The sequence below is a fragment of the Staurois parvus genome, unplaced genomic scaffold (assembly GCF_062004578.1).
Source record: "Staurois parvus isolate SC_StPar_1 unplaced genomic scaffold, SC_StPar_1.0 ptg000562l, whole genome shotgun sequence".
Lineage (NCBI taxonomy): Eukaryota > Metazoa > Chordata > Amphibia > Anura > Ranidae > Staurois > Staurois parvus.
The window spans coordinates 9,570,790-9,682,381 of record NW_028318358.1 but is presented as its reverse complement, the minus strand read 5'-3'; the positions used below and the strand labels follow the sequence as shown (position 1 = coordinate 9,682,381).

Genomic DNA, 111,592 nt, shown 5'->3' with positions numbered 1-111,592 from the left:
ATAGAATGAGAGGCTGGAGAGTGGTGCATGGGATGGGGTCCAGAGAGGGGCCTACCCACAGACAGCTGCTAGACAGGTGGAGCCTCTGAATACTAACCTTGGTGGACAGTGAATGTGGACTCTCGTCTTCAGGCAGCCTCTGGAAGAATCTTCACCTCCGGCACACTTTTGTGAGAGTCTTACGTTGTGTTTGATGGTTCTTCTGTCAAACCCTATGTCACTACTGTCTTGGAAATTCGCTTTAACGAATTTCTCCTTACCGTGAGTACTCGCAGTTGGATGCGCAGAAATCCCCCATAAAGCTGTGCGAATCTCGCTTACCACGACTGCAGCCAAACTACACGATTCCTGCCCATCCAAATACTTTGGTTCTGTTGAATTTGTGGGTGATGGAGCTCCGTTACCCTGGAATGATCACACGACACTCTAAGGCTGGTTGCAACTCACATAAGGGCTGATTTTAGGCTCAGCTCTCTGTTTTATTAAGAATACACACATGCCCCCCACATGAATAAAGTCAATCCCTCCCACCGAACAATGCAATGGGGAGTACCTATACAGAGGATATACATTCCAATTGGAGCATAGCCTTTGCTATTATCTATCACTGGTCCTCCCCCATGAACCTTCTGAGGTCAGCAGACTTCCTCCCCTTCCCCCCTATGAGCCATCTGAGGTCATATTTCCTGTCCTACTAGCTTCTATTGGTATGTAAAATTCTCTGCACAAGCACTCCCTAAAAATATCAGTCTGTACCTGGATGGGCCCGATACGATCTTTATTAAAACACATCCATCCGAGATACAGTTCAGATTAGTAATGGGTTGTAAGATATGCACAAGCCTACACGTGGAGTTCACACCGCTTGCGCATTGCGTTATGAAGCCCATGTGGTACCATGCTGCTGATATGTGGATACAGGCCCACGGTCTACTGACAGCAGCATTCGCATGGAATGCCGTGGTGGTATACACGCCGGTCTATAAGCGCAGATCTGCCATCTCATCCATTACCAAGCTGAGTACTGTAATTAGAGATGAGCGAATCGAACTAGGCGAACCGGAATTCGAGTCGAATTTCAGGAAATATTCGATTCGTGTCGAAACCGAAATTTTGCCTACTTCGGGTGCGCGAATCGAACATTTCCCGATCAGCCGGCAAAAGTGTCCCTGCAGTGAGCTCCGCTATTTCTGACAGTTCTCTGACAGAAGGAACACATGTTTAGCGGTTGAAACATTGTATCTATTAGTTTACATTTAGGATACAGATGTTTCAACCACTGTACATGTGAAGAAGTTGTGAGAGAACTGTCAGAAATAGAGGAACTCTGCACATACACTTTTTGCCGGCTTGGAATTATTCTTCTTTTCATCCTACTTCTTCTTCTTCTTCATCCTCAGAAGAAGAGGATGAGGATGAGGATGAAGAAGAAGAAGAAGAAGAAGAAGAAGAAGAAGAAGTAGGATGAAAAGAAGAATAATTCCAAGCCGGCAAAAAGTGTATGTGCAGAGTTCCTCTATTTCTGACAGTTCTCTCACAGCTTCTTCACATGTACAGCGGTTGAAACATCTGTATCCTAAATGGAAACTAATAGATACAATTTGTATCTATTAGTTTCCATTTAGGATACAGATATTTCAACCGCTGTACATGTGAAGAAGCTGTGAGAGAACTGTCAGAAATAGAGGAACTCTGCACATACACTTTTTGCCGGCTTGGAATTATTCTTCTTTTCATTCTTCTTCTTCTTCCTCATCCTCATCCTCATCCTCTTCTTCTGAGGATGAGGATGAAGAAGAAGAAGAAGAAGAAGTAGGATGAAAAGAAGAATAATTCCAAGCCGGCAAAAAGTGTATGTGCAGAGTTCCTCTATTCTGCAGATACACTTAGAGGAGCTCTGCAGATACACTTAGAGGAGCTCTGCACATACACTTTTTGCCGGCTTGGAATTAATCTTATTTTCATCCTACTTCTTCTTCTTCTTCTTCTTCTTCTTCATCCTCATCCTCAGAAGAAGAAGAGGATGAGGATGAGGATGAAGAAGAAGAAGAAGATGTAGGATGAAAATAAGAATAATTCCAAACCGGAAAAAAGTGTATGTGCAGAGCTCCTCTAAGTGTATCTGCAGAGCTCCTCTAAGTGTATCTGCAGAATAGAGGAACTCTGCACATACACTTTTTGCCGGAAACCGCTGTATGGAGTGAATGTCCCAGAACTGTCAGAAATAGACTATTTATGACAGTTCTGGGACATTCACTGCATACAGCTGTTTTAACCGCTGTATGGAGGGAATGTCATGGAACTGTCAGAAATAGACTATTAATGACAGTTCTGGGACTGTCCTTCAATGCAGCGGTTGAAACATTGTATGTATTTGTTTCCATAAATGGATCCATTTATGGAAACAAATACATACAATGTTTCAACCGCTGTATGGAAGGACAGTCCCACAACTGTCATTAATAGTCTATTTCTGACAGTTCCATGACATTCCCTCCATACAGCGGTTAAAACAGCTGTATGGAGTGAATGTCCCAGATCTATCAGAAATAGACTATTTATGACAGTTCTGGGACATTCACTGCATACAGCTGTTTTAACCGCTGTATGGAGGGAATGTCATGGAACTGTCAGAAATAGACTATTAATGACAGTTCTGGGACTGTCCTTCAATGCAGCGGTTGAAACATTGTATGTATTTGTTTCCATAAATGGATCCATTTATGGAAACAAATACATACAATGTTTCAACCGCTGCATGGAAGGACAGTCCCAGAACTGTCATTAATAGTCTATTTCTGACAGTTCCATGACATTCCCTCCATACAGCGGTTAAAACAGCTGTATGGAGTGAATGTCCCAGATCTATCAGAAATAGACTATTTATGACAGTTCTGGGACATTCACTGCATACAGCTGTTTTAACCGCTGTATGGAGGGAATGTCATGGAACTGTCAGAAATAGACTATTAATGACAGTTCTGGGACTGTCCTTCCATGCAGCGGTTGAAACATTGTATGTATTTGTTTCCATAAATGGATCCATTTATGGAAACAAATACATACAATGTTTCAACCGCTGTATGGAAGGACAGTCCCACAACTGTCATTAATAGTCTATTTCTGACAGTTCCATGACATTCCCTCCATACAGCGGTTAAAACAGCTGTATGGAGTGAATGTCCCAGATCTATCAGAAATAGACTATTTATGACAGTTCTGGGACATTCACTGCATACAGCTGTTTTAACCGCTGTATGGAGGGAATGTCATGGAACTGTCAGAAATAGACTATTAATGACAGTTCTGGGACTGTCCTTCAATGCAGCGGTTGAAACATTGTATGTATTTGTTTCCATAAATGGATCCATTTATGGAAACAAATACATACAATGTTTCAACCGCTGCATGGAAGGACAGTCCCAGAACTGTCATTAATAGTCTATTTCTGACAGTTCCATGACATTCCCTCCATACAGCGGTTAAAACAGCTGTATGGAGTGAATGTCCCAGATCTATCAGAAATAGACTATTTATGACAGTTCTGGGACATTCACTGCATACAGCTGTTTTAACCGCTGTATGGAGGGAATGTCATGGAACTGTCAGAAATAGACTATTAATGACAGTTCTGGGACTGTCCTTCCATGCAGCGGTTGAAACATTGTATGTATTTGTTTCCATAAATGGATCCATTTATGGAAACAAATACATACAATGTTTCAACCGCTGTATGGAAGGACAGTCCCACAACTGTCATTAATAGTCTATTTCTGACAGTTCCATGACATTCCCTCCATACAGCGGTTAAAACAGCTGTATGGAGTGAATGTCCCAGATCTATCAGAAATAGACTATTTATGACAGTTCTGGGACATTCACTGCATACAGCTGTTTTAACCGCTGTATGGAGGGAATGTCATGGAACTGTCAGAAATAGACTATTAATGACAGTTCTGGGACTGTCCTTCAATGCAGCGGTTGAAACATTGTATGTATTTGTTTCCATAAATGGATCCATTTATGGAAACAAATACATACAATGTTTCAACCGCTGCATGGAAGGACAGTCCCAGAACTGTCATTAATAGTCTATTTCTGACAGTTCCATGACATTCCCTCCATACAGCGGTTAAAACAGCTGTATGGAGTGAATGTCCCAGATCTATCAGAAATAGACTATTTATGACAGTTCTGGGACATTCACTGCATACAGCTGTTTTAACCGCTGTATGGAGGGAATGTCATGGAACTGTCAGAAATAGACTATTAATGACAGTTCTGGGACTGTCCTTCAATGCAGCGGTTGAAACATTGTATGTATTTGTTTCCATAAATGGATCCATTTATGGAAACAAATACATACAATGTTTCAACCGCTGCATGGAAGGACAGTCCCAGAACTGTCATTAATAGTCTATTTCTGACAGTTCCATGACATTCCCTCCATACAGCGGTTAAAACAGCTGTATGGAGTGAATGTCCCAGATCTATCAGAAATAGACTATTTATGACAGTTCTGGGACATTCACTGCATACAGCTGTTTTAACCGCTGTATGGAGGGAATGTCATGGAACTGTCAGAAATAGACTATTAATGACAGTTCTGGGACTGTCCTTCAATGCAGCGGTTGAAACATTGTATGTATTTGTTTCCATAAATGGATCCATTTATGGAAACAAATACATACAATGTTTCAACCGCTGTATGGAAGGACAGTCCCACAACTGTCATTAATAGTCTATTTCTGACAGTTCCATGACATTCCCTCCATACAGCGGTTAAAACAGCTGTATGGAGTGAATGTCCCAGATCTATCAGAAATAGACTATTTATGACAGTTCTGGGACATTCACTGCATACAGCTGTTTTAACCGCTGTATGGAGGGAATGTCATGGAACTGTCAGAAATAGACTATTAATGACAGTTCTGGGACTGTCCTTCAATGCAGCGGTTGAAACATTGTATGTATTTGTTTCCATAAATGGATCCATTTATGGAAACAAATACATACAATGTTTCAACCGCTGCATGGAAGGACAGTCCCAGAACTGTCATTAATAGTCTATTTCTGACAGTTCCATGACATTCCCTCCATACAGCGGTTAAAACAGCTGTATGGAGTGAATGTCCCAGATCTATCAGAAATAGACTATTTATGACAGTTCTGGGACATTCACTGCATACAGCTGTTTTAACCGCTGTATGGAGGGAATGTCATGGAACTGTCAGAAATAGACTATTAATGACAGTTCTGGGACTGTCCTTCAATGCAGCGGTTGAAACATTGTATGTATTTGTTTCCATAAATGGATCCATTTATGGAAACAAATACATACAATGTTTCAACCGCTGCATGGAAGGACAGTCCCAGAACTGTCATTAATAGTCTATTTCTGACAGTTCCATGACATTCCCTCCATACAGCGGTTAAAACAGCTGTATGGAGTGAATGTCCCAGATCTATCAGAAATAGACTATTTATGACAGTTCTGGGACATTCACTGCATACAGCTGTTTTAACCGCTGTATGGAGGGAATGTCATGGAACTGTCAGAAATAGACTATTAATGACAGTTCTGGGACTGTCCTTCCATGCAGCGGTTGAAACATTGTATGTATTTGTTTCCATAAATGGATCCATTTATGGAAACAAATACATACAATGTTTCAACCGCTGCATGGAAGGACAGTCCCAGAACTGTCATTAATAGTCTATTTCTGACAGTTCTATGACATTCCCTCCATACAGCGGTTGAAACCGCTGTATGGAGTGAATGTCCCAGAACTGTCAGAAATAGACAGAAACTGTCACAGAACTGTCCTTCTTCTCATCCTTCTCCTTCTTCTCATCCTTCTTCTCATCCTTCTTCTCATCCTTCTCCTTCTTCTCATCCTTCTCCTTCTGCTCATCCTTCTCCTTCTGCTCATCCTTCTTCTCATCCTTCTCCTTCTTCTCATCCTTCTCCTTCTCCTTCTTCTCATCCTTCTCCTTCTCCTTCTTCTCATCCTTCTCCTTCTCCTTCTTCTCATCCTTCTCCTTCTCATCCTTCTCCTTCTTCTCATCCTTCTCCTTCTTCTCATCCTTCTCCTTCTTCTCATCCTTCTCCTTCTCCTTCTCATCCTTCTCCTTCTTCTCATCCTTCTCCTTCTCCTTCTTCTCATCCTTCTTCTTCTCATCCTTCTCCTTCTTCTCATCCTTCTTCTTCTCATCCTTCTCCTCCTTCTTCTCATCCTTCTTCTTCTCATCCTTCTCCTTCTTCTCATCCTTCTCCTTCTCCTTCTTCTCATCCTCCTCCTTCTTCTCATCCTTCTCCTTCTTCTCATCCTTCTCCTTCTCATCCTTCTCCTTCTCCTTCTTCTCTTCCTTCTCCTTCTTCTCATCCTTCTCCTTCTTCTCATCCTTCTTCTTCTCATCCTTCTCATCCTTCTTCTCATCCTTCTTCTTCTCATCCTTCTCCTTCTTCTCATCCTTCTCCTTCTCCTTCTTCTCATCCTTCTCCTTCTTCTCATCCTTCTCCTTCTTCTCATCCTTCTCCTTCTTCTCATCCTTCTCCTTCTTCTCATCCTTCTCCTTCTCCTTCTTCTCTTCCTTCTCCTTCTTATCATCCTTCTCCTTCTTCTCATCATTCTCCTTCTTCTCATCCTTCTTCTTCTCATCCTTTTCCTTCTTCTCATCCTTCTTCTTCTCATCCTTCTTCTTCTCATCCTTCTCCTTCTCATCCTTCTCTTTCTTCTCATCCTTCTCCTTCTCCTTCTTCTCATCCTTCTCCTTCTTCTCATCCTTCTCCTTCTCCTTCTTCTCATCCTTCTCCTTATTCTCAGCCTTCTTCTTCTCATCCTTCTCCTTCTCATCCTTCTCCTTCTCATCCTTCTCCTTCTCATCCTTCTCCTTCTTCTCATCCTTCTCCTTCTTCTCATCCTTCTCCTTCTCCTTCTTCTCATCCTTCTCCTTCTTCTCATCCTTCTCCTTCTCCTTCTTCTCATCCTTCTCCTTCTTCTCATCCTTCTCCTTCTCCTTCTTCTCATCCTTCTCCTTCTCCTCATCCTTTTTCTTCTCATCCTTCTCCTTCTCCTTCTTCTCATCCTTCTCCTTCTTCTCATCCTTCTCCTTCTTCTCATCCTTCTCCTTCTTCTCATCCTTCTCCTTCTTCTCATCCTTCTCCTTCTCCTTCTTCTCTTCCTTCTCCTTCTTATCATCCTTCTCCTTCTTCTCATCATTCTCCTTCTTCTCATCCTTCTCCTTCTTCTCATCCTTCTTCTTCTCATCCTTTTCCTTCTTCTCATCCTTCTTCTTCTCATCCTTCTTCTTCTCATCCTTCTTCTTCTCATCCTTCTCCTTCTCATCCTTCTCCTTCTCCTTCTTCTCATCCTTCTCCTTCTTCTCATCCTTCTCCTTCTTCTCATCCTTCTCCTTATTCTCAGCCTTCTTCTTCTCATCCTTCTCCTTCTCATCCTTCTCCTTCTTCTCATCCTTCTCCTTCTTCTCATCCTTCTCCTTCTTCTCATCCTTCTCCTTCTTCTCATCCTTCTCCTTCTTCTCATCCTTCTCCTTCTCCTTCTTCTCATCCTTCTCCTTCTTCTCATCCTTCTCCTTCTTCTCATCCTTCTCCTTCTTCTCATCCTTCTCCTTCTCCTTCTTCTCATCCTTCTCCTTCTCCTCATCCTTTTTCTTCTCATCCTTCTCCTTCTCCTCATCCTTTTTCTTCTCATCCTTCTCCTTCTCCTTCTTCTCATCCTTCTCCTTCTTCTCATCCTTCTCCTTCTTCTCATCCTTCTCCTTCTTCTCATCCTTCTCCTTCTTCTCCTTCTTCTCATCATTCTCCTTCTTCTCATCCTTCTCCTTCTTCTCATCCTTCTCATCCTTCTTCTCATCCTTCTTCTTCTCATCCTTCTCCTTCTTCTCATCCTTCTTCTCCTTCTTCTCATCCTTCTCCTTCTTCTCATCCTTCTCCTTCTCATCCTTCTCCTTCTTCTCATCCTTCTCCTTCTTCTCATCCTTCTCCTTCTCCTTCTTCTCATCCTTCTCCTTCTCCTTCTTCTCATCCTTCTCCTTCTCCTTCTTCTCATCCTTCTTCTTCTCATCCTTCTCCTTCTTCTCATCCTTCTTCTTCTCATCCTTCTCCTCCTTCTTCTCATCCTTCTTCTTCTCATCCTTCTCCTTCTTCTCATCCTTCTCCTTCTCCTTCTTCTCATCCTTCTCCTTCTTCTCATCCTTCTCCTTCTTCTCATCCTTCTCCTTCTTCTCATCCTTCTCCTTCTTCTCATCCTTCTCCTTCTCCTTCTTCTCTTCCTTGTCCTTCTTATCATCCTTCTCCTTCTTCTCATCATTCTCCTTCTTCTCATCCTTCTCCTTCTTCTCATCCTTCTTCTTCTCATCCTTTTCCTTCTTCTCATCCTTCTTCTTCTCATCCTTCTTCTTCTCATCCTTCTCCTTCTCATCCTTCTCCTTCTCCTTCTTCTCATCCTTCTCCTTCTTCTCATCCTTCTCCTTCTTCTCATCCTTCTCCTTCTCCTTCTTCTCATCCTTCTCCTTATTCTCAGCCTTCTTCTTCTCATCCTTCTCCTTCTCATCCTTCTCCTTCTCATCCTTCTCCTTCTTCTCATCCTTCTCCTTCTTCTCATCCTTCTCCTTCTCCTTCTTCTCATCCTTCTCCTTCTCCTTCTTCTCATCCTTCTCCTTCTCCTTCTTCTCATCCTTCTCCTTCTTCTCATCCTTCTCCTTCTTCTCACCCTTCTCCTTCTCCTTCTTCTCATCCTTCTCCTTCTCCTTCTTCTCATCCTTCTCCTTCTCCTTCTCCTTCCTCATCTCCAAGGGCATTTAAATTAAAGGTACAGTGTTCTGCACTAATTTAAAGGCTCTCTGAAGCCTAGAAACCCTTTAAATAAGTCATCTTCGTAGCGGAGAAATTCGCATCGAATCGAATTTCACACTGGAATTCGCCGAATCAGCCGAATCGAATTTTTCATTTCTTCGCTCATCTCTAACTGTAATACATACATTGTACATGCGCATGGCCCAATTGCAGCCTTCAGAGCTTTAATTAAGCCACACGAGAGACATATGAATAACACGAATACATGACACATTTAAAGTTCGACCAACAATACAAAATTTCCATGACACTACATGGTATAGGGCCAGCAGATGTAGCGAGACATGTGTAGAGACACAGGCATCCTCCACTGGTAGAAGTGTTGAATGCTGAAGACTGAAGATAGAGGAGTTCACACTCACTGCCTGCCAGAGAACTAAATATTCAAAGGCTTATATTGCAGGAGCTTTTTTTCAATTTGAAGAGATTAGGGTTGTTTTAATGGCAACTTCTCTTTTAGTACTCTTTTTTTTCTTTTAAATCTCCAGCCCCATAAATGCAGCCCATATGTGATAACACTTTTCTCCATGTTTCAGCACTCTTTCCTCTTATAAAGTTCTGGCCTGCTTCTTTTCATACTTTCCAGCATAATTTATTCCTATGGATAAGCTGTCCTATAATGGACAGCTGGAAGCTGCCATTAGTTTGGCTTTGAGAATGATTAATTTGCAGTTCACATGTGCAATATGAAAAGGCCAGGAAAGATAGCAAGTTTGGGGAGGAAGGTTAGGACAGGTTCACACTACCCACAGAAATATTTTTTTTTAAGGGGTAGTGATCGCAGCTGGGAGATGGTGCCCATTTTTCCAACGCAATGCATTGATTTCCCCTTTTTTCCCCCTAAACTTTAATGGAATATCACAAAGTGACATTCCATTCATTTCTATGCACAGCAGCTCATCTGCTGTGCATAGAAACACAAGGTCACACAGATGGCTGTGGAGTGGTGCAGAAAAATGCAGGCACGTTGCTTTTTCCTGTGTCACTTTGCCCCACAGCATGGAAGTGTGAATGGGGAACACAGAAAATCATTGTTTTCTGTGTGCCTTGTGGAGAGCTACATTTTTCTTCTACAGAAAAACAAAGCTCCTTGGACTAGGGTGAACCAACCCTTAGTATTATACCTGGTGGGCTGCACTCAGGGGGTGGGTAGATTTATTAATGGATAATGTTCTTTTACTGTAATGTAAGCACTTTCATGACTACGTTGACACTTTATAATTCAGTAAAGAGTACAGCCCACTGAATAGTGAATCTATTGCATTATTCACAAATACAGGGTGCAGCACAGACAGAATTGCACCCCCTCTGCCACTGTTAATGCATGTGGTAGAATGGGCGTACCACTCTGCAGCTATTATTTGCCCCCTTCTCTGCACCAAGAGCTGCAGTCCCTCCTTCCCACCCCTTGTCCTGACCCTGTCAATGCTATTCTCTGTATCACTGATAACCACCCAGCATCAGGAGAACATCTGAAGAGGACCCAGATCATCCTAAATGCTTCAGTCATTTGTTCTCATTTTAGTTAGAGTAAAGCTGGTCATGCACACATAGATTTCTCTCATCTATCCTGTGGGCTGCCTGAAAGAAACATATTCCTCCATCCATGCTGAACAGCCTGGATGGAGGAATCTCCTCTGCCAGCTATTGTATTCTGACAGTTGGCATACATGGCTGTCAGAATACCTAAATTGTGGCTGCAGTCATTGTTCAGCTGATAATTTTCCACAATGCTCTGACTTTTTTTGAGCCGTGTGGAGCTGACAGGACCAACCACAGATTGAATTTCATCTGACTTAAGCAACCTAAAGCAGAACTAAAAATTGTGAATAGGCAGGTTCTTTATTGCAAAAGAAATGTACAGTGTCTCTTCTGCCTGCCTGTTCACTATCCTCTTTACAATGTACACTGAGCTGCACATGCTCTGTCTACATTCCTGCACAGTACCTGTGTGGTGGAAAGACTGAACTCCTGCATCATGCTGCACTGGCCAATCAAGACGCCTGAAAACCAGCACCCAGGAGAAGCAAGGGAGAAGACATCCGATTGGAACGGATATTTTTTAACTTTATTTCTGCTTTGAATGTAGCACCATCTAGTGTGCTACTAGTATTAATGTAGGTAAATGTATTGTGTATGACTCATAGTATTGTAGCTCTGTGACTCTGTAATTAGGTCAGGTTACTGCAGATCAGGCTGGATGACTTAACAGGTTGGGACTCTATCGCCTCCACCTGGTTCTGGAGGACCATGAAAGCTTCCAGAAGCCAGGGGCCCTAAATCTGAATGTTTATGAGAGTCTAACCAATCCCAGGTTTGGAGGCCCTGGTAGAGTGGTCAGGTCAACCCATACATATGCCAGGCTGGCAGAGGAGTCGGGTGGGAGATGTAGTGCTGAGAAGGCTGTCAGTGGCCTGGGTGGGGTTCCCTAGGTCTAGGGGTGCCGACCTCCAAGCTGGGCTTGGGCTGGCTCGGGAGGATCCATTCAGCATCACAGTATGAAGAGGAGTCATGTCTGGGAGCAGTGGGAGGACAGAGCGAGTACATCAGCACACCCTGGGATTCACAATGGGAGAGACTGCCACATGTAGCAAGCTGTCAAAGGACAGTGTTGGGCTTAATCCTTTATCCTTGTTGTCACAGATCCAACCCACACGCCCACAGCGACTAGCTAACCGAGGCAAGCACGTGCGGCCATGACGTGGGGTAAGAGGGACTTAATCTGAATATATACGTATATAAGACCGGACGTGATATACTTTCACAGCCCGCGCTACCTCTGGCCACCACTAGAGGGAGACTCCAGTCCAGCTGGCTGACCACACACACAGGTAGACACAGATCTTACATACAATCTCGTGCACTAATTAGGGTTGAGGAGCAGCCTAGCAATCACACACCCTTCTAGGATTCCTCCAGCTATCCTACAAGCTAGAATCCCGGTGTTAATCACTCTTCCACTGTCCACACACCCCCATACCAGACACATCACAAATTGTAGCTTGCCACCACCCAACAGTTTATCCGCAGAACGGTCTGCTGGGACACCACACACACACAAAGATCTCCATCTGGCAGACCTGTCACCCTTACAATCTGCGCGCAATCTGCCAACACGCAGTGCAATTGCATACAGATAGGCAATGAACTTGTCCGAGCATATAAAGACACTAAAATACAATACAATCTAATCTCTCCGGAGATATGAGCCTGCTTAAGTACCCAGAAGTCACTTATTAATTTTAAGATTTAATATCCCGAAAGTGGGCAGTGCATAAAATATGTACAAAGTATAAAAAGTTACAGAAAATACAAAAAATACAAGAAGACACACAATTGACTATGCCTTATAAAATAAAATGGAATAAAAAACAAATAAAACTTTTACCAAGAATTATCCTGCGACTGGAGCAAGTCAGAGAAAGTCCGCGATCCGTCAGTCAATAGGACGGGCTCCATTCGAATCACAACATCCATACCTCAAGTCCTCAATTTATGGGAATATGGACGTAGGCTGGACATTAGACCTTGGCCAGTCAACCCTGGGGGGTGTTCCTGTACCAGCCCACAGGACGTTCTGGGTGCTGAAATGCCCAAAGTCTATTGGACCAGGAATTGTTTGAATCACCAAGTCAGGGATTGAATTTCCGACACCAGCGCATCAATCCGATCGCGACAGTACCAATCAGTATTCAGCTGTCGCAATCCGGCGCCACATAACCATTTCCTGCATTTTTCTGGCATTCTACATAGACCACAAATACGGTTTAACATGCAGATGTAGCCCACAGAGTGCCCAATCCGAAGGAAGTATTTTCATCTCTCTGCAACTACGATTTTAGCTTTTATGAGAGATGAAATCTATTCCTTTGATCCACTGATATACGTTAAAGCTCCCAGGCACATCGGAGCCCCCCTGGTGTCATAAAGCCAAAACGTCTGCGTTTCTCTTTTAAACTTCAGGAAGGTGGCAAAGTCTGATTATATATATATATAGATATAGACAAATCTTATTGGCACCCAGGTGTCACTTCCAGCCTGGAAGCTGTTCTGTCTTTTCAGATGCTAATGGTTGAGCACATGTCTCTGAATACCTATGACTGAATATATGACCGAATATTTCTTTAATAACAAGGAATGAAACTAAATTTACAATTACATATTGCTACTGATCACATCTCAGTCCAATCACTTGAATCCCACATCCACGTTACACTTGTCCTGGGAGATCTGCAGAGCAGCCAGAAGGGCTGGTAGTGACTGCAGGCTGTGGAGCTGGGAGCAGTTCTACAGGGGAGAGTAAACACTTCTGTATGTAGTTCCAACAATTTAAGCTTTCAGATGGGCTGAGAGTTCTGAACTCGTAAGGGGCTGTTGCTACTGATCTGTAAAGACTGACCACACTCAAGAAAAAGTAGTCCGGGATCTGTTTCTGTAAATAGGAAGGGCGTTGTCCCTGTGCATTGATCCTGGCAAGTTGGGCATCCCATAATTCCTATTACGGTATCCAAGTTATTTCCCCTAATAAAATAACAAAAACCAAGCTCATGGACTGTTCACTGACTGTGGAAAATGCGTGTTGCCTGGCTGTGTGAAGTTTACGGGGACCCAGAAACAGCAGCCCTCAAGAGGGTAGCGCTACATAATCAAGGATTACAACTTTAGTGACATTTTTAATCCCTTCTATGTTGTTTACAGATTCACTCTACTTGACCTCGTGACTATTGTCTAAAATTTAGAATTTACAGGAGGTGGGGGGACATTTTTAAATGTAGAGATTTGTTTTGGTGACAGCTCTCCAAGACAGATGACTTTGCTTATACACATGCCATAGTATATGTGAACCCTCACCGTGTAAAACAATCGACTCAGTTAAAAATAGAAATGAAAGGCAAAAGATTTGTATATACATATAAAAACATTATACTTTTTTTTACCTTTTTTATAAGTGATCACATAACCTCTGCTCTCAGCTGAATTAGGAGCTTAGAGAGCTGGGGAGGAGAAATACAATTGCACTGAACTTCCCAGTGAAGGACTGTGCAGGGGGGCATGTCAGTAGAGGTCTGATTGGAGAGCACTGAATACAAAGAAAACAAACGGCGCACCAGCCTAGTGCATTACCTTAAAAAGCATTTATTAAGAAGAATAATAGGTATTGTACTCACAAATGACAATATTTTAAAGTCACATCATGAAAGAACAGCATTGATGTGCCTGACATTGTCTTTTGTGAGTACAATACCTATTATTATTCTTTTTAATAAATGCTTTTTAAGGTAATGCACTAGGCCGGTACGCCCTCTGTTTGTTTTCTCTATATTCAGTGCATTTGGACTTTCCCAGTCCTTTGAGGGCAGAAAGGCGTGCACGTTCTAGGACATCCGTGATGTGGCTATAGCCTATGTTGAGTCCATCCCTAAGCGCAGGAGTATTTGGGTTTGCCGTTTTCATTGGAGAGCAGGCTGAGTTCTCAGCACAGCTACAAAACTGACCATGCTGTGCTCTCCTGTTTAGTGTGGTCAGTTTTTAATAGGAAAGCAGAGGGACTATCAGAAACACCAGGGATTTCACACAAAGGAAGCAATACAAAGAGAACAGGATACTTTTTCATACAAGTACATGGTACTGTGGGAGACTTTCTCTAACTTTTTGTACCATCTCTGGGGCAGGATGTGAAGTGAAATTTCTTTAGCCTCCCTGGCAGTAATCCCAAGTGTGGCTCGGGGTTAATTTTCAGTACCAAAAAAACAGTAACCCGGAGCCACACTAGGGATTACACTGTAGTGTGTGTGTAATGTAATTTATCTTGTCCCTGCGATCCCCCGATGTCCTCCCACGACTGTGTCCTCCAGCCGATATTCTCCCACTGTGTACTCCAGCCGATGTCCTCCCACTGTGTCCTCCGGCTGATGCCGGCATCCGTCTTCCTCGTTCTTTTCCCTGTGAGCGCTGTGACGCATGGGGGCGGAACCGGCGGGAGATTCAAAAAAGTAAAAACATGACATACACACAATACATTGTAATCTGTTAGGATTACATTACTGTATCAAAGCATTTCACATACATTTTGTCCCGAGTGCTTTGTCCTGTGCCCTGCCTGCATTTTTACCGTTCATTCTGCCTGGAAACTGAGAAATGTCCATGGCATCCAAAAAGCGTCCCTTTAGGTCAAAAGCGGTTTTAGACCAGCTAGAGAACAGCGATCGTTAATTAGAACCACTTGCAGAATTGAGTGATGATTCGTGGGGAAATTCGTCATCAGACACTGAAATTTCCATGCAAAAACAATGTACCGCTTTGACATTCAAAAATATGAACATAATCAGAGTGCCAGGGAGGTTAAAGTAGAACCATTTTTCATTCTGGAGTAAGCCTGGCCATACATTATACAATTTTCATTTAGATTTACCAAAACCATATAACCTTTTCAATTTGTGTGCAATCAGGCAGGCCCTTGTACTACATAGTTGAAGGTTGAAAATATTTTTGCTGTGTCCCATTGGGGAGATTATCTTTCACTTCCTGTCCCATAACCAAACAGGAAGTGAGAGGCAATCCCTGCAAATTCCCTGGGGACCCCCAGTTTATCAGAACTAGTGTCCAAATTGAAAGATTTCCTATGACTTTTCTGGGCACAACCCACAAATCGAGATTGTCAATTACTTTCAATCATGATAACAGTAAGGGATCATGTACACTGCAGCTGATAAACTCACATTTAGGAGTTGTTCAGCATTTTTCGGCAGCCCTGGAACTCACCCTAATGTTTTCCTATGCTTCCATGTACACATCGTTTACAGGCAGTTGAGTTTACAGTCGTTTTTTTGAACACAGAAAATTTGCGTTCAGCAGTAGATTTTATCTGCGTTTCAAACGCAAAATGCTCGTAAACATGTTTAAACGCGGCTAACTGCATTTGAAATTTTTTTTAACTCTTCCATTTCCAGATGCTGTCCAGAGCCTTTTTTCATCATGCAAAATGCATGCAAAGTGTTTTCCCGGTTCTCAAACGGACCTGGTACACCATACTTGGAGGTTTTGCATGAAAAAAAATATGTTAGACACTGCTGTAATAATTTCTGCAGAGAAATGAGCTGGAACACATCCAAACACCACAAAAAAAGACAGCTAATCTCAACAAATACTGCTCTCTGCTTCTGCTCTATTTCTCTCAAAATGTCTGAAATAGCTAATTTTTTACTGTTTTTCAGTGCATTCTGGGTATTTTGGAAGGTCTCCTGAATTTATCTTTAAAAAATGCTTCCAAACACAAACGCACATAAACGCTGCTAAATGATGTTTTTTAACCTACGTTTTCCAGCAGTTTCCATTGTTCAGAAATGTTCTGTGTACATGGGGCCTAAACAGGACAAATAGAGAGGGTTGAATCGAGTTCTAATCAATCTCCCCTCTATGCAAAACTAAACAAGGAAGCTGCCTTTAGTTATACTTCAACACCACAGACAGAGCCTCTACAAATGGCAGCCTTTGAAAGCATATGAGTCCTAGGTAACAAGTGGAGGACAGCCACGTGTCTCATGATTTCATGCAAAGTCTATGAGGTGATTGTAGCCGTATTTCTGATGCAAAGTCTATGACACGCAAGTATGACAATCCAGGACAGCCGCCTTTTCCTTCTGTTCGCCGAGTGTTCACCACGTGACAACAGCACGCCGTCTGAAGCACAGGAGACTACAACTTCCGGCATGCAATGCGGTGTGTCGCGCTGGTGAGGTAAACAAGTCGCGTGGGTTGGCTGGGAAGCTAGATTTGAAAGCGGCAGAGGCGCGCTGAGGGAACGGGAAGAGCCATTGGCGTATATGAGGGAGAGAGGATCCTGTGCCTCAGAGAAGTGTATGAGGGGACCGCAGCTCTGAACATTCTCGTACGTCGTCCTTGTTCTGTTCCCCGGGACAGTCGGTGTGGTTGGAGGTACGTCAGTCCAGACGGTTCTGCTCATGGATACTGAGCAGCCGAACTGTGGACTCTCTTCCTGCATGTTCATTGCTAGCCTTCCATAGGAATGTTATCTTTATCGGCTGTGAGGCCCCATTCACACCTTCATCCTCCAGGAATGGGCATTTCTGTTCCCGTTCCTGAAAATGAACCGAGAAGCCGGTTGTGCTTGTAGCTCCATTATTTCTTAGTGATTTCATTACCGGTGTAGCGGCAAGATGTGTCGTTTCCCCCCCCCCCCGTGCAGATATGTTCCCCTGAAGCAACCCGGCCCGATTGCTACATCAGCCGCCTTCTTTTTGGTTTGTTTTTTTGGCTAAAAACTTCCTTGCCACACCCCCCCCCCCCCCCCAAAAAACAGATTTTTTTTTTTCTTCTTCAGCAGAGGCCCTAGACTAAAATGGTGGGTGCAGCATTTTTGTAATCTAAAATTTGTTGTTTTTTTTTGCAGTGGTTTTTCAAATGCAGATTTTACAATTTTTTTTTTTTTTTTTTTTTTTTTTTTTTAGTAAACCCAATATAATCCCCAGATTTTTAGTAAAATATAAAATGGCGTTACACCAAGTAAATACGTGATACTTTTTTTATTTGCACTAACCATTTTGAGGACAAGCTTTCAGGGTATGTCCCCTTCTTCAAGGTCCAGGCAGTACTACTACACAAAGTTTTAGCAGAATGTTAGGAGAGATGTTGAAAGGGGAGGGAAAAAAAAACACTTTTCGATGCTTTTAAACAAAATCAATCCATCAAAAAGTGTCAGACACTCAAAAGGGATCTTCAATATTTCCGGATCATACAGCTGCACCTCCAGTAATGTTGTGTACCTTATCCAGTGCAGAAAATGTAGCAAAGGATCTTATGTTGGCGAAACAGGACAGAAGTTGCAAACAAAGATGAAATGGAAACAGACATACCATCAAGGAACATAAAGATGACTTCTGCACACCTGTGGGACGCCATTTCGCACAACCAGACCACAATATGGGAGACCTCAATATTGTAGTTCTTAAAGGAAATTTCAAATTTATTCAGGAAAGGAAAACTTTTGAACTAAGAATGAAACTTCTATTTGACATGAGATAACGGCCTGAATTTGGACATGGGATTCTTCACTCATTATCCAACAGTTTTATGACCCCCTCTGTGAGTGTTGTCCCCCCCCCCCCTTGTTGCTTTTGCTGTGTCTTATCTCTAGTCTAATCCTAGTCTTTTAACCATTGCTGTGTACATCTGTTTGTGTGTTTCTTTCTGTTTTGTTTTTTTTCCTCCCCCTTTCAGCATCTCCTAACATTCTGCTAAAACTTTGTAGTAGTACTGCCTGGACCTTGAAGCAGGGGACATACCCCGAAAGCTTGTCCTCAAAATTGTATGTTAGTGCAAATAAAAAAAAAGTATCGCGTCAGTACTCAATTGTTTCGGTCGCAAGTGCACTAATACGGCTACAATCACCTCAACCATGTCCCTCTTTAACCACTTCAATACCAGTCACTTTTACCCCCTTCCTGCCCTGGCCAATTTTCAGCTTTCAATGTTTTCACACTTTGAATAACAATTGCGCGGTCATGCAACACTGTACCCAAGCTACATTTTTATAATTTTGTTCACACAATTAAACCTTTCTTTTGGTGGTATTTAATCACCACTGGGGTTTTTATTTTTTGCTAAATTAAAAAGACTGAAAATTAAAAAAAAAAAATTTGTTTCTGTTATAAAAGTTTGCAAATAGTTGTTCTTCATAAATTTAGACAAAGATGTATTCTGCTACATTTCTTTAGTGAAAATAACCCAAATCAGTATTTATTACTTAGTCTGTAGGAAAGTTATAGAGTTCACAAACTATGGGATATATCTGAAAATTGATCAATCCTGAAGTATTAACAGCCAATCTAATTTCTTGAGGCCCAGAAATGTCAGAATAGTACAGATATCCTCCAAATGACCCCTGTTTGCAAAGTAGACAGTCCGAAGTATTTCTTAGTGTCAGAATGCCCGCCGCAGTCCCACTATAAGTTGCTGACTGCCGCCATTGCTAGCATAAAAATGATTATTTTTTTAAAATTCCAGTATATATACCGCCATTTGTAAACGCTAGAACTTTCACGTAAACCAATTCATTTACATGTAGTGGTCTTTTTTTTTTTTTCTTTTGCTGGAAATGTTTTATAGCAAAAAGTCAAGAATGTTTTTGGGTTTTTTTGGTTTTTTTCAAAATTGTCGGTCTTTTTTTTTTTTTGTTTATAGCGTAAAAAATAAAAACCACAGAGGCGATCAACTACCACCGAATAAAAGCTTTATTTGTGGGGAAAAAAAGGACTTACATTTTATTTATGTGCAGCATTGCATGACCACGCAATTGTCAGTTAAAATAGCGCAGTGCTGTATCGCAAAAAATGGCCTGGTCAAGAAGGGGGGGGGGGGGTAAATCCTCTGGAGGGCGAGTGGTTAATATGTTATCTCTAAATAATGCAGGACACATACATAAACATTGTATATAACTACTCGTGAGTAAACCAAATAAATCAGTGAAAGAAAAATAATTCATATAATTATGTAAACAAGCACTTCACTTATTTTATGTAATTATATGAATTATTTTTATTTCACTGATTCATTTGGTTTATTCACGAGTAGTTGTTATATACAATGTTTATGCATGTGTTTTGCATTATTTAGAAATTACAGCATATATTATCTTATTTTTATTGTTTTCATCCACATTCTATCAAATTTGTGAGGGCACATTATTGGAGATAAGTGCTTTTTTGTTTTTGATATTGATTTAAGGTGGTGCACACTTTGAAGAGCTACTGCCTCCTTTTATTTATATTTGTTCCAGTTGGGTTTGGCGCCCCTGTGGTTTTTTTTTTTTTTTTTTTTTTTTCTCTTTTTCACGTCATGTGGATTAGATGCAGTTTAAACTGCATCCAATCCGCATATATGTGAACCGGCAATAACATGTTTTAAGCAGTTACAGCAAGAGTTTTTTGTTCCTTTCAGGATAAAGGTATTACATACAAAAGCTGATCATTGGTAGCACCCGTCCGTGGTAAATGGTTTGACTCAACACTCTTAAGGCCTTGTTCTCACAAGCGTACCCTGTAGCTGCTGCTCCCAAATTGACATCCGTGTGGGTCACAGAACTCGCACTGTCTGCTTTCAGGAACGTCCTCTGCACCCTCACATGTGTCAAATGGGGAGCAGTGGCTATATCCCAGTTGTCATGCATGGGACTGCCTGCACGCAGATATCCAGAACACCTGTACATCCCTTGTGGGCAAACACAGCCCTCACATGGCCTTAAGTTTATGAAAACTGCTCACACTTTGATTGTACAGTGCACTATGCATACCCAGCACATTATACTATGCCGGAATGACTGACTCCTTCTGCATGAGCTGGATGACATTATCTCCATTGGCCAGTCAAGAGGTAGAAAACTCTGTATGTAGGGAGAAGATGGCAAGGACCATCGAGGGATGCAATTGCTACATTGCTGGAAGGTGGAGGTGCCTGTGGGAACAAAGCCTAAATGCCACTTTTGTTGCACAGTTTGACTTGTTGGGTCGAAATGAACAATGTATAAAACGATGATCTAGTTGGATTCACAGACCTTTTTTTTTTTCTACTGTCCCAGGTAAAGTGGAAACAATGAAGACCCTAAAAGGAGCAGACTTTATAAAGCTCACATCATCAACTGAGTCTGTTGTGAAACTGCAGACAGAACTTAAGGTGAAGGTACTGGCATTTCTGTCATTGTGTTCAATACATTTTCAGAAGTGTCAAAGATCAATAGTGACTGTCTGATTTAAAAAAAAAAAAAAAAAAAATGCATATTGATAAGATAACCTATACCACTAGCCTTCACTTCTAAAATACTGCATCACTTCATAAAATGGCTCATGCTGCTGGAAGCATTTTTTTGTGAATTGCAAACATTTTTTTTTTTAAACTCTTAAGAGGGATTTTATCACAGTTCTTAATGTGGTAGATACTGCTTTGTGAATTGAGCTGCATATGTCTGCACTAAGTAACAACCTGGCAGGAATTGGGAGAGAGACCGAGAGGAGAATTCAAAACTTTGAGAACTTTCTTTTTGCTGTTTCTTGTTGGTGGTGACTTTGTATCTTTTGCAATGACTGAAAGGAGACAGTCAGAGAAGACTAAACTTATAATGGCAGGGAGAAAGGAAGTGGTTACTTTTTAACTTTTTGTACTTTTTATGTGATTATAGTTACTTTTGTTAATTCAGTGGATACTCTTGTATTTGAACATAAAAATCTGGGTGAACACTGCTAGGTGAAAAAGATGTGATGCCTAAAATACTAAAGCTACGTCTTGTGTTTTTGTACATCAGTGAGTTGCTCACATCCAACTGTAATGAAATCTTATTTTCAGCAACCATACAACCACCTGCCTCCCCAAAAATTTCCAAAAGATATGTATTGGTTCTGTTGGCACAGCCTTTTGTCAAAAATACAAGTTTATCCAACTTGGTGTTTTTACGTAACCGTGCGTGTGTGCGTGTGTGCGTGTGTGCGTGCGTGTGTGTATATATAGGTTCCCTAAGATTATGGAACTTATAAAGAATTGGAATGTGGAATTTTCTGAACATTGTTCTGAAATCTAATTTTTGATTAAAAAAATTATGAATAACTTACGTAAAGTACTTTTTGTTTTCCAGTCCTGTCTGTCAGATGTCCCAAGTGATCCATCAAGGCCAGATCAGCTGACAGATCAACGGGTTGTGTGCGACCGCGTACTTCGTGCCTGTAATCACTGGGCAGCAGAGAGGTCTTGCCATGGTCAGCACCTAAATAGTTTAATGCCCTTGGCAGAACTTGCGAGTCAGGGTTTCTATGTCTCAGGTGCGCAGCGTACACCTTTATACCTGGAGAAGATCCAATTTCATCTGTTGAAAAATGTTTCTGCACGAGAATCCTACAAGTCTTGCATCCAGATGTCAGATCTCCTTTATTCCTACCTCAGTAGATGTCCTCCAGACCAGCAGAATAGTGGAGACTATGTGGCAGTGGCTAAAAGCAGCTTCCAGTGTTTATGGAAAGCTGCTGCAGAACTGGAGCAAAAGCGAGGTCCACGTGCTTACAATCGAGAACCTTTATTGCTTCGACTTCACGCTCTGAGATTTCTCATCTTGGTGGAAAGAAGCAGTTCACATGCTGGATCTCCTATTACAACACCCCAACATGCCAAATGTGCTGCTTTAGCCTTTGATTCTAAAGGAATGGTTTGCAGTCAGAGTGATGCTTGTTTTCTTAGTCACAGTATAGAGGAACTGTTGGTAAAACCTTTAAAAGAATCTGGAACTTTGAACCACTCATGGGCTAAATGTCTGCTGGAATTGACATTGGAGAGGATTCGTATTCTCTGTAAGGGCAGTTGCTTTGACAAGAGCAAAGCGGTTGTCCAACAAGCAATTGCAAGTTTGAATGTGTCAGATAGATGCTGCCTTTCTGGGTTAAAGCTTTTAAATTTCTCCATTGAAATTCAGGAATCGAAGAAGCCACGTGAGCTTGAGAAACGTTTAGTGGAAATTGCAGAGGCCGTTGGTGGAGCCTGCTGCTATGGGGAAGGTTGGCAGTGTCCGGCTCTGTGCAATTGCTGTCAGTTCACAGTTTCATCTTTAGATGTCTACTTTAAACATTTTGGACAATCAGAAACACAAGGTGCAAACAGACTTCTCAGCCTGGGAAAGTTTCTTGATGTTCATTTTAAACTTCTGGATAAGCAGGTGTCTATGGTACGTATGTTTAGCATTGAATCTAGTCTTTGTGGAATTTTGTTTTTGCTATGTTATTCACTGTTAAAGTGTTACTAAACCCACAACCGTAAAATCAGTCATCAATGTGCATATATCTTTCTGTATCTTGTTTTCAATAGAACATTATTTTTATTTTTTTTTAGGTTCCTAAAGATGCAGCTCGACAGCTGAGAACTTTAAAACAGCAGCAATTCTGTGGCCTTCAGCAGTTCACAAATGTAGCATGCTCATTTCTGCAAACCTTTAAGGTATGGTGTTCCAGAGTCCAGGTTCCCTGTTGGCGCTATGTGTAACCCTGGACTACCTCTGCATTTTCTTGGTACTTTTAGATTTTTGACAGATAAGTGATATTCGATCTATTAAATGTGTACTTTAATACAGTTGTTGGTTTCTGTTCTTAATCTGCATTTATAGAAAGTCAATACGGAGGCTTAGTGACAACTAAATATGATTTAGGACCAACTCTTGTGATAACTTTACTCATGTACAAGTTGCCCTGCCTTCAACCCTGCCCACAATCTATAAATAAATGTTCCCCTGCACAATGTTCCTTTCTTGCCACATTTATTAACATTCCTCCTATTGTTACTGACAGTAGCAGCTGCTGGTTCTAAATCCTGGCTGCCACTGAGAACTTGGGTCCCCAGGGATGATCAGAAACCATGTATGAGTGTTGCCCTGACTTCAACCTCTTCTGCCCCCAATCTGTAAAAATGAAGAAAAAAAAAAAAAAGTTCTCAGTACGGTGCCCCTTGCTTGGCTCTGCCAACACAGCTGCATCATTAATTCACAGCGATATGTGAATGAATGAACTACAAGTCCCACCTGCATCTATGATAGATTTCTTGTAGTTCTCAATGAACCCTAGAAGAATGATCCATCTAGAGCCCTAGAAGTTCACTGACAATTCCTGAAGGTGAGTAACTGTCTGCTCTTATGGAGGTATGGGCAGACATTCATGTGCAATGATTTTATTTGTTTTTATTTTACAAAAGGCGAACTTGGCCTTAACTTTGACTGCCTGCCCATATTGTTCTGCAGCCACCATAGGTAAAGACCCTTCCTGGCCAGTGTCACTAATACAGTGTATAGTATTAGCACTGATCACTGTATTAATGTCACTGGTGATGTTAGTGTCAGATTGCCTGCCACACTTCAGCAGGCCCATTATAGATCGCTGTCAGTAGTATAAAAATAGATTTAAAAAATTCCAGTATATATCCCATAGTTTCTAGGCAAAAACAAATCCATATCACTTATTGGGATTTTTTTTTATCAAATACATAAAGCAGAATACGATGAAAAAATTTGTATTTTTTTTTTATTGGGTATGCACAATAGCAGAAAGTAAAAAAAAAAAATAGGCTCTTGTTTCGTTCATATTACAAAAAAATAAAAAATCCAGCGGTGATCAAATACCACCAAAAGAAATCCTCTATTTGTCTGAAAAAATATTAATTTAATTTGGGTATGGCATTGCATGACCGTGCAATTACTAGTTAAAGTAGTGCAGTGCAGTATAGCAAAAGGTCTGGTCAAGAAGGGGGTGAAATCTTCCAGAGCTCAAGTAGTTCATCACTCCATCTGAGAGTCCTGGGGCAAATTCCAGGTGACCTATCATGGGCATCATAGGAGAGGGGAAACTCTAGGGCAGGTAGTTTGTAATATTTATTTGTCTCAAGCAATGTTTGTTCAATCAGAGGCTGAGTTTCTATAGTGTCCTCCTATCTGCCTATGGGGCCCAAGCCAGAGGTAATGATGAAAAATCCTGCTCGAGATTAACCCACACCTTGTGTGCTTCATGTCTGCACCAATCTACCACTCTTGCCATATGCGCAGCTGTATAGTAGGGTAGGGCCCAGAAAGTTCAGTCCTCCCAAGTTTTCTTCTAATTTAGATGTCTATACTGATACGTACTGCCATCCCTTGCCAGATAAATTTGTCAGCACTGATTTAAGCTAAAGAGAGCCTGGGGATGCAAATGGGTAATGTTTGCAACAAATATAGAGGGAGTTGCATTGTATTGATCTTTTATACATTGCATGTTCAAAACCAACACAAGGCCAAATGTTTCCTCAATATAATCTCTCACATCCATGATTGGATAAAAGTTCGATTTGAAGAGAAGGTTGAGGTTCGTAGGGATTTTCACTCCTGGATGTTGAATGGCCTGATTTCCCCACAATGGCTCCCACTGCTGTCTCTGAGCCAATGAGGAGGGAGAGAGCACAAAAAGCGTCTGCTTTCATGAACCACGCTGGATCAAGATCGGCTCAGGTAAGTATGTGGGGGGGGATGTAGATGCATGCAGAAGATTTTATTTACCTTAATGCATAGAATGCATTAAGGTAAAAAACCTTCAGCCTTTAGAACCACTTTAAATTACAGTTATTTGTGTAGAGATGAATGTTTTTTTGTTTATTTTTTACCTAATTTTTTAAAAATTATTTATAAACTCAGGACATGACTGATGATGAGTTGTGCTCTATTCTGGAAGCTTGTAAAGACACAGTGTGCAAGATGCTGGCCTCCGTCCAAGGGCTTTCTGGTCAAGACGCAGCAGAATTTTTAAACATAACAGGTAGTGCCTAAATGTTTTACTGTGTGCAACACTTGGGAATGTAAATGTGAAATTTAACACTGGAACTTGTACTGCTGACCTGGCCCAAACCCATGGAGCAATTCATAGACTCTCGTTTTCAGAACCTTGAAAAAGGAGGAACAAGGTGGGTGGATACAAGACCAGTCAACACTCCACAAGGGGAGAGTGCAGTAGTGACTGCCTCTGTGCAGTAGTTTCCTATAATAAAGAGCAAAGTTTCACACTGGATTTCTGAACAGGTCTAATAAAACACACTATGACTAGTAAGAATACATATGCCTCTTTTACCTAGACAACATTTGCTCAATCTGGAGTGCATCTTCAGGAAATAGAGTAAGGGAGAGTTATAACTCCTGTCAGTTTATTTTTTGGCATCTGTCCCATTGTGGAGATTTCACTTCACTTTTTGTCCTATAGCCAAAACATAAAGTGAGGAATTCCCCACAAATTGAAGAAATCCCTTGGTGACACCTAGGTCAGCAGAACTAGTGTCCCCATTGGAAGAAAAGTGCATACACAAAGTTAGGGCAGAAATGCATCGCTCATTTACTTGTGGACATATCCCTTCTATACGGGAATTGAGAGCTTTGGTTTTCCTAACCTATACTTCAGATTCCCTAGCCACAGTTTCTGTGTCCAAATTTTTTACATCTCTACATGAATTTGTAAATTTGGGAAAATTCTTCAAGACTGTGGATTTCAAGACAATGGAATTGATTTGCTAAAGGAAAATAGCCTGTGCACTTCAGGTGTATTCCAAGTGCAATTGCTCTAGATCTGAGAGGAACATTTAAGGAAAATAAAAAACAGCATTTTTGCTTGCACGTGATTGGATGAAAGAAATCTGCAGAGCTACACCTCATTTCACAGCTTCCCCTCGGATCTAAAGCAACTACATTTGCTGTGCACTTCAAGAGTCCAATGAAACTACTAGCTACTGGGATGTTCAGCAGCTGCAGGTTTATGTATATTGAGTTAAAGCAGTGAGTGGGACACATCCGGAGCGCAGTACAGTGGAGAATAGCATGGGGCTGAACATAAGTAGAGGGAGGTAAATGTGTGCAGCAAGTAGGAGAGTTTGATGCTTTGCTTACACCTGTCAGTGTGCAACATGCCGCACCCAAACACTCAACAGTGGAAAAGGTGTGAGTCTGATACAGGGAGTTAAAGGTTTGGAACAAGGCAGAGGATGTCGGTGGTTGGTAAAACGAACAGCCTGAAGCTGCCTTATTTTACTAAACTCTCTCAAAGCTTCATTCATAATGATATGCTTACACAAGCTCAACAAGATGAAAAACTACAGTGGGGCAGCGAGAAGATTAGTCTCCCTGCTGCAATACTACAGGACAAAAATGTCCAGTCCCCAGGACAGGAAACACGCAAGAGCCTCAGATTTGTTATTGGGCAATATTTACTAAAACTGTAGCGTGCAAAACTGGTGCAGCTCTGCATGGAAACCAATCCGCTGCCAGGTTTTATTGGCACAATTTAACTGAACAAGCTGAAGTTAGAAGCTGATTGTTTACCATGCTCAGCTGCACGAGATCGAGTGATCCACTTTTAGTAAATCTCCCTCATTGTGTGCTCATTTGCATTTGGTTGCAGTGGAATGTTCTTTTTTTCTTATTTTTTGTTTATTTGTTTTCAGCATCCTGTGTGCACAACTTGGCCTACTGGTTCTATAGTCAAAAGAAATACAAAGAAGCCTCAAACCTGGTGTCTCCCATTTGTGAATATCTTGCAACAGTACATCCTGAGGGTGAACCTGAATTGGCTGTGGAAAGGGTACTTGTGCTACTGCTATAATCAATATTGGGACAGTAACAATGGGCTAAATATTATCTATTATCCTGTAGCTTATATGTCACCTACAACTTAGAACTTGGAGCAGTTCTGTACTGAGAGGAATTCAGTAGCGCTTATTGCCAACCTTCATTTTGAAATTACTTTTACTGGTGTAGTAAAAGTTCTGAAGCCGTTGGATTATCATAATAGTCAGTGAACTAATATTTTTTTTTTTTAAAAAAGGTCTGCAATGACAGCCTCAATGCTCCCTCAGTTCAGGTTTACTTTTACTTATGTTATATAGTACATTCACAGTGTATGTGCAATAGCTACAGTTTTGGGTTTTCTGCAATGTTTAATTCAAGAAATTTGGTGGAAGAATTTTGCTTGCTAGTTGCTATTCACATGACTAGACAAGGAAATAAGTTCAATTTTTAAAGAGGTTCACAACTTAGCACATCACCTTTTGTGTTACCCACATGGGATACCAGTGTAAATTGCTGCACTCCTCTCCTTGTTTGGAATTACTGGGGTTTTGTGCAGTTTAGTACAGACTATGTAAATAGTCATGCTGAGACAGACTGGTTGTCACGGGTCCAACCCGCACGCACACGCCCACAGCGACTAGCTAACCGAGGAGTGCACGTCCAGCCGTGACTTGGGGTAAAGAGGGAATGAGGGGGACTTACTTTGAGCATATAAGACTGGCCATGATACACATTCAAAGCCCGCACTACCTCTGGCCACCACTAGAGGGAGACTCCAATCCAGCTGGCTGACCACACACACAGACAGATATGAATCTTATATACAATCTGGTGCACTCTAAGGGTTGGTGAGCAGTCTAGCAATTGGCACACCCTTCTAGGATTTCTCCAGCTATCCTACAAGCTAGAACCCTGGTGTTAATCACTCTTCCACTGTCCACACACCCCCACACCAGACACACAACAAACAGTAGCTTGCTATCACCCAATTGTTTGCCCGCAGACTGGTCTGCTGGGCCATCACACACACACAGATCTCCGTCTGGCAGATCTGCTACTTTGCAATCTGCCGACACGCAGTGCAATTGCTTACAGATTGGCAATGAACTTGACCGAGCACATAGACACTGCAATACAACAATCTCTCTGGAGATATGAGCCCGAGCTTAAGTACCCAGAAGTCACTTATTAATTTTATGATTTAATATCCCGAAAATGGGCAGTGCATAAAATATGTACAAAGAAAAAAGATTTACAGATAATACAGAAAATACAAAAAGACACACAATTGGCTATTCACTATAAAAATAAAAGGTAATAAAAACAGAAATAAAACTTTTTTTCCAAGAGTTATAATGTGACTGGAGCAAGTCAGAGAAAGTCCGCGATTCGCCAGTCAAATAGAACCGGCTCCGTACGAATCACCACATCCATATCTCGGGGTCCTCAATTTATTGAAATATGGGCGTAGGCTGGACATTAGCCCTTGGCCAATCAACCGTGGGGGGGTGTTCCTGTACCAGCCCACAGGACGTTCTGGGTTCTGAAGTGCCCAAAGTCTATTGGACCAGGAACGGTTTGACTCACCAAGTCAGGGATAGAATTTCCGACACCAGTGCATCAGTCCGATCGCGACAGTACCAATTGCTGTTCAGCTGTCGCAATCCGGCTCCATATAACCATTTTCTGCATTTCTCTGGGATTCTACAGAGGCTACAAATACAGTTTTACATGCAGATGTAGCCTACAGTGTGTCCAATCAGAAGGAAGTATTGTCATATCTCTGCAACTAATGTAGCTTTTATGAGAAATGAAATATATTCCTTTGATCTGTGGGTATAAGTCATAGCTTGGCAGACAGATCGGAGCCCTCCTGCTGCTTCCCGAAGCTGAAATGGCTGGAGCTGTTCTTTTAGATTACAAGAAGGTGGCAAAGTCTGGCTACATAGGTGACAATGTTTAATTGACATCTAGGTGTCACCTCCAACCTAGAAGCTGCTCTGTCCTTTCAGATGCTAATTGGTGAACATATGTCTCTGACCGAATACTAAACACTTATCTGTAATAACATGAAATTAAACTAGACCTATGATTACATATTTCTCCTGATCACATCTCAGCTACTCGAATCTTACATTTGTCACACTGGTTGTTAAAGGTTCTCCATTGTTAAAATTGCTCATAGAACTGCTTATGCATTTATAGCAGATCTTTGCTGGGCCAGTGAAAAATATTTAGATGTCAGGGTTATTTGGCTCTCTAGTCTAGATAAAGCGCTCCGATAGTATGTAAAGCACTGTTAAATAGTGAACCTTTTTAGAAGCATATTGGCTTGTTTAGTATTCCACATACTGACAACTGGGTATTGGTGACTACAAGTTAACTTGTTTGTCTGGTTTCTTGCAGCTGCACCGTTGTTTCAAGCTCCATGTAGAGAGTTGCAGGAAAGCTGGTTACACAGCTCTTGGCCTCGCAGCTGTGACTCTCTGGCTACGAGCTCTGCGAGGTCAAATATTGCAACAAATGGCCGAGCCAGTTGCAGTCTGGGTCAGACTCAAAATTGATGGTGCAAGGAATGGAGATGAAGATCTAAGACTGCAGTAAGTGATAACTGCAAGATGTCTTCAGTTGATAGGGTTGTATATTTCTTTTAATACATATTTATACTGTGGATCTTATTTTGAGCCTATTTTGCATTTGCCTTTATGACCTATAGCACTCTGAAGGATGGATTTTCTGATCACCCAATGGATCCAGAGCTGATGGTTTCTCTCCTTGCAGAAGAGCTTAAAGGCTACAAGTCTGTCCATGGTGACACAGGGCAGGAGCGCTATAATACCATATGTGATCTGCTGGAATTGTGTGCTGAGAACAGCCAACTACATTTTCGTCGTGCTCCATTCCTGCTTGAGCTGGCCCAGGTTTTGTGTTACCATGACTACTCTGGGCAGACTGAATGGTATGTTAACAGGTAGCAAAGACTGCAGCAAAATAATTAAGTATATGATGTTTGGGTTTTTTGTTAATATTTTTTAGGTTCATATCTAGTAATAATAATAATACACTTACAAAGCATATCAATTTTATTGTGTCTCTATTTTAGTACTGCTCTAGATGCAGTACAGGATTGTCTTCGACTTCTGGAATCCATCCCAGAATCTACCGGAAACCCAGAACAGTGGTTGGATGTAAAAGCCCAGGCACTCCTTTGGCAATATATTTGCACTTTGGAAGCCAATATGCGAGAGGTGAGTGATTAGTATTGATGGTATTGATAACCTGCACTAAAGCTCAGCTAAGAACTGAAGTGTGCTGTGATTTATTTATTTATTTTCATGTGTACAGGGCTCCATCCACACAGCCGCATCACTCATTCACAGTCCTCAGTGAATGAGATACTACAAGTTCCAACAGCCTTAGCAGTTCCTGACTTGTAGTCCTTAATGAACTACCATGGCGCTGTGGAGCACATTGGTAGTTTATTAATTCTTCCTGTCAGTATTTCTGCTTGCTCATACATCCCGTACAAGCAGATCTACAGAAATAACAAATACACATTTTTAAAATGTGCATTTATTTTTTACTGAAAGTTGAACTTATCCTTTAACAGATGTCAATGCAAGTTGCAATGAAGTTTTACAAAAATAGTGCAGGGACCTTTTTCAAAGTCTCCGCAACGTGAATCGCACTGATTTTGAATGGTTCCATTGCCACAAATGGGGTGCAACTTGTCATGCGACTGAACTCTCAAGTCGCATGACAAGTCTCACTGGTGTGAACTAGGGCTAAAAAATGTTTTTGTTTTTTTTGCTTTTTTTTTATGGAAATGCTATTTTCTTTATTTGTGAAAGTGTGTGTGTGTGTGTGTGTGTGTGTGTGTGTGTGTGTGTGTGTGTGTGTGGTTTATTAACCACTTGACCTCAGGAAAGTTTTACCCTCTTCATGACCAGGGCATTTGTTTTTTTAGTTTTTTGTTTTTTTGCTATAAAACATATAAAAAAAAATTTCCATTTGGGCCAACATTTAGGAAGAAATTCATTTTGCTACGTGTCTTTTGGTTAAAGAAAAAAAACACAACCCCCTCACCCCCTAAAAACCCAAGAAGTGTATATTAATTGCTTTAGGATGTCTACAGGTGTGTGTGTATGTGTGTAACTGTGTGACCAACTGACAGTGTGGCGGGCAATCTGGCCCTCACAAACACTGGCTGGGAGGGACACTAACTGACACTGATGTCGCTTGTGACACTAATACAGTAAACTGTACTAATGACACTGGCTGGGCAGCGGTTAACATCAAGGGATTAACTGTGTGCTTAACAAGTGTAACGTATGCTGCCTTTTACTTACAGAGCTGGCTGTTCTATCTGCTTTCCAGGGAAGGGAAGAAACGGCCAGATCACTTTTCTGTGTGTTTGTAAAAACCGAACTCTGTGCTGTGATTGGACACAGTCGATGAGTAGGTTTCAGCGAAAATCATTGGCTGAAACCTACTGACAAACTGGTGCTGTGTCTAACCACAGCATGGGTCAACAGGGGATGCGCACACGTGACGAAAAACCTGGATGAAAGGATGCGACGTACGTAAGTCGCCAAGCCTGGCTGAGTGCATCTAATATCAAAAGACTGACTTATGAATTATAAAATATACTTGCGTCATTTAATGCATTGTGGTGGTATGTGAAACTGACAGGAACAAAGCGGCAAAACAAAACCTGAGATATCTTTTGACTTGCAAAATTATGGCTGAATTAGCTTTCAGCATCGAGTTAGTCTTAAATAGCTGTGCACATGGACCAAAAGAGCCTATGCGGCATCACATTGACTTTACACTGATGAATATATTTTACATTATCCTTTTGTTAGGGTTTGGAGGAACAGCAAAGGAAAGAGAAGCTGAACAGCCAGAAAAAGTGGACTGGTGTAGAGTATGAGCCCAATGATCTGAACTATGAAGACAAACTTCTTGATGACCAATCTGCGAGAGATGGAATTTGTTACACTTTGGCTGGGGAGGCTGGTAAATATTTTTGCTTTCGTTTTAAAACAGACCTTCGCACTGAAAATAAACTTTCCTCCCCTCTGTTATGTGAAAACCTCTCAACCATCCCCTCCCTCTCTATTTGTGCTCTGTCCCTCCTGAGATTTGCACATCATACATCCCAGGAGGTAATGGTTCCCATTCATGAAAGAAGAATGGGGGCAGGCCTGGCAGCACTTCATCGGGAAGCGTTTGCCTCAACTCAGAATAGAAAGCTGCCATCCAATGTCATCACGGAGGAGGAGGATGGCATGGGATATATTTCGGGTACTTGTATAGCACTGTCAATTTACGCAGCGCTTTACATATATATTGTACATTTACCTCAGTCTCTAGCCCTCAAGGGGCGTACAATCTAAGGTCCCTAACTTGCATTGGTACATAGTAGGGCTAATTTAGACAGGATTCAATTAACCCACTAGCATGTCTTTGGAGTGTGGGAGGAAACCGGTGTACCCGGAGGAAACCCACACAAGCACAGGGAGAACATGCTAACTCCAGGCAGGTGGTGCCGTGGCTGTGATTCAAACCAATGACCCTAGCACTGTTAGGTAGAAGTGCTAACCATTTAGCCACTGTGCTGCCTCAGCAGAGGCCCTAGATAATAAAATGGTGGGTATAGCAATTATTTGTCGCACTGTATTTGTGCAACGGTTTTTAAAATGCAAGTTGTTTGGTAAGTTTGTAAAGAATTTGTGAACAAAAACCGTATAATACCCAAATTTTTTGACAATTATAAAATATGTTATGCCGAATAAACCGTTACCAACATGTTGCACTTCAAGTTGCATACTCCCATGGAATGGCGACAAACTACAGCACATGAAATTATTAACAGGCAATGCTTTAAAGCTGAACTCCAGGCAAAAACTTCTATACATGTCCCTGATGATTTCCTACCTTCATTGAACATGTCAACCATCTTCTGTTTCATTTTATTAGTTGCTCTGACAAAGCCTATGTATTTCTAAATCAATCCTTTAATTCTCTTTTGGTTTCCTGTTTTGTAGGACCAGTGGCTGCTATGTCTCCTATTCCCCCAGCCATTGGTCTTGGCATATCCCTTCTGAAGTCCTTTTTTCCAGGAAGCAGTGATGTATAGTAATTCAGTCCTAGTGGTGGCTGGACTGAGACTCTGATACATTCTTTTACGAAGAATTTTATTATAGATAGGAGCAGAGAATCGGACAAAAACAGATACATTGACCAACAGGAATAAAACATACAAGGTATTCGTATTACAGAATATATACTGATGGAGAGACATAGAAATAAACATCATACTTAAGTGCCGAGTACAGAAAGAAGAAAAAAAAACAAAAAACTCTAAGGAAAAATTGTCACCATATCAACATTTAGAAAGCGGAGATATGTGATGGAACCTCTGAGAATAAAAACGGGCATTTCACACGCAGGGCTCCCGATGGAGTCCAGCATAAGGATATAGTATTGCTGGTGCGGCACTCAAGCAATCACAATCAGTACACATAGCATGAAAACAGACTAGACAAAGGAAAGAGAGGAACGAAGAGGAAGGAGACGAAAAAGAAAACAAAAAGGGCTCCAGGGGGATCACGGCAGAAAAAAAAGAAAACTAAACTGATATGTAAATTTTATATTGACAAAACGGACTGGTGGAATCTCGATGGTTGGGCTATATCAAGCCAGGGACGCCACGTCTGCAGGAATTTTGTGTGGGTGTCTAACAGTATAGCCGTCAGTTTTTCATTGACCATTATGAAGTTCATCCGGTTTTGACAGCCTCGAAGCTGAGGAGGGGAGTCTTCCAAGCCCTTGCGATCATCAGTTTGGTAGCCATAAACAGGTGTGATGCCAGCTGCCGTTCGGGACAAACTAGGCCCACTAATGGTTTAAATAAAAGTGCTTCATACGGGTTGCACTTAATGTCTGTGTGAAACATAGTACGGAGGAGGGCATAAACTCTGTTCCACAATCTGCAAACCTTAGGACAAGTCCACCAAATATGGACCATAGTACCCATTTGCTGACAGCCCCGAAAACAAGTCGGGGAATATGTAGGGATAAAACGAGCCAGACGAGCAGGCGTGTAATACCATCTATAAAGAACCTTATAAACATTTTCTAGTATGATAACATTCCTAGCGCATTTAGATAACGCTTGGGTCATGGTCCGCAAATCCTGTTGATCCAGAGTGCCCCCGAGTTCCGACTGCCAACGCTGATAAGAATGGACCGGAGGAATTTTAGAAGAAGTAATAGAAGAATAGACCAGAGAAATTAAGCCCAGAGCATGGGGTCTATGTCTACATTGATTTTCAAAGGGGGACAACCTAAAGGGTCCCAAGTGCGTCTGTATTAATGTATTGAGAAAGTGGCGGTTTTGAAGATAGCCATAATGTTCCCGCAATGGGATATCATGAGAGGAGCGCAGAGTTTCAAAGGTTAGTATTCGAATGGGAGATAGCATCGAATGCACATCATGGAAGCCATTTGCTTGCCACCAAGCGAACTGTCCAGGATTATCACGACCTGGGGGGAATAATGGGTTATGTAGCAAACGTAGTAACGGTAGATGGGCAGAGATGAGACCAGCGGAATATTTAATAGAATCCCAAAGACGAAGCGTTAGCCTAAGGGATGAAGGTCGATGAGTAGAGGGAAGCCATGGCAAAGAAGAGAGTGGTATCGGGTGGGAATCCATCAAGTCTATAGTAGCCCACAAGGGAAATTGGTGGGATGCATGAAGATGGGCTAAGGGGGGCAATATTGGCCGCCAGATGGTAAGACTGAAGATTTGGGACAGATAACCCACCCGCGGTCTTATGAGAAAATAAGATTTGTTTACTAATTCTGGGTCGAGAAGAACCCCAAATGAAAGACTCTGATACATTCAACATGTACAGGCCTAGTCTACCCGCCCATATTCGTTACAATTCCCTGTGGTTGATAGGAACTGTAGTTTCCTTTACTGTACGGAGAGAGGAGAGGATATGGTGTAATTCCTGTTGTTTCACATCCTCCGTGGCAAAGCAGATGCTATTCTCTTTTGAATTATAGAGATGAGATCATGAAAATTCAATTAGGCTTTTCCCCTAAATGGTAAGGATTTTCAAAATTGTATTAACTGTATAGTGTTTTGTGTAGGGGGGTGTACTAATGGGTGATTTTTTTTTTTTTTTTTTTTTTGCCAATCCCAGAGCTCTTCTTTAAAATCCTTTTACAGTTTAGCATTACACAGGAGGTCTGATGCTAGAATTATTGCTCTCGCACTGACATTCGCAGCAATACCTCACTTGTGGCGCTATCACTGTTTCCATATTTGTGCGGGGCCTACGTGCATGAGCATGGGTGTATGGGGGCACTTAAAAAAAAAAAAAAAAAAAAGTAGTAAGTAAAATTAAAAAAAAAATCAAAACACTGTACCTTTTTTGGTTCTTGTCAGCTTTATCGCTGACACAAGGGTTGAACAATATCCTTTGTGATGGAATGGGCTGTGACAGTTCCTGTTTTTGGAGAGGTGTGTGGTTTGTTAGACCCCATATCTCGCCCCTGGCCTGCAAAGCTTCTAATCAAATCAAGATTGGCTTGATCTGATGCTTCCACAAGCCGGTAACGGCTTGTAAATAACAAACCAAAACTAAGTAATGAAATTCTCATCGCTTATTGATTCTGACGTCACAATAGGATGGGAACTTTTCTTCCTTCCTCTCTTCCTTAGGAATGCAACTGAAGTGTTGTTGGAGCCCATTGTTACTGGGCTCCCTGATTGGATAGTAGAGCTTGTAGAAGTTAGGAGTGAGAATGTGCTGTTTAAAAATTTTGACACCAGGATGAAAACCACTTCAACCCAAGGACGTCATATGACATCCTACAGGTAAGAAGTGGTTAAGGTAGTCGTTCTTGCTAGAAATTTTGTCCACTTCATTGCCTTCCTCCTGGTCCCCTTTGTTACGCTGATGTAACGTGTTTAATGTCCAGTTTCAATATACTGCCTGAAACTTTACTAGACAAGCATGAACAGAGAAACAGACATTGGAGGACAGCAAGGGCAACCCCTTGTTAATGTTACTTTTTTTTTTTTTTTTTTTCCCCTTTTTAAGGGCCTATGAAAGGTCTGGATGAAGCTCTAGATCTGTGGAAGGATATTCTTTCTGGACCTAGTATTCCGTCTTTAAACAATCATGAGCAAACAGTCTTCTCCTTGCATCTACTGGCTTCTCTTTTCCGACTCATGGGCAAGGTTTGTGTTTTCTGATACTTATCATTGATTTTTGGGTTTGTGGGTTTCTTTTGTTTGTTTTTTCTTTTGGATTCATAGTTTCTGATTTTTTTTTTTTCTCATTGAATTCATTCCTTAGGGTAAAACAAATCTTAATGCCTATGCACATTCTTGCAAATTTGACATGTTAGTAAAACTGTACATATCCTCACATCTACTTTGTACATCTAGGTGGATTTTACCTTGTTTTTTTCAGGATAAATTGGGCTTTCATTTGGTGGTAAATGGTAATGGATATCTCCTGATATATAGATATATATATTTTTTATTACCAAAGGAAAACTGGTAAAACAAATAAAATTTTTTTAAATTTACCAGTAAAGTACATTTTCCAAATTTTTTTGATGATCGCAGCGATACCATATATGCGTATGTTATTTGTTGTTTGTACCCGTAGTATAGCCCAGAAACAATAGTGCGCATTTTGTTTTAACCTAAAACACTGATACCAATTAAAAAAAATAAAAAAAAAATATGACCTTTTGACCCTGACCCAAACATTAACCCTGGCACTGAACTAGATCAAACCTTGATCTAGGTATTTTTTCTTTTCCTTTCTTTTTTTTCTTTCTTGTAACATACCCCCCCATGCAAGGAGGGAGAGATGCAATGTATCTCTCTCTTCCATTCATAGATGGGAAAAAAAAAGGGGGGGCTGTACAGTGACTGATCACTGGGATAGCCAATCAGAGGCTATCACAGCGATCGTGTGACCCGGAATCGGGAGTCCTGGATCCAGATTGTTAGAACAAGACCTGGGGCTCTCAGTGACACCCTGGTCTTTGTGCTGGGAGCACACTGCAGCACGCTCCCAGCACAAAGACAGGTACGCAAATATGCGGCCCCATGGAATAAAGACCAGTTCTGTGCGACCGCATATTTGTGTGACGTCGGTGTCAAGGAGTTAAGCTTAAAAGCTGGACTATTGGATGCATAGGTTAACCTGTAGTGGAAGAACACGCTAGAATCTTCTTCTAAACCCCAATCTGTTAAATTCATTGATGGTAAACCAAGCCATGAAATATTTACCGGTCTTTCAATGTCTCATTCACAGTTAGTGTGTGTATAGTCCACTTTTTTTTTTTTTTTTTTAATTTTTGATAGAACAGGGAATGATTAAATTTCTGTTTTGGCTTATTTTTTGCAGTGTGTGTTCTGCGAGGGAGATTTCCCTTCACTTCCTGTCCCAGAAACACCTTAGGAAATGAGAGGAAATCTCTAAAAAGTGGGGGAATTTCCCTCTTGGCTGTCACCAGAACAAGTGTCTATATTGGTCAGCAGGACAATTGGTACACTTATCTGGAACACAGACTGCAATATATTGATCAACCGAAACCCCCCCGAAATTTGGGTTTACACTTTAATGCAGTAGTCTCCATCTGTGGCCAATGGGCTGAATGTGGCTCTTTAACCAACCCTTTTGGGACTGTTCCTCCCACTGACTCAAACGGGGCTAGGCCGCTAACCCCCTACCAACTAGATCTTGGGTCATTTTCTACTCACCAGAGTCACAGTCCCTCCAAAGTCTAAAGGTCAGTGAAGCAGGGCATTTGTTCATATCGTGGTGCAGAGACATCAGTTTTTCTGCACGCATTCTGCAAGGTCAGAACAAATCAGTTGTTCTCTATGTGCCCTGTTCACACCACAACACTGGTACCACATGCAAATGTTTTCTGTGTTAGGAATCTGCAACGTGTAGAAAAAACAGGGACCGCGCATGAAAACTGTTGTAAACTTATGTCTCTGCAAGTGACATCTGTGCATCAGTTTCCATCTGTTTTTATGCATGTATGGTATGAACGAGGCCTAAAAAGTCTTGTTTTGTTTTTGGTATCCAAAACTGGTTTGAAATATTTGAAATTGCCATGTGTATAACCAACATAAATCTAAAGTTAGCCATACATGGAACTGGCCAAATTTTGAGAAATGTATGGGCAGCCTGATTGCACAGAATTCAATCTATCGACTTCTGTACAACCACCTTGTCTGCTTTTTCCCAAACCATCAGTGCTGCAGACAACACTGATCATTGTGGTCTGCTGGCTCTCTGCCATGAGAACACAATCGTACAGTAGGAGTGATTCCCTCATCCACCTTGAATATGTGGAAGGGGTAATCGCTTTTATTCATTGTTCAGTCTGCTGGTTGAACGAAAAAATAAATAGATGGACAGTTTAAGATTTGTTTTTCCCTTTCTAGTTAATGAACAGATTAAGCTATTTAACAGGATCTTTTTTTAATCTTTATTTCTTTTGTAATCCACTCAGATCTTGCTGTCACTTTTTATTATAAATGCATTTTTAAAATTTTAAAGTGTGAAGCTTGTAAACCATATAGAAAATGCTGAACATAAGTGTTTTTTGTTTTTATTTTCTTGCAGCCTTTGCAGGCCATACAAAGCTTCCAGTTAGTAAGATATCTGTGCAAATGTTTGGGGGATTTTATACGTGAAGCTGGAGCTCTCTGCCAGTTAACAAAACTTTTGTTTTACTTGGAGAGTACTGAATGTGCTCAGGTAAGGCTGTTAAAGCAGGTAGGGCAAACATTTTAGTGTTACTTTTGCTCCAGTTGTAATCTGTGTACATTTGTGAGTGTTTTTGTGAACACGTTTTGAGTAGTTACCTTTTGCCTTTCTTGACTTAGATTACTCTCCGAGAGGCAGAAACCACTTTGCAGCATGCGGACAGCACCATTGAGACATATGTGTTGGCTCATTGCTGTTGTGAGCTTCACCGCAGCCATCTTTACCGGATCAATAATGAGGTAATTGTGAAGGCCTACAAATGCGCTAGATCAACTTTTCACACTAAGAACCAGTTCACACCACAAAAAACTTTTTTTTTTTTTTTTCACCTGGAACTGACTGCACTGGTGTTAACTAGGGACATTGGAATACAGGGAAAACACTGCGCATGCATTTTTGATGTAGAAAAAAAAAACGCACTGGACTGCATCTGGTGTGAACCAGCCCTTAGTCTAATTTTTACAAGCACTAAACTTGTGAGCCAGTGAATAGTAGTGTGCCATAATCATAATTTGTTTGCACTGATAATTGTACCACTAATGGCAAATAAACACATTAATTTACTATTATAACTGGTGCACACACAAATAATGTTTCTATTTAGACCTCAGATCAGCCCCAATTCCTGCACTTTGCCAGAACACAACAGCAAAAAAAAAAGGAATTGGAGTTTTGAAGGGAACTGAGAGCAATAGAAGATACTTTTTTTGACTTGATACATAAGTGAGTAACACTTTTCCTTTTAAACCACAGCTTCGTGTCACTTTAACAGGTCAATTCTGTCACAAAGGAGGGATCCTGCAGTCAGGGTTCCTTAACCACTTCCAAGGAAGTGGTTTGAGGAGGTTGTGCTGTGAGTGTGTCCAAGTCTGCCTATTCCTGAAATAGACAGGTGACTATATCAAATTGGCATCTAAACTGACAGCGACTATTGAGAGACAGAGGTAGACTGTGAACAGACAGAGTTTGAGATACCGACTGAGAGATCTGGTCAAGAAGTGGGACTAGAGCAGTGTGGTCTAGAACACAGTGGAAAATGCATTGTGCGTGACCAGCTAAATAATAATTTTTTTTTCCTGCGTCATACTAAAGTAGCACCTGCAAAAGTATAACGTTTATTAGGCTACTAAAAACGAGCATGACACCTCAATATGCACCTTTCTGTATGTGCATTGTGGAGCCAGGGCTTGCAAATACAGCTGTCTTAGTGCACTGGGAAGACTCTTGAAGCCAAGGACAAGCTGCACAGTGGACTTTGTCTTTTTTTTTTTTTCAAAAAATTCAGTTACCGTGTGTGAAATCTGTACATTTTGTGCATGTCTATATGTAAATCTCTATGTATTGATGCAGGTTAAGAACGGAGTAGAAGTTCTTACAAGTCTTCTTCAGCACCCATCTCTGCAAAAGTCCTCCAAAGCCTGGTACCTTTTAAAAGTCCAAGTCTTGCAGGAACTCTCCGCATATCTCAGACTTCCACCAACAATGTTGCTTCCAGATCTTTACAAAAAGCTCTGTGCCCAGGGTAAACAAATTAATTTTGAGAGTTCTTTATTTATAAAGATACACAGGGCATTTTGTTGATATGTCAAAATTTCTGCATGTTAATTTTGCAGTTTTGTTCGATTTTTCTACCTATTTGCCAAAGAGAGAATTCCCAAACACCATGACAAGTGGTAGTAATAGAAACTGTAGAAGGGATTTCACCCCAAGGGGAATGCCATCATCCCTGAAAACTCCAACCTCTAAATGAATATTTATGTACTTTGTAGGCATTCACTGTGCGCGTGCGTGTGCGCGTGTGTACACTGAAGAGTAAAATCCCAAATAGTTTTATTAGGCATAAAAAAAGTATCCAGATGTACTTATATCATAAAACACAAGGGCTAACCGTATCTACATATAAAGTAATATTGTTATTCTAGTGCCTCTGTATAGTCCCATTACTTCAGGAGTAACCGGTTTATATAGGTTTATCTTTCACTGAAACAGAAGTGAGGACAGTCCGACGCATTTTGCAATTCTTCCTCAGGGAAGAAGAGACTTGGTTTACTCTACAACAAATAAATAACATTGTAATTCATAAATCTACTTTGCGATTATCGCACAATCAAATGAACATTATTCTCTCAACTTACATCTATGAAGTGACCATATTTAATGTCGGCTATTAAATACATAATATTCCAGTATATCTGACCTGATCCCTTCAGTGGACACCCAGGCTAGCAGAGTAACAAGAACCTATGGACAACAAACAGATGAAATACAAATATACAGTATATACCAAAAGAAGGAAAAAATAGAGGTCATGTGTAGTCAGAACTCTAGGTGTAATATGTACAGTAATAGGGGAAAGGGTTTCAAAACAAATGTCACCCTTCCTGGAACGTAAGTATAGAATGTGTGTGTGTATATATGGGTTTACTGTACATCACCTAAAAATGCTTGTGTGATATAATTAGCTGAGCCGGATCAAAAAACTGAAATCCTGGGGGTAGGGGGTAGGAGCCCAAGGGTCCAGAAGCCCGATCCAAGAAAGAGGGTCAAGGCAATCATGATGAGTGATAAGAGTGGATCACTACTGGGGACTCAGCACAATGTTAAGAACTGGACAGATGTGCTAACCCTTTGGTCTAGAGTTGTACTTTTTAAAATGGATTTTTGGATGAGTATTTCAGCACTTTTTACAATTTTAAGCATTGAATGGCTAGGGTAGTCATAATGTTATTTAAAGCCAAGCTCTTTTTTATTTTTTATTTTTTTCTGGCTTCCTACCCCTATTTGAATTTTCTATGTGCTTTCTTCCATCTTTGGTTTTTACAGGTTGGCATAATCCAGAAACTGCTCTCACAGAGGCACATAAGTTACTCAGGAGCATTGTCCTTCTCCTAGTGGGAAATGATGTGTTGTCTGCTCCAAAGTCTACAACAGAAATGCGATTTGTGGATAATGGTATGATCAGCATTAGGACCTCTTTAACGTTTTTAGGTTTAATTATGAACCATTCTCTCTTTTTTTACTAAGTTTTCTCTATTCGGTGTGTTTAGGTGAGAACCTTCTCCAGAAGTGGCAAGTACTTGCTGACCTGTTAAGCTGCTCTCAGGATCTTATCATCACTTTGAGCTCCCTTGGCAGTGTGTCGGAAGCAAAGTCCTTCTGCCTTGAAGGGCTGAGATTAGCCAAAACCCTTCATAGCATGCGACAGTAAGTAACAAAATCTTATGTTTTTTAACATGGGATAGATGTAAAATTCTGGATTTCCACTCACCATGGTAACCAGTACAAACAGAGGTTGAATCTCCTTAATGGGGATACAGAGCAGAAGAAAATTAAATGGAGTCAGATACAAAGCTTCAAGGTTAGCATAAATAGTCCTGACAGAGCAAAAATTGGCGCATGCCACATTTGTTGAAACAAACCTATGTAAAATGGTATATATCCCATAGCAATAAGTGGCCATGGATTCTAATACTCTAAAAGGGAATAAATATTATATTTAATTAGAAAATTACCCAGTTATCACTCTGAAGAGATTGCCCTCCTGTACTGATCCTTAGATCAACAATAAAAATTTTGCATAATATAGAGGTGCCTTTCTTTTAGTTTTGTTCCAGATTAAATAACATAACTTCTAACAGCAGGTAGCTAAAGATTAGTCCAACAAAAGCAAAGCTGTACAGCAATCTGTTAGGCACATACTAAATAGAGTAGAGCCAAGGGTGTTTTTGTGAAGTGTAAGGTTGCACTGCTGTGGAAACACTAGTCAAATGGGGCTTGACAGTAATTTGCAAATCAGATATACATCCACAAAGCAGCAATACATGGCAGAGCTAAGTGATAACACACAGCAAAGCGTAATGTTCATAAAAAACTGATCATTACATTACTAGTCCTTGGGTCCACAAAGCGTCCATGTGTCAAGATGGAGGTTTTGATTGCATGCTTCTATTTACATTCTTGGCTACTTCACATAATGCAATCAAAACGTCCAACCCCCTTGTTGAACTATGTATTCGATGGATAAGCAAACTAACATTTTGCATAATATATCATGAGGCTTCAGTTGAAATTTGTTGTTCATTTCTTAAGCTTTGTAATAAGTTTATGGGGGAAATCATTTATTTTTTACCTTTCCAAATATATATAAAACTTTGTGGGGGTCGAACCTTCCCCTCTGTTCAAAAAGAACTAAAAAATTTTGCCTGGAGATACTTTAGAATACTCTGAACTCAGAATTAATGTATTTTTATGTAATCTGAACATTTGGCTGTTTTCTCTTACCCTCCCTGTGGCTCCCTTTTTTTTTCTATAGATTAAAATTTGTTTTTTGCAGCCTTACCTTTCCCTATATGTCATATTGTTTTGGCTGATTGTACTAAAGTTGAGAATCTTCACTCAAAATATTGTGTTAATAGTCACTTCAGTTATCCAGTCATGTGACAACCAAATTCCTGTTTACTTATTTAGTTTGCACATCATTGGATTTTCTAAGTAGTCAGGGATTTGCTTGTCATATGATTGGATAATTAAAGTGAACATTCACAAAATCTGAGTGAGATTGTCAATTCCTTTACTGAATTGGCATCAATGCATCTTTATCAGAGGCATGGATAAGCAGCTTGAGATGTACAGGTGTGGGCAGTTGTGTTTAAAATATAACATAACATAGGCATTTATAAATGAAAAGCACTCTCAGCAATAATGTCAATTCTTTCTAATCTCCTAAATGTTCTTATATTTTGCTTGCTTAACCGTTATGTTTTACATTGTATGAACTATGGCTTAACATTTCCTTAATATGTTACTGTGCGTTAGTATTTCCCTAAGAAGCTGTAAATTAAATAAATGGTTATTTAACAAAGAATATCATGATAGGATTTTAGGGATTCACAGAAATGGTGGATTTAGTCAGGTCTCAGCAGAGAGTGAAGACATACTGCAGTCTTTGCCTATCAATTCTATTATCAACTGTCATTCTGTAGTATGTGAAGGATGTAGAGAAGGAAGTCGTATAACTGAATAATATTTCTCATTATCCGCTAAAAAATATAAACTAAAAGTCATTAATCCAACAAGCTTAAAGTGGTAGTAAACTCTCGTTTTCTATTTTTACCTACAGGTAAGCTTATAATAAAGCTTACATGTAGGAGATATTCTACAGAGCAGAAGCCAGTATGAGATGCATACTAGCACATAATGATATTCCCCTGTATTGTATTGTATTGTTTTTTTTTAATGAGTTTACTACCACTTTAAGGCACTTTGGATCATATTTTAATTTGCTGTTGCATATTCAGTAGTTACTATTTTTTGTCAATTTCTAGGTACTATTAGATCAGGCAAATTTTGTGAAAACAAAAGTCCACCATATTTGCTAAAGTTGAGTTTTCAGCCTATTCCTGCAGTTTTAAGTGTTTGGAAATATCCAAACAGTTAAGACTCCATCCTGATGTTAAAGCACTTGGGAGCTACAACTAACTTTTTTTTTTTTTTAATTTAATTTAATTTTAAAATTATTTAACCATTTTGTGCTGATAACTGAAGCCCAAAAAAATTTTGCAGCTCTGGTTAACTTGATAACTCGATACTGACTAATTTGTGTTTTGTAATGATGTTTGTTTATTTTTTTTTAATATTGTAATTGTATCTATCAATTTCAGTATTGAACAGATGAATATTTTGACCCTTTTATGCCACAGTGCCATCTGCAGGTTGAAGGCTTATTTCATAAATTAAGCCACCAGCGTGAATGTGATCCCTGTCATAGCTGACATGGTGATCACCTGATGGGGAACCACTATAATTGTTACTTACGGGAACCAATCAGTGACTAATCTTATTATTCAGGATTTATAGATCGCCAACCGGGACCAATAAAAAAAACAAGGAGATAAGGAGGGCCCTGCTCATAAGAGCTTACAATCTAATAGGGTGGGGCAAGTGGTTCAAAAGGTTATAACTTTGGGGGATGAGCTGATGGCAGTGATAAATGTTTAATTGGAGGCGTGATAGGCTTCCCTGAAGCGTTTAATTTTCAGGGATCGTCTAAAGGCAGCCAAAGTAGGGGATAGTTGGACAGATTGAGGTAGAGAGTTTCAGGGGGTGAGAGAGGCTCTGGAGACAAGCATGGGTGGAGGAGACAAAGGAACTTGAGAGCATGGTTTGGATGATATTCGGAGACATTGGTGATGTAGTTTGAGGAAAAGTTGTGAATAGCTTTGTATGTTGTTTATCAGTATTTTGAATTTAATTTGCTGGGCAATTGGAAGCCAGTGGAGGGATTGGCAGAGAGAGGTGGCAGACACTGAGCGGTTGCTGAGGCAGATGATTCTGGCAGTAGCATTCTTGATAGACTGAAGAGGGGATAGCCTACGGAGAGGTAGGCCTATGAAAATGGAGTTTGTAATAGTCAAGGCGAGAGATAACAAGGAAGTGATTGAGTAGTTTGGTTTCATTAGTTAAAAAGGGGCAAATTTTAGAGATGTTGGGGAGGTGAAGTCAACAAGATTTGGACAGCAACTGAATTTTCGGCTAAAAGGATAGGTCAGAGTCTAGGATTACACCTAGTATTCTGGCTTGAGGGAAGAGACTGATAGTTGCATTATTGATCTTGATGGGTGTCATCAGCATAAAGATGGTATTGGAAGCTGTGGGAGGTTATCAGGTGACCAAGAGAGGAGGTGTAGATAAAGAGGAGTCCAAGAACAGAGCCTTGGGGGACCCTTACCAAAAGAGGAAGTGGAGAGGTGGAGACAGTTATAGGTTACACTGAAGGAGCGCTGTGATAGGAGGAGAACCAGGATAGCGCAGAATCTTGGAGGCCAAGAAAGTGGAGTTTATTGAGAAGGCGTGTGTGGTAAACAGTATCAAAGGCTGCAGAGAGGTCTAGTAGTAAGAGAATGGAGTAGTGGTCATTGGTTTTAGCAGTTAGTAAATCATTAGTGAGTTTTAGTAGGGCAGTTTCTGTGGAGTACAAAAAAGAAGGGTTTGTGAAAAGGAATTCACAGAAAGTGGCTACATTATGAACAGAATGTGATACTCAGAAAAATTTCCAAAAATTATGCTTTATTACATATAAATATTTGACATATGGGCAATCGCCCTGGTTTACCATCACCTCAGTATGAGACAATACACACAGACCTAAAACCATATAAAATAACACCAAGACCGGTCTGGATAGATGTGCTGCAAAGACAATGACCACTGAAGTCTAAAGTCTTTGTAGCACTGGCACATAGAAAAGACTTTAGACTTCAGTGGTCATTGTCTTTGCAGCACATCTATCCAGACCGGTCTTGGTGTTATTTTATATGGTTTTAGGTCTGTGTGTATTGTCTCATACTGAGGTGATGGTAAACCAGGGCGATTGCCCATATGTCAAATATTTATATGTAATAAAGCATAATTTTTGGAAATTTTTCTGAGTATCACATTCTGTTCATAATGTAGCCGCTTTCTGTGAATTCCTTTTCACAAACCCTTCTTTTTTGTATGCCTCTTTGGGCTACTGAATGTAAGCCATATATTGGGTGATACAGTAATTTATTTTGTAACCTCCAAAAAAAACTATCTTTAGTCAGTTTCTGTGGAGTGCTGCAAGCAAAAGCCAGACTGTAAAGGGTCAAGAAGGTTCTAAACGTTTTTAGAGGTGAATGTGAGCAGCAAGATGGGTCTTAAATTGTTCAGGTTGGTGGGGGTCCAGTAAGGGCTTAAATATGGGAGTGATCTGTGCATGCTTTAGGGGGAGGGAAATGTGCCAGTAGATAGAGATTGAAGATGTGAGTAAGAGAGCATAAGATAGAAGAAGAGGGTGACCGTAGTAGTTGCGAGGGCACAAGATCTAGGGGACAGTTGGTTAGGTGGGCATCTGAGAAGTTTTTGGTAACCTTTTCAATAGTAGCCAGTTAAAAAGAGGAAAGTGTTGTCTGTGCTGTTAGATATGGTATGCTAAGTGGGGAAAATATCTGTATAGTGGATGTGTCTTCACATATTGCATCAATCTTGTCTTTGAAGTGATTGCCAATCTTAGGCAGTGAGTGAGTTAGTGGGTAAAGGGGGTAGAGGACAAAGCAGAGAAGTAAAGGTAGCAAAGAATTTACAAGGGCTGGATGACAAGGTATTGATGAGAGAGACAAAGTAGGTTTGTTTGACATCATGGAGGCAAGAGTTGTATTTTAGGAGAGCAGATTTATATAGGGGTGAAGTTCTGCAGGAATTTGGTTTTACGCCACAGTTGTTTAAGAGCACGACAATGTCTCTTGAGATTTCTGGTGTCAGTTTGCCAAGTTTGTAACAGTCGGGGCCTTATTATTATTATTATTATATTTATTTTTTTCTTTTATTTGTAGTTCGAGGAGCAAGTGTGTCCAGTGAAGATAAAGTGAACTATTGTAGACAGAGGTGGCCAGGTTCAGACAGGAAAGGGGAGAGATTTTGCTAGAGGTGGTCAGTAGCAGAATAGAGAAGAGAAGGGTTAAAGTGGCAAAGGTTTCTACAAGTAACCATTTGCTATTTTGGTGGGGTAGGTGGTTGGCGACAAGGATACTGTGAAAGTGATGAGGTTGTGATCAGAAAGGAAAGGGGTGTTAGTGAGGCTGCCAGGAGTGCAGAGATGGTAGAAAACAAGGTCAAGGGTTTTACCATTCGAGTGAGTGGAAATGGGTCCATTGTTTAGGTCAAAAGATGAGGTTAAGTTGAGAAGCTGAGCTGTAGCTGGACTGCTAACATTAACGGGGATGTTAAAGTCACCAAGAATGATAGTGGGTATTTCAGAGGAGAGAAAGTAGGGTAGCCAGGTGGAGAAGTCATCAAAAAAAGTGTGATACTGGTCCAGGAGGCTGCTAAATCACTGCAATCCTCAGAGAAATTGGAGAAAACAGACGACTACAGTACATCTCAAAAGAAAAGAGGGAGGGGTAGGTAGGAGTTCTGTGGGGATAGAAGGAATCCAACTCCACCTCCTTTCCATCCACTAGGTCTGGGTGAGTGAGTCCAGTGGAGGCCACCATGGGAGAGGGCAGCAAGAGAAGGCGAATCTTGAAGCCAGGTTTCAGCTATGGCAAGTATGTTAAAGCAATGGGAGATAAAAAGGTCATGCACAGATGTGAGCTTGTTACAGAATGACCTGGCATTCAAGAGGGGCCATAAGATTGGGCGGCTGGTTTTTGGAAGTGGGGGTAGGGGGGATAGGAATTAAACTGCGTAGATTGCGGCTGTTGCCAGAGGAGGAAGGGTGCCAGATATGGGGTTTGCAGCTAGAAAATGGAGGGCCAGGATTGGGGGAGATGTTCCCAGAGATTAGGAGAAGGTGAGTGGGGAACGTAAGATGGGAGCTGCATGTACTGTATATGAGCACACATTTTACTGCCCTGGTGTTTGTGTCAGTATGTGGGTTCAGTATTTGCAAGAGGTGATGGGTAGAGTAAAAGGGGGAAGGTAGGAGTGAGGGTGATATGTATAAGCTGTGGGTAGGAGATGATGGGGTGAATTAAGGACAATTCGAGGACAGAGAACACTAATATGAGAAGGAAGAGTAGAGGGAGCTTATTAGTGGGAATCAGAATTCATAGGAAAGGAAATGTCAAATGTTGATCTTGCTTGCCATCCATCCAAAGTGAAAGAGAGTACATACACTTTAGTTGCCCTGCTTTAGTTAAACTGCGGTGTTGAAACTGTAACACTTGTTAAAGAAACATGGTGTTTTTGACTTCCCCATAAGCTGAACTAAATTTATAGGGAGATGGGGCAGATGTACAGATGGATATTGCTTGCAGTCATTTACCTGTGAAAGAGCAGAGAAGACATAAGAAGGTGATAGACTCCGCGTTGAAACTGCGACAGTGCTCGTTGAAGAAACGCAGGAAAGAAACATGGTGTCTGCGACTAATCCCTGTCTGTGCAAAGTGGCTCTCAAGGGAAGGACTTTTTTAATATATACGTGCTAGGAAACATTGCTATACAGTACAGATCATAGGCAGGAAAGACTCAATTCAGTTGTGTTTTATAGTATGTTGTAAACTTTGGTTCATCTTCTGTACCTCTGTCACAACCTTTGCCTTGCCTTGGTGGCATATGTAATCTTCTCTCTGACCGTATATGTATCAGGACAATCTGTTACCAAAATCTACAGAAATAAACATTTTGCCACTATAAATTGTAGATGACTTCCACTAAATAGAGCATGCTGCTAGAGAATAAAATACACTTATTCTTGTAACAACTATGATACAGTATAGAGCATAGGTGTTTAATACTTGACTTACTACCTTTTTTTTTTTTTTTTTTTTCCCTTTCCAAGGATTTCAGTTTGTCCTGCCATGTGCTCTACTGCATTTGATTAATTACATTATCACCAGTGGTATTGCAATGAAGAGGGTGGCAAACCGGTTTAGGGTACCTAACCTACATTTCATTTACCATATTTTTCGCTCCATAAGACGTGTCCCAGAAAATGCCGGGCCATTCACAAAGCGCAGCGCTTCTTGCGCATTCGCAGTGAGCACTTGACTGTCACAGCCGGGTTCCCGCACTAAAGGGGAGGACACCTCCGCGGAAGTGGGAGCGGGTACCTGTCAAATTCAGGTACCCGCTCCCCTCCCTCCCCAAAGGTCCACAGTTTCCTTGTCGTCCCTTGTACTGTGTCCGGCAGTCTCTGGTCCTCTCCTGTACTGTGTCCGGCAGTCTCTGGTCCTCTCCTGTACTGTGTCCGGCAGTCTCTGGTCCTCTCCTGTACTGTGTCCGGCAGTCTCTGGTCCTCTCCTGTACTGTGTCCGGCAGTCTCTGGTCCTCTCCTGTACTGTGTCCGGCAGTCTCTGGTCCTCTCCTGTACTGTGTCCGGCAGTCTCTGGTCCTCTCCTGTACTGTGTCCGGCAGTCTCTGGTCCTCTCCTGTACTGTGTCCGGCAGTCTCTGGTCCTCTCCTGTACTGTGTCCGGCAGTCTCTGGTCCTCTCCTGTACTGTGTCCGGCAGTCTCTGGTCCTCTCCTGTACTGTGTCCGGCAGTCTCTGGTCCTCTCCTGTACTGTGTCCGGCAGTCTCTGGTCCTCTCCTGTACTGTGTCCGGCAGTCTCTGGTCCTCTCCTGTACTGTGTCCGGCAGTCTCTGGTCCTCTCCTGTACTGTGTCCGGCAGTCTCTGGTCCTCTCCTGTACTGTGTCGGCAGTCTCTGGTCCCTTTCCTGTACTGTGTCGGCAGTCTCTGGTCCCTTTCCTGTACTGTGTCGGCAGTCTCTGGTCCCTTTCCTGTACTGTGTCGGCAGTCTCTGGTCCCTTTCCTGTACTGTGTCGGCAGTCTCTGGTCCCTTTCCTGTACTGTGTCGGCAGTCTCTGGTCCCTTTCCTGTACTGTGTCGGCAGTCTCTGGTCCCTTTCCTGTACTGTGTCGGCAGTCTCTGGTCCCTTTCCTGTACTGTGTCGGCAGTCCATTGGTTCAGAATATTTTTTTTCTTGTTTTTCTCCTCTAAAACCTAGGTGCGTCTTATGGAGCCAAAAATATGGTATTTTGTATATTGTGCAACCTTGGGAGTATTGTGAAATCCAACATGTACTGTATTACATATCGCAAATGTATATGCCCTCCTGATGGTATACCGTTTACCCCTGTTCACCAGTGTTCAGCAATATGTTGAATGTAGGATCACATCCCTATTAATGAAGTGTCAATTAATAATTGGTATTTTCTCATTGGGGCTTATTTTAAGTATACCTCTTGTGACATTTATCTAAAACTTTGTCTATACAGTTGTGCAGATTTCCTGGTAAGAAAGGCAGAATTGGAGACTCTACGCGCAGAGCTCCAGCTGTGTGAGGAAGATCTGCAATATGTGGTGTTTCTCATGGAGTCATGCACAGGTATGTTTTTTTTAAAGCACTAAATTTATTCTCAGATGGAATATATAATTTATTTAATAGCATAATTAAGTTGAATTAACTTGATGCTTAATATTGCTTCTTGTTAGATTTCGCAGCTAAAGCTAAGCAAAAAGAGGTGAAGATTAAAGTTTCCAAAGGAAAGAAATCAAACAAGAAAAAGACCCCAGATTTCACTCCTAGCCCTCCAGCAGAAGATTTTCTTAATGGGGTCCAGTTTCAATTTGTTCAAACAAGAGACTTGATGAAGCCCCCTGATTCCCCAACAATTACTGCTCCTTCTGAAAAGACTCTTCCAAATTTTGTGTCTCATACACTGGGATGTACCTGTCCACTATGTTCTGACCTGATACTTGCCTTACTCTGCACTCGATGGCTGGTAGCTAAGGCTGAGAATGAACATCAGTGCAGGGATCTGTTGCGCTTAGCTCTCAAACGTAGTCAGTTTTTAAATCCGTACTTCTCTGGGATCCTGAAGAATATTATGAATATTAAAGATTGTAAGTCCGTAAGCCTGGGGATGAATGATGGGCTCATTGCTCGAATATACCAATCAATGGTTCATATGAGTCCTCCTTCTAATCTTCCAGAAGGCATTTTAGAGGAAGGCTTGGACTTTGTCTCTTCACGACCAGCCTCTTTTTCCAAACAATGGAAGGCAAACCTTTTACTGGCCAAAGCTTTAGACTCTGTTTACAAACTTGCCACTAAGCATGGAGGCTGCATTGCTGATCTTTTTATGCAGGTATGGGGTTGGAAACCTAACATTGGGAAGAGAGTAGCTGACATGAGCTCAAAGAGCAACCAGATCAATAATAGTGCTATTTCTAATAAAAAGAAAAGAGCCCAGAAACTTTCAGTTGCAAGTGTCCATGATCTCTTTTCTGCAGATGAAAGTGAACCTTACCTTCCATCTGGGTCTATTAAGACTCCGATAATACTGTGGAAGGACAGCTTGACAGCGCAAACAAAACCAGTTGTATCAGCAGTTCGCAAAAAGAGCTCAGTTTCCGTGTATAATGAAGACTCTCCCAAGCCAGAAATGGAGCCAAGAGCACCTAGAAGACGTAAAACTAGAACAGTAATAAAAGTGAGAAAATATTCTTTCATGTTTCCTTATGTTTTTTTACTGTTAAAATAACATCTTTTTAGGAGTCTGTAGAATATTTTAAGATTACTTTGTGTCCCTGCTGTATACTTTTGTACTGATTCTCATTTCATTGCAGGTTGACTTCAGTGATAGTGACCTGGAAATGCCAGACAACACTGATACTGACCCTACTTGGAACAGCAAAAAGCAAACAGAGCAGGCCAAACCTGCATCCAGAAGAAGGCCTGCAAAGAGTTGTTCATTACCTGCAGCTTCAGAATCTGATGATGAGGAGGTGACTGCAAAGAGCAAATCTAGGAGAGGGAGAGGAAGCACAAAAAAAGTCCCAAAAGAAAGTAAAACACCAGAAATGCAGAGACGCCATCCACATGGCAAACTGGATATTGCACCAGTGGAAGTTCTTAGATCAATTGAAGAGGAACCAGAATGGATTTTGGATCTCAGCATTGATGAGCTGCGAACGTCTGATATAGAGGAACAGAAACCATTAAGAGGTAAAAGGCTGGCAGTTACTAAAGACATTTGTATTCCTGCCAAATTGGGTTGTGAAAAGCTAAATGCACAATATTTACATGGGAATTTATCTGACAGTAGTTGTCAGTTTTTAACACCAGGAAAAAACAGGCAGTATACAGAAGCCCAAAAACTAATGGCAGTATTCTGGAAACAAGGAAAAGCTGCTCCTCCCTTGTAGGCTATGCTCTTGATCGGAGTGTTGGCCTTTCAATCTGTGCATAGTGTCTCTAAAGTCATCACACATACTACAATGTCGTTATAAAATCTTTAGATTTACCAATAACTGTTTTTAAAAAATAAAAAAATAGCGTGAGGGCATACAAGGTTGAATATAAATAGAATAGTTTGCCCTTGTACTATGTAGTTAGTATGAAATCCACCCCTTTTTCTCCTTGGCATAAACCCCTATTTTCTCCTAGCTTCTTTTGCTGGTTATTAAATGCTTTTATAAATAGCCACCAATAGAGGCCTTTGTTTCCATAATGTTTCCTTTTCTAAGAAAAAGTAATGTTAAAGTGACTCTAAACTATATCCTTCTCCAAAATAGTCCACAAACATCCACTACTTTTTTGGTCTGTAATCTTATTTTTTTATGAAATTGTTTTACTGTATTTCTGCCTCCCTGAACTTCTCCTTTCTTCCTCGTTAGTTTGGAATGAACAATGTGCATTAGTTGCAGTCATGTGCACTGCTCTATGAACACTACAAATTCCATAGTACCTAGTCCATCTTGGGAGAGCGCAAAATAGGGTGGCTACAGTCCTTCATGCAGTGGGACCATAAAGAAAACAAATTCAGATCAGTAAGGCTGAGAGCAATAGAAAGTACTTTTCAGAGTTAGGAATAGATGTTTGACTATAAAATCTGTATTTGTTTTATATAGTGTGTGTGTGTGTGTGTGTGTGTGTGTGTGTGTGTGTGTGTGTGTGTATACTCCCCTCCAAATCATTGGATTCAGGTGTTCCAGGTGGAGGTCATGGCCACAGGTGTATAAAATAAAGACCCTAGGCATGGAAAGCGTCGGATGCAATGGTGTAAAGCATGCTTCCACTGGGCCCTAGAGCAGTGGAGACATGTTCTCTGGAGTGACAAATTACGCTTCTCTGTCTGACAAATGGGCATATCTGGGTTTGGTGGTTTCCAGGAGAATAGTACTTGCCTGACTGCATTGTGCCAAGTGTAAAGTTTGGTAGAGGGGTGATTATGGTGTGGGGTTGTATTTTGTTTTTTTTTTTGTCAGGGGTTGGGCTTGGCCCCTTAATTCCAGGGAAGGGAACTCTGAAGGCATCAGCATACCGGAACATTGTGGACAATTTTATGCTCCCAACTTTGTGGGAACATTTTGGGGATGGCCCCTTCCTGTTCCAACATGACTGCGCACCAGTGCACAAAGCAAGGTCCATAAGGACATGAATAAGCGAGTTTGGGCTTGAGGAACTTAACTAGCCTGTCAAGCCAGGCCTTCTCGTCTGACATCAGTGCCTGACCTCACAAATTCGCTTCTGAAACAATGGTCAAACCTTCCCATAGACACACTCCTAAACCTTGTGGACAGCCTTCCCAGAAAGTTGAAGCTGTTATTGCTGCAAAAGATGGGCCAACTCAATATTGAACCCTACAGACAAAGACTGCCAATAAAGTTCATGTGCGTGTAAATGCTGGTGTCCCAATACGTTTAGCAATATAGTGTGTGTGTGTGTGTGTGTGTGTGTGTGTAAAATATATAGTTTATTTTTGTCAACCAAAGTTTAGTGTCACTTTAAAGTTTGTCCACTTCCTCCTGCCACCTACATGGTTCAGTCAGCCCATTATCTTTGAAAAATACCAGTAAATTGGGTTGCTTTTTGAAAGAGTCTAAACATCATTAGTTTCAAATTGATTAATCTGCAACCTTCTGCTTTTATATCCTAGTTCATTGTGAGCAAGCTGCTCCAGGGATGCGCCATTTGTATAGTCGACGCCCAGGACATGCAGTTCCAGGCGCCGAGCAGTTAGTTTTCTTCTACATTTATCCCTTCTGCAGGCAAGAAGCAGGATTTACTTGTCAGGTAGAAGCAATCAGGCAGGCTCTTTGGAGCAATTCAAGGTCTCAAAGAGAACCTTTCACCAAAAAGTGACTGGTTCTTTTACTTAACCTTTTTTTTTTTTTTTTTTTTTTTATCCCCCGTGTGATGAAGAAGAAAAAAAAAGTTAAGTAAAAGAAATTGTGAAAACTTAGTTACACCATAGCACATTGCACATAACATTCCCTCCCTAAAATATTGAGGCCCCCCTCCACATATGCATGTACAAGCATAAACGTGCGTGTCTGGGTGCCTACACATGAAACTATCGATTGCAATACACGTATCACCGTGCATGCCAGAATGACTGCAATAATTTTAGCACTGGTCAACTTCTTAAAGCTAAACTGATGACCTAACAGGTTTTCAAAGTGTCGCCTATAGAAAATATAAGGTACTGAAGTTTGTTGCCATTTCACGGGTGCATGCAAATTTAAGGTTTGACATGATGGATATCTATTTGCTCAATGCAACCTCATCTTTTATATTTTCCCAAAAATTTTAGTCATTTATTGCATGTTTGTGCCCTAAAGTTAACTTTAGTGTGGTTTTTTTTTTTGTTTTTTTTTAACTGAAATTTTGCATTTCCTAGACCTTTTGCGGTAACATCGTGAGGCATACAAAGTTGGAATTACCATTCTTTTATTCTCTGTGGTGTTTGCTTTCAGAAAATATATAATGTTTGTCATTTCCAGGCCTAAAGTGAGGGGTTTTTTTTTTTTTTTTTTTTTAAGCATCTGGGGGGGAAAAAATAAAACAGCAAAATCTGCTCTGGCATCGAAAGGGTTAAAGGTTAGCTTCACCTTCAGGAACATGTTACATGTTCTACCCGTTATTAGGGTGGAATATGTGACATGTTTCTGTTCCTGCAGCAGTTCGGCGATCCCAGTCCTCTGTGACAGCAGAATGAGAAGTCTCCCTGCCCATGGCGGCTATGTCATTAATTTACAGAGTTTTGTGAATGATTCAACTACATGGGCAGACAGCTTACACTGACAGTCTCCAGGAGTCCTGCATTGCACTCACGATCTGCTGATTGCTGGTGTGATGCTTTCCTGGTTCTTAAAATAAGAGTAAATGCCCAATTTTTTTTTTTTACCTGAAAAAAAATGTGCACTTTGTTGTGGGGGTTTTTTTTTTTTTTATCAGGACAAGTAGATTAGGCCCTCGATTTTGGTCCTTTTAGACAAGTAGGTTTTTTTTTTTTTTGTTTTTTTTTATTCCCACGCCCCTGTTCTACAAGCAACATAATGTTAGCCATGCTGCTTGAATTGGGTTTTGAATTTAGTGTTGGAAACACACCGTACTTTTTTTTTTTTTTGTGGTTGTATGGTTGAATGCAAATGTGTATTTCATAGTTAAACTGATCCCCTAGGTTTAAATTTTTTTTTTTTTTTTTTTTTTTTTTTAATGGATTGAAAGGCTGTATTTCCAAGGATATGCATTTTTTTTCTTATTTTGTGTTTTTCTTTGTACAGCAGCTGGCAGAGCACAAAAGTCCTCAAAAAAGGAGAAAATGGGAGAGTGTGAAATTCTAAGAAGAGATGTTGGATCAGAGATGCAGAGCTGGACATCTGTTACAAAGGAACAGGAAGCTGATCCAAACATATTCAGTATGAAAGGGATTTCATCCTCACTGCCAACTATATTCAGTAAGTTACTGACCTGGATTTTGTGAATTGAGTGCATTAACTGCCTCCTGCCCGCCATATAAGGAAATGACGGGCGCAAGGCGGTTCTCTTGCTCTGGGAGGACGTCATATGACGTCCTCCCAGTCTAATTGTGCCTGCCCGGCGTTCGGTGATGCGCTGTGTCCCTCGGACACAGCGGATCACTGATCAACAGAGTCGAAGACAACTGCTCGGTCACGTGATCAGCTGTGTCCAATCACAGCTGATCGCATGTAAATAGGAAAATGCCAGTTGTCGGCATTTCTCTCCTCACGAGCTGTAACCCTGACAGCTCGTGAGGAGAGCCGGTAATCGGCATTCCTCAGAGGGGACATGTACACTGGTCATCAGGCACTGATGATCAGTGTGCCCTGATCAGTGTAGCCCCAGCAGTGCCATCTGTCAGTGTCCATCAATGCCACATATCGGTGCCTACCAGTGCACATCAATGCCACATATCAGTGCCCATCTGAACTGCCTTTCAGTGTCGCCTATCAATGCCAGTCAGTGCCAACTATCAGTGCTGCCAATCAGTGCCGCCTGTCAGTGCGCCACATTGCTGCCTCTCAGTGCCCGGCAGTGCTGCCTGTCAGTGCCGCCTAACCGTGCCAGTCAGTGCCCATCAGTGCCACCTACCAGTGCCTCATCAGTGCAGCCTCATTAGCACACATCAGTGAAGGTGAAACATCACTTATTTACAAAATATTATAACAAAAACTAAGAAAAACCTTTTTTTGTTTTTTTTTTTCAAAATTTTCAGTTTTTAGTTTGTTTAGCAAAAAATAAAAAACCCAGAGGTGACTACATACCACCAAAAGAAAGCTCTATCTGTCTCAAAAAAATTAAAAAAATTTCATATGGGTACAGTGTTGCATGACCATGCAATTATCATTCAGTGTGAGAGCGCTGAAAGCTGAAAATTGGCCTGGGCAGGAAGGGGGTATAAGTGCCCTGTAGGCTAGTGGTTAAAGGGTTGTTGAACTCATTGATACTATTTTATGTTTTTTCACCTGGGAAGTTGACCATTGGCAACATCTGTGCCAATTCAGTGTTTTTTTTAATGTGTATTTTTGTTTTTATTTTGTTTTTGTTTCTTTCAAGCAAAAAATTGAACCATGAACTCACAGCACACAAACGTAAACGAGGGTTTAGAAATGGCCAAACCTCCAAATAGGAAGGGCCTCAAAACCCTGAACCCCCGGAGCAGAAGTCTTCTGACCAGAGCAAAGTACCCTACCTAGACCGAAGGCAGGTGTATCACTGCTCCTTTGGGACCAGCCAATTCTGGTCCACCAAGTACATGGGTAGGGGCTCACCTGAAGGGAGATCCCTCTGGTTAGGTAGAGGCAAAATACCAGGAAGCTCCCCCTGATATCAGGACAGGCTCTAATAACCTACACCCTCAAGTGGTTAAGATGTATGGAAAGAGTTAAAGGGAATTTTATAGTGGTTTTGTACATATTTTTTAATCATTCATTGGGGGACACAGGGTCAGAAGGTTTTCTGAGACTGGGTTATGCTGCTTACAAAAGAATTAAACATTCTTAAAAAGCTGTATCCAGGTATAACCTCTCCAACTAACATGCTTCCATTTTTTGCTAGTGTCCTAGGAGAATGGACTTCTCCTCACAGAAAAACAAACTATTGTCACCTAAAATTTCTTTCTTTATTAAAAGCTAAGTTCACTTCAAGCCTTGTATTCCTTTCCTTCGGCTTCCGTTAAATACGCTGGGTATTTCTCGGATCCCTTTCCTGTTGGGCGAGGGACGAGGCAGGGCTGCCCGCTGTCCCCGGCGCTCTTTGTCCTGGCGCTTGAGCCACTGGCTTTAGCGCTCCGGACCGACTGCAATGTATCGGGGGTTCCATACGCGGGACAGGAGTTTAAGCTGAGCCTCTTTGCGGACGATGCCCTCTTGACCCTTACTAATCCTCTGACGACGCTTCCTAATTTGCAACGGGTTCTTGAGCGCTTTTCCTTGATCTCGGGTCTACGTATTAATTTGGATAAAACCGTTGCTCTCAATATTACTTTGGCTTCAGATTTGGTTTCGCGCCTACAATCCCACTTCCCTTACCGGTGGGCTTCCTCTTCTCTTGAATACTTGGGCATTCGCTTGACCCCCACCTATGACTCCCTTTTTGCTGCAAATTATTATCCTTTGCTTAGCTCCTTATCTTCTCTTATGCATTCCTGGCAATTTCCGCACCTGTCTTGGATAGGACGGGTTCATTCAGTGAAAATGACCATCTTGCCGAAATTGTTATATTATTTTCGCACCCTCCCAGTGCAAGTTCCCCCTCATTTTCTTCGGTTGCTTCAGGCGAAGTTTATGCGTTTTATCTGGGCCAATAAGCATCCCAGAGTTTCTAGAAATACGCTCTTTGCTCATAGACTCCAAGGTGGTCTTGGGGTACCCAATGTAACTAAGTATCAGGCGAGCCAAATTGCCCCGCTGTCTATGTTGCACGCTTCCTCCGATGTTCCTCTCTGGGTCCTGCTGGAACTGCCTAATTGTGCCCCTATCGCACTATCGACACTTCTATGGCTTCCCCCTGCCCTGCGCCCTACGGTGCTGAGTCCGATGTTGCTCCATGGCCTACGAGTCTGGGACTCGGTACGTTACTCCAGTGGCCTGATGTCACCTTTCTTGCCCTTGCTTCCAATCGTTAATAACCCTCTTTTCCCACCGGGTCTAGATCACCCGAGGGCATTTTCTTGGTGGGTGGCTCATGGTTTCTCACAGGTGCGACACTTTTTGATTTTTCGGTCCTTTCCCACCTGGAATGTCCTCTGGGAGTCTCGGTATGTTCCCCCAGCGGAATTTTTTCGGTACCTTCAATTGCGGCACTGGCTACTCTCGCTGAGGGCCACTTCTGCTTTCCCATATCAGACATCTGCCTTTGAACGGCTTTGCCAGCAGCGTCCGGGCGCCCCGGGCCTTATCTCCCTTCTTTACGCAGCTTTGAACAGATGCTCGTCGCACACTTCTCTTTCATATGTAGTTCAGTGGGAACGCGACCTGGGAGTGGCTGTGGATCCGGAGGACTGGAATAAAGCCTGGTCACTCATAGCTAAATGTTCGTTTAATACGACCACGCTGGAAGCAGCCTATAAGGTATTGTTTCGTTGGTATTGGGTGCCGGCTCGTTTGGCCCAGGCTAACCCTGCCTGTAGTGATCGATGTTTTCGGGGCTGTGGCCATCGTGGAGATGTACTGCATATCTGGTGGTCATGCCCGAGGTTGGTTCGTTTTTGGTCTCGTGTGTTTGGCCTCCTTTTCACTTTGTTTCATCTCTCCATACGCCGGGATGCTCGGTATGCTTTGCTTCATTGCCCCATACCGGGCCTCTTTGCTCGTCAGCAGCGATTGGCTTCCTATTTGTTTTTATCGGCCACTAGGACAATTGCCCAGGCCTGGAAGGGTCCGTTTGTACTTTTTCAGGGGGTGCGGGATCGTATGACTACTATGATGCTCAATGAACAGATGTCGAGTATATGCAATGACTCTCAACATAAATTTTTGAAAATATGGGAACCGTGGTTGCAATATGCCTGTCCCACGCTCCCCCCGGCCAGTGTAGGGAGGTGATGGAGTTTTGTATTGGCACTCATGGACCCTTGCTCTCTGGTGTGTGTTTTTGTTTTTTCTCTTTCTTTCTTCTCTGCTTTTCTTCTTTCCTTTTCTGTTTGTTTTGATGTGACAGTGGACAGCTGTCTTTAGTTGCAATAATCTGAGTTTCACTGATGTTATTGTAACCTATGTGCCATTGATAGCCCCTGCGCGGGCATGCGTTTTGCCTTATTGGAATTAGAGCGTTGTCTGCTCTATTATACATTTTCTATCGGTGCAATTGATAGCCCCTGCGTGGGCGTGTTTTGTTGCCTCTGTTTTATACTGTTTAAAATTAATAAAAACCATTGAAATACAAAAGCTAAGTTCACCATTTTGAAAAAATAATAAATGCACGTGTTTTTGCAGGTAAAAAATAAAATTGCTTCTTTTTGTTTTGTTTTCTCAAAAGCATTGCACCCCTATTAGCAGATCATGGGGCAATGTCAGGCTCCTGCAGATATTGCCCACATCTTTCTTTCCCAATTATTATTTAAAAAAAAAAAAAAAAAAATACAAACTGTACCATACAAATGTAAAAGGGTGGGCTAATCCCCGAACCAAATAATGGGCCTGCCTGTCCCAGTGAAAGGGCATCAAAACATTTAAAAAATGCTTCTGATGGGTGGATTCTGTCAAATTAAACAATTCCTTTCTAAAGGTATAAAGCACAGTATTTGGGGATACCCACGCACATTAACCACTTCAATACCAGGCACTTTTACCCCCTTCCTGCCCTGGCCAATTTTCAGGTTTCAGTGCTCTCACACTTTGACAATTGCTTGGTCATGTAAAACTACCCAAACTAAATTTTTATCATTTTGTTCACAACTAGAGCTTTCTTTTGGTGGTATTTAATCACCACTGGGGTTTTTACTTTTTGTAAATTAACAAAGACCGAAAATTTAAAAAAAAAAAAAAAACACGTTTTTTTCTTTGTTTCTATTTTTAAAAAAATTAGCAAATAGTTGTTCTTCATAAATTTCGGCCAAGATGTATTCTGCTACATTTCTTTGGTGAAAATAACCCAAATCAGTATTTATTATTTAGTATGTAGAAAAGTTAGAGTTCAGAAACTATGGGATATATTTGAAAATTGTTCAATCCTGAAGTACTGACACTCAATCTAATTTTCTGAGGCCCAAAAATGTCAGAACAGTACAGATATCCCCCAAATGACCCCTGTTTGTAAAGTAGACAGTCTGACGTATTTCTTAAGCGACATGGCGAGTGTTTTTTTTTTTTGTTTTGTTTTTGTTTTGTTTTTTTGGAAAATTGAAAAAAATTAACAATTTTCACTTTTTTTTTTTTTTTTTTAAACATACTGTCACCGGTGCAGTACAGCATCATATAACTGGTGTGGCGGTGATCAGGGACACTTACTGGTGACAGTACGAAAAAAAAAATTATACATTTTTTTTTTATTAAATTCTCCTTTTTTTTTTTTTTTTTTTTCGCATATTACACTGACCAAAGTAGTATAATGTTACCATAGTAACACTGTACTACTTTGGGGAAGTGATCAGTATTTTTTTTTTTTTTGTTTGTTTTTTACACAATTTGATTGCTTATAGCAAAGAATTTCTTTGCTATAAGCAAGCATTTAACTGAATTTAATTGATTCATTCAGGTTTTTTTGTTGTGATTAGCTGTGAGTGGCCATGGCTAATCACATGACACAGATGGGCTGTAATTGGCCCAGCCTGTGCATGTGATCACTGTGACCATTCACACTTAGACACACTTCTATACAATGGATGGCATGAAAGGAAGCCATCCATTGTTTAAAACGGTCATGTGATCTGCTGTGATTGGTCACAACAGGTCATAAGGTACTGGCAACAGGGCCGTTACACAGATCTGTCATCGGCCGTTTCCGAGGTACACAGCTGGTGACCGATCTCACCACAGCACAGCCCTGATAGCCCTCTCTCCATCCCCCCCCCCCCCCCCCCCAGGCAGGCGGGAAGTGGTAAAACTGGATAAACCAAAACTACACAAAAGCACGCTGTGGAAGAACAATGCAGGTACAGTAATACCTCGGTTCACAAACTTAATTCGTTCCACGACTCTGGTCACGAATCGAGGCAAAATTTTCCCTAGGGTTCAATGTAAATCAGGTTAATCTGTTCTGACCCCTATGAACATGGTCGCCAACTGATGAAAATTTTCCAATAAGGTTAATCCGTTCTGAACTTTTTTTTTTTTTTGTATTTGAAACACAAAAATATGAAACTAAGTACAATATGAAGAGAGAGAGAACACTATTTTTGCTCGTCTCAACTTCTGGCATAGAGGACAGGAAGGCGGATGGGAAGTGGTTATTCGGAGGAAAGAGTCCCCCTCCATACAAACATTGGGGAGATCTTCTTCAGGGGTTTCCGCTTTTCTTTGTCTCCTTAGCTGCAGGCTCAGTTTTGATCAAAAATCTGCCCAATGTCACTTGTCTTTTCCTGTGCTGCATGATCCTCTGGAAATGAAAGACCATGTTACATTCATCAAATTTCAACATTCTGTTCATTAGTTATATTGGGGTGGTGCTTCTGGTCACCTTTATTACCGCTCTGCACTTTTTAACATGCTTGCTCTGCACATCCTTGTCACCTTCAATACCGCTCTGCACTTTCTTCTTACCACCATGCTTGCTCTAAATTTTCTTTGGAGCCATACTGGATATCCATTACAGTATGTGCTGAAAAGCACACAAAAAAAGCTTTACAGCAAGGGTACACAGGGATGTACAGTACTATACAGTATGTGCTAAAAAGCTTTTCAGTACTGTAAGTGTCTTCACAGTACACTTTCAGTGTCTGTCTGTGTCCGCAATCTCGCCTACATGAAGTCAGGACCGTGTATCAGAGCAGGGAAGGTGGCCGCGGCTCGTGTTCCTCAACCGAAGCAGAGTTCATGAATCGAAGCAAATTTTTGCGAACTCTTCTGTTCGCGAACCAAGGTATCACTGTATTATCCCACCTGCACTAATAAGCAGGGTACCAGAGTTGCCCACAGCTTTCTGCCAATACTTGTGTACAGGATTTTTGTTTGACAGTAGTAGAAAGTGTGAACTAAGAGTGCTATGAGCACTCTTGCAGTCCATTGAGAACAGCTGGCCTGTTTTAAAATGTGCCAGGGGGTACGGTCATGGAGGCGGGGGGGGGAATCGAGAGCTGAGGCTGGAACATGTTGCACTCTAAATACACTCTAAATATATGTGTAACATACTCCAAAAGGTGAACTTGGCCTTTTAACATATATTTTTCTCAATCAAAGTTCTTAACTGCAGAGCTTGGAAGGCCGTATGCTGACCTTTCCATGATTAAGGAAGAAGGGGTGGGGGGACACTTGACTGAGATCTCAGGGAAAGGAGTACAGATGCCTGTAGTGTCGTGTGCTGCATGCACGAGATGAAGCACATCACATCATGCACTACCTCTTGTGCATTTGCAGTATGGTAGTGTCATGGGCATTTTAGAAATGGTCGTGCAGGAACAGGAACCCAGGCAGCACTGAGACGGGACAAAAAGTATGCTTTAAAAAAAAAAATCCCAAGGATATAGGCAAGTATGATTGATTTGGTTTTTTGTGTTGTTTTTTTTTTTTTTTTCTTCCCAGTCAGGTTGAAATGTTTATAGAATAGGAATGGGGGAATATTTTTGAGAAAATATTACACTTTTTTTTTTTTTTTTAGCCAAGGCAAACTCCCCTAGATCAGTGAGTGCCTCTTTAAACTTTCAGCATTGGGCCTCTGTTTTGCAAGGATGACACTTGGTCTTTTCTTCACATGTTTTCTTAAGTTTTACCTGGTGGATGTTCAATCCTCAGCTGATACCAGATTCAAACGCAAGTTCCTTCAGGCAGGTCTCTGTGCAGCAGTTTGGCACCAGTTTGTTTTACCTTGTTTTATGGGCTTATTAGCATTTTGTTTGCTGTGTTGCCTGACCCTCAGACTGCTTTTGGGATGTCCTAATTAACTCCATTCTTCTGACCTTGTGTTTCTTAAAGTGACCCTAAACTGGAAAAAAAAAATTCTATTTAAGTATGCATTCTTAACTCACAAAAGTACCTTTTTGTTGCTCTCGGCTCCTCCAAATTCCTTTTTATATAGTGGGTGTGTGTGTTAATACTTTTTTGGGAAAGTGTGTGTGTGTGTGTGTGTGTGTGTGTGTGTGTGTGTGTGTGTATGCATATAATTTATTTAACCTGTGCCAGAGATTAGATTTGAATGTCCCTTTTGCTAGTTTGAGGTTCTTGATCTTGGCTGTATATTGAAATAATGCACTCTTGAACCTTTTTCGCGACCTTAAAGTGGTTGTAAAGGCTCAAGGTTTTTTACCTTCATGCATTCTGTGCATGAAGGTAAAAAAAACACCTCTGTGCAGCAGCTCCCCTAATCCCCACTAATACTCACCTAAGCCCCGTCTTGATCCAGCGATGTGCACTGGAGTCTTGGCAATCCAGGGACACCCTCTCATTGGCCGAGACAGCTGTCAATCACAGCCAATGAGCCATTGACGAGAGAGGGGACGGGGCCGAGCCGCGGCTCCATGTGTGAATGGACACACAGAGCAGTGGATGCCCCCATAGCAAGTGGCTTGCTGTGGGGGCATCCGACAGGGTGGAGGGGTCAGGAGCGTCGGTGGGGGACCCAAGAAGAGGAGGATCTGGGCTGCTCTGTGCAAAACCACTGCAGAGAGAAGGCAAGTATGATGTTTTTCAAAAAATAAATAAGCCTTTAATATCACTTTAATGTACTTATGTTTCAAATATGTCCTCCCTTTCCCTACTTCGCTTAAGGCTGTACATGTTAAAGTGGAACTATACTCTCTTCCACTCCAGTGAAAAAGGCCCACGGCTGCTAACATGTTCTGCTGGTTGTCTTATGGGTTCCCATCTTCAGGCATTTTGATTGGCCAGGCTGGGATGTCAGTTCTGTACATGCACGCAATTTCATGAATCTTGGCAGATGCCAGAGTTGTACATTGAGCTATGCACATTATGAACAAGCAGATAAGAATACTGCTTCGTCACAAATTTTACAATTTTATAATTCTTGAGTAAAGTTCCACTTTAAATTCCTCCAGCCTCTCCTTTTTAGAAGTTTATCCCTCAGGCCTTTCATAATTTTTTTATTTTTTTATTTTATTTTATTAATTTTGCCTATTCAGGTGCCTCGGATCTGAAACCCGTGTCATTCCTTCTCAAAGAAGCTTTGGAATCTGTAGCCCATTTTCCTCCTTGTGTCTTGTATGCAAGACTGTGCCGACTTCTTGCCCTCTGTTGTGGTGGACAAGACCCCTATATGACCGCTTTTCTGATTAGTGAATCTGTTTCCATCACACTGAGACACCAGTTGCTCAGTGACATTCATCGAAAACTGAGGTGAGTGATGCTTTAGTAAACATTCTTGTTATACCTTTTAATAAATTCTATTGGAAGAAAAAATATATAGCTTATAAGGCCTATGTTTGAAAGCTTGTTTGAGATGGAAATGGCAATGAATTATGACATATGCCATATTACCAAAAGTATTGGGACGTCTGCCTTTACACGCACATTAACTTTAATGGCATCCCAGTCTGTCTGTAGGGTTCATTATTGAGTTGGCCCACCATTGGCAGCTATAACAGCCTCAACTCTGTGTCTATGGGAATGTCTATGGGAATGTTTGACCGTTCTTCCAGAAGCGCATTTGTGAGGTCAGGCACTGATGTCTGATGAGAAGGCCTGGCTCGCAGTCTCTGCTCTAATTCATCCCAAAGGTGTTCCTCCACCCCAAGCTTGCTCATCCATCCTTTTTATAGAACTTGTTTTGTGCACTGGTGCACAGTCATGTTGGAACATGTTCCCACAAAGTTGGGAGTATGAAATTGTCCAAAATGTCTTGGTATTCTGACACCTTAAGAGTTCCCTTCACTGAAACTAAGGGGCCAAGCCCAACCCCTGAAAAACAACCCCACACCATAATCCCCCTCCACCAAATTTTACACTTGGCACAATGCAGTCAGGCAAGAACTGTACTAGCAACTGCCAAACCTAGACACTTCTATCGGATTGCTAGACAGAGAATCAGGATTCGTCACTTCAGAGAACACATCTCAACTGCTCTATAATCCAGTGGCAGCATGCATTACACCACTGCATCCGACGCTTTGCATTGCACTTGGTGATGTAAGGCTTGGATGCAGCCACTCGGCCATGGAAACCCATTCCATGGAGATCTCTACGCACTGTTGTGCTAATCTGAAGGCCACATGAAGTTTGGAGGTCTTTAGCTATTGACTCTGCAGACAGTTGGCGACTTCTGCACACTGTGTGCTTCAGCATGCGCTGGCCTTGCTATGTCATTTTACGTGGTCTACCACTTTGAGTTGCTGTTGTTTGCAGTTGCTTCCACTTTGTTGTAATACTAACAGTTGACTGTGGAATATTTAGTAGCAAGAACATTTCACGGATCGACTTATTGCGCAGGTGGCAACGTATTGCGGTACTAAGCTTGAATTCACTGAGCTCCTGAGAGTGACCCATTCTTTCACAAATGTTTGTAGAAGCAGTGTGCATGCATAGGTGCTTGATTTTATACACCTATAGCCATGGAGGTCATTGGAACACCTGAATCCAAAGATTTGGAGGGGTGTCCCAATACTTTTTGGCAATATAGTTTATATTAATTTAAAAGCTGCCTTGTAACACTTTTTTTTTTTTTTATTATTATTATTATTTCTAATCATGTAAAAGGTAGTTTCTTATTTATTTCCATTGTTAATACAGTATTCTATTGCTTGTTGTATTCAGTAAATGATCTGTATGTGATTCTTGCTCAGTTGAGATTTATTCAGAATGCAATTCAATGGGCCACATGGGCTGCCGTATCGTTTAGCTTCATTTTTTTTCATCTGTTGAGGAACACGGGAAGTCAGATACAATTGGGGGGATTATGCTGCTGCTTCCGAGAGGATCAGTCAAGTTGTAAGCCAGCCCCTAGTATAACCCCACCTCTGCCCATCATACCTCAGCTTTTTCTAGTGTCCTTGGAGGAATGTGTTTTGGTTTGAGGGGGGTCCCCCCCCCAAGCTCTTATGGAAAAAGTCTAAGCAATCTGTGATGGCCTTTTTTTCGTTTTTCATTTTGTGGATTCCTCTACCATTTACTTCAGTCAGGATTTATCGTACCTAGGTGCTTGAGCTGGTCTCTATTTAGCAGCTATCTGTCAAATCTTTCAAATGCTGCTAGTGGCAATATCAGGCTCTACAATCACAGCTATGGTGTTTTCACTGAAGCAATCAATTGTACACTAGCAACAGGAATGCCAAACAGTGAGATGCGACATAAGATTCTTCATTATATATTTATGCGTTTGAGGACGCACTATGCCTAATGTGAAACATGGCAGAATAGAACATGCTCTTGCAGCTATTTTATTAATGGAAAATTATTATTTTGCATCTGTGTGTTGCGTTCCTGCTGCTGGTACAGATAGCAGCTACCTGGTTGGTGTTTTCTTGACCAGACGTGGGGCTAGCTTGGAATGTTCTTTATGGCACTGGGCTCTGCATTGTGGCACTTTCCTGACCTGAGTGTACTGGTTAATTTATCTGTGGAGCACTTTTCATGTTCAGAGCTGCGAACATGTTTCAAGACTTTGTTAGTAGTGCTAGTCGGGCTAAAGCATAAAGGGCTACCTCTCTAGCCACATTGTTGGGCACCCTTTTAAATTTCCTGGTACCCAGGGTAAAGGGTTCACACTGACTGCTGACATCACCAGCGGGGTTAGTGTCAATCGTGCTTCATGTACTTTCTCCCATCATTCAATATGGAAGAATCATCTTGCTAAACACTGATCTCTGGTCTGTTACCACTGACCAAGTGACCTGGTTACCTCCAGCTGTCTGACCCTCAAAACTACCAGCAATCTTGGGTTTTGTGATTAGGTAAGGCTTTGCAGTTCAGGCCTAGTTATATTTCCATTGTGCAGCTGCAACATTTATGTGCACAGGGACGCATAAGGGTGGTTCTGCTACTGCATGAGAATCCAGCCCCTACTCCTCTAGCAGTTCGGAGGAATTTACATGGTATCGTTTGAGGGAATCATTAGCTGTAATCTAGAACCTGGTACCCCTCTTATAGGGTTGTCGTCTTCTTCGCAGTCTTCCTCAGCTACATTGAGTGGGGCTTAGGCCCCTGCCCTGTCCTCAGGGACTTCTACAACCACTCTAGATTTTTGATGACTCATTTAACTTTGCACGCACATTGGCCATAAAGGTTCTCAACCTGCCTCAGCTCATTTCCCTGGAGAGCTTATCTCTGACCTGCCAGAGGTCTTTGATCTGGTTAAACTACTAGTCCAAGTGACCATATGTGACTTGGATTCAGAGTCCCAATAGTCTATTTATAAAGAGACTGGCACTGTAGTTTCCTGCTCTCTCCTCAGTATTACGGGGTTCATGTTGAACCCTATTGATGCAGCGCATATACTACCTTGCAATTGAAGGATCAACCTACTGAGTCTTTTGGACTTTTAGAGCTCCTACTGTAGCGATGAACTTGCCCCTTGCACTAGCTATTTGAGGCATTCCTCGATGTGTAGTGGAAGCACCCTGAGGGATCCTGGCTGTAACATAAATGTAAGATTCGAGTAGCTGAGATGTGAGGTGGTGATCAGTAGAAATATGTAATCCTAGGTCTAGTGTTCAGTATTCAGTCAGAGACCTATGTTCACCAATTAGCGTCTGAAAGGACAGAGCAGCTTCTAGGCTGAAGGTGACACCTGAATGCCAATAAAACGTCACCTATGTAGTCAGACTTTGCCACCTACTTGAAGGCTAAAAGAGGAGCTCCAGCCATTTCAGCTTCGGTAAGCAGCAGGAGACCAGGAGTGTCTGTCAAGCAATGACTTGTATCAGCAGATCAAAGGAAAATATTTCATCTCTCATGAAAACTAAAATATTAGTTGCAGAGAGATGACAATACTTCCTTCTGATTGGACACACTGTAGGCTCCATCTACATGTAAAACTATTTCTAGCATCTGTAGAATCCCAGAGAAACGCAGAATACGGTTATATGGTGCCTGATTGCGACAGCTGAACAGCGATTGGTACTGTCATGATCGGACTGATGCGCTGGTGTCGGACATTCTATCCCTGACTTGGTGATTCAAACCGTTCCTGGTCCAATCGACTTTGGGCACTTCAGAACCCAGAACATCCTGTGGGCTGGTACTGAAACACCCCCCAGGGTCGATTGGCCAAGGGCTAATGTCTAGCCCACGTCCATATTTCAATAAATTGAGGACCCTGAGATATGGACGGTGTGATTTGTACGGAGCCGGTTCTATTTGACTGGCGAATCCAGGACTTTCTCTGACTTGCTCCATTCGCAGGATAACTCTTGGTAAAACTTTTATTTCTGTATTTTATTCCCTTTTATAGTCCATAGCCAATTGTGTGTCTTTTTGCATTTTCCTTGTTTTTTCTTTGTACATATTTTATGCACTGCCCACTTTCGGGATATTAAACCATAAAATTAATAAGTGACTTCTGGGTACTTAAGCTCGGGCTCATATCTCCGGAGAGATTGTATTGTATTTTAGTGTCTTTATATGCTCGGTCAAATTCATTGCCAATCTGTATGCAATTGCACTACGTGTTGGCAGATTGTAAAGTAGCAGATCTGCCAGACGTGTGTGTGTGTGTGTGTGTGTGTGTGTGTGTGGTGGCCCAGCAGACCAGTCTGCGGATAAACTGTTGGGTGGTGGCAAGCTACCATTTGTTGTGTGTGGACAGTGGAAGAGTGATTAACACCGGGGTTCTAGCTTGTAGGATACCTGGAGGAATCCTAGAAGGGTGTTTCAATTGCTAGACTGCTCCCCAACCCTAATAGTGCACCAGATTGTATATAAGATTCGTATCTGCCTGTGTGTGGTCTGCCAGCTGGATTGGAGTGCAGTCTCCCTCTAGTGGTGGCCAGAGGTAGTGCAGGCTTTGAAAGTGCATCACGGCCGGTCTTCTATACTCAAAGTAAACCCCCCTCATTCCCTCTTACCCCAAGTCACGGTCGGACGTGCACACCTCTGGTAGCTAGTCGCTGTGGGCGTGTGCATGCGGGCTGGATCCGTGACACTGGCCCTGCCTGAAAGTGTGCTGAAAATGTTCCTTTTGAGAAGAAATTTGTTAAATGGTGGATGGTTCACTCAGTGTGTCACCTGAATAGGAGCACCCCTAATCAATTGAAAGGTGTGCTTTCCTTTTAAAGAATCTACTGACAAGCAGTTAGAATTCCTCCCCAATCCTAGCTTGGACTGATTGGTTCTGTCCTCCATTTTGTGTTGGCAATGACCTTAATCTGTCAGACTGGGTCAATTCCCTCTTAAGGGATCTTTCCTTAGTCAGGATGGACTCTAGTTTCAGAGGGCGGGTAGAAAAAATGTCTGGAGCCTTATGCTTCAGTTGTAATGGCTTGCTGCAGACATCAAAACTCCATCAGATCCATGGGCAAATGCTCAGTGTCCTTTTAAAGAAAGTTTGTTTTATTAAGCATGGTGGTCGGTAACTTCCCTGTGGGCCTAATTACTAATATAGCACATATTCTGGTGTGCCTTGTTTAGTGAGGTTAGCTGTCTGATTAGGCAACTTCCCTGTAGTCAGTTTTTTGTTTTTTGTTCCCCCCCTCCCCCTTGACCCTTAGGATTGGGAGATGGTAGGCATTTCCCAGGTAGACCCAATTTTTTTTTTTTTCTTCTTCTTGCCCAGGTTTTTGTATTAGTTTCCCATTGGAATCTGCTTTTTGTGGGGGTTCTCCTCACTGTTTTGTTCAGTTAGACACCTGTGATTGGTGGGTTTTGGTTGATCAACTTCTCATTTTTGGTTTCTCTTCTGTGTGGAGTCCTTTTTTTTTCTTCTGGTGACCTTCTCCATCTTGGTCTAGAACAGTTTCTCAACCTTTTTTCAGTCAAGACACCCTTTAAAATTATGGCCAGTCCTGAGGCTCCCTTTAAAATTAGGGACAGTCTTGAGGCAACCCATTCTAAAATAGGTGCCTCAAGACTGTCCATAATTTTAAAGAAGCACCCCATTATAAAAAGTGAGAAACTATTCTAATAGTTTTTTTTTTATATTGCAGCAATATCCACACATGTAGGACACCCAACATTAGAGGTGATTTATTCTTCCAGAGCAAATACACTTTTGCACACTGATACTGGCTAGTATTCCAGTGTGTCTCTTCTCCCTCAGTTTTTCTCCATCACTGAGCTAATGTGATCCCAGCACTGATGAAGAGGGGCAGGGGAGAGTCGAACAAGGATGCTGTGCAGGCAGATGATATCCTCAACTGATGTCATTGGTTGTCATGATGCCGGTGGCTAGAAGGTCGTAATGGTGCACAATGAAAACCTATTGTTTTGTGTATTCAATAGAAAGGATGGGACTTTCAGGGTGCATGAATATGAATACCAAACATATTAAAAAGATATATAATTTTAGTTCATATTTTTAAAACCAATAAATACAGAAACCAAAAAACAATTTCAGTACTAAGCCTGGAACTGAAAATTCAAACTTGATTATATAAATGTAGTTACTCCCTACATGTTTCGCCCTAACGAGCTTCTTCAGGGGAGATTTTTGAAGAGATTTCAACTGCCGAGGCAGTCTAAAAGTATATAAAAAAAGTTATAATTACCAAACAACTTTTAATATATCCAATACAAACAGTGTATCAAATACACCATTATTTCCTCTATTACGGTTTTGGACGTATAGGTCAATTAGATCCTTGTTAGGTTAAACCCATATATCCTTCTACAACATTCAACAGGTAAAACTGTTTTTTTTTACCTCAAGCACTTAATGAATTATGATCTCCTCCTCATATCCTCCATAAAAAAATTACATAATTTTTTTTTTGTAATCTTCTATTATGCCTAGATGGATATTTGATGCCCATTATATACTCTACAACTCTTTTGAACCTGTAGGCCTTCACATCCAGGGTGAGCCATTGAGAGATAGAGATAAATAGATTTTTTTTTTTTTTTGCTATGCTTTTAGACTTCCTCGGCAGTGAAATCTCTTCAAAAATCTCCCCTGAAGAAGCCCGTGAGGGCGAAACGTGTAGGGTGTAACTACATTTATATAATCAGTTCTAGTTTCGGTTCCATGCTTAGTACTGAAATTGTTTTATGTTTCTGTATTTCTTTCTTTGTTTTCAAAATTTTAAATAAAATTCTATATCTTTTTAATATGTTTGGTATTCATGTTCATGCACCCTGAAAGTCCCATCCTTACTACTGAATTTCCTTAATTCTAAGGGATGTGGTGCAATAAGCATATCTGGCCACTTTCTTGCCACTTTACTGTTACTATTGCTTTGTGTAACTAAAAGGCAGACTTGTCCCACCTGTTGGCCTGTATACAATTTTTGGGCAATTTTTAGACATTTTGCCAAGGCACCCCTGAAGAAACCTAAAGGCACCCTGGTTGAGACAGGCTGGTATAGAACTTCAGGTTGATCCTCCATGATCAATCTCTGGTCATGTTGGCAGTCCACCTAGTTAAGGCAGCCTAACCCCATCCATTCAGATTCAGGCATCCTTTGTTTAGGTGGCTCCTGGCCTGCAGATGGTCCCCAGTGTTCCTTGCTGACAATTATATGCTGTGTTTCCTATCACTCAGTTGGATTGTTTTTGAACATCTAATTTTGTATCTGAATTCCTTTGTCCCTTAGTAGACTAGAAAGACTGCCCAGTCCTCGTGTATAACCTTGACTGAATCTGAATTTCTGTGTTCCTCAGTGTACGCCAAGAAATAGATTTTATGTGAAGTACAAAAGTCCCATTGTTTTGAGTTCTTGGGTTTTTCCCTCCCTTAGGAAACTGAAGAAGGAAGGCTTAGGAGATGTATCTGATAAGCTACAATGTTTGAGTCTCGGTGATCAAAAGGACCCCCAAATTAAATACCTGTCACAGCTGGAAGCATTTTTTCAATTTCCAAAGCAATCTATAGAAATGCATGCATTCAAGGATCAATTGCAGGAAATTCCCGCAAGTAAGTTTCTTTTGCCTTTTTTTCTTTCTTTTTTTTTTTTTTTAGTAAACTGGCATATACACTACTTATTTTCTTTTCTTTTCTGTTTTACAGACACTGTAGTGTGTATATTGACCCTGGCTGACTCCCATCAAAGAAACCCTGGAGATACTCTACTACTCTGCAGACTTGAACAAGGAAATGCGCCTGTTACTGTTCATATACCAACAGCCCAGCTTAAGGCAAGACTACCTTCTGTGGTTTCTAGAGTTCATGTTTATCTTTCATGTGTAAAAAAAAAAAAAAAGGAAGAAAAAACTAAAATTCAGTGTAACTGTGTACATATAGGGATTTCAATAGGAGACACCATTAATTTATAATTAGCTCTTCAAGAGTGGAGGTATATAGTCCCCTGAGCATGTTGTACATGCGTTAAGAGACAGTTAATAGCTGGAGTTACTCATTTTTTTTATATTTTGTGTGTTTGTATATATAGTTGTCCCTTAGCTCAGCTCTGCAGGAGTTTGATGACATTCAGAAGCAGCAGAAAATTGTCAACAATTTAACAGATAAAAAAGAATGGTGGGAAGGACGCACAGCTCTGGATGGCAGCATGAAGGTAAGTTGATTTGACTGGCTTCTGTAGTCACCCACAAGGGCTTGACTTATGGCTGTAGGATCAAAACATTGGGGTTGATTTACTAAAGACAAATTATGCTCTCCAGAGCTTAGTAAATGAGGCAAAGTTTCATTTTACAAAGAATACCCAATCATATGCATGGATAAAAAAAAAAAAGTTTTGCTTGCATATGATTAGATGATAGAAATCGGCAGAACGTCCCCTCAGATCTGCACTTAAAGCGCAGACTAATTGCCTTTAGTGAATCAACCCCATTGTGTTCATAAGGTACACTTGTACCATATACAAAGCATTACCAGTAATCTGTGTTAGATCACATGTAAATACAACCACAAACATCAAGGCTATGTTGTAGGCATCAGGGTCTTCATGATTATCTGTGAGCCAGTATCTTAGTCCAAAGTGATTCCAGTTGGGTATTGATCCTGGATGATGCATGAACATAAATGGCCTTGGCCAACTGGGGAGAAAAAGATGAAAGCATGGTTAGGGGAAGTAACAAGAAAATTATCTCCAAAACTTCACCATTGCTAATAAGTTTCTGCCTAGCTCCTCCATTCATGGAAGCCAGTATCACGGTTTCTATGAATTAAATGAGATCCTAGAATGGAGAACAGGTTTGAAAGGTCTGCACCCTACATTCATAGATGTGGAGTTTAAATTTGTTAAATTGTGTAGTGGGCATGAAGGAAGAAATGTATAACCAAGCACTTGTGTGCATAAAACATGCAGTTGATTTTATGACTTGATAAGGAAGCAGCTTTGGAATATGTGTGTGCGCCTCGATCTATTTTCCCATAATAGCGATTGCCAAGCTGTGCGAGCACTTGACTGTTGCAGGCAAGCATGGACTGACCTGGAACCACACCTTGGTTTGAGATGGTTTGTTTAGGACAGTTATAGTAAATGTTAAATACTTGAAATGATAGAGGAAGCAAGAAGGTAAAAAATTTTGGTTTCAATGTACCATACTGTATGAACACAATTTTTTCTCTGACATAGTATAGTGCAACATTTTGACCACAATGGTACCATGATGGTAATCATTTCTCTAAAGCCATATTGTTTGTTTTAGAAACTTTCTTACAGGTCTGCAAGGCTTTTAGACCTCATTGGACCTTGTATACTGATTTTTATTAATTTGTTGTGTTATAACATTCCATATAATCACGTTGTACACCTTGTTCTTCTAGTAAAATGTATCTGACCGCATTAGCTAACCATTTCGTTAAGAATCAAGCGCTATACATATTTATATATTTTATGTAGATGGGTACATGAGACCATTGCCTATTCTATTTAGGTAGAAATTTGGGAATCCTTTCTCTGTTCTACACAGGCTTTAATTCAGTCACTTGAACAGATCTTGGGTTGTTGGAAGGTCCTTTTGTTACCGCCCTGCACAGCTCCTGCTCTGGATGAAGAAGCCCAGGTACTTTTAAAAGCTCTTGTAGCCTGTGGTTGGAGAAGAAGAGATCCAGGACTTTTGAAGGTAAACTTGGCTAGTGCTAATTTGTCATTTGAATACCAAGTAAATATTGTATTTAATGTGTCTGTAATAAACAGTATGAATAAATCAAAAATACAATATTTTTTTTGAAATGTGATTGAATCCTTGAAACTTACTGTATAACATTGTGTAAGGGTTCTTTTACACGTGTCCCCTAACAGCAGATTGGAAACTTACTGAGAAAGCCAAAACATGCATTGAAATTGTGAGTTTAAAGCCTCACTTCTGGCTAAAGATGACCTCCTCCATTCCTTCTCATCAACTGCTAATCAGGCCTGAAATGCTTACCTGGTGAAGTAAGATATACTCACCTGCATGCTCTCTCCAGGTCCCTCACTGCTAGTTCTTGGTTTGAGATGGCGCTAATTCAGCACTGCAAATTTGTACAAGAACAGTCAGCCCCCTTGAAATGACAACCATCATCTAAGTCCTGAGAGGACCACACCACTGGATATACAATAGGAAGTGTACTTGTCTCTCAGGAAGTGAAGTACAGGTTAATAAAATCAGCATTTAGATTGGGTGCGATGGTGTTCCTGCACTTGGATGTGAAACTTTTCCAGGTGTCATTAAACCTGTACATATCATCACAACTGTTTATTGTTTCCAGGTAAATTTAGATCTCGTGTGTGGCGTTTTTTTTTTTTTTTTTTTTTTTCTCTGTGCTCATACTGTGGTTCATACTCCCAATTTTAACCTTTTATAACCACTGGCACAGAAAGTGGTGAGAAATCCAAAATTATTTGGTATAACACAGTGAGATGCTGCACGATCCGAAAAGAAGAGCTGTTCTGTTACCTGGACAGATTTACTGCACATGTGTATTGCAGTTCTGCTCATCCAGCATTTGTAGGTAAAGTGTTGTTTTTTTACACAGTTTCACACCTGCTGTTTAGGAATAGCTAGAGAGCTGTAACAGGACATAGCACGCAATAAAGACCTCAGAACATCTTCTATACACGAACACCATTAGAATGGATGGCAAAAGGAATAGCAAAGGGTCACTAGAATTCCATCAAATGTGGATATTAATCATTGTTACAGTGCTTACTATGGTGGGAAAAGACCTGTGTGAGACCACCAGATTCATGCAGTCTAGTTACTGCAATAAATGAAATTCGAATGGAAACCCTGTTTTAGAAGTTTAGTAGATTTGGTGTGGTATTGATGAAATGTTTGTAGGTTTTTTTCTTTTTTTTTTTTTTTTTTTGCCATTATTTGATTTCATTGTAATACATGTTTAACCCTGTGTGTTGGGGTGAAAAGGTTTTAAGACAGGCAGTATTATTGCATTTCATTTACTATATATTTCCTCAAAAAATTTAAGTGAAGTTGTGCTTTGTGAAAAATGTCTTCACCGATGCCTTCTGTCATTATTTTTAAACTTATAGGCAATCCTGCAAGGCTGCCATCTCCTAACCACCCAGCAAATTCAGTGTTTTGCCCAGGGGTTTAGTGCCTCTAGACCAGAACAAGTTCAGGAGCTCCTTAATAACTCAATTGATAGACTGAAAACTAAAATTGGACATACAGATGGGCATCTTATTCTGGTGCTGGATAAGGTGAGGGCATTTTATCTTCGTATAAATTTGGCTGACTGTTTTGCATTCGTGGTAAAATGAAGCTGTCAAGACCTACAAAGTGTCTAAGGTACAAACGCATAAGAAATACAATTGGGGTTAATCTGTTTGGGCGACACAGAAAACGTGCTTTAGTATTCATAGATCCTGTTCATAGACCAGAGACTCTGGCACTTTTAGGTGATGGGACACTTGGCAAGGTTTTGAAGACAAACCCCCTGGGTGTACTCCCATATCCCGCTTTGCAAGTTCTCAGTTTTTTGCTAGTACCTGAAGTTGATGGATCTCATCATTCCTAGGTTAAATAGTTTTATTTTCTTTTTTGGATTCTTCAATCAACTCTTCAGTGAACACTTTGCTGTCTTCTAATCAATAGAGACCGTATGCCTGTCTTGATGCAGCCATGGTAAAACTTTGGTACGTGTACCCGAACCTAACATCATGGGGACAACTTGTAATGTTGCCTCAGGTACTGGATTCTGCATTCACACTTGGTGCAACATGTGTCACTAGTCGCAGGGTGTTATACAGATGTAGGGCTGTGATCCAACCCCTTGGATCCCACACCCTGGAGACCCCTCTGGGGGTATGTCTTCAGTGATTGGCAAAGCCTAGACCCTATACAAGAACCAGAAGCTCAACCACTCAAAGCTTAGTCTCAGGTGGATGACCAGGTATTCAATCACACCACAGGCCGCACACTTTACAGTCACTTCCACCTAAAGCCTTTATAACTCAGGTGCTACCTCCTGTCCTTTTGCCATGAGGACATTGCAACAGTACGGTCTACACCCAGGTTGTTGTGTACTCTTTCTGGACATACCTACCCTCTTTCCACACCCTATTTCTTGGATACCCCACAGGTGAATACCCTGACCCGTAGTAGGCGGAAACCATGCAAAAGGGAGCTACGGCAAAAACTCGGGCAGGCATTAACTTTAACCAAGCCCCACACATCACTCAGACTGATGAGGCTTCCCTCGCCCCGGAGCAGGAATCCATTTTAACACCTGTCTGCATCCGATTCTAACTCTCCCAGGCACATTCCTATTTGACTAAAGCAGACTTTTCTGCAAAATGCCACAATTTCGTGGACAAATAACAGCTTTCATATAGCCATCCCTGATTAGATCTCAAATACTAGGCTCTTTCTCCAGCTCTATGGTCTCTTACGGAGTCATATTCTGATATGTACATCCTGGAAGAGACAGACATGGAAGAGAATAAAGAGGGACCTGGAGGTGGTAGGGAAAACTTTTCCCCCTCAGGTGCCTAATGTTACAGCTTCACTCAGTATGCTAGCCTGTATTGAATTGCTTACTTCTGTTGTGTGCAAAAGCTTTCGCATTGTTGCTCCCTCTGTCCCGCAATGCCCCTTTTTGAGGAGATCTGCTAAATCTGAAAAAAGACACTTCCTGTGTTTGAACAAATAGAGCCATATATGACTATTTGGGTAATCCAAAAAAGATTTTCTGAAAACCAATGAAGGCTGTATCCAAAGAAACAAAGTTAAAAAATAAATACATTTTTGTCCCGGTGGTAGACCTTGCCATCTCAGTCTTAAATAAATATCTTACTGTACCTATAGAAAATCTTTCATTCAGATATTCTGTAGTTATGAAGTTTTGAAATGCTCTGAAAATGTTCCGTATTGCAGGCCCAGCTCTGCAACCAGCTACTCTACTGGTGCAATTGCCATCTGTCAGACCGTAGCTAAGCGGACTAAGTCAATGAACAAACCGCATGATCCTGAATTCTAGGCCTGTACTTTAACTGAACAGTTAAAGTAGTTGCCTTCTGCTTTTCTCTTTGGTGTAGATGCTTTAGAACAAGTAATTTAAAGAATTTTCAGAATTGCTGTAATTTCCATTCAAGTGCACAGAATCTGATGGCTCAAAACTTGGTCAAGCTGAAACTGCCTTTGGTTTGAGGTACTTGACATCAAAGATGTCACAAAAGGAAAGCTGCTTTTTCCACAGTGGAAAGTTCAAAAATCCCCTTCCTGGGGAGCCTTTACCTCCTTAAGACACACAGGCCTAGAACTGAAGCCTAGGCAGAATGTTGCAGTGCTAAGTTCAAATCTTTAATTTCAACACAGGACCTAACCCACAAAGCCCATAAAAACTTCCCTAAAGCCCTGTTCCCAATAAAGGGGCGTCCTCATTTCTAAGAGTAAAGGGCTAATTGTTACAGCTTGCCTCTTTCACAGAACTCTGGGTTCAATCAATGATTTCAAAGCGGTAAAAAGTAGAGTTCAAGAATCTACCCCCTCGCTGCTTTCTTCTCTCAGCTAAAATCTACTCAAGGACAGAATTGCCTGAACCATCACTTGTCGCAGAGAGTAGTTGTTCCAGCACCTCCAAGAGGACAGGTTCACAGGATTCCATTCAAACCTGTTCACGGTACCAAAGCCCAAAGGTAGGGGGGGGGGTATTTTGTGTTGGACCTAAACCAATACCTTCCACAGTTTCTCATAGAATCCTCAAGATCATTTATTGCTACTGTCATAAGTGGAATACTTGGCATCTGTAGACATCCAAGATGCTGATCTACATGTTCCCATTTATCCACCTCATCAGCGCTTTCTATTCTTTGCAGTAGAAGACGATAACTGCAGTTTGGCACACTGCCATTTGTTCTATCCCCTGCCTCCCCAGAATATTTGCTACTCTTCTTGTCCTGAGAACTCAGGGTGTCCAGGTCATAAACCTCTGCCTCCTCTCCTTTTCCAGCTATCTACAAATGCCCACAGGACAATTCAGATGCTTCAAGCTTTTGGTTAGATGATCAACTTTTAAAAAACTGCTCTCCAACCTTCTTTTTCTACTGGAATAATTGGGTCTGATGCTAGACACATCCCAAAGCAAAAGTCTTCTTCCGGAACTCAAGCTCAGGATTTGAGATAAAAAATACATCCCTCTGTGAGATTCTCCATGAGTTTTCTTAGTCTCATGGTTGCCTCCTTCGAAGGCTTTTCTATTCACCCAATTTTATTTGAGACCTCTCCAGCACATATTGTTAGCATGGAACAAGTAGCTCCTATCTTGACCTTCCCATGCTCCTCTCCAGCCAACCAAGGAATTTCCTAGCTTGGGTCTCCAGCCCAGCCTTAACCATGGGAAGGACAATCCTTTCATATCACTGGAAAGTGATGACAAGAAGATACCAGTCTTTCAGCCCAGGAGGAGTGTGCCCATCATCCACAGTTGAGGGAACATGTTCATCTGTAGAAGCCAAGCTTACCATCAGCATCCTGGAGCTCAGAGCAATACGGATGGATCTGTACCACTGGATCCCTCTTTTAAAAGGACAGCCAGTCAAGGAGCAATCAGACAACCTCACAGGTGTGGCCTACATCATCCACCAAGGGGATACCAGGAATCATACAGCCTTGAGGGAAGCTAGCCAGATTATCTCATGGATGGAGGAAAACTGTCCAATGGTCTCTGCTGTCCACATGAAAAAAGTGAACTGGAAGGTGGATTACTTCAGCCATCAATACCTTCACCAAGTGCAATGACCCTTCACCCTGGCATCTTTAACCTGCTGTGCAGAGATGGCGAACCCCAGATGTGGATACCATGGCCTCCAAAGTAAGTTACCTCTTTTGCTAGGACTAAGGTTCCTCTAGCACTGGCATTCAAAGCCTTCATAATTCCCTTTTGATACCTTCCTTCCAGTGCACATTTGTACTTCACCTGCCCCACAAAATAGAGAGAAAAAAAAGTAATTCTCGTTGGACAAAACTGACCCAGAAGAACCTGATACACAGACATACTCTGACTACTAGAAGATAACTGGCCTCCCAACAGGCCAGACCTGTTGTCTTGGGTCCCAGTATTCCATTCTGCTGCTTGGTCACTGGCTTTAACTATCTCTGAATGTGAGGAGTGGACTATTTTACCCCGGTGGGAACTGAAAGGAGGATAATCTGGATAATCGTGCATGACATGACTGTATACTAACTGCCCGTGTGGAATATCAACTGCTTCATGTTTAGTTGTTAACCTGTTCGTGCCTAAGGGTAAAACAAATCTTAACGCCTAACCACAATTTTGCAACTTTGACATGTTAGCAAAACCGTACATATCACAAATACTTTGTGCATCCAGATGGATTATACCTTGTTTTTTTTTTTTTTCAGGACAAATTGAGCTTTCATTTGCTGGTAAATGGTAATGGATATTTCCATACTTTTTTTTTTTCTTTTTGTTATCAAAGGAAAACTGGCCCAAAATAGTAAAAAGAAATATATTTTTTTTAAATTTTAGTTTTATATTTCTTGTTACTACCATAATCTACCACCAAAGAACAACCCAAAAGAATTTCTCCTGCTCCCGATGATTGTGGCGATACCACACATGTTGTTGTTTTGTACCCGTAGTATGGCCCAGAAATAATAGTGCACATTTTTGCTTTTTTCTTTAATCTGCCACTAATTGAGATTGATATTAATTAAAAAAAAAAAAATCCTGACTTTGACTCACACTAACCCTGGCACTGGCCTAGATCAAACCTTCATCTAGGTAATTCTTAATTTTATTTTATTTATTTTGCACACACTTATGTTTTTTCTCTCTGAAAGGGCAGAGGGAGATGCATTGCATCTCTCTCCTCCATCCAGAGAGTGAAAACACAGGGGGTGGGCTTCACAGTGATTGATCACTGTGATAGCCAATCAGAGGAATCACAGCAAATCAGGTGACCTGGAATCAGGAGTTACAGGTCCCAATCATTAGAACGGAACCCAGGGCTCACAGTGAGACCCTGATCTCTGCTGGGAGCGTGTCGTGCGGCATGCTCCCAGCACAGGAAAATGTCACCAGCACACCGAGGATCACCAATATGGGTCCAAAAGAATTAATGAACGATCACATAGTTACAGCAAGGCAACATTTCGGAGTCTCGCAGGACCCCTTCATCATGCTTGGCTTTTATCTGTGTTAAAGCAGTAGTAAACTCTGCAAATGCTACTTTGATTTTAATCTATTCCATTAAACAAAGGTAGTGTCCATCATTATACACACTGCTGCAGCCCAAATCGCAAATTACTATTTTTGTGAAGTTGTATAAATCGTTTCTCCTGGGGTTCAGCGATGCCATTTTAGGTAATTTTTTGTGAGTCCTCAATGCATAGTATTTCCACCCTTTCATTTAACTGTTGCCAAAAATGTCTTATCCAAGCCTCATTCTTGATCTGATGTTCCTATGGCAACCATGCTCCGCCATTCGCAACCAACCTGTTTTACTCCACAGGTATAATAAATAGTGAAGTGCTGCTTTACCATATATACCTTGTGGAGTAAAACAGGTGAGCAAACATATGTCAGACATTGATCTGCTAGATATCGCTGTATGCCTGGGGTTACACACCTCCCCCCCCCCCCCCCCCCAATGTAATGTGTAGCAGGAAGTGCAGGAACAATGTGTAATTTTGTGGGTTTTGGAAGCTGTGCCACTGGGTGCGGAAAGCCAAGACATGGCATCCTGTCTATGAGGCGACAGCACACAAATTGTGCCGTGAATCAGGGAAGATTTGTGTATGCACCAGTAACGTCATTAGATATATTGGGGCACGTTGCAAAAAAACAGAGCAGGTAAGGAGAAATTCACAAGCGGGGATTATTAAGGTTTGTTGTGCTGTTTTCATTGTGATAAAGTTTTAAGAGTTTACGATCACTTTTAAGTACATTTTGTCAAAAATGCAGTAAACCATTTTGGATTCTTTACTTTGGGTGTGGTACTCTGCTGGTCATAACTTGGAATCCAGCTGAAGTTTCTTCTCAGAAAACTTCTCCACCTGTGCAAACAGCCTGTCAGGCAACAACCCATTCTACCGTCTTACTCCACATTACAAAGTACCTGTAATAAAGTGGGCGTTAATACACACTGGATCTGGCACCTCTATGTTACATTACACATCCATAACTTGAAGTTCTGGCAGTTCCAGGTTTGTGCACAGCTTAATGCCAACTTTGATAGAATCAGAGACACTTTGTGCATACTGGATCTGGAATCAAAGGCCTACAGTAGCTGGTTTGAAGTTCTTCATTGTCTTAGACACTTTTGGCCATGACAGTTCCACTTTAAGGCTTTTATTGTTTAACATTGCACTGAGCCTTTAAAATGTATGTAACTTGTTTTTTTGTTTTTTTTGGGTTTTTTTTTTACCCTCATCCAACAATAGCACATCCAGAAGCTGCCCTGGGAGAGTATGCCCTGCTTGATGACCAGATCAGTCACTCGTCTTCCGTCTCTGCACTTCCTGCTGAACTACAATCTCCTTAGAAAGGTATGCTGCTGATTTTCAATAAGTTTTATTTACATCTGAGAGTTTTACAGCTGTCCTGTGCTGTTCAGTTACAGAAGCCTTTGTATTCTCTGAAAGTGTTCACTTAATACAAAGCGCTCTGTAATTGGGCAAGGGGAGGGGAGGGGCAAGCACAGTGACTGCATGCAACTCTGCTGCCTCAGTAGCTGAGACCAGAAGGTCCAACATAAGAGCGTCAGAAGCATAACAATGGTCATGCTCCCGGCACTCAGAAAACTGTAAACTGTAAATTAAAGAGACAAGTTGACAAGGTAGCATGCACCTCGGACTTAACACTCTACTAATCAAAGCCCTTTGTACTCCAGGAGTTCTTTGAGTTCAGCTTTAACAATGAGGGACTGACCACTCGCATCATCAGCTGGGTGGTATGTCGCATGCACTTTTTTTTTTTTTTTCACCGCTAATCAGGAAGCATTGCGATGCTGCTGGAACTCTGATCTAAGGTCCTTTCCTACTATCCATATACAGTGACTTTAGTCATCTAAAGTTTTCTGACCCCATTAGCTACAAGCTGCTAGGTTTTTCAGCAACTGAGGCCTTGGCTCATGCCCTTTGCTTAGTTACATCACCACCACACGTGCTACAGTTCTGAATGTAGTGGTAGAGGGAATGTTCCTGCTGCAACGGATGATCCCAGCTCATGCTCTGATTATGGGGATATTCCCTCTGTACCCTGTGTGAGGGCACTGATGGTCTGTAATCTGGAATCCTGCTACCCTCTGGTTACAAGGTTTACCTCATCATTCTCTGGTGTCTCCATCAGGTGAGGCTGAGTGTTCTGCCTAGTCATTCGAAGCCTCTACTGCAGTCATACACAGCTGTGGCTAAATGTACCCATTCATTGTTGATGCTAACTTCAGAGGCTCAAAGTGCGCTTCTGTATCTTCCCTTGTGGAGTGTGTCTCCATTCGGCCTTTAGGCGGGCCAACTGGGCAACTAGTTGCAGTGACTGTTTCTGCTTCTAATTCATTCACTGCAGTCTTTCTGTTTGAGATTCATTTTGAGTAACTGCAGCCTTCTGCCATTATCTCAGGGCCCATTTTAGCCTTTTATTAATGCAGTATGTACTAGCCGGCATCTGCAAGATCAGCCTTCTGTCTGCAGCCTTTGGTCTTTCAGAGCTCCTACAGCTGCAAAGACCTTTCTATTACACACACTATTTGAGGTATTCCTCTATGGAGACTGGAAGCCCCCTAAAGGGTCCTGTGTGTGTTGGATATGTTTACCTTTGAGAGAGATTTTGTTAAAAAGTGGTCCATGCACAGTGTGGATCTGCCAGTGTCCCACCTTAACAGGGAAACCACTAGGCCAGTAGCAAGCAGGCGTTATTCCTTTTTTTAAAGCATGCTACTGAGCAGCAACTTGGATCTCTACCTAATGCCCAGTTTCACTGGTGGGTTCTGCCCATCACCATGTACTGGTTGATGCCTTGATTAGTCAAACCATGGCCGATTTGGGTAAATTCTAAAAGGTGTTCTCTTCACTGCTGTGGCAAACCCCTTTCTGAGAGTTGGTGGAGCAGTTGTCTGAAGCTCTACACTTCATTTTTGATGGCTCGTTGGAAGCCTCTAAGCTGTTTTCTACGGGTCTGTTCTCCACACAGATGCACAGAGCATGCTGGCTATAGTACTGGGCGACAGATGCTGCATCCAAGCAGCACTCAACCTACTTGGTCTTTGAGGGACAGCGTCATCCTGGATCTACCCTGCCCCTAGCTAACCTATCATGAAGGATATCACTGGAGGTCAGAGTGTTGGCCTGCCTCAGGTATGAAATCTGTGGGAAGGTCTGCCAAATCCCATCCTTTGCCTACTGCAGGAGTAAGCGAAGTAGAACTCATACCACCTAAGCCCAATTATCCAGCAGCTTGCAAAGCTGGAGGTATGAAACCTGTAAAGCTTTCAGAATAGTCTTCAGCGAGAAAGTGCACCCCACCTTTCTAAGTGGGAGGGATGGATGCCAATTTCTACAAGTCCTTAGGATGTCTGCACATAGGCTAAGCCACTCTCCATCTGTGTACTCTCAACTCCCCATGCTACTGTGCAGATTGATAGACCTCTCCTGTGGATCCCTCAACCCAGGAATTCTGCTTTGTGAGCTTGGCCTTAGGAGCTGTGTTCTTCCCTGACTACTGTCCTTTTTCTTCAGAGCAGTTCTTCTCCCCTAGGGCATATCGGACTACTAACCGCACCTGGTGCCATCAGTTTCATGGTCCCTCTCCTCCTCCATACCTACTCTCTGAGCCATGTGATCACCAGGTTCAATACTGGTTATTCTCCGACCTAATGGGATCCTAAATTCTTAGTGTTGCCTTTATTGCACCTAGTTTTTCTCAAGGTGTTTAGCTCTGGTAACATGTCATGGCATTCCCATTTCTGGACACTGCAGTGTTGTCTTGTGAAGAGAGCAGTTGCCATAGGTCCTAGTAGATGACATTCCCCCAATCGGCTAAATGCTTGCTAAATACACATGTCTGCTCTCGACTGCTTATGGCTCTGGAAACTGTCCATCGCCTGTAGAAAATGTTAACAGGCATGGTTCTTTATTTAAAAGGCCATGGTATTTTTGCCCCATGCTTCCTGCCATTACCAACGGATCTATCTGTTTCCCAACCATTGCAGGAGTTTTGGGTGTTAAGGGATAATCTACTTTGAAGCACTTCCGATCTCTGCATGGTCTACCACAGCCTCTTTATTCTGATGTTGAGGATTTCATATTGAAGCAGATTGGTCTGTCCCCTAAGGAGCAGGCTCTTAAGCTGGCTTCTTTCATGCGAGAATTCTTGTCAGGACTACAATCTGGTTTTCCAGAACAGGCAGTTCCTCCTACTTCCTGGTATTCCCCTTTTGGTCAGGTCTCCTGGTTCAGATACTGCTGGACACCATCGAAAGTACTGGTGTGTTGTCTTCTTTCAAGAAGACTGGGAGTCCTTCCTGCAGTTTGGGTCCTGTTGGTGATCCCCTTAGGGGCAATCCTCCTGAAGGCCTGTTCGTCTCAATTGGTAGATTCTGGATTTGGTAGAGGTTTCATGTACCAAGGTGGATCTCCGACCATACGTTGCAGGTGAAGGGCCCTGGGTCACCCTGGGATATCTGCAGGCAGTGCAAACTAGTTTTTTGCTGCAAATGTCCGCCAAAAAAAAAACGGGGAATACCTTAATAATTTTGTGGGACCTGTCCTCCATGAGGTTAGACCCCCTCTTTCTTGGCTGATTTTGTATACCCATGAAGTTGGCCCTTATTTTGATTTATTTATTTTCCCTTCCTGTTCTGGATTCTTTCCACGGTATACTACAATAGCAAAAAAAAGGGTATGTGAATCCCTTAGAATTAACTGGTTTTCTGTAGTAAATTACCATATAATGTGATCTAACCTTCATCTAAGTCACAACAATAGACAAACATGATGTGCTTAAGCTGATAACACAAACAATTCTAATTTCTTATGTCTTGAACACACCCATTAAAAATTCAGCACTGGAGGGAAAAGTAAGTGAACCCATAGACTAATTACTTCAATGGAGTTAGTTTGCACACCTGGAGTCCAATTAATGAAATGAGTTTGGAGGTTTAGAGCTACTTTGATAAAACACTCAGACGTTTTAAGTTTGCTGTTCATAAGAAGCATCAGCTGATGTGAACCATGCCTTGCAAAAGGAAATCCCTGAACACATACAGTCAAAAGTAGTTGATCTGCATAAGGCTGGAAAGGGATACAAAGCAGTCTCAAAGTGTTTAGGCATTCATCAGTCGACAGCCAGACACATTGTCTATAAATGGAGACCGTTTAGTACTGTGGCTACTCTTCTTCCAGAATTGGGCACCCAGCCAAGATGACCTGCAAGGCACAATGCAGAATCTTAAATGAAGTAAATGAACCCACGAGTAACCGCTAAATGCTTAGAGACATCAATGGAATTGCCAAACATGAGTATATGAGTCTACCATACAAGTCTTTGAACAGGCAGGGTGTTCATGGCAGAACACCACAGAGGAAGCTGCTGTTTTCCAAAAAAGAAAAAAACATTGCTGCATGCCTTAAGTTTGTCAAAGGGCTTCTTGGCAAACCACATCACTACTGGGAAAATTTACGGGAAAAGTACTAAGCACTATGTATGGTGCAAAAAGAGCACAGCTTATTTACATCAAAACATCATCCCAACAATGAAATATGGTGGAGGGGAACATCATGTCTTGCTTTGCTGTCTCAGGGCCACTTGCCGCCATCAAGGGTAAAAATGAATTCCCAAGTTTAACAAAATATTCTACAGGACAATGTTAAGGTGGTTATCTGCCAGCTAAAGCTTAATAGAAGTTGGGTGGCACAGTAGGACAAAGACCTCAAGCAACAAAGTAAATAAATCACAGACTGGCTTGAGAAAGACAGACATTGTGCCTTTTTGAGGTGGCTAAGTCAGAGCCTTGACCTTAACCCCATAGAGATGCTGTGGAATGACCTCAAGAGCCATTCACACCAGACATTCTATGAATGTGTTTGCACAGAAGCAGTTTTGTAAAGCGGAATGGTCAAAAATTCCTCCTGAGCAATTGTGCAGGTTTGATTCAGAGCTACCGAGAGCTTGAGGTCATTGCTGCCATAAGAGTTTTGACCAGCTACTAACTCCAAGGGTTCACTTACGGTTTCCTCCAGTACTGTGAATGTTTAATGAATGTGTGTTCAATAAAGGCACAATTGTTTGTGTGTAATCAGCTTAAGCACATTGTATTGGTCTATTGTAGCGTAGATGAGGATCAGTCCACATTATATGGCAAATTACTACAGAAAACCATTTCATTCCAAGCGGTTCAGATACTTTTTTTTTTTTTTTTTGCCACTGTATTTGCTGTTCTAATATGACTTCTGTCCCTGGTCCTCTGGATGCTTCTGCTTCCCTGGATCTAGGTAGCAGGAGCATGTTTAGCTTTGTGGCTCTTTTAAGGTCTGTATATGCAGGATGTTTTTTCAGCTGGATCCCTCTTCGGTCTCACCCAGGGGTGCCTCTTGAGTACTGGTAAAAGTGGGTCTAGCTTGATCCTCTGATCCATCAGCGACGTTGTCCACCTCAGCAATTTATTATTAGGTTCTAACTAGCATTCCATGACTTTCCCTGTTAGGGTAAGGTAAACGGAAGCACACCTTCAGTCATGATGACTTAGTGGGATCAAATCCAGGGTTCTCTAGGTGAACTCTGAAGTCCCTTTTTACACCCTTCGAGGTGATGGTTCTAGTCTGTTTCGGCATTCTTCCTGGTGAGTCTCACCTTAGCGAGGTGGGTAAGTTTTCAAATCTATAGTCCTGGAGTGTTTTTGTGTTGGGTTTGTTGTGTGTTTTTTTTTTTTTTTTTTCCTTCCTCCTAAGTTACTTGTCTGCTACGTGTTCTTACTGGAGGCTTGAAACCCTTATTTGTTGACAACAAGGGTTTGGGTTTTTCTCCCCCAGTGAGAATCTATTGTTGGTGGGTTTAGGTTGATTATCTTCTTGTTTGGTCCGTGGTGCAGTGCTCCTTTTCATATTGTCATTCCTCTCTGGCTGGTGACCACTGACCATTCAGATTGATGCTCCTTTGTCCTCCCTCTAGTCCTGTTGGCAGGATTCCCTATTGGGCAAGAGATTCGGCCTCTTCCATCGTCCGATTTAGGCATTAGTCCTTCAGGTGGCTTTTTGGGCTGCCAAATGTCCTCAGTTTTTATGTTTGGCTTGTTAGTGGTGCTGCTGTTTCCTCACTCCTCAGTTGGACTGCTTTTGGATGTCCCAACAGTAAGGACATCCTGTGTCCTACAATGGACAAGAAAGATAATAGGATTATTGTATCACCATAAAATACCTTGGCGGCCATTAAGGACACAGGTTCCAGCCCTCATGCTCTTGGTAATATTACCACCTGAGGCATACAGGGAAGATGAGGGGTTATCTGGGCTGGCCTATAGTTGTTGTTTGCCAATGTCCAGATACTCCTGTAGGTATCTTTCTAACATGACCGCTATGATTTCCTGTGTCCTTCAAGAAAAGAAGAAAAGATTTTTGTAGCGAGTACCAAAATCTATTATATTTTGACACTAACAGCCTTGGATTTTTAACTGTTGCTTTCCTTCCTGCAGCACCAGCCTCAGAACAGCCTTGTTTGTGGAGTGGATCCTAAGAAAACATTTTATGTCCTTAATCCCCATTCAAATTTACCAGGGACAGAGGAGCGATTCAGGGACTGGTTTAAAAAGTGAGTGTGTTTTGTCTTTCTGTCAGCTGTTCGGTGTGATCTTTATGGAGAAGGATTTTTCTACTTTTTGTAGCAAAGTTAAAATCCTTTTACTGGGGTGAACTTAATATTCATTGCAGGCAATTTGCTATTATATAGCAGCTGAAAGTAGGCTAAATATCTTCGAGCTGTTCAGCTATTTTGATGCAATGCAGCTTGGGTCTTTAGAAAAAACAAACTGCAGATCATAGACAAAAATACCATTTTCTGCTTGGCCTTAAAGTGGTATTAAAACCAAAATGTATTATATTGCAGCTTACCAATCAGTAGATGTGATGGCTGCATTAGTGTCTTTTTTTTTTTTTTTTTTTTTCCTTTTCTCTTCACCTGGTGATCAGGCCAGTAACTCACCACCTCATGTATTAGAGTGCCTCCACTCTGGATGAAGGGCACCTTTTGGACAGCATTGTCAGTCTAGGGGAAGGGGATTGTTGGTGTATATACTGAGAATCTGCTAGTACATCTAACAAATTGGAGCCAAACTCCCACTGCAGCTCACATTGCAGTTGCACAATCAATTACAGCAAACATTTTTTTTTCCTTTTGGGATAAGGGTTTTCCATGAATAAATGAAAGCTGATCATTGTAAACACCCCTGTTGATGGTAAATAATTTATCCAAATGCTTTAACTGCTACATCTGCAGGAGAGCTTTTTCTGTTGATAAACAGACTTACTGGCTGGATCACCAGATGAAAAATAAAGGAGAGCCTTAAAAAAAAAAACTAATGTAGCTAACACATCTAAGAATTGGTAAGCTGAAATACTCGTATAATTTGCTTTTAGGTTTAATGCTGCTTTAAAGTTAAGCTCTCTTGGTTTTTACAAAGTCAACACATACTAACATTCTTTAGTTTGGCAGATGAAACTATTCAATATATTTTAACTGGGCCTCCTGCACACAAGTGAAAAAAAGAAAAAACTGTTTGTAGCCTTGTAGCTTATTCATATCTGAAGACTGGTGCATTGATGTCTATGGGACAATGTACACAGCTGCGTAAAGATCTGTAATATGGTGATGCTACGTTTTTGAAGTCCAACATGGTGCTCCCTTAACAGCAACACAGCATTTTTTTTTGCTGAAATCTCCAAGCGTTCTTGGAAAATGATATCCTGCTTTCAAAGATCATTTTCAGTGATGAGCTTGTTCTTAACCATCAGTAAATTATAATGTCCACATGCAAGAGGCCATAGAGTATAATTCCAGCCTAAAACTAACTATGCTTAAAAATGTTCCCTCCCCCTCATGCTATTTATGCTGCCCTACCTGTGTAAAAAGATCTGTATACTTGCTCGTTTTTACTCCACTCTGGGCCAGTCATGTTATCTGCAGCCCTGGTTCCTTTGTGTCAGGCAGGAGCTGATGTAGGGGAGAGGAGGGAGCATTGACCATAGCTGTGACATAGGAGTAGATAGTCCCTATAGGTAGCAGGAGTGGGTAGGGAACTTTTTAAAGACTAACTGGTGTTAGGCTAGAATTCTACTTTAAGGGCTCATTCACTTGTATGTTGATTATGAAGAATGAAGCAACACTCATCAATGCAATGCATCAGATGACATTTTATGGACAGTTACTGCAGAAACCAGTTCATTTCGAGGGGGTTCACATACTTTTTTTTTTTTTTTTGCCACTGTATGTGCATTTAACAGTTTAGGTATATCATTTTTACATTTAATAGCCTCCTTGTTTAGACACCCAAAAACTCCAACTGTCACTCAAGTGACTCTAGTATTCTTTTCTCTTCTCCTTGCTGCTACATAAAAGATGTAGGGAGGCGAAAGCAGTGGTAGAGGAGTTTGGTTAGCACAGAGAGTAAAGGTGGGTATACACTGGCTGAAAACCGCCCAAAAATTATGGTTCAGCAGGACCTGGCTGACATTCGGCCCGTGTGTACAGCTCCTCATCTGACAGAAGCCAGTCTCACGAAACCAGCATCCAATCAGCTGGTGCCAGCACACATCCACTGTGTCCTGGTAGGGGCAATGGTTCCCTTGTCAGATTAGCGGGGAGAACGTCCAACAAACATTGTATGTGTTTAGTATGGTGATCTGTAGGGTTTTTTTTTTTTTTCCAGTCTGAGTTGAACGAAAAAAACTTCCTGTGTGTACCCAGCATAAGGCGCAAGATGGGAGGGGGCTGTGCTAGGAAATTGACTCTTGTGAAGCAGAAGAAAATTACAAGGCAATTTAAAAATAATTTATTAAAGGGAAAAACATTGCAGTAAACATTAAAATACTTTATTTTATTTCTCTATTGTGTGTTGTGTTTTTGTTTAAAAAAAAAAAAAAAAAAGTTGGTGACAGTGTCGTGTCTCCCATGTTTCTAAATTTATTTTCATTTTGGGGTAATAATTCAATATGCCTGTGTCTGCACTCTAGATTATTATACATTCATACTTTGTACTGTTCGCTTGAGATGCTTTTAATCTGTTTTGTAGTGAACCTGGATGGACAGGTGTTGTTAGATCTTCTCCAAAGTCTGAAGCACTGCAGACAGCACTAACAACACAAGATCTTTATATGTGAGTATTTCTTTTTGGCATTTGTTCTGTAGTCTAGATATAAACGTAATCTGGTTACTGTGAATTTGTTGGCTAATGTCAATATTTTCTCTTTGTGCAGTTATGTGGGCCATGGAGCAGGTGCGCATTTCTTGGATGCACAAACTCTTCAGAGGTTGGACTGTAATGCAGTAGTGTTGCTGTTTGGATGCAGTAGTGCTGCTTTATCTGTCAGGGGAGATCTAGAAGGTGCTGGTTTAGTCTTGAAATACCTAATGGCTGGATGGTAAGTTTTGCAACTACTATATTCACGAGATCACCATACAGAAACCTGTCACATTGTTGCCTCTAAGTGCTACAATCTACTCATTCAGGCTTCTGTACAGTAGTGACAGGACACAGTGCATCTACATGTTCATGACTGCTTGGGTTACGCTGCAACCTTCAGTTGAATGGACAGTGGCCAAAAAGAGGAAAAGCTTCCCTGCCTAGGCATAACCCCTCCCAGCTCATTGAAGCCACAGTGTTGTTCTAGTGTCTGTAGGTGATTGATGGATGGACGGTAGCTGGACCACACCGAGAAGATAGGGGATGGCCTTTTAACGTTGCCCATCAGCCCTGGGTCCTGCGGGCTATGCTAACCAGGGTACCTTGTACCCAGTAATGTCTCTGGCAGGGTGCTTTTCAGGTCCAGGATGGTTGGACTGATGGTAAGTCGTGTCCCTGAGGGCCCCTTGGGTCATGCCTGCCATAATGGCAAAGATTGGGTTTTATAGTGGACCTGAAGCCTGGACTGGTGAGTGCTTCCTTGGATGGAAGGCCTTTATGTGGTTATGCTAATTAGATTCTTCCCTTAATGTAAGGACCTTTTCATTTTAGATGTATTGAGGTTTGATCAACTCATTGATTTATCATTTTTTAACAGAATATGCAATACACCCCTCACATTTTTGTAAATATTTTATTATATCTTTTCATGTGACAACACTGAAGAAATGACACTTTGCTACAATGTAAAGTAGTGAGTGTACAGCTTATATAACAATGTACATTTGCTGTCAACTCAAAATAACTCAACACACATCCTTTAATGTCTAAACCTCTGGTAACAAAAGTGAGTACACCTCTAAGTGAAAATGTCCAAATTGGGCCCAATTATCCATTTTCCCTCCCCGGTGTCATGTGACTCGTTAGAGTTCTTTGCCATGAGGTGCCATGTTGAACTTCCAGTGACTAGTAAGAGAGAGTGAGAGCGATACCACCAAATTCAACACACCTGCTCCCCATTCGCACTTGAGATCTTGTAACACTAAGGATGTAAAAAAAAGAATTGGTGCTCTACATAAAGATAGCATAGGTTATAAGAAGATTGCCAAGACCCTGAAACTGAGCTGCAGCATGGTGGCCAAGACCATACAGCGGTTTAACAGGACAGGTTCCACTCAGAACAGGCCTCGTCATGGTCGACCAAAGTAGTTGAGTGCATGTGCTCAGCGTCATATCCAGAGGTTGTCTTTGGGAAATAGACGTATGAGTGCTGCCAGCATTGCTGCAGAGGTTGAAGGGGTGGGGGGTCAGCCTGTCAGTGCTCAGACCATACGCCGCACACTGCATCAAATTGGTCTGCATGGCTGTTGTCCCAGAAGGAAGCCTCTTCTAAAAATGATTCACAAGAAAGCCGCAAACCGTTTGCTGAAGACAAGCAGACTAAGGACATGGATTACTGCAACCATGTCCTGTGGTCTGATGAGACCAAGATAAACTTGTTTGGTTCAGATGGTGTCAATCATGTGTGGCAGCAACCAGGTGAGCAGTACAAAGACAAGTGTGTCTTGCCTACAGTCAAGCATGGTGGTGGGAGTGTCATGGCCTGGGGCTGCATAAGTGCTGCCGGCACTAGGGAGCTACAGTTCATTGAGCGAACCATGAATGCCAACATGTACTGTGACATACTGAAGCAAAGCATGATCCCCACCCCTGGGACGCAGGGTAGTATTCCAACATAATGACCCCAATCACACCTCCAAGACGACCACTGCCTTGCTAAAGAAGCTGTAGGAAAAGGTGATGGACTGGCCAAGCATGTCTTCAGACCTAAACCCTATTGAGCATCTGTGGGGCATCCTCAAACAGAAGGTGGAGGAGCGCAAGTTCTCTAACATCCACCAGCTCTGTGATGTCATCGTGGAAGAGGACTCCAGTGGCAACCTGTGAAGCTCTGGCGAACTCCATACCCAAGAGGGTTAAGGCAGTGCTGGAAAAGAATGTTGGCCACACAAAATATTGACACTTTGTGCCCAATTTGGACATTTTCACTTAGGGGTGTACTCACTTTTGTTGCCAGCAGTTTAGACATTAATGGCTGTGTGTTGAGTTATTTTGAGGGGACAGCAAATTTACACTGTTATACAAGCTGTACACTCACTATTTTACGTTACATTGTAGCAAAGTGTCATTTCTTCAGCGTTGTCACATGAAAAGATATAATAAAATATTTACAAAAATGTGAGGGGTGTACTCCTGTGAGATACTGTATATATCTCTTTTAAGATATGATAAATCATTGAGTGGATCAAAGCTCAATACATCTAAAATGAACCATAAAAATGTGCACTGAATCATGTAAATCATTCTATAATCACCTATTCAATTCACGCGTCAGTGATATTAAATGTAGTCATTCCAAAATAAATATATATATATATATATATATATATATATATATATATATATATATACATACATACATACATACACTTATTTAGATAGGGTTTATAATTGATTTGGGGTCTTTGCACTGATTGCTCTACACTGTTTGTAATACTTTTGCTGTGCTGGGGACTGCTACTGATGTGCTGTGGCTTCACCACTTACTGCGGTTTGCTGGGTTCTACACGGCTGTGGTGATGTTGCCGGATATGGCGGCAGACCACCTGACACCATCTCCATCATGGGAATTGCTTTCCAGGTCATTCAGCAACAAGACAACCTTTCCACAACAAAACTATGGCACAGGCAGTGGATTGCCCCTCCTGGGTGCAATCCCCTACAAGTATTTAGGGCAGTCTATATGGCGAGTCACTAGGTGTCTCGTTGTAGCAGACACTCCTCTCGATCAGGGGACAGATAACTAAAAGGTCAGGATGGGGGACTGAAGGGTGGGCTCCCAAATGCTCTCCTTGGGCATGGAGGGCTCCCTGTATAGGTCGCCCTGTAATGGCTCCCCTAAAGGTAAGTTTGGCTCTGATTCCCTGCCCTGATCTGTTCCACTGATTTGCAGGCACATTCCTTTTGTGTCTAGGGAGGAATTTTCCACAGCCATTTCCAGCTTTCTCAAACAGCTCTGAGGGTTTCTTATTGATTTGTAATGTCTGGGACACAAACATGGATGCTTTCCTTCTCCTCCTTACGGGACGATGTGGTATCGGCGATCATCCTTTGTTCAAGGATGCATGCTGAATAGGCTTGCCTGAAGAAGGTGCTTGCATCTCCTAAGTGGTTTGCTTAGCAAGTCCCCATGGAGGAATTCTCCCAACTGTAGACACAGCTGTTTCCTACCGAACACCCTGACTGTCTCAGGGCACAAGGTTCCAGTCTTTAAAGAGGGCTTCCATCCTCTTCTCTATTACAACCTTAAAGTGTCCTTCTCTTTGATAGGTGCAGCTCTGTAACTGCATGAGTCTGCCAGGCCCTCAAGGTGTGGGTAACACTCCAGTCCAGGGAATTTGATTGAGGATTCTGTCATTAGTTTCTCAGTGGATGTCTTGGAAGATTCCATCAGGGAACCCCTCTGGACTGGTCATTCTGTCCATGCATATGATGAGAGTCCTGTGGCTAAATTGCTGGTCTGCTGAACTTCAAAGAGTGAGCGTGTGTTTTGGCCATCATTGGATGTTTTTGTACAGAAGGCGACAGTGGGTAAAAACACACTGCTACCTGTGAAGAGGGCTTCAAATCTGATGAGCAGAAGCTGGGGTCCTCTTGTCAGTCTCGGACTCCAAGCAGAAGCCTATAATTTCAGTTTCACAAGAAGAACTGGACCCAGTTACCTCCCAAGTCCAGAAAGAAGTCTTCCCAGTGAAGGGGCATGCCCACACTCTTGTGGGCAGCTTCCCAGCTGTCTGGACTTGGGACATCGCAGACTAATGGGTCAACTATGTGATAAAGCTGCTACCTGGTCTTGTGTTACCATGTTTAGTATGTTTTACAAGGTGGATGTTCATACCTCTGTGGACCCTAAGGTCTTTTAGGTGGCTCAGTAGTGGGGGTTTTTCCATTTTGGATTTGTTGGCCACCCCTCCTGAATTTGAATATGTATCATATATGATGAAGAAATCGTGATTTTTGGTTAAATTGCAAAACACATTCACTGGAGTGCATCACAGAACACATGGATGCTGTCCCTCCTTGTTTACGACAAAACTGAGGCTTAGCTGAGCTGAAAGGGGTTGTGACTGGGAAGGGAAGCTTGTCTTTTTTTTTTTTTGGCCATCATCTGTTCACCTGACGTGGCAGCATAACCCAAGTACACATGAATATGAAGATGCTCTTTAATTACCAAAGCTGGAGAGTGCAATATCAGACTCACTTCTGCAAAGAAACCAATTGGCTCCAAAGGTCAGCTTGTTCAAGTAAGCTTTAGAAATAAAACCTGGAAGCTGATTTGGTCTCTCTGCAGAAGTGAGTCTGATATTGCACTCTCCAGCTTTAGTAAATAAACCCCTCTGTGTCCTGTGAAGTACTTCATAAAAAGGATTTTACAAGAAAAACAAAAATCCCAGTTTTTAATACAGTGATGGTTCTAATTTATTTGTGTTTTAGGGATGGAGACTCCTTTTGCACAGGTAAAGCTTCTATCCATTAGTGTGGAGTCTTCTAGTAAATACCCAGTAGTGGTGCAGGCTTTGCATATCTCGGTGTATGCTGCTGCAGAACTGCGCTTTGTCTCAGAATTGACATTGCTTCTGAGAGCTGAGCAATCGTTGCTTCTTTTGCCAGATGAACAGCCTCTTTGTAGCTGATAATAGCCTCTCTGACAAATCCCCATTAAGATAGATTCTAGTCCTGTTTGTCTGCTTGCTAAAGCGCCATGTTAGCAACCAAGCATTATGGCTAGTATGTTGGGGTTACTGCTCCTTCACCAACTTAGAACTTTACTGTAAGTGACGCCAAACATCTACAAATCGTATCCTGATTGGGTGGCGCTTGGTATGGAAGTAGACTCCTATCTAAATATCAATATGTCCTTAGCCTGCATAGCTTAGCAGGGACTTTTGCTCACAGCATGTAAGTTTCCTTGAGTTCAGCTGATATTCTTTTGTGGCCTTGTTCAGTTAAATCCTGATTTTGGTTATAAAATCAATACAATAATAATATTACTTGCGTAAATACTGCATGCATAACTTTTTTTTTTTTTGCTTCTTTATTTAATTTTAGCCCTACGATAGTTGGAAACTTGTGGGACGTCACAGACCGAGAGATTGATCGATACACAGTGGCATTTCTGCAGGGTTGGTTGAAGGCAGGGCCTGGTAGCCCACTTCTGAAGTACTTATCAGAGTCACGCCAGGCTCCAAAACTCAAGTATATAATTGGTGCAGCTCCTGTGGCTTATGGGTTACCTGTGGCCCTTCAGCGACCTTAAGCCTAATTCAGCACATTGTACAGAAAGTTATTTATATACTTTGTAAGGGAAAGCAACCTAAATGCTATTTTATAGTTGTACAATTGAAAATATTTTTCACTGCTGCATATATTGGTGCGTTTCAGGATAAAAAAACAAATGCTCTAATAATTGAGCATTACATTTTTGTTTGGTTGGAGGTATCCAGTCTGGGAAGGAATGTACTCTAATATTGTGTTTATATCAGCAGAGCTGCCCCAATGTAGTTCTGGTGTGATCACGTAATATATTTAATGTTATATAAAACTTCAGAAGTTAATGTTTTAAGACTTATCCTCTAGTGAAACTGGGGGGTTCAGTATTTCTATGCATATTACTCAGGTATTTTTTTTTTTTAACATAATTGCTTTGTATTAAATATATTTTAGTCAGAGGTTTATGAAAATATTTGATATGTGTATGTAAATTATTACTTTGGATAATAAAGAGTGTTTCTGTTTATTTTTTTTATGATTGCAGATGATTGTATGCAGCTTTAATATTTCATAGCTTTAGAGACATTCCAAACTTGCAGCACAAGTAATACATAAACATGTTTAACACACCAATACATGTACTGATTCAGGTGGAGTTTACACTGACATGGATGTAGTAGTGACTTATGGCTAAGCTGAAACTAAAAGGTATTTTGTGAGGAAAAGGTAAATGCAGTGTTGACATTTTGCAGATTTAGGGCTCATGTACACTGCAGATCCTAAACTGATGTTCAGGAGCTGTTGAGCGGATTTTCAGCAGCCTCTAAACTCTCCCTAATGCTTTCTTATGTGTCCATGTACACATAGTTGTTTACAGGCAGTTGAGACTAGTGTGTTTGTTTTTTGTTTTTTTTTAACGCACCAAACTTGTGTTCAGAACTAGATTTTATCAACGTTTCAAACACTTGTCCCTGCGGTTAACTTCGTTTTATAAGTGTTTGTGTTTAGAAGCTGTTTTAACTATTCCATATCCAGATGCTGTCCAGAGCCTTTTTTCATCATTAGAAATGCATGCAAAGCGTTTTCCATGTACTCAAATGGACCCGGTACACCAGCGCAGTCAGTTCCATTGTTCATGTGAAGGAAGAAATGGTAAAACGTGCCGCATTATGCTCATGATGGGTTCCATAGTGAATACAACCAGAAAAGACAGGTCATCTCAACACATACTGCTCTCTCTGCTTCTACTATTTCTCTAAAAATGTCTGAAATAGTTAATTTTTTACTATTTTTCAGTGCATTTGGGAAGGTCTCCTGAGGTTATCTTTTAAAAACTCTTCCAAATGCACATAAACGCAGTATGCAAACGCGGCTAAGCTAATGTTTTTTTTAACCTACGTTTTTCCGGCAGTCAGTTTTTCGTTCAGAGGAGTTTTCCAAATGCCCCGTGTACATGGGCCCTTATAAAACTGTCAGTTCAGCAAAGAACGCTTGGTGAACAGTTCTTGAATAATGTAATATGCATACTTTTTGCTTTATTTTTTTTTTTATAAATCCAATGGCTAAACATTATATAGATCTGCTTTTTATCAGGTGACAGAAACCCTTTTGCCACTGATAACCACTGAGATAAATATTGCTACATGCTTGCTGCATATGTCAGTATATACTGTCACTATCTCCCAGAAGCCAAGGCAATTTTATTGACATCTACACATAGTTTTCAACTGCATGCAGCAGAATTAATAATTACAGTTACTAGTTTTATGATGAACTTTTATTTTTAGAGGAAACCCGTCATAAGAGAAATATAAAAGTTGCAGTTACTGAGCTTGTTTTGTACATACTTTGAATCGTCTACCTGATGTAAAGCATGCAATTTTTTAATTTTCACAGTTCTGGGTAAAGTGAGAGAGAAGGAAAAAGTATAACCTTTTTAATTTTGCAAGCTATTATGTATTTTAGAAGCAAAACCTTAAAAATGCAAAACTATGTTTGCACAGGAAGATGGAATACTGGGAGTGATGTAAGGCATCACAAGGCAGGTGCATAATAACAAATCCGTCTGTATACAAAATTAATGGAAAAATCGATAAGTACACAGAGTCTGCCTTGTAGCAGAGAGATTCCCAGTATAGGAGTATACGATCTAACCAAACGTTCCCCTGAACAAGAAGGGGGGGGTTAAGTTGAGGGCAGAGACTCCCAAAAAGGAGACAAGACACCAGAGAAAGAAGGGGGGGGGGGAGGAGTAAGGAATAGCTGCCTTTTATGCCACAGGCCTGTGATCAGAAGAGAGGGAGGGGGAAGAGTTAGAGGAAGGAAATTGCCTGGAGGAGGAAGTTGGGAGGAGGGAAAAAAAGGGAGATTTCCCGCACAGTCCAGTCCATCGTGTAACCCAATTAGAGATTATTAGCATTCATATAGATGGCAAAGAGCAGTCCAGGCCTAGTTGATCATTAAAGACAATCTATGGGCCCCAAATCTTCAGGAACTTAGCATTGGTGTCTGTTAGGCTAGATGTGAGTATCACCATTTTAGTGGCTATTTGAAGAAACAATTTTTATCTCTGAAAGCTTATATTTTTCTGATTTTTAGCTACCAAAAGGTATGACTTTAACATTTTTTGCTTTTTACTGCCTGTGTATTCTTGGGTAACACAGTACATCATCTTTTATTAAGCTATGCTCGTACTTTGCAAAGGTCTATAACCTCTCTAGTTACTAAGAAATCTTAAGTCTGATGTTTGACTGGATGAAAGAGACCAAGCAATGTTGTCTGTAATTGTAAATGCCTATTTTCAGACTGGCTACATTACTTTGTACCAGATTAAGCACATACATTACTTTACATGTGATTTAAATGAGCCCCCAACCAGAAATGGGTTAGGTTGGTCAAATGGTAAACTGTATAGTGAAGAGAAAAAAATAGATATATTTATTTTTTATTTTTATTATTTTTTAGCAGAACTAAAGTCTCTTAATCTGCATTAATGACTTTTATTCCTTATGCTGCTTGCATTAGTAAATAGATACTGTAGGTATATCAGATTTACTTATAAATAAAGGTGCAGCACTGATATTTAAAATTAAACAAGAGTGTGAATGTAATTCACTTTCATAAAGTTCAATAATACAGTGTCCAACAATGCTGTGTGTATCAATGACCAAAAAGAAGTGTCTAACGATACTGTGTGAATCAATAGTGACCAAGGGAACAAAGTGACTTCTGTGATAATCCTCCAAAAGTTGAATAGCTCGCCGTGCCCTAGACACCCAGCTGGGCTTTTGCGACTGAGAATACATTACCGAGAGCTGTATCAATTGGGCTGCCTCGTAGTAACTCCTAAGGTTGGGCATTTATTATTTTTGGTCAAAAGGTGAACTTGTCTGTTAAAAGCAAAGTCCAAACTCACATAAACATACTTGGATAACAGCATGTAAAAGCCTCAAATGCTCCTGTGTAGTGATCACCCTTTAGTCTAATTGGTGATGGTGTGCATGATGATGTCACATCCTGTGGCCCCGACCTACCGGTTTCAATGGAAACCGCATCATCAAGAGGACTAGTTTGGCTGCGCTACTGACTTACTGTATATAGGGAAGGCTATACAGCAACAATCCCAAATACAAAACACAATCCAAATCTAGTGTTCATCCAGAGGACAAGAGCCAATAAAATTACCCAGTACACACAGGGCTCCATCTAGTGTTCAAAAAAAATGCTGGCATGAACTAAAACCTAAAATAATTATCAAATAAAGGAGGGAGGCACAGGAGCACTTGATTACAAAGATTGAAAAGCACAATAGAATAAGTTAAAATGCATAATCTCAGTCCAAGACTTTGCTTTTTCCAAATCACTCACTTTTTAAAATCCTAAAAGTGTTACTAAGCCCACAATAGTAAAATCAGTCTGTATATCCAGTAAAGCATGCTTGTTATACTCCCTATGGAACGTAACCTCCAAATTTGTGTAAAAAGGCACTTTGATCCTGTTTTTTCTGATCCTTCCCAACTTCTACTGTCCCCAGTCCATCTGCTGATCGCACAGAACTCTAGGAGTCACTCTGCACATGCTAAGTTTAGTGTGTATGGCTAGAGAGGTTTTTTTTTTTTTTTCTTTTGGAGGGTGCATGTAATCAGCACTGTCATAAAATTGCTCTAACTGCTGATGAGAAAAAGTATTTAGCAGTTTACATTTACTAAAATAATTGAATTTCCACATTGTGTACTGTGGGAGACCAAATAAAGTTAATCTCATCAGCAGTATGCAGCAGTCTTTTGACTTCTATGAGTGTCTGGCCAAGCACTGGTGAATCTTGTAGAAGTTTTCATTTTCCTCAGAAGGCCAGGTGGTATGCAGCCTCATAGGACATTCAGTCTGGACAGTGCTGATTGGCCCCCGTGCTGATCACCATCCCATAACGAAAACAAAACTCTAACAATACACACCAAACAGCGCATATGCAGACTTGCCACTGCTGCTCTGTACTATGGCAGGTGGATTGGGGACAAGCAAAGAAGGGGAGGATCAAACCGTCTTTTTACACAATGCAGAGGATTAACCCCTTAGGTTCCACAGTGAGTATAACAAGCATGCATTACTGCATATACAGACTGATGTTACTGTTGTGGGTTTAGTAACACTTTAGTAGATAAAACTATAATTTTACCACTTTATAAAGCTTTTGTTTAGTCACATTTTCTGTCCATTTCTGGTCACCAGTCCTTATGAAGGATGTGCTTGAGCTGGAGAGAGTCCAGAGAGGGGCAACAAAGCTAATAATGGGGCTGAAGGACCTCTGTTATGATGAACAACAAACATGAAACCTATTCTCCCTGGAGAAGAGACGCTTAAGAGGTGATATGATCTCAATATACAAATCTTTGAATGGAAACTATTTAACCTCAGGTTTCTAAAAAAGACGTGGCCACACAATGAAGTTGGACAAGAAGTGGGTCAGTCTCAAACCATGGAAGGGGCCCCTTATGTGGAACAGCCTTCCACAGTTGGTGGTGTCAGCGGGAGAATGTAGATAAATTCAAAGAAACCTTTAAATGTGTTTCTTAGCACAATGTACAAGAATATTGAAAATGGTAATGACACACATGTTGAACTGGATAGACTTGTGCCTTTATTCAACCTTTCCACCTATGTAACGCCACTTTTTCTAAACATGTTTACTGTAATAACGATGACAAGCTTCAGTCTTGGTTGGTCTTAGTTATAGCTTAGTGTATTTCCACTTTGTAGTCAAATTGGAGAAGCCTCCACTGTTTGTTTTTATGTGTTTCCATTCACACAGAATGCCGCAAAAAAAAAAAAAAAAAAACCCTTTAGATGTTTCACATCACAGTCTAGAGCAGCGGTCCTCAACCTGTGGGTCGCGACCCCTTTGGCGGTCGAATGACCCTTTCACAGGGGTCGCCTAAGACCATCAGAAAACGCATATTTCCAATGGTCTTAGGAACGGAGACACTGCTCCTCTATCCGTCTTCAGGCTGGTCCGCCGACATGCAGATACGCCCACATACGAGTACCCGGCGTGATGACATCATCACGCCAACCCCATCACATACACCCCGTACAAATACAGGTGTATGTGACAGGGTTGGTGCCATAATGTACTTATGTGGACCAGTCATACATGTGTGAACAGCAGCTACTCTGTTGAAAGCGGCAGTATTGGAGGTAAAACGACACTTCATGAAATATAATTATAATTGTTTTTGTGATTAATCACTATGCTTTAATTATGTTCAATTTGTAACAATGAAAATACATCCTGCATATCAGATATTTACATTATGATTCATAATAGTAGCAAAATTACAGTTATGAAGTAGCAATGAAAATAATTTTATGGTTGGGGGTCACCACAACATGAGGAACTGTATTAAAGGGTTGTGGCATTAGGAAGGTTGGGAACCACTGGTCTAGAGTATACCCAGGCAACACATCCCCAAAGATGTAGAGGACCAAATGAAGTACAAAAAACTGGGATTTTGGGGGGGGCACCAAAGACAAACAATGATCATAAAACAATTTTATTGTGTATTACATAAAAGCATTATAAAAACAAGGCTGAATAAAGGATTGCATACTGCTGTTATTTAAACCATCAACACGTCACATAAATACATTTTTGTACTCAATCAAATCTTCGATTGTTACATGTGAGCTAATGTGTTTCAAGTTCTAGAGAATCTTCAACAGGGAAATATGGGTGGTCAGTCTGTAATGTAAGTACAGTACAAATATCAGAAACACATTCATAAATGTAAAACACAATAAGTGTTCATACTAATAACTTACATTACCAGCTGAGAAAGTACAAAAAGTTATTCCAAAATCAAAACTGCTATATCCATAGGTGGTCAGTGACATGCACAATGAACAGACAAAAGGGAGCACAACAAGAGTGCCAGCAATTCCTCCTCAAACAAATGTCTAGATAATATGTAGAGCTACCCTCATGAGGGCCACTGTGTTGTAGATATCTCTAAGCTTCCCTCGGCACAGCCACGCAACAGGTATTTCTCACACAAACTTTATTCAAAGACAGTGTCCAGTCCATGAACTTGGTTTTGTTGTTTTATAAGGAGATTTCAACTTGGATAAGGTAATAGGGATTATGGGATGCCAGATGTTGCTTGAAACAATGGAAGGGGACACTTCACTACATACAAATCAGATCCTGGACTGTTCTTTTTCTTGAAAGCCATCAGTCGTTGCTGATCAGTAGCAGCTGCCCCTTATGGGCAAGGAATTAGCAGCCCCTTAAAAATCACTTCACTTCTTGTAGCTACATGCAGAGACAATCACCCCCCAACAGAGCTGCTTCCAGTTCCCTAGCCTGGTGGTGCCCTCCTGGCTTCTCAGAAGATCTCACGGATTAAGGATTTAGCTCAATGCTGTTCTTGGAAAGCTTGCTACGTTTGGCAATCTTTCCCCTTGTAGATCCCAAAGTGTGCTGCTGTACTCACACTGTCCTCTTTGCTTCCTGCTACTCCAGGCCTGATCCCAGCTGCGCCTCTACGCAGAATGTAACCTCTTTTGCCAGCCTAGAGGCCAGCCACCCCTAGACCTAGGGTACCCCTCCTAGACTCAGAAAGTCTCCTCAGCAATCCAGACTCCATCTTCCACCAGACTCCTGTCAGTCTGATGCTCCCATATTTATAGGCCAGTCCACTACTCTACCAAGGCCTCCAAACCCAGGATTGGCTGGACCCTCAATGAATATGCAGCTTAGGCCTCCACCCCTCCTTCTTACTGACCTCTGGAAGGTTCTATGGTCCTCCAGAGTCAGGAGGAGGCAATAGAGCCACAACCTGTAGAGTCATTCAGCTGACCTGCAATAACCCAACCTCAATCACAGACTCATACAACTACCATGAGTCACGCAATGATTTTACCTGTCATTCACTACACTATTCTAGCAGGGCATTAGAGGGTGCTACAAATAAATAGGGGATTATAACATTAAACAAAACTACTATAGAGAAGGAATAGAAATGCTGAAAATCTTACTCCACAAAGAATATGGAGGATGTTGAAGGAGAGATGAGGATTGAACTTTCCTTAGTATATCAATTTGCAATGTCAGGCTCCTGCTGACTGTCAGTGTAGCTGTCTGCCCATACCTCTGACACAGACAGGCAGCTACTTCAGTCCAGGAAGAATCCATGAACTACGAGGATGCTTACCAGCGCCCTCGTAGTTCATTGAGAACTACAAGCCTTCATCCACAAAGGCTGTTGGCACTTGTAGTCTATTCATTCACAGAAATCAATGAATGACATGGCCGAGTGAGCCCTGCATGGCCATGCTATTAAATTGTGACAGTGGGGAGGAGATCCCCAGCCTGCTGTCAAGGGAAGGGGGATGAAGAGCTGCAAGAGTGTTAATATATCACATTTTCCACCCTAAAAAGGGGTGGAGTGTGTAACATGTTCCCGAATATGAACTCATCCTTTAAGCTGCATGCACAGAAGCAAATTGCATTTGTGACAGAATTGTGCTATCAGTGGGAGGGTTTAAAATGTGAGCCTACTCACTGTGTACACCAGCCTTTCTCAACCTTTGTAAGGTGGAGGAACTCTTGACATAATGGCACAACATTCTGGTATCAAGGAACCCCGGATAATAATGGCTACATCTACAGATCATGGTATGTTAGTGTGATGGCTGCTGGGGAGAATGCTCCTTCCTTTTGTAGTCATTGGGAACATTCCCCTCTTACAAATAGCTAAAAAGATCATTGTTGTCCGTGGTTAATTATCTGCGACACAGAAATTTCTTATTCCTCGAGGAATCTCAGGGTGCCATGGAACCCTGGTTGAGAAAGGCTGGTGTACACAGTAACATATGCCACAGTCCTTGTACCCAAAAAATGCTTTAGGCCAATGCACACTGGCTTAAAAAAAACACCAGTGCTCTTGGCAGAAAAAAATGACTCATTTTTAGCATTTTTTGTTCTAGCATTTAGCATCATTTACATAATTTTCCTCCAGAAAAACACGCTCATAAATGCAAAACAAGGGTTTTTTTTCTGCCTCTAAATGCTGAGCTTAAAAAATGCCTCTAGACTACCTAATGTACATGAACACACAGGATAACATTAGGTGCTTCTACAGGGAAAATTTTAAACTCCTCTAGGAGCAGCGTTTTTCTAAGCCAGTGTGCATAGATGCACTTAATCCTTAATGTGCCCCATGCTAAATAACACACATATACAAACATCACACCATCATTCTGACATTTGAATAGAATACAATAGAAAGAATATAGCAGTTGTCTCCTGAAATTCAGATTTCAAATAGAACAGAATACAATAGAAAGAATATAGCCGCCTTCTGAAATTCAAATAGAATAGAACAAAATAGAAAGAATATAATCGTCTTCTGAAATTCAAATTTCAGATAGAATAGAACAAAATAGAAAGAATATAATCGTCTTCTGAAATTCAAATTTCAAATAGAATAGAATAAAATAGAAAGAATATACCCGTCTTCTGAAATTCAAATTTTGATTAGAATACAATAAAAAAAATATAGTAGTTGTCTTCTGAAATTCAAATCTAGAATACAATAGAGTACAATAGAAAGAATACAGCCGTCTTCCAAAATGCTAATTTCTAATAAAATAGAACATAGCCGTCATCCTAAATCCGAATTTCAAATTTCAAAATTTTAATCTATTTGAAAATAACGATCATGAAATGAATCTGAATATACAAAACAAATTCTGAAAATGAATAATTCTAATATAACGAAAAACAAAATTATTAACAAACTAATCCACAATTAAACTAGACATATTTTTCCATTGTGCTCATCTCTAGTAAAATACGGTCTTATAGTTTCCAATCATAAACTATTGATCTCATCTTTGTTTTCATTTTGTTATCTCATAATTTGATCCATCAAAATACAGCAATACTCATAAACAAAGTATCTCAGTGCTGCCGTTTAGTGCAAAACAATCAGTAATTTTCCGCCCTTGTCAATCGTCATAGGGTGATCAAATCTGATCAAATGAAGTCTAAATCGATGGATATTTGATTGTTTGCAGATTCAATTGTTTTGATCAAATCATACATTAATCAAATAATGAAATCAAAGCATTTATGGCCACTATTAGGGCGATAAACTCTCTTTACTTCACCAAAAGTGAAAGAAAATCCCAAATTGTGGGTTGTCACCAGAACAGGAATAGAGGGGAAACCTTCCAATATCTCTGCACTAGCTCTGGTCACCCTGATGACAACAAGGAGATATTTCATCTCACTTCCTCTTTTGGATATGGAGCACTGAAGGGAAATCTCCCCAATGGCTACAGATAGCCGGTTACAGATAGCCAAAAAAAGAAACCTGTCAAAGGTTACAAACCTTCCTTACTCTATATATAAATGTTTGGACTTTAGTTATATAAGGTGCTGCATGTATAGCAAAAACGTTTTCTTGATTGTATTTTAAATAGAGTAGCCAAGGATTAAAACCCGTCAGTTTATTTATAGGCGAACTTCTGTTCACTTAACCACTTCCCATGCAGCTGTTGTATATAAACGGCCAGACGGTGGGAGTGCAGGGGCAGGTGGCCGTTTATAAATGGCCTCCTTGCCCCCTGCTTGTGCGTGCTCCCTGGGAGCGCGTAGCACCGCAATCCGGTGCCCGCTGTGTCCTCCGGACACAGTGGAACACCGATCATTGTACGGGACTTCTGTGCGAGGTCTCGATCATGTCTTCACTGATTGGCCAATTTCATTTACATAGCAAAAAAAAAAATCCTAGTGGTAAATAAATACCACCAAAATAAAGCTTTATCTGTCTCAAAAAAATGCATATGGGTACAGTGTTGCATGACCGCGCAATAGTCATTCAAAGTGTGATAGCACTGAAAACTGAAAATTTTTCTAGACAGGAAGGGGGTAAAAGTGTCCAGACTTGAAGTGGTTAACCTCCCTGGCGGTATTCCCGAGTGTAACTCGGGGTAAAGTTTCAGCACCACAAGCGGTAACCCTGAGCTACACTCTTCTTCACTTACCTTGTCCTTCGCTCCTGCGATGTCCCTCCTGCAGTGTCCCCGGCAATGTCGTCTGGTCGATGCCGGAATCCGTCTTCTGGGTTCCATTCCCTGCGACGTCGGGATGTACGGGGACGGAACGGCGGGAAATTAAAAAATGTGAAAAAGTGACATTCACTAAATACACTAAAATCACATAGTAAAACATTACTGTATCAAAGCATTTCACATACATTTTGTCCCAAGTGCTTTGTCCTGTGCCCTGCCTGTATTTTTACTGTTCTTTCTGCCTGGAAAATGAGAAACATTCATGGCGTCCAAAAAGCGTCCCTTTAGGTCAAAAGCGGTTTTAGACCAGCTAGAGAACAGCGATAGTAAATTAGAACCACTTGCAGAATTGAGCGATAATGATTGGTGGAGAAATTCTTCATCAAACAATTTTGCGACTTTGCTCAGTGATGTGCGAACTTGGCGCTATATTTCAAATTTCAGTGTTTTTAGTTTGATTATATTATTGAATTAAATTTATTATTAGTATATTATTATTTTTTTATGATTATTTATTAAATTATGATTTCGTATTTCAAATTTTAACATACCTGGGATGTTTACTAGACTCTTGTTCGGAAAGATTTCAGTGAGTTATTCCTAAAAATTACAGGCCTACAATAAAAAAAAATACATATTTCCATGCAAAAAAATGTACCGCTTTGAGCACAAAAATACTGACATAATCAGACCGCTAGGGAGGCTACTAGAGGAGGGAATGGCTGAAATCCACTAACAGCTGGCCATAGACGGTTTTGTTTTTTTCTTGTTCAGACAGCGGACCTAACAGATTCCTCCATCTACACCAAGGAGATGGATGGGGGAATTCCAAGTCGGGACATTGTACTCTGATAGTGGGACTCGCTGCTGTCAGAAAACACCAATCAGTGGCTGCAGCCACTGCACAAGAAGTTTTCCAGCAGGGCTCTTTTGAGGGAGGTTGATCAAACAATTGACCTCTGTCGAGAAGGATCAGCCCCACACAGAACAGTGTGTGGCCAGCTTAAAGTGGAACTACACTGCATCTAAGCACCACAAACCAAACATTCATTTTTAATATTCAAAGCAAACTTCCCCATCCATCCATGTCTCCAAGCTTTCACTTACCACATGGACACACAGAGATAAAAAACAGGTATTTTTTCAGACTAACAAAGGGTAGAAATATGCAACAAAGTTTATTAAAATCCCTGCAATGTACATAGATCACTCAGAAGGGAGTTTTATTCTCAACAAAAGTGGAGTTACTCTTTAACCACTTGAGCGCCGGAAGCTTTTTATCAGCAGTATTACTATTGCTGAACACCGAACACAATATGGGGTATTATTTTTATCAGCAGTATTACTATTGCTGAACACCGAACACAATATGGGGTATTATTTTTATCAGCAGTATTACTATTGCTGAACACCGAACACAATATGGGGTATTATTTTTATCAGCAGTATTACTATTGCTGAACACCGAACACAATATGGGGTATTATTTTTGCTGTGGCCAAAAAGCAGAGCATCACAGTCATGGTATGTGTACAAATCCGCTTTTGCAGCTGCAGAGGGGTGGCCTCGGAGCAGAAAAAACACAATTCAAGTGCCTATTGTTTACTACTGCTGATGTAGGCAGTTTAAGTTTATTTCTAGATTTTAACATGGAGACAAAGTTACAAAGTCTCCCTAGAATTCAAGTGGTTAACCATGAGAGTATACATACAGTGCTCAGCATAAATGAGTACACCCCTTTTCAAAAGTAAGAGTTTAATCAATATCTCAATGAACACAAGAACAATTTCCAAAATTTTGACAAAAACTGAGTTTTATAGAACATTTGTTTAGCTCATTACATGAAAGTAAGGTTAATAATATAACATAGATTACAAAATCTTCAGTTTTACTCAAATTAGTTGATGCAAAAATGAATACACCCCACAACAAAAACTACTCCATCTAGTATTTTGTATAACTTCCATGATTTGTAAGGACAGCACCAAGTCTTCTAGGCATGGAATGAACAAGTTGGCAACATCTATCTTTTTCCATTCTTCAAGATTGACCTCTTTTAGAGCCTGGATTCTGGATGGAGAGTAATGCTCAACTTGTGCCTTCAGAATTCCCAAGAGGTGTTCCATTGAGGTCAGATTAGGAGACATACTTGGCCACGGAATTACTTTCACCCTGTTCTTCTTCAGAAATGCCACACTGGCCTTAAATGTGTGTTTTGGATCATTGTCATGTTGGGGAAGTGCATGACGACCAAGGGCACAGAATGATGGTAGAATCTTCTCTTTCAATATAGAGCAGTATAGCTGTGAATTCATGATACCATGAATGAAATACAACTCCCTGACACCAGCAGCACTTATGCAGCCCCACAAAAGGACACTGCCACCACCATGTTTCACTATAGGCACCATGCATTTTTCTTTGTACTCCTTACCTTTGCGAAGCCATACAGTTTTGAAGCCATCAATTCCAAAAACAGTTATCCTGGTCTCATCACTCCAGAGTACAGAGTCCCAGAAGTCTTCTTTTTCAGTATGGGCTCTGGCAAATTCTAGGTGGGCTATTTTGTGCATGAGCTTCAGGAGAGGCTTCATTCGTGGAAGACACCCATGCATGCCATTCCTCTGCAGGGCACGCCATATTGTGTCGCAGGAAACAGTCACCCCAGTTTGGCTTTCTACTTCTTTAGCTAACTGCAGTGAACTTGCATGACAGTTTTCTTCAACCCTTTTCATCAGAAGACCTCCTATCGAGGTGTTAACTTCCGTGGATGGCCTGGCCGTCTCTGTGAGATGGTTGCAACTCCATCTTTGGTAAATTGTTGTATCACTTTTGCTACAGAATTCTGACTGATAAGTAAAGCTTTGCTGATATTTTTGTATCCTTCATCTTTCTTGTGTAAAGAAATGATTATCTTTCTCAGGCCTTGTGACATTTCCCTTCCATGTGGTGCCATTGCTGAAAGCATGAAATGGGAAGGGGTTTTCTTTAAGTAATGTCCTCTTACAATCAACTGTCTGCTGGACACCTGTTTAGTGAATAATTAGACTCACCTGTAGTTGAATTCTTGTTAACTAGGATTTTGTTGTCTAAAATTTAGCTTTGCTCCTAAGACTTTCATAGGGATGTATTCATTTTTGCAACATGGTCTTGCATGAATTTGTTAGGAAAAATACTTTTTTGTGTGTGCAAATTAACAAATCTTGTTTGCAATCAATGTACAGCATTTGTGGGAGTATTGTAGTATAGTGTCCTATAGAAAATGTTAATTCTGAAAGGAAAGGTTTTCTGACAAATCTGTTGGGGTGTACTTATGCTGAGAACTGTATATGTGGCCTCACAGAAGTGGGTCTTCTTCCGTGGAGCAGCTAATATGTGCTGCTGTGTTTGTGCTGAGAGTGCCCTGCGCAACGCATCCCCAGCACATGTGGGTGGTTGGATGCTTGTGCGTCACTCACCTGGGGAAGAGATTGCACCAGGATGCAGTATGGAAAGAAGGCAAGCCAGTGGAAGCAGTAAGATGCTATGGGAAACCTTGAGTCCTGCCAATCATGTGGCTGTTACTTGGCACGTACCACCTACCTAAACATTTTTACCGACCAGTTACATCCCTTCATAGAAACTGTACTCCCTGATGGCAGTGGCCTCTTTCAGTAGGATAATGCACCCTGCTACACTGCAGAAATGGTTTAAGGAACACAAGAACGAGTTCAAGGTATTGACTTGGCCTCCACAATCTCCAGATCTTAATGCAATTGAGGATCTGTGGGATGTGCTGGAAAAACAAATCCAATCCATGGAGGCCCCAACCTCACATCTTACAGGACTTCTAGGATCTGCTGCTAACGGCTGGGTGCCAGATACCACAATATAGATTCAGAGGTCCAGTAGCGTGCACACCTCAACAGGTCAAGGCTATTTTGGAGGAAA

The 111,592-nt window shown here is 41.3% G+C and overlaps 1 protein-coding gene across 3 annotated transcripts; it reads left to right on the top strand.

Annotated features, from left to right (window-relative positions):
- The first annotated feature begins 16,671 nt into the window (after positions 1-16,671).
- ESPL1 (extra spindle pole bodies like 1, separase) lies at positions 16,672-97,613 on the top strand. Of its 3 annotated transcripts, none has more exons than XM_089691455.1 (31): positions 16,672-16,813; positions 20,472-20,566; positions 21,519-22,595; positions 22,760-22,864; positions 25,077-25,197; positions 26,867-27,003; positions 29,397-29,590; positions 29,707-29,949; positions 30,094-30,238; positions 31,856-32,009; positions 36,113-36,252; positions 38,672-38,806; positions 38,935-39,054; positions 40,166-40,337; positions 41,639-41,767; positions 41,863-42,019; positions 50,555-50,664; positions 50,772-51,772; positions 51,909-52,287; positions 55,851-56,024; positions 64,820-65,033; positions 72,521-72,696; positions 72,790-72,917; positions 73,172-73,294; positions 74,655-74,807; positions 76,217-76,387; positions 82,593-82,697; positions 88,835-88,950; positions 91,427-91,510; positions 91,611-91,775; positions 96,926-97,613. In XM_089691455.1, exons 2-31 carry the CDS (start codon positions 20,486-20,488, stop codon positions 97,131-97,133), a joined length of 6,417 nt encoding a protein of 2,138 aa, XP_089547581.1. In that variant the 5' UTR covers positions 16,672-16,813; positions 20,472-20,485; the 3' UTR covers positions 97,134-97,613. The 3 variants fall into 3 exon arrangements, with proteins under 3 accessions (XP_089547581.1, XP_089547580.1, XP_089547579.1); XM_089691454.1 differs by having other exon boundaries at positions 20,472-20,572; positions 55,854-56,024; XM_089691453.1 differs by having other exon boundaries at positions 20,472-20,572.
- The last annotated feature ends 13,979 nt before the right edge of the window (positions 97,614-111,592 follow it).

Coding starts and splice junctions, on each gene's coding strand:
- ESPL1 (XM_089691453.1), top strand. CDS start 20,486: ATGAAGACCCTAAAAGGAGCAGACTTTATAAAGCTCACATCATCAACT. Junction 41,768..41,862: donor AATGCGATTTGTGGATAATG/GTATGATCAGCA, acceptor CGGTGTGTTTAG/GTGAGAACCTTCTCCAGAAG. Junction 72,697..72,789: donor ATTGCAGGAAATTCCCGCAA/GTAAGTTTCTTT, acceptor TCTGTTTTACAG/ACACTGTAGTGTGTATATTG.